Consider the following 121121-nt stretch of genomic DNA (forward strand, 5'->3'; position numbering starts at 1 on the left):
GTGCTGCCCATATTTCTCCTTCAGAGCCAAGGCACTCATTCCTCCAGCTGCTGGGAGTGTTGCCTGTTAATGGATGGCAACCAAGTCCCCCTCCAGGACCTGTCCTCAGCCAAAGAGAGGCACATCAGTCCCAGAGCGATGTCTGCTCGTTTGAAATAACAAAGGCCTGCCCCCTTCCTTGCCTCAATCCAGGAGCTTCCCGTGCGGTTGTGATCCAACTTTTCCCTCTACCCCATCCTACTTCCCTCACTCCCTCACTCAGGGGCTATTCCTGAGAGCACTCCTCAGTAAGACGCCTGCACGCAAATCTCGAGTCTCAGAGCCTGTTCCCTGGGAAACCTGAGAAAGAAACACACTGGGGCAAAAATCCACCTTCACGTGTGACTACATCTGTCTGGAGGAAAGGACTCCTTTTTTCTCATCGGCACGAAGATGCCCTTTTATGACTTAGCAGTAGCCTGGCCCAGCCTGAGAGCTGAACCAGGAGTGCAACCAAGTACCGGGAAGGCCTTGACACAGACATGGGGAGGGAATCGGGCCTTGCAGCCAAGTGATTTAGGAGACTCCAGAGGAGAGTATATCTGTGGTAAGAAGCCCACCAGCTCCTGGAGGCTGATTCCAGCTGATTAAGAGGCACCCAGGGCTAGTATTTCTGCAAGACAGCTGGGAAATAAGCTGAGGGAAACTGTTAATCCGGGATTTCCAACAATGTGGAAGGTGTCAGCCCAGCCCCAAACATCCTAACTCAGGCCCAGTGTGTGGGAACTCGCCCAGGTGGGTGCAGGAGGAAGGCGGGAGAAGCAGGAAGGAATTAGACTTGCACAAACTTTGTAATTGAAATCATTAATAGCAGTAAAACAAGTTGTCCATCCTACATGTAATTTGTAGTAATGTTTGGTTACTGAGATTAATTTCTAGTAATGAAATACTAATTAAACCATTTATTGAGTAATGTATTTGCTTGGTGGTGTTTTATGGGTGTTCGCTTATAAATATTTTAATTACTTTTGCTAAGTAATTAGCATTTACTAAATAATTTCCAAACTATTTATTAATTTCCAGCAATTCTCAGCCAACCAACAAGTTATTGTTTTACTTTATATCAGTAATTAAAGCCTGAGTTTTTTTTTTTTTTTTTTTTTAGACTTTGAGTGAAGAGAAAGGGTAATAAAGACAGTCCATTCTATCACAGGAGGTTGGGTGTATTAAAGCAAAAAAAAGGGACATAAAAACGACTCATAACCCAACATTACTCAAACACTGTTAATAAGATAAAGATATCTTTACAGACTTTCCTTATGGGCACGTGTCCTGTGTTTTTCAAAATTGAGATCATACCAACTACGTGATTTCTGGCCACCAAACTTTGCCAATTTTTGTATCATACTTTCTATTCTATTAAAATGCTAAACCACTCTAGAGAGGTAAAGTCTCTTTAACAGTTAAAGAGACTTTCTGAAAGTAATATTTACGTTTTCTGCCTCTATGCACCTACTATATGTCAGACACTATGCAAAGTAATTTACACATTATGGGTAGTAATAAACTACTCTGGCAGTAGTCTGTGTAAAACTGGGCTACCCACATGATACAGGCTTAGCATGAAGTCATTCATCTTCAATAAAATAATGGTCTGGGAGGGAAAAAAAAAATTACCAAAATAAATGAAATAGGGTCACAGTGAATGTAGTTCTGGGACCTGCTTTTCTTGCTTAAAATATAATAAACATCTTTCCATTTCAATAAATATGGAGGAGTAGCAGTGTCCTTTTTACTAGCTGCATAGTATTCTATATTCCCAGTCATTATTTAATGCCTAACTGCTGGACATTTTGGTTGTTTTCAGTTCACTATTGTGAACAAGCTTATAATGAATGTCAGTATACATAGATCATTGTGCACTTGCCACCTACTTCCTTAGAACATATTCCTAGAAGTGGAATTGCTGGGTCAAAGTGCAGGAACATTTTTAAGACTTTTGATTCATGCTGCCCACATGCTTTAAGAAAAACTGAACAAATTTATACTCCCATCAGTAGAAGTGAAAGACCTGTTTCCCTGCACTGTACACAATTATCATTATTTTAAGTCTCATGTCACTTGCTCTTGTTCTCTGTCTAAAGCAGAGGTAGCCCAGGAAAGCATCCTGAATCACAGAACTTCACAACCCACCACCCCACTGGCTCAGGAGAAACACAGTCGGTTGGCTCAGGAAGACCTACATGCTATGTGTTCACAGCTTACGTAGCACAAAAATGTTTAAAATTATTCCCTACCGCACCATTCCCCTCTCCCCCAGCCTCTTCCTTTCCAGCCAGGACGCCGCTTCCCTGAAGGCATCAGCAGAGGTGGCACAAAGGGCTTGGCTCCCTGCTGGCAGATGCCCGCCCCATGTGGTGTCAGAACAGGCACCTGTCTAGGCCTTCTCCCTTTATCTCTTGACAAAATATCGCCCCACCAGCATGTCACAGTGCCTAAAACTTCTACCATCAGTGGCGCACACTAAGGAGTTTTGTAAACCTTCAGAGGTTAGCCTGGTTGACAATTTATGATCTGTTAAGTTTTCCAGAGCCTCTCCCATCTCCTTTCCAATGTTCGTTTCTCACCTGCTGTCAAGTCACTTGGTGCCTCTGGCCATCCCAAGTGCCCATCCTTAGCCCCCATACCCCTTCTTGGACAGGACCACCTTGAATAATGTTTTAGTACCTGTGAGAAGGTAACTCCTCCAAACAAACCAAAAAGCCTTCTTAGAGGGAGGAGATATTACAACAACTCTTTGAATAAAGAGAGGGAGGCAAATTCAGGAGGGAAAGGTGAGAGTGAACTGAGAGATGGCTTGATGTGGAGATAGAAGGGGGGGTCATCGACGTTGCCCCCTCCGAAAAGAAAACCACAAAACAGAGCACACAGCTGGAGTTTGCTGTTTCTCCAAAGAATGAGAATTCCCACAAGCACGTCCCTATGGTACCACCGTGAGTTATTTTCCTTTTTTCTTTGCATCCATTTCCTCTCTCTTTCTAGAGCATGTCGTGTCTCAGGCACTTCTCCAGGCCCTCAAAAGTTGCTCAGAAGAGCGGAGGAGGAGGTGTGAGAGCCCCCAGCATTGGCTGAACATTGGAATCACCTGAGGCTCTTTAAAAAATACCGATTAGGGCTTCCCTGGTGGCGCAGTGGTTGAGAATCTGCCTGCTAATGCAGGGGACACGGGTTCGAGCCCTGGTCTGGGAAGATCCCACGTGCCGCGGAGCAACTAGGCCCGTGAGCCACAAGTACTGAGCCTGCGCATCTGGAGCCTGTGCTCCGCAATGAGAGGCCACGATAGTGAGAGGCCCGTGCACCACGATGAAGAGTGGCCCCCGCTTGCCACAACTAGAGAAAGCCCTCGCACAGAAACGAAGACCCAACACAGCCAAAAATAAATAAATAAAAATAAATTTAAAAAAAATAATACTGATTAATATCTGTATCCCACCTTAAAAATTCTGATGTAATTGGCCTGGTTTGACTTGGGCCTCAGAGTTTTAAAAATATCACAGGTTATTCCAATATGCCACCAAGGCTGAGAACTACAGATGCAGAGTTTGGACTTCATCTACTAGCCAGCAGAGCCTATTGAGGATTTGTAAATGACACAACACAGTGGAAAACAACACTAATTGGAAAGACGACCACATCAAGTAAAAATAATAAGAGCAAATAACAATACAGCATTTTCTGGATTCCAGGCACTTTTCTTAGATATATATTATATTATATACTTTTAAAGTATATATGATATAAGAAATGCTAAGAAGCCCAGACAGGATAAATACAAAGAAAACCATACCCACACTTCTGGCACATCAGAGTAAAACTGTCAAAAGACAAAGGCAAAGAAAAACCTTAAAAAACAGTCAGAGAAAAAAAGGAATACTACCTTCAAAGTAGTAATAATAACAATAACTGACTTCTCTATGGAAATAATGGAGGCCAGAACAAGAAGGTAAGTAGGAAATATATACATATATATATATATATATATATACACACACTACTTTATATATAATACTTGTTAAATCATCACAATAACCCTATAAGGTAGCTACTGTTATTATCACCATTTTAGTGACGAGAAAAGAGAGGCTCAAAAAAAGTTAATACCTTGTTCATGATCACAGGACAAGTAAACGATGGAACTGGGATTTGAATCCTGGAGTTCTGGCTCCAAAGTCCATGCTCTTTGTATTGCTTCTGGATATGGTGGATTAGCTTGTATCAGACCAACCTCTTCACCAAACACAACTAGGAAAGCAAGTTTGAACAAAAAGAAAAGTTACCAGGGCACTGAAGACTTGAGAGGCCAAGATCACTAAGATAAAAGAAGTACATTGTGTGAACCTGATACCTGGTCACATTTTTCCCCTGCAGGCATTTGCAGATTTGTAAACAAACATCTGAGGGGCCCAGAAGCTGAGTAGATATTCAGCAGTCTCCTGGGACTGAGGATTTTAAAAATGAATTCTGGGATGCCAAAACATAGGAAATTTAGCAAACACCTCCAGCTTTCAGTCGGGACACCTGACAAGTTATAGCCTAAAAGTAAGGGCTAACCTTACTTCTAGGATATGTAAAGAGATGAGCCATCATAAAAGCTGAAACCCAGATTTAAACCATCTCAATCTAGATTAAGATGATCTAACCCTGACAAGTAAAAGCAAACCCCCTCTGAAGGAAGATAACATTCAAGCTCAAATTTCCACCATAATTTTTTATCCACAATGTCCATCATTCAATCAAAAGTTACCAGACTTACCAGGAGACAAAACCAAGTGACCAAAAACCAGAGAAAAACCAAATAATAAAAACAAACTTACAGGTAATTCATATATGAGAATTAGCAGATACAATTTTAAATGAACTGTCATCAATACATTTAAGAAAACAAATTACAAGTAGAAAATTTTCAGTGGAGAACTAGAATCTATCCAAAAAATCAAATAGAAATTTTAAAACTGAAAAATATAATGAATGAAATTAAGAACTGGATAGAGAGGTTTAACCACAAAGTAAACACAGCTGAAGAGAGGACTAGAAAACTAGCTACTAATAGGACTGAAGCAAAGGGAGAAAACATAGAAAATACAGAAAGGAAATGAAAGATATGAACAAAGTGAAAAGGCACAAAATATGTGTAATTTTCCCATAAGGGGAGAAGAGAGAAAACAGAGCAAAAGCAATAATTGAAGAGATTGATTACTGACTAAGAATTTTTCAAAAGAAACAAAAAAACACAAGTTATGTGTTTAAGAAATGCTAAGAAGCCCAGGCAGAGTAAATACCAAGAAAACTACATCCACACCTTTGGCACATCAAAGTAAAACTGCTGAAAGACAAGGCAAAGAAAAACCCTAAAACACAGAAAGAAAAAGGAATATTATCTTCAAAGTAGTAACAATAGCAGCAACTGACTTCTCTACAGAAATAATGGAGGCCAGAACAACAAAGGATATCTTCAAAGTTTTGAAAGAAAATAATTGTCAACTTAGAATAATATATCTTGCAAAAAATGTTCTTTAAAAATGAATGAAAATAAGACATTTTCAGACAAAAATTAAAATATTTAACCAACAGACCAACATCAAAAAAAAAAAAAAAAAAAGACCTAAAGAAAGTCCTACAAAAAGGAAAACAATCCCAGATGAAATCGAAGATATTCAGGAAGGAATGAAGAGCAACAGGAAGGGTCAAAATATATATAAAACTATAATGATTACATTGTCTATATAGAAAACTCCAAATAATCTACAAAAAAAAAGCTCCTAGGGACTTCCCTGGTGGCGCAGTGGTTAAGAATCTGCCTGTCAATGCAGGGGACACGGGTTCGATCCCTGATCTGGGAAGATCCCACATGCCGTGGAGCAACTAAGCCCATGCGCCTCAACTACTGATCCTGCGCTCTAGAGACCAAGAGCCACAGCTACTGAGCCCATGTGCCACAACTGTTGAAGCCCGTGCACCTAGAGCCCATGCTCCACAACAAGAGAGGCTAATGCAATGAGAAGCCCGTGCACCGCAACGAAAAGTGGCCTCTGCTCACCACAACTAGAGAAAGCCCGCGCAGCAACGAGGACCCAATGCAGCCAAAAATAAATAAATAAATAAGAGTGAACTTTAAAAAAAAAAAGCTCCTAGAACTAATAAGTGAGTTTAACAAAGGTAGAGGATACAAGGTCGATATACAAAATTTTATTGTATTTCTATATATCAGCAATGAACATTGGATTCAAAATTTTAAAAACAATACCATTTACAATAGCACCCCAAAAATGAAAGACTTAGTTATAAATCTAACAAATATGTGCAGGATCTGTGTGTTGAAAACTACAAAATATTGATGAAAGAAATCAAAGACCTAAATAAATAAAAAGATAATCCATGTTTATGGATTGGAAGAATCAAATTGGTAAGATAACAATCCCCCCCATTGATCTATACATTCAATGCAATCCCAATCAAAATCTCAGTATACTTTTTTGAATCATTACTGACCAGCTGATTCTAAAATGTATGAGACAAGGGCAAAGGATCTAGAATGACAATTTTGAAAAGGAAGAAAAATGTTGAAGGAATTAAAGTACCTAAATTCAAGGCTTAAAAAAGAATGGTAATCAAGATAGTGTGGCATTAGCAAAAAAGACAGACATATAGATCAATGGAACAAAACAATCAAAATACACTCAACTGATTTTTTTTTAATTTATTTATTTTGGCTGCATTGGGTCTTCATTGCTGCATGTGGGCTTTCTCTAGTTGCGGTGAGTGGGGGATACTCTTCACTGGGGTGCGCAGGCTTCTCATTGTGGTGGCTTCTCTTGTTGCAGAGCATGGGCTCTAGGCGCACGGGCTTCAGTAGTTGCGGCTCGTGGGCTCCAGAGCGCAGGCTCAGTAGTTGTGGTGCACGGGCTTAGTTGCTCCGTGGCATGGGGGACCTTCACAGACCAAGGCTCGAACCCGTGTCCCCTGCATTGGCAGGCGGATTCTTAACCACTGCGCCACCAGGGAGGCCCTCAACTGATTTTTAACAAGGGTCAAAGGCAATGCAATGGAGAAAGGATAGTTATTTCGATAAGTGGTGCTGGACTAATTAGATGTCCATATGCAAAAAAAAAAAAAAAGAAAAAAAGAACCTCAACCCATGCCTCACACCTTATATAAAAATTAACTCAACCACTCCTAAGTATATATGCAAGATAACTGAAAGTAGGTGTTCACACACAAACTTGTACATGAATGTTCATAGCAGCATTATTCATAATAGCCAAAACAATCCAAATGTCCACTGAATTGATGAATGGATAAATAATATGTATGTATTTATACAATGGAACATTATTCAGCAATAAAAAGGAATGAAATACCAATACATGCTACAAAATGGATGAAACTTGAGAACAATATGCTAAGTGAAAGAATCTATAGAGGCAAAAAGTAGATTAGTGGTTGCCTAAGGCTGGGGGAGGGGCAAGGGGCAGTGATTGCTAATGAGTTCTGGGGTTTCTTTTTCAGATGATGAAATGCTCTGGAATTAGATAGTGGTGATGGCTGCATAACCTTGTGAATATACTAAAAACCAATGAATTGTACACTTTCACTGGGTGAATTTTATGGTATGTGAATTATATCTCAATAAAATAAAATGTTTTTTAAAATTAACTCAAAATGGATCATAAACCTAAATGTATAATGTGAAACTACAAAACTTCTAGTAGAAATACATGAGAAAATCTGCATGACCCTACATTAGGTAAAGAATTTCTAGACACTGAAAGCACAAGCCACAAAAGCATGATCCATGGAAGAAACATGATAATTTGAACTTTATTAAAATTAAAAATTCTTGCTTTGCAAAAGACACTGATAAGGGAATTCAAAAGCAAGCCACGGACTGGAAGAAAATATTTGCAAATCATATTTCTGACAAAGACTTGTATACAGACCATATAAATAACTCTAAAAGCTGAACAATAAAAAAAAACAAGCAACCCAATATCTAACTTGCCAAAAGTTCCAAACACACACTTCACCAGAGAAGATATATGGGTGGCAAATAAGCACATTAAAACGTGCTCAGCATAATTAGTCATTAGGGATAACCAAATTAAAACTACCATGAGATACTACTACATACCTACTAGAACAGCTAAAACTAAAAAGACTGACTGATGATACCAAGTAGTGATGAGGATGTGGAGTCACGGGAAGCCTCAAATGTTGCTGATGGAGATGCAAATTGTTTGAAAAACAATTTGGCAGTTTCTTTAAAAATTAAACAAAAAAATAAAATAAAATAAAAAATTAAAAAATTAAACATACACATAACCACATGACCCAGCAATCCTACTACTAGGTATTTATCCAAGAGAAATAAAAATGTATGCTTATGATAAATTAATGTTTATAGGAGCTTTATTCATAATTGCCCAAAACTGGAAGCCACTCAGATGTCTTTCAACTAGCAAATGGATAAACAAAGTATAGTACAATTATACAATAGAATACTACTCAGCAATAAAAAGAAACAATCTATTGATTCACACAATAACATGTGTGAATCCTATATGTATATTGCTAAGTAAAAGAAGTCAGACCCAGAAGGCTACATATATCTCTAGGGGTTGGAGTTGGGAACAGAGTTGACTATAAGGGGACAGCACAAAGGAATTTAGGGATGATAGACTGTCCTATATCAAGAGTTTTTGGTGGTGGCTCTGTGCCACTCTGAGAGTCACCAAACGACTCGGTGCATTTGACAAAACCCATAAAACAATACAAAACAAAAAATAAAGTTTACTATATTTAAACTTTTAAAAAAATCAACCAAGATATGGAGAGAACCCCAAATGAAATGCAAACTGTTAACTGTAACAAATGAAAAAAATGAATATTGTTTCTACAGAAAAATAATAATATCATAAAAGGTGTAAAATATACATAGAATTAAAACATATGAAAATAATAGCATAAAAATTGGAGGTGGGAAATGGAATTAAAGTATCCTAAAGTCCTTGAATGATATGAAAAGTGCTAAAAGTACTATTTTATATTAGACTTTAATAAGTCAAAGATATATGTTGAATGCTCTAAGGTAACTACTAAAATTAATAATAAAAGAATTTATAATTAACAAGATAATAGAGGGAAGAAATGGAATAATAAACATATTTGTTTAATCGAAAAGAAGTCAAGAAGTGAGAGAAAAAAAGGAATATAGAATATGTGGGATAAATACTGAATAAATAAAATGGTAGATGTAAACCCAAATATATTTGTAGTTATATTAAATGTAAGTGAACAAGATACTCCAATTAAAAGACAAAAATTGTAATATTATATTACATAAAAACAATTGCATATGTTGTTTACAAGAGACATCCTTTAAAAATAAAGATACAGAAAAATTTTTAAGTAAAAGAATGGGGGGGGGGGCTTCCCTGGTGGCGCAGTGGTTGAGAATCTGCCTGCCAATGCAGGGGACACGGGTTCGAGCCCTGGCCTGGGAAGATCCCACATGCCGCGGAGCGACTGGGCCCGTGAGCCACAGTTGCTGAGCCTGCGTGTCTGGAGCCTGTGCTCCGCAACAAGAGAGGCCGCGACAGTGAGAGGCCCGTGCACCGCGATGAAGAGTGGCCCCCACTTGCCGCAACTGGAGAAAGCCCTCGCACAGAAACGAGGACCCAACACAGCCATAAATAAATAAATAAATAAATAAATAAATAAAATTAAAAAAAAAAAAAAGAATAAGGGGGAGTTCTTTGCAAATACTAACGAAAAGAGAGATGGTGTCACTATACTAAAATCAGACAAAATAGACTTTAAAGCACAAAGCATCACAAGAAATTAAGAGAGAGACTTTATAGTGATTAAAAGCACAATCAACCAAGAGGATTGAATAATTCTAAATGTATATGCATGAAATAATATAGTCTCAAAATATATAAAACAGAAATTGACAGACCTAAAAGGAGAAATAGACACTTCCCAATCATAATGGATTATTTTAACATATCTCCCTTAGTATTTGATAGAATATACCAATAATGATAGTTTTTTTCCTATTTTATTTTATTTTTTTTTAAATTGAAGTATAGTTGATTTACAATGTTGCATTGTGTTAGTTTCTGGTGTACAGTTTTATATATATATATATATATATATATATATATATATATATATACACACACACATATTCTTTTTCATATTCTTTTCCATTATGATTTATTACAGGATATTGAATATAGTTCCCTGTGCTATACAGTAGGACACTGTTATCTATTTTATATATACTAGTTTGTATCTGCTAATCCCAAACTCCTAATTTATCCCCACTCCCACCCCCTTTCCCCTTTAGTAACCATAAGTTTGTTTTCTATGTCACTTCACATCTTTTAAGCAGGGTTGTATTTCAACCATTAGAGAATCTTAAAAGCTCAAACAAAACAAATCTCTTAAGTTCACCAGCTTTTCAAAAAAAGATGCCCACTGTTCAAAGACTCAAATCTCTCATGATACCAGCTTAGAATTATTTCCTTTTATCAGAAGTCAAGATGTAGTGAACACCTGTGTGCATGGAAATGCATACCAGAAGGAACCTTTAAGCCTCTAAGGTTATAATATGTGACTTCTTCCCCCAAATCCTCTTATTCCCTTCATCCCTCTTTTATGCCCTTCATCCTCCTCCTCTCCTCCTCCCTGTTTGGCCTCACATTCTACTTTCTGGTCCATCTCTAAATTCACTGTCTGCCATCAGATACTCAGCCTGCAATCCTCTCTACCGGCAGAAGCTTAGGGCAGCACTGAGGAAAGAGTCTTGCAAATCTCAACTCAAGGTCTCAAAAATGAGTGCTCAGATGGCTCTCTCTGGATTCCTCTGCCAAGATAAGTCCAAACAGGAGCTGCTTTGCTACACAACCATTAGAACTCCCATTCAAGTCTAAGTGACTCCACGATCCCTTCCTCCACACCTGCCCCCTCTCTCTGGCTAGCAATACAAGTAACATGTTAACAACTGAATTCCACACCTTCCCTCCCACTTGCCTATTTTGCTTTGTAGAAGTATCTTTCTTCCAGAGCCCTGAGCGAGAATCCCACTCTTTTTGATTTCTCACTCCTCTACTCAATAGCTCCCCACTCCTTTGACAACTATCTAGTCAATGCCAAAATCATTTTCCTTCAAAAATATATCCCATATCTCTTCCTTCATATTTTTTTCCTATCCTAATTTGGCACGCTCCCGTCAGATTCATCTTCTTTGGTATTCATACTCCACTGCTTAGAAATCCTCAATGACTTCCAAATGCCTGATTATTCTCTATTTCCCAGTGAATCACTTGATTATCAGATCCTCCAGAAACTAATTCAGTAGAAGGAGAACCATCCTGTTTACAAATCCACTATATGCAATTGACTCGAGCAGTGTGACCATTCAGGTTGGTAATAACACTTTTCTGAGGGTCATACAGCACCACGGAACAGGACGTGCCGAAGGTCAGAAGTCCTCCGGGCCCGGAGCTCCAGCTCAGGGCTCCCCGCACCCGGTTCGGGCAGCAAAAACACGTGAGCGGTCTCCAGCACTGGTGCCACCATGTTGCTGCCTGGTCAGCGGCCGAAACCTGGGCACGCACTTACGCCCTTGGAGCAGAACTGCTCGCCCGCCGCGTCTCCCGCTGGCCGATATAGATTTTTCAATGAAGAATATTTTATTCTTCGAAGTATCACAGTTGACACACATATAGACAATTAAGAGAGTCCAGGTTTTTTAAAATTAAACTCTTTGTTTTTATGTAATACAGAGTGATCCTGTATACCCTTTACCCAGTTTCTCTGAATAGTAACATCTTGCAAAACGGTACCATGATAACATAACCAGGATATTCACATAGATACAGTCAAGATACAGAACATTTTCATCCCTTATGTTTTCCTTTCATAGCCATACCCACTTCCCTCATGCTCCAACCCCCACCTTAGCCCCTGGTAATCACTAATCCGTTCTCCATTCTGTAATTTTCTCATTCCGAGAACAGGATATAGATGGAATCATTCAGTATGGAACCCTATGGGGTTGGCTTTCTTTCACTTAGCATAATTCTCTGGAGATTCATCCAGGTTGTTGTGTGTACCCATAGCTTGTTCCTTTTAATCATCGGGTAGTATTCCATGGTGTGGATATATCACAGTTTAACCCTTCACCCATTGAAGGACATCTGGGTTGTTTCCTCTTGTTGCCTGTTATACATAAAGTGCTATAAAACATTCATGTAAAGGTTTTTGTGTGAACATAAGTTTTCATTTCTTATTTACCAAACGGTTTTCCAATCTGCAAGCCATTTATTTCCTTTTCTGGCCTTATTGCACTGGCTAGAACTTCCAGCACTATACTGAACAAGAGTGGTTACAGCAAACATTTTTACCTTGTCAACTTAAGGGGGAAAGATTAGGTCTTTTATCATTAACTATAATGTTAGTTGTAGATTTTTTATAGATTCTTTTTATCAAGTTGAGGAAGTTCTCCTCTATTCCTATTTTTCTGAGAGTTTCTTTTCTTTTTTTTTAAGCATTTTGTGAGAATTTATTTATTTATTTATTTATTTATTTGGTTGCACCAGGTCTTAGTTGCGGCAGGCGGGCTCCTTAGTTGTGGCCCGCCAGCTCCTTAATTGTAGCATGTGGGCTCCTTGGTTGTGGCATGTGAACTCTTAGTTGCTGCATGCACGTGGAATCTAGTTCCCTGACCAGGGATCGAACCCAGGCCCCCTGCCTTAGGAGCGTGGAGTCTTATCAATTGCACCATGAGGGAAGTTCCCTTTCTGAGAGTTTCAAAACCATGAATGGGTGTTGAATTTTGTCAAAGCTTTTTATGCATCAATAGATATAATAATGTGATTTTTTTTTCTTTAGCTTGTTAATATGGTAGATTACATTAATAGAATTTTGAATATTGATCCAGCTTTGCATCCCTGCAATAAACTCCACTTAGTCATGGTGTATAATTCTTTTGATATATTGCTGAATTCTATTTGCTAATTTTTTAAAGGATTTTTAAATCTATATTCATGAGGGTTATTGGTCTATAGTTTTCTTTTTTTGTAGGAACATAGCTGATTTCGGGTAACAAGGTAATATTATCCTCATGAAATGAATTTGGAAGTGTGCCCTCCTCTTCAATTTTCTACAAAAGACTGTATAGAACTAGTGTTAATTCTTCTTTAAACATTTTGTGGAATTCTCCTGTAAAACCATCTGGGCCTGGAGATTTCTTATTTGGGAGTTTTTTAAATTATGAATTCAATGTCCTTAATATAGGATAGTATATATCTGTCTATTTCATATTGGGTGAATTGTGGTAGTTGGTGTTGAAATTGGTCCATTGCATCTAAGTCACTCCTGCTTAATTAATACTTGCATGATATGTCATTTTCCAGCCTTTTGCTTTCAATCTGGCTGTATCATTATATTTGAAGGTAATTTTTTTTTGTAGACAGTGTATAAGTTGGGCCATGTTTTTTAATCCTGCTGCCATCTCTGTCTTTTAATTATTGTATTTAGATAATCTATATTTAGTGTAATTTCTGATATGCTAAGGCTTAAGTCTATTTTTTTTCTGTTTTTTCTTTGTTTTGCTTTTCTCTTTTCTTTTCATCAAGTAGATTATTTAACTTTTTAAAAATTCCATTTTGATTTATGTATAGTGTTTTTGAGTGTATCTCTTTGTATAGCTTTTTTTAGTGGTTGCTGTAGGTATTACTTTATACATACATAACTTGTCACAGTCTGTTTATGTCATTTTACCAGTTCAAGTGAAGAATAGAGGCCTTATCTCCCTTTGTGTTCCTTTACTCTCTCCCATTTATAATATAATTATTCTAAACATTTCTTATATATACATTTAGAACCGCTAAGATATTATATAATTTGCTTGAATCATCAAACATTATATTAGAAAATTTAAGAAGAGCATGTCTATTATATTTACCCATATTTTTGCTTATTGTGCTATTTCTTCCTGATGTTCTAAAGTTCCTCACTTTATCATTTCCTTTCTGTTTAGAGAACTTCCTTTTGCCTTTCTTTTAGGATAGTTCTGCTGGCAACAAATTACTTTACTTTTCCTTAATCAGAGAATGTCTTCATTTCTTCTCCACTCCTGAAGGATATTTTTGCTGGGTATAGGACTCTGAATTGACAGTTTTTTACTTGCAGCACTTAAATGTATTATGACACTCCCCTCTGGCCCCTATGGTTTCTGACAAGAAACAAATGGTAATTCAAATTGTTTTCCCCTCTAGGTAAAGTGTCATTTTTATCTGCCTGCTTCCAAGAATTTTTCTTTACTTTTAGATTTTAGTAGTTTAATTATGATGCATCTTAGGATAGAAATCTTTGAGTTTATTCTGTAATGGGTTCACCCAGCTTCTTGAATTAGGTTTATGTCTTTTGACAAATTTGGAAAGGTTTCCACCACTACTTCTTTTCATACTTTTTCAGCCCCACCCTCTTTCTCCTCTCCTTCCTGGACTCTGACACCCAAATGTTAGATATTTTGTTATAGTCCTACATGTTTCTGAAGCTCTGTTCTTCCTTCCTCCCTCCCTTCCTCCCTCCCTCCCTCCCTTCCTTCCTTTCTTCCTTCCTTCCTTTCTTTCTCTTGCTCTCACTCTTATTCAGATTGGGTAATTTCTATAGTTTTAGTTTCTGGTTCACTGATTCTTTGCTCTGCCTTCCATTCCAGTGTTGACCCCATTCCCTGAGCTTTTAATTTTGGTTACTGTAATCTTTAGCTCTAATATCTCCATTTTTACCTTCCATTTCTTTATTGAGTCTTTCTATTTTTTTTGTTTGTTGCAAATACATTTGTAATTGCTTGTTGAAGCATTTTTATCATGGTTACTTTAAAACTCGTCAGATAATTTTAGCATCTCTGTCTCTTTTACACTGTGAGTACAATGAGAGTTTAAGCAGAATCCTTCACACATGGAGATTCCTTCTGGATATTTGTGATTTTTTTCCTCCAGTGTTTTCCAGCTGCTACATGCACACCCAATTTAACATTAAATTTTTTGCTACTTGTCTTTATCAAGTGTTTCTAAAACATTCAATTTAGTTAATATAAAAAAATTTTTATAGTCACATTTTATTAGTTTATATTTAAATAAATAAGGTAATTAAAATTCAAGTAAAACTGACCTAAACAGGCTTAGGAACACATACAACTAATTTGTAGTAAGCAGACAACACAACTGGTGGACATGTTGGAGAGTAGCATACAAGTGTTTATCGTATTGAGGGCATAAGTCCATATGTTTTACAGAGGAAATAAAGAAATATTTAAATGGATGTCAATTAGCAGAAACAAAAACAAAACCAAGCCAAACAAGCAAGCAAACAGAACATTTCACACTCTGGAATTCTACCAAAGGCATACAACAACTAAGAAAAATTTATTTATTAAAACTACCAAGCTTTGGGTAAGAACACCATGAGTCTATGGCTGCTCACACCCCATTCCCCTTCCCTCAGCTTTGTCAATGCCATGAAAACCAGTAACTTCACCACTGATGCTGGAGGGGGCGCACTTTATTTGGAGCACTGTCAGTTGAAGAGACAATCTCAGTGGCTAGCAAACGGAGGAGCATCCTCTCCATTAATCTGAGGTTTTAGGCTGGTTCTGACAAGCAAAGGACTGGTGGACTAGCCAGGAATTTATCAAGAAGTTGCAGGTGGTAAGACAGCCATCAGGGGCTTGATGAGCTTCCCACATACCCTGGGATGACCAGAGACTGTGTGCATGTATAGCAGAGACCAAAGAGGGCCAGAGATGCCCACACATCCTTGGCCAACAGAGACTGTGCACACATGCAAAGATGTGAGGCAATATTAAGGGTACCAACAAATCTGTAACTGTTATCTTAGAAAGAAAGTAGAAAGTGAAAGGGGTATAAAAATTATTTAAAGATATAATGACCAAAACCTTCCTAAATGTAATAAAAATATTAATCTGCATATCCAAGAAGCTCAATAAATCCTAAGTAGCATCAATACAAAGAGTTTCACAGCTGGATCCACACAGTCGAATTGTTGAAAGCCTAAGACAAAATTTTCAAGGCAGCAAGCAAAAAACAACTCATCCCATACAAGAGAACAACAACACAATTTTTTTTTTTTTTGCCATGCTGTGTGGCTTGTGGGGTCTTATTTCCCAGACCAGGGATCAAATGCAGGCCCTCAGCAGTGAGAGAGTGGAGTCTTAACCACTGTACTGCCAGGGAATTACAACCAACAATACAATTAACAGCTGATTTCTCATCAGAAACAATGAAGGTTAGAAAGCAATGGATTGACATATTCAAAATACTAGAAGAAAAGAAAAATGTTCAATCAAGAATTCCGGGGCTTCCCTGGTGGCGCAGTGGTTGAGAGTCTGCCTGCCAATGCAGGGGACACGGGCTCGAGCCCTGATCTGGGAAGATCCCACATGCCGCGGAGAAACTGGGCCCGTGAGCCACAACTGCTGAGCCTGCGCGTCTGGAGCCTGTGCTCCGCAACAAGAGAGGCCGCGATAGTGAGAGGCCCACGCACCGCGATGAAGAGTGGCCCCCACTCGCCGCAACTAGAGAAAGCCCTCGCACAGAAACGAAGACCCAACACAGCCAAAAATAAATTAATTAATTAATTAATTTTTTTAAAAAAATCCCATTACATAATTTAGGACTCGGCAAAGAGAAGGAATTTGTATAAAAAAAAAAAAAAAAAAAGAATTCCGTATCCAGGGACTTCTCTGGTGATACAGTGGTTAAGAATCCGCCTGCTAATGCAGGGCACATGGGTTCGAGCTCTAGTCCAGGAAGATCCCACATGCCACAGAGCAACTAAAGGAATGAAGAGTGCCAAAAAAGATAAATGTGTGAGTAAATATAAAAGACTCTGTATATATTTTTTCTCATTTCTTTTCCTAACTTCTTTAACAAAACACAAGATTGTAATAATAAATAATTATAACTCAGTATTGTTGAATTTATAACACACATAGATGTAATATATATAACAATAATAGCACAAAGGAGAGGAGAATGAAAGGAGATGTATTAGAACAAAGTTTCTATATTTTACCAGAATTAAGGTAGTAATATTCTGAAATGGATTGAAATAAGATAAAATGCATATTATAATATCTAGAGCAACCACTGAGGAAATAACTTAAGCAATACAGTAAGAAAACAAGAGAAAAATTAAAATATTTATTGTTTAACTAAATATATAATTATTTAACATAAAATAGGGCAGTAAAGGAGGAACAGTAAAAAAAAAAAAAAAGACATGAAACAGGTAGAAAACAGAAGAATGGCAGGTGTAAATCCAGCCATATCAATAATTAAATTAGAAGGGAATGAACTAAAAACCCCATTCAAAAGGCAGAGATTGTCAAACTGGATAAAAAAAAGCCAGACCAAACCAGGTGCAGTCAACAAGACCATAGATTCAAAGACATAAATATGTTGAAGTAAAAAGATAGAAAAACATATTTCAGGCAAATACTAATCATAAAAGAGCTGGAGTGGCTATATTAATATGAGACAAGATAGACTTTAAGACAAGAACTATCAATAGAGATAAAGTGGGGAAATTTTATTATGATAAAAGAGTTAATATATCAGGAAGTAACAATTATAAATGTATGTGCACCTAACAAGAGAGCCCCAAAATACATAAAGCAAAACCTAAAAGAAACGATAGGAGAAACAGACAATTCAACAATAATAAATGGAGATTTCAACATCCCACTCTCAATATTGATAGAACAACCAGATAGAAAGTCAGAAAGGACACATAAGAATTGAATAACACTATCAATCAATTTGACCTAGCTGACATTTTATACAACACTCCACCCAAAGACTGCAGAATAAACATTCTTTTCAAGGGCATATGAAATATTCTCCAGCATAAACCATATTCTGGGCCACAAAACAGTTCTTTATAACTTTTAAAAGACTGCAATCACATTAAGTATGTTCTGTGACCACAATAAGACTAAATTAAAGATCCATAACAGAAAGAATTATGGAAAAATGAAAAAAAAAAGTACATTAAACAACATCCTTAGAGCAAAAACCAATGGAAGAGAAAGTATAGAAAATCAATGGAGCCAAAACTTGGTTCTTTGAAAAAGTAAACGAAATTGGCAAACCCTTAGCCAGATTACCTAGAAGGTGAGAGAGAAAACAGAAATTACCCAAATTGAGAATAAAGAAGGTATATCATTACTGACACTATAAAAATTTAAAAGATTATAAGAGAAAAGATGAACAACTTTATGCCATCAAGTTAGACAACTAAGATAAAATGGACAAATTCTTAGAAGTACACAAATTTCCAAAAGTGACTCATAGAGAATTGAAAATCTGAAAAAAGTTATGATGAAAAATGAAAGTGAAAGAGGAATTAAAAATCTTCCTACAGGGAATTCCCTAGTGGTCCAGTAGTTAAAACTCCGGGTTTCCACTGCAGGGGGCACGGGTTCAATCCCTGGTCAGGGAACTGAGATCCTGCATTCCACACGGCGCGCCCTCAAAAAGAAAAAAAAAATCTTCCCACAAAGAAAAGTCTAGGACTTCCCTGGTGGTGCAGTGGTTAAGAATCCACCTGCCAATGCAGGGAACACAGGTTTGATCCCTGGTCTGGGAAGATCCCACATGCCACAGAGCAGCTAAGCCCATGTGCCACAACTACTGAGCCTGCACTCTGGATCCTGCGAGCCACAACTACTGAGCCTGCGCACCACAACTACTGAAGCCCACATGCCCTAGAGCCTGCGTGCTGCAACTACTGAGCCCACGCACTGTTAACTACTGAAGCCCATGCACTCTAGGGCCTGCGTGCCGCAACTACTGAGGTCGTGTGCTGCAACTACTGAAGCCCACGCACCTAGAGCCCATGATCACAGCAAGAGAAGCCACCGCAATGAGCAGCCCGTGCTCCACAACGAAGAGTAGCCCCCACTCGCCGCAACTAGAGAAAGCCCACGCACAGCAACAAAGACCCAACGCAGCCAAAAATAAAAAAATAGACAAACAAACAAACAAACAGACCAAAAAAAAAAGAATACGCCTTCCAGGGACTTCCCTGATAGTCCAGTGGTAAAGAATCTGCCTTACAATGCAGGGGATGTGGGTTCGATCCGTAGTCAGGGAACTAAGATCCCACATGCCATGGGGCAACTAAGCCCACGTGCGTGCCACAACTACTGAGCTCATGCGCCTCAACTAGAGAGCCTGTGTGCTGCAAACTACAGAGCCCACACGCTCTGGAACCCGCATGCCACAACTACAGAGCCCACATGCCCTGGAGCATGCACACCAGAACTAGAGAGAGAAAAACCCGCTTGCCACAACTAGAGAGAAGGCTGTGTGCCACAACGAAGAGCCCCCATGCCGCAAAGAAGATCCCATGTGCCGCAACTAAGACCCGACACAGCCAAAAATAAATAAATATATAAATAATAATAAATCTTTAAAAAAAAATCCGTGTTCCATTGCATGGGACGTGAGTTCGATCGCTGGTCGGGGAACTAAGATCCCACATGCCACGGGGCAACTAACATGTGCCACAAGTACTGAGCCTGCGCACTCTAGAGCCCACATGCCACAACTAGAGAGCCTGTGTGCTGCAATTACTGAGCCTGCACGCCACAACTAGAGAGCCCACGCACTGCAATGAAGAGCCTGCTCGCCGCAACAAAAGATCCCGCATGCTGCAACTAAGACCCAATGCAGCCAAATAAATAAATAAATAAGTTTTGAAAAATGGTCCACATCAAAAAAAGAACTTAAGAAAAATACACCACCATTACTAAGTGGTATTTATCATAGGAATGTAAGGTTGGTTTATACATATTTGAAGATTAATTAATATAGTAAAGCATTATTAAGAGAATAAAGGACAAAACTCATGATAATTTCAAGGAGAAATAGACAAATAGTAATAATTGGAAATTTCAATACCTCAGTCAGTAGATGTAGAAAAATCATTTGACAAAATCCAGTGCTAATTCATGATTTTTTTTTTTAAGTTATGCTGGGACAATTGGATATCCACATGCAAAGAAATGAACTTAGACTCTTACCTCATATCATACACAAAGATTAACTTCAAATGAATCACAGTCAAAAAGTTAAACACAGAGTTATCATATGACCTAGCAATCCTACTTACTCCTAGATATATGTCCAAGAAAACTGGAAACATATGTGCACACAAAAACTTGTACATGAATGTTCATAGCAGCATTATTCATAACTACCAAAGAGTGGAAACAACCCAAAAGTACATCAGTGAGAAATGGAAAAAAAAAAATGTTGTAAATCCTAATAGTGGAATACTGTTTGGCCATAAAAAGGAATGAAGTTCTCTGACATGCTAGAATATGGATGAATCTTTAAAAATATTATCCTGAGTGAAAGAAGCCAGACACAGAAAGCCTCATATTGTATGATTCCATTTATATTGAATGTCTATAGTAGGAAAATCCATAGAGACAAAACGTAGATTAGTGATTTCCAGGGACTAGGGGGAGGGAGGAATGGGGACTGACTGCTAATGGGTATGTTTTTTTTGGGGGGGAGGGGGGTGATGAAATATTCTGGAATTAGGTAGTGGTGATATTTATACAACTTTGTTAATATATTTAAAAACCACTGAATTTTACCTTTTCAAAGAATGGACTTTATGGCATGTGAGTTATGCCTCAAAACAGTTGTTATATATTTTTTAAATGGGTCGCAGACCTAAATCTAAAACCTGGTTGCCTAGGACTAGGGCTGGAACCCAGGATTGACTGAAAATGGCCCAAGATAATTTGGAGGGGATGATGGAAATGTTCTAAAACTGGATTGTGACCACAGTTGTGCAACTCTATTATAAGTTTACTAAAAATCATCAGATTGTTCACTAACAATGGGCAATTCTATGGTATGTAAATTTTACCTCAATAAAGCTGTTCAAAAAAACCCAAACCCACTGAAAACAGAAATCAAAATGTCATAGTTAATAGTGGGCAAAAGTTGGGATGGGCAACAGATGAATGGACAAAGAAGATGTGGCACATATATACAATGGAATATTACTCAGCCATAAAAAGAAACAAAATTGAGTTATTTGTAGTGAGGTGGATGGACCTAGAGTCTGTCATACAGAGTGAAGTAAGTCAGAGAAACAAATACCGTATGCTAACACATATATATGGAATCTAAAAAAAAAAAAAAAGGTCATGAAGAACCTAGGGGCAAGATGGGAATAAAGACGCAGACCTACTAGAGAATGGACTTGAGGATACGGGGAGGGGGAAGGGTAAGCTGGGACAAAGTGAGAGAGTGGCATGGACATATATACACTAACAAATGTAAAATAGATAGCTAGTGGGAAGCAGCTGCATAGCACAGGGAGATCAGCTTGGTGCTTTGTGTCCACCTAGAGGGGTGGGATAGGGAGGGTGGAAGGGAGGGAGACACAAGGGCGGGGATATGGGGATATATGTATACAAATAGCTGATTCACTTTGTTATACAGCAGAAGCTAACACAACCTGGTAAAGCAATTATACTCCAATAAAGATGTTAAAAAAAAAAAAAAAGTATCATGGAACAAGAAAAAAAAAAGTTGGGATGGGAATTTCACTTAAATATTAAACAAAAAGGGGAACTAGTGGTGGGGGGGGGGGCAGTACTGGAGTACAGAATGTTCTGTTTCTTGAGCTCATTGTGGGTTACAGTTTGTGAAAATTTATTGAGTTATATTCTAATGATACATGTACTTTTCTGTGTGTATATTATACCACAAAAAGTTTAAAAAGTGGCATTAGGAGCTCAGAGAGGCCATGAATGAGCCAGTTACGAGTTATAAAAGTTGAGAGGCTCAGCTATACAGTTGTTCTTGGGTCCCCAGAAGATTTTTGTGTCCTTATTGCCACCATCTTACAATAACCCCCACTACTAGAGCTAGCCTAGGTGAGTTTCTGTTTTTCACTATGGAAAAAACCTCACTAATATACCCACACATATAGCTACCAAAATGTCAGCTCTGAGAGGGCAGGGGATTTTGTACATCGCTGAATTCCCAGTGCCTAGAACAATACCTGGCATGTAGTAGGTTCTCAATACATATTTCTTGAATAATCAGACAAATGAATGAACAAAGGAACAGTTGTAGAGGAAAGGAGGTATAGAGGGAGAGATCTGTAAACACAGACATTTTTCAATACAGCCTGGACAATATTTTCACATGGATATGGACAGAATGCTATGGGGGGGCCAGAGGGTGAAATAATGCCTCCTGGGGAATGTCAGGGAAATGTGGCAGGGGAGGACACATGGAAGCTGGGTCTTGAAGTATGAGTAGGAGTTTGCCAGAGAAAGAATGCAAGGAAGTGGGATAGGTAGAGATAAACACAGACATAAGCACATTGTTCTGAAAGAGCCTGGCATTCTTGGGGACCCGGAGAAGGCTCATGTGGAGGTTCATATCCAGAAGTGCAGGGTTCAAGATGAGAGAAGAGGCCAGAGAGGTAAGTTAGGGGCAAATGGAAAAGGGTCATCTATACCCAGCCAAGACATTTGAACTGGCTCCTGTGGGAATCACAGCCAAGAGAGAATTTTTAAGCAGGGGTCAGATGTGCTTTTTAGGGAACTCATTTTGGATGGAGCAAGAAGAGTTTCTCTGAGTTCACAAGCCATCTATTCTGTTGGTATCTACATTTCTTTACGTCTATGTCTCTCTCTCTGTGCGTTCGTCTCTTCCTTCCATCTCTCTCCATGTGTTTTCATGTCTCGCGGTCTCTCCTCCCTGTCTATGTATTTCTTTCCATTTTTTTCTCAAGACACCACCCCTTGAAGACGTCCCGCAACTGCCTCCATCTTATCTGTCCCCAGACACCTTTCAGATTCCATCTCCGGGACTCATTTTCTCCAGGACACCATCCCCACCCAGGCTTGGGTCCTTCACAAACAAGAGGATTGCCTTTTGCACGGCTAGCTCTTCAGGGGCTTTCCAGTGTATGGACAAGGCATCTGGAAGAAGGGGAAGGGCCTGAGCCACCCTCTACTGGGCCCAGAGTGGGTGAGCCCCCAGGCCTGCATGGAACCAACAGGCTGGGAGCGCTACACTCCCCTCTCAGGCATCCTGTTACTGCTTATGACACGGATGGGGCCAACGGCTCCCAATGCCATCCCAGCCTCAGCCAGGAACGCCTACTGCCCAGTCGCTCAGACCTCTGATCTTCTGCTCTGCAGTATTTCCTAGCATCTGCCCACCTTCCCCAGGGACTGGACAAGGGGGTGAAGGAGGAACAGCCCCTCCCCCCAAGCTGAGGCTGGGACTCCTCTCCCGGACAATCCTCTCCCCTGGGACATCAGGGTCAAGCTGCTCTTGGAGACATGACCTCAGAGATGTGCAGCAAGGGCCCTGGCCGAATTTATCACCACGGGGCTATAATTAGGTTTGTTAACATACAGTGGAGTGTAGTCTTGTTGACTAGGAACTTAATCACGTTACTATTGAGTTCCTGTACGCATTGCTCGGGGTGACTGTTTTACTTGTAGAGTTATAGCCAAGTCCAACAGGAGGAAATTAGCTTTGGACACAAGTTTGGAGGGGGGTTCTTTTTCCTACTGACTCTGTCTCCCTCTCCCCGCTTCCATGTGAAAATATTTAGCAAACAGTGACAATGATGAAAAACAGTAGGAAACAAAATGTTCTACATTAGTATAAAACATGAAAAATGCAGCAAGGACCCTTAGCGGTACAACATGTGTTATGCTGGCTGGCAGTCCATTAGCTCTGATAGACATTTCACTTACCTAAGTCAAATATAACAGTCTAGTATTCATTAATATAAGAAGGGGCTGTGGAATCAGAGCTACCATCTGGCTGGGCCGACAGAATAATCTACAACTCATGATTAGGTCTAAGGAGTGGGGTTTCACTTTAATCTTTCTCATTGCTCGAAATTTCCATCTGCGCAGTTCGGCACATCATTTTTCTTCAAGACAAATGTGCTGTTTTTCATGTTCCAAAATTAGATCAGAAGAAAACGATTAATCATGTCACGGCCTGGGAAAGGAAACAAAGCTCCGATATTCTGCTCTCCCCTCACCCCTCCCCACCCGCCCCTCCCCAGGCCCCCGGACCGTTGAAAGTTTCTCTTTTTTCCCCCAACCTCTGGGTTTTCAGCACAACTTTTGGAGACGCCACCGCCAGCCGAGAGGAGGAGGGTGGGATTGGAGGGAGAGGGCGCCGGCTGGGCTTAACGGGAGAGTCGGTGCGGGGGGTGGGGGGCCTGGGTCCGCCCCCGCCCCCCGGGGAGTCACCCCGGGCCGGTCTGCACCGCCCGCCCCTGGGAGCCGCCGAGTCCGGGCGCTGGGCGCTGCCGCGGGCCCAGAGTGACAAAAAGGGCTGCGCGCCTCCCTCCCGCGTCCCCTCCCACGGCCGCCACAGCCCTGTCTGTCAGCCGGCTCGCAAGTCATAACAAATCCCTGGCGCGGAGCTGAAGCTGAGCATTTGCCGGAGCGTCATGGGGATGATGAATGACCCGCAGGCCTTTGAAGTGCTCTGCCAGTTCAGCTGGGTCCGCGGTGCTGACAGAGAAATATACACAACAGCGTAACCAATAATGAGAACATTAAACATTCCTGCGCCGTGACAGGCTGACAGAAAAACCCAGGCTCGCATCAATCATCGCGCAGATAGAACCTTGACAATTGGCCCCTCGCTGATACCTGCGGTCACCTTGCCCTCTCCCCGGCTCGCCCTCGCCCTCTCTCCTCTTCCTCCCTCGCGTTTTCCTCTTTCTTTCCCTCCTGACCCCCCCACGCCTCTTCTCCAGGCTCTGGCCGGCTTCTCTCCCCTCTCTCTCCCCGCTCTCTCTTCCCCACCTCCCCTCCCCCTCCCCTCCTCCTCCCTGTTCCCTGCCCTCCCGTGACTGCCTTCTGGGCCTCTCAGAGGTCAACTGAGGTTTGAGCCACTTCCATTTGGTTAGGTCGCCCCTGCCTGAAACCGTGAAGAGATGCTGCTTCTGGGTGAGAAGAGTGAAGTCTTCAAGTTTATATTTAACAATCTGTCACTTTTAACCAGATGCAAAAAATAATAATACAATCACTGTTTATAAAACCTCATTTGGAAATATTAAAAGTCTAAAGCAAGGTCCTTGGGGAAAGTGAGGACCACATGAACCCCCTTCTCCCTCCTCTGCAGGGGGAGGGTCTCTCTGGGTTCTTCCTGTGTGACCTCGGCCAGGGAACCTTCTCTTTGGGCCAGCCTCTGCCACTTTCTTTTCATCTGGGCTTATCTGACAGGATCTGATTTCTGATCTGTCTGAAAGGGAAAAAACAGCAGAGAAACACAAAGATCTCTTCCTTTTCCTCCAACAGGAAATGAAATCTGCCCAGATAAAGCATATTGGATGGACCTTCACCCAGCTGCCTGACGAGCTGCTGGAGACCTCTTAGCCACTCTCTGAACCCTCCAGGGCTCCCAACAGAACTTGATTTGGGCCACACTTTCCTGGGCTGAGCCTCTATTCCCGCCTTGTGAAGGTGGGGCATCCCCCCACTCCACACATACAGATTCCCCTGCCAGGCCCACTCCCCACTGGTCAGCAGGGGCCCATGGTGAGAGGCCAGGGTCCCACTCCCACCACGAGAACTTGGGCAAGTCCGGAAGGTTCCTGGACCTCTATTTCTTCATCCAAACATGGGAGTAGAAGTCTCTATTTCAGGGCTCTTAACGAGTCTCTTTACCTTCTCCAGATGCAAAATGTTATTTTCCTCTTTTTATTCTTGGAGGGTATTTTTGTGGGGTTTTTTTGTATTTTGTTTTCATTCTTGGCTTTGGGGGAGAGAAGACATTCCCTGACTTTCCAGAAAGTCATGAAAAACTCCCTACAACCTCCACACACAGGTCCAGAGATGGTGAGCAGCAGAGGGGACGGGTCACTTCATGGTCAGCCAGGGACCAAGGGTGTTAAGAGGAGTCTGGTGGGAACCTGGGGGTGGAGGTAGGAAGGCCTATACACTTCAAGTACATTTGCAAATTGGTTCAGGTGAGTCAGCTCAGGTGCGAAGAAGGCCAGCTCTGTTCCCACCACCTGTTCTACTTGCTCTGCTTACCCTGGCCTACAATGACCTTGCCCTCCTTGAAATCCTGTGACCCCTGGCTCAGATGAGCATCTTGCCTGCCCAACTAGACTGGAAGCTACTTGAGGCCTGGGATGGCGCCATGCTCTGCTCTTCTCTGGGTCACCTGGGAACAGGATGATGTCTTGTTCTGAAATGCCTGCCCCACCCATAGCCCACTTCCTTAAGGTACCACTCCTACTAGGTCTGCTCAAGGGGAAGACCTCACAGGAATGTCTGCACTATATAACCCTACCTTTTGCTACAGTTGAACATTCCAGTAGTGAATGCCTATCCCTGCAACCAATCAGATTCTCTTTTCCTTGAAAATTTGAACTCAGCCACAGGTGGTGCTGGGCTCCTGAAAGTCAGGTAGTGTTTGGGGCTGAGGAAGCCACGATGAGCCATGTACATGCTGGGAGAAGGGGTTGGGGGGGAAAGCTGACCTTCAAAGTGAAGTAAGAGAATGAGCAGGTGGGCAAAAAGAAGCAGATGAGAAATGCCAGGTAGACCCAGAAGACAGCATAGCTTCAATTCCTGACTTGCCTATTCCTGTCCCCTGAGTCCTGGTTGTACTGCTTCCTGTCCTTGGATGCCTATGAGATAGCTGACCGCTGGAAAAGACATGTGACCCAGGCCTGGCCAGTCATTCTATCCCATCATTCTGCCTATACAGATGGGCCCAGAGATAGGCATGGGACCCATGTCAGGCCAGTCAGAGTCCTTCCCTGGGATTTCATATCGTGATTCTGAAAGAGGGATGCTCTCCATTCCTTTTGTTTATTAATTTATTTATTTTTGGCTGCAACGGGTCTTCGTTGCTGTGTGTGGGCTTTTCTCTAGTTGTGGTGAGCAGGGGCTACTCTTCGTTGTAGTGTGCGAACTTCTCATTGTGGTGGCTTCTCTTGTTGCAGAGCACGGACTCTAGGCACGCAGGCTTCAGTAGTTGTGGCACGTGGGCTCGGTAGTTGTGGCTCGCGGGCTCTAGAGCACAGGCTCAGTAGTTGTGGCGCACGGGCTTAGTTGCTCTGCGGCACGTGGGATGTTCCCGGACCAGGGCTCGAACCCGTGTCCCCTGCATTGGCAGGCGGGTTCTCAACCACTGCACCACAGGGAAGCCCTCCATTCCTTTTGGATTGAGAGTAGTAAGGCTAGGACCCCAGAGTTGCCAGAACCAGGGCTGTCGCTGCCTGGAGGAAACCAGCTGACTGCAGGAGCGAATGAGGCCAACCAGGGCAGTGGGGCCCACTGAAGACAAGTCTGATGACTTCTTCGGGTCCCTGTATTTAGTCAAGCCGGAAGCCCACTCTACCCTTGACCTTCCCAGCAGGTGAGCCAACACATTCCCTTTCTTGCTTAAACTAGGTTTAGATTTGTTTTTGTCACCTGCAACCCAGAGAGAGCCCTCACACTGGGGATGTGTCAATTCAGGAGGATTCACCTAAAATCAATAAATGCTTCTACTCTTTTTTTACATATACGTCCATGAATAAGAGTCTGCCGAGGCCCAGAACAAGGAGGGCTGCAGTGAGCCTCTTCTGACCTTTTATGCCCCTCAGTCCTCCCTGTGACCTTAGACCTCGTGCCAGGCGGCCAGCCTATTCCCAGGCCAAGCTCAAGCCACTTGCACTTCTAAGCCTGTCAGGAACGGCACTGCCCTAACACTGTGGAATGGTGGCAGATCATCACCACCTGCAGTAGAGGCACGCTTCCATGCTAGCACAGCTTCCCCTTTCTTCTGGACAACACTTCACCTGACCACGAACAAGAGAGGGCAGGGGCCCCATGCCCGGCCCATCCTAGAACCCCATCTGCTCAGCACGGTGGTGCGTCCAGAGTTGCGCACAGGTCCCAGGCTTGGACAACAGAGTCCTTCCCAGGATTTTTTAACTAGACCAGGGATAGACAGCCTTTGTGCTCCAAGGGTATTGATGTGAGGCCACAGCTTTGGCACCTGTGCCCCTGCTGTGAGGAGAAGCTGGGTAGGAGAAGCTTCTCTGTGCCTTGGTAGAGAACCAAAGCACAGAGAAGATAAGCAACTTGTCCAAGGTCACAGAGGTGGGAAGAGGTGGCTTTCAGCCCGGGTCTGTCTAGCTCCAGAAATGGTGAAGAAAGAAAGAGGAAGCAGAAGGAACATCCGCCACGCCCTACAGTTCATAGAGCAACACATGTTTTGCACACATGCCCACGGCCCTAGCCCACTGTATACACGTTTGATGCAACTGCCTTATATTTGTGAGCAAAAACTTAAGTTTAACTTTGTAGCACTAGGCTCTTTGTGAAGGTATTTTTGTACCTAATCCTATGACTATGGTGGCACCTAAGAGGCCAACTGACGCAAATGAGGACAAAGAACTCAAGTCAGGATCCCTCAGGGGCAAAACCAGGTCTAGAACTCGGGTCTCTTGACTCCCTCTCCAGTGCTCTCCACACTTCCGTCTGATGCAGAGAACTTACCAAGAGGTTACCATGAGCTACAGCATCATGTTTTCCCCTTTCCCTTGGGTCCTCCCCAGTGGTGTGCTGGTAAATGTTTAATAACCATCTCTTCAGAAAACAAACAAACCAACAAAAAACCTGACTTGTAGCAACTGCCATTTTCCATAGTGTAAATACTCCTACTATGGTCAATTTCAGTGTTCCAACATGATGTCCCTGCATGCAGTTGGGAGGACTCCAGCACACCACTGAACCTCCCACAGTCAAGGATAGTTTCCAGAGCAGCTGGTGCTAACTGCAAGGACTTTCCAGTCAACCTAATAGTCTTCCTGCGATTTAGCCTGAAATCAATGTGCCTGCCATCCACGGAGGCTCAGAGTGAAAGGGTTGCTGATGGCAGAAGAGGAAAGTCTGTCTGTAAGGGCTTTTGATGCCAAACAGACCAGTACACCAAAGTCATTAGCTAGAAATGTAAACGGTTCAGAATGAATTAAGGAAAATACGTTGCCATGGTTTAGGGAATGGAATCTGGAATCTGGAGTCAGATGGTATGTTTTCAATCCTAACTAGCTGTGTGACTTTGGATACGTAACTTAGCCTATCTGTAAAATGGGGATGGCACCAGGGCCAACCACATACGGTTATGAGGATTCGATGAGAAATGTGAACACAAAGATCTCAACATGGTACCTGGCACATAATAAACTCTAAACAGATGTTAGCTGTTATTACCATTTAAGTCGGGTAGAAAACAAACCATGATCATACAGGGATTGATCGCTCGACCAGAAGCTCCATGAGAGCAAGGACCCGGTCTATCATGACCTCTGCTGTATCCCCATATGTAGAACAATACCTGATACATTTACTGAGGAAGCACTCAATTAATATTAACTGCATGTTGAGTACGGCATCTAACAGTCTTTAAATATTTGTATTTCTTTAGCTCTTGCTTTAATCGCACCCTCTGTTTTAAAACAACCATCAGTAACCTGGCTAATGTTTATGTTCAGCTTTTCTAAAAAGTCATTACACTTTTTAAGTCCGTCTGAGTGGAAATAAGGGCCTACCTTCCCCTTCGTTAATCACACACACGGAAATCTGCTGGTTGGGATTACAATCCAGACGGTAAATCCACTTGGTTGCAGGACAACTAAATAAAGGCAAAGGGGCTCCGACTTCCAGCATTAGCCTTTCACACGCCAGGCCCTGAAGTGACAGACATTGCTCATCCCAGCCCGGGGCCTGACCCTCACCCCCGCCATCCACCTGGCAGGCCCAGGGATGACAGGCGGAATGTTCTGGACCTGGGTGGGGGCTGGGTGGATTCTGTCTTCCACTTCCGCTCTGGTCTCTTCCTGTGCTCTCCTCCCCAGGGCCCGCCTCAGTCCCCTTCCCCGCCCTCCTGAGCAGACCCCAGCCACGCCCTCCACAGGCCTCCCCTCCCCACTCTCGGCTCTCTCCTCTCTCTCGAAGGCTGGTTTGTTATGGCGTGAAAAATGGCTCCGTGGAATAAAGATGTTTCCCCTCTGATGAGCACATTTGCAGAAGGTATGTCACAGATCCCAGGCTGGGGTTGGGCAGTCTCTCAAGAAAGTTGCTTGTGCCCCCTTCTTTCCCTCCCTCCCTCTCCCCCTTCTCCCCTCAGCACCCTCCCCCTCTTTGCTTACTTATTGGAAGAGTAATAAATATTGGGCCGACGGGCCCTTCTCACAGCTACAAAGCCTACCTGTAAGCGAGCTCAATAATTAGCAGTCTTGAAGATGATATATGACTTTCATTACCCTTTGGGACTGGAGACTAAATGAGGACAGAGCTAATTGCCGTGCAAAGCAGTTTGGCATGAATGAGAAAAATGCAGGCCCTGTCTCCTGCCAAAAAAAGGGCCCTATTGCTGCTCTGATCTCAAGGCTGGTTTCTGCCGCAGGAGTTCACTCGGTGTCCATAAATCATGGGCTGCTTACAGCTCGGCTGACCTTAGTCGTCAGCGGGCTGTGCGCTGAGTGACAGATCCCAGCCGACTGCACTGGAACTTCAACTCTCTCCTTTCTTCTCCTCCTCCTCGTCCTCTTCCGCCTCCTTTTTGCACTGACCAGAAAATTAAACCCAGACTCCTCAGCTTGGGGAGGCCTGGGCTGGGGGTGGCGGCTGCTGACTTGCTTTGGGTTCTGGATGCCCGGGCCCAGCTGCTCACTCCCTGCACACTGTCTCCCCCTCCTCAAAACGTGCCCTGGACCCCGAGGCCGGCAGAGGATGGCTCTCTCCATCCTCAGGAGGAGGCAGGCCCCTCCTGCAATGCTCCAGGCTGAGCTTCTGTCCTTGGTTTGCCATCGAGACAAATGTGGCCTCTCTGCTGGCCGCATGTCTCCCTCTCCCCCCACCACCCTTTCAGGAAGTGCTTCCCTTCCCTTAAAGGGGAAGGACTGACAGCAGCCACATGTGTGTCTGCAGCTGACAGATGTGCACAAGCCATGGAGGGCGGAGCTACCCAAGGCAGGGCCACTGTGATGGGGGGATGGGGCACCTCCTAGAAATATTCTCTTCTCCACCCCTCAGCCCCACTGCTTGGTCACTCCTCAAGGAGCCCTGCTGCTGAGGGTCCAGGTGGGAAATGCTGAGTGTGCAAAGCACCATGCCCGTCCCCTTCCACTCACTTCCCTGGGGCGGGGGGAGCGTGTCCCTCCGTTGTGGGCAGACACCAATTTCACAGTCAAGAGTTGAGCTCCCTGGCTTTTCTAGGGCAGTCACATAATTAATTCTTAGTGTGGCCAAATTATATTTGACACTTAATTTAAAACTCAAGGTTCCATAATGCAAAATCCTCTCCTGGCAAGAAGGGTGACATGCACAGTGAGTGTGTGTGTGACTTGACAGCCAGGGTTGGAGGGGTGGTTCTCTGTAACTCCCAGAGAGGGAAGGGGGCTGACTTTTATTGAACAGCTACTTTACATCCAGGGATTCCAGAATTACTTTCTTGATTCCTCATTATCCCATTTATTTCCTCATTCCCTTCACAACAACTCTATGAGCAAAGTACTACTTATTGCCTCTAAAGTGCAGACAAGGAAACCAAGATCCAGCAAGGTTAATTCACCCAAGGTCATCCTGTTAGGGAAGAGGCCAAGCTGGGGTTCATGATCTTGGGAGTCTCTCAATTCTTTGTGCCATTCAATTCCTCCTTTAAGGATAGGGACAGGGGTTCCCCAAACTGGAAGCCTCAGCTGCTTCATAGAGGTGGGAGTCAAGGCCAGACTTTGGCTGTGTGTCACAGAATGCCCGCTACAGCAGCTTAAACAAGTACAGGTTAATTGTCTCCTGTAACAAGAAGGCCAAGGCAGGTCGTCCAGGACTGGTGCAGCTCAACAAGGACTTCAAGAACCCAGACTCTTTGTATCTCCCCATTCCATCATCCCTGCATTCTAGCGTCTCGCCTTCTGGTTACAAAGTGGCTGCTGTACCACCAAGCATCATGTCTTCAGTCCAGGGAGGGAAAAGGGGTTAGAGAGAGGGAAAAAAGGAATTCTCCAGTCAAAACTTTGTCTTTTCGTTTGGGAAGAGGAGCCCTTCCCAGCAGACTTCCCCACGGGAAGGTGGAAACCAATGTGCTAGAGATCAAGGGCACCAAAATGGAAGCCTTATCATCTTATTCATACATCCCACACTCTTGCTTGATAAAATCTTTGACAGTCAAATTGATTTAGGCTATTATAAGGGGGTTGTTCCTTTCCCACCTCCACCTGCAGCTGGGGCAGGACAGGGTGTCCCCCCGACAATGTCCCAAGCCTGTGGCACCCATGAGAAAATTCTCATCACTGTCTCCTTATCCAATTAGGGGCAGATTCACTTGCTGGGAGCTGCATCTGTCAGTAAGCAGGCAGGAGACAGGCAGAACCTAAATCAGGGCCACTGGGGCTGGTGGGTTGCTACACAGTAACAGTAACCAGCTTACTGCCCATCCCACCGGATTCCACAGGCCATTTCTGTGCTCCCGGCTGCTGGTGTCACTTGCAAATTTCTGATATCTCCCAAACCTTTCTCAAGAGGCTTCTCCATGTGGATGGGAAGGATGGTGGGAGGTTTCTGAGTGCTATGGTCCCACCTCAGGCCCTCCGGGTGCCAACTGGGTCACATCTCCCTTTCCTCCAGACCCCAGTGGCTTCTCATAACCTTGAGAATAAAACTCAAACGCTTTACCTTGACCTATGAGTAGGGTGACCTGTTATCCCAACATTATTATTAGTAGCACCCCTTTCGGTCTCAAATGTGTCTTAGTCTGGATGATAAATTATGTGGTCACCTTATCAAGCAGTAGGCTCTGCATGTTCCCTCTCTTTGTCCCCAGGTTCCTCTCCTCCGCTCCCTCTGGTTCACACACCTCCCTCCAGCCAGGCAGAGGGTTCACTGAAGGGGCCAATGCCTCAGGACCCCACCGGGAACACGCTGTCCCTGCTCCCTCTCTAGCCTAGTTCTACTCAGCTCTCAGGTCTCATTTCAGTGTTCCTTTTTCAGAGGTGTCTTCCTTTATCTATCCCCCAGGAACCTTAATTCTATTATACCAATGCTGTTATTTTTCTTTATTGATAGAATCATCCATTTGAATGACATGTTTGTTTAATATCTGTTTCCCCACTAGATTGTAAGCAGAGACCCCTGCATCTCCAAAACCTAGCAGAGGCTGTTGACCCACGACTGTCAAATGAATGAATGAATGAATGAATACACGATGTTTCTCCCAAATGCATACCTCCACCAGGTTCACTGCGATCGTCTGCAGTGAGAAGTAATTCTGGCACAATTGGAGCTTCCCAGCAACATAACACGTCACTCTGAGCTGCCCGTCACAGGAGGAGCTTAAACAAAGGCCATCATAGAGTGAGAGATACTGCACTGTAAGACTTTCCCTGCACCTGGTTCTCATACCCCCTCAGGCAGGATATCAGCCAGATTGCCGCCAACTCCACAGCGCTATCTACAATGCCTCAGTGAACATGTCCATGCCCCTTATGGATGTGTGAGAAAATTTCCCTGGAATACAGATTTCTCAGGTCATTAGGGATCTATATACCTAATATACTTAATTGGATTAAATCCCCCCCCCTTTTCTTGGTCTGCACAAGTTCTAGAATTTTAGGGCCAATTATCTGTCCTGACAAGTGGGGCCTTAAACCAAATTTAATTTGGTTTTTAAAATACACCTTTCTTCTATTCCAAGTATCATGGAAACTTTGCCACCTGCTATGGACACAGCTTTATGTGCTATTGTCCACCCTTAGAAAAAAAGGCCTCAGAATGAGCTGGATGCTGTGGAGGTGGCCTGGGCAATGTCAGCCTTTGCTTACCTGCTGGCATAAGTGACAAGGGCAAAAGAGGAAAAGCAGAGAGTTCTGGGAAAGGCCAGATGGCCTGGAAGTGTGATGGCACTGGCTCCCCTGGAGGCCAATGGAAAAATCCACAGTGCAAAACACCAGGTCGTGCTCCTCCAAGGCCTGGCCTGGGCTGGGCTGATAGCAACAACCAGACCCATCCTAGGCCCAGAGAGACCAGCACTCAAGCCAGGAACCACAGAAGGGTCAGCCTGGGGCCTATGGGATTTCTGTGTAAGGGAAAGGAGAGACAGGGTCCCTAGATCAGCCCCAGCTGACTCAACACAGGAAAGCCATTCTGCTCCCCACCCCGTCTTCCCAACCTGACTACAAAAGGCAACGTCTGCTTGTCTCATCTGCAGGCTGTACCCAGGCCAGCACAGGCCTCATGGACTCTGGTGTGGGACATCCAGAAATTTGGCAGAGTGATTGTATGAGCAGCCTGGAGTTTCACCTGAGCAGACAAAAGGAGGGACCCTGTTCCAGGGGGCCAGCCACAGACAGCTTCCCAGACTCCAGCAGAATGCATTCAGACGTGCAGACAGATGTGCAGTCAGGGAGAGCAGATACACAGCTACGGGCACAGAGATGCTCACCCTTTCGTATAAACTGACCCTTCTTCTTCCAGCCAACCCCATAACCCACCTCAGTCTCCTCCAGAACTGCTAGCCTCCCGGTTTGACGGCACTATTGCTAAAAGCCAAAGGGCACTGAGCGCCCTCCACTTCCACCCAAGATAGAACAACAGGGACTGGATTTACCCTCCCACATGAAACAACTAAAACATTGTACAAAGTATATGAGACAATTTTCGAGCCACTGAACATACAGCAACCGAGATGGGAAATCAGCAAGGTGAGCCATGCACTTTCCCCAAACCACTGCCTTGAGAGAGTTTCCAGGATGCCTCAAAGGGAGGAGGAATCCCAGGCAGAGCTTAGTTAATGTGATGAGTTAAGGAGATGGAGCTAAGATGGTCTCTGAGGAAACCCGGGCACCTGGCATTTGCAGGATAGAGCCCTGGAGAGGAGAGGGTTGCACAGAGAGACAACCCAAGAGATGAGCACCTCCCCCTCAGGTACTCAGCAGAGTACTGAGCAGTGCGTGGTGTATAAGGATGCTACCTGAGGCCAGGGGAAGAACTATCAGAAGAGATTAGAAGGCCAAGAATATTTTTGGTTTCCAATAGGCATTGGGTAGAGTACTTAGAAGGGTCTTGTCTGAGCAGTGAGACAAGATTAGCCCTAGATTAACACTACTCTGGTTCTACCTATCAAATCTTAAAAGCAAGACTCAGAATGATCAAACTGTTTCCAAGTAACAATGGCATCTAGAACAAAGCTCAGGAAGACTTATAAGAACACAAAGCACGCAAGAAAGTAAACTTCAAAATGTCTGGCATCCATCAAAAGTTACCACACATGCAAAAAAGTAGGAAAGTGCAACCGATGAAGATAAGAATCAATCAGTAAAACCTGGAAATGATGCAGATATTAGAAGTAGCAGACAAGAACACTAAAACACTTATCATAACTGTATCCATATATTCAAAAGCTAGAGGAAAGAGCAAACATGTTGAGAAGAGACACAGAAGACATAAAAAAGACCCAAATCAACTCTAGAGAAATAAAATTGAACTAATCATCAATAAACTGTGGAAAAACTCAAGCAGCCTTATATGTGTGTGTGTGTGTGTATATATATATATATATATATATATATATATATATATATATATATATACACACACACACACATATATACATATATATGTATATGTACACATACATACATATAATATATATTATATGAATATGTATATGAATATTATATGAATATATCCCTAAAGGAAAGGAGAAGGGAAAGAAGAAATAATGGCCAAAATTTTTCATCAACTTACTAAAGCTTACTCAAGAAGAAACAGATATCCTGAATATTCCTATATCTATTATAGATATGTATTGAATTGGAATTTGTAGTTATAAACTTCCCAGGCCCAGAGACTTCACTGGTGAATTCTTTTTTTTTTTTAATAGATTTTTATTGGAGTATAATTGCTTCACAATACTGTGTTAGTTTCTGTTGTACAACAAAGCGAATCAGCCATATGCATACACATGTCCCCAGCTCCCCTCACTCTTGAGCCTCCCTCCCACCCTCCCTATCCCACGTCTCTAGGTCATCGCAAAGCACCGAGATGATCTCCCTGTGCTATGCTGCTGCTTCCCACTAGCTAGCTAACTATTTTACTTTCGGTTTCACTGGTGAATTCTATCAAACACTTAAGTAAGAAATAATACCAATTCTACACACTCTTCCAGACAACTGAAGAGGATAGAATACTTCTGAACTCATTCTATGAAGCTAGCATTACTCTGATACCAAAGACGTTATTAAAAAAGAAAACGGGGGCTTCCCTGGTGGCGCAGTGGTTGAGAATCTGCCTGCCAATGCAGGGGACACGGGTTCGAGCCTTGGTCTGGGAAGATCCCACATGCCGCAGAGCAACTGGGCCCGCGAGCCACAATTACTGAGCCTGCGCATCTGGAGCCTGTGCTCCGCAACAAGAGAGGCCACGATAGTGAGAGGCCCGTGCACCGTGATGAAGAGTGGCCCCCGCTTGCCACAACTAGAGAAAGCCCTCGCACAGAAACGAAGACCCAACACAGCCATAAATAAACAAAAATAAATAAATTTAAAAAAAAAAAGAAAACGATTGACCAATATCCCTTATAAAACTTGATAAAAAAATTCTTAACAAAATTTTAGCAAATTGGGTCCATCAATATGTAAAGAGTAACATGTCATGACCAGGAAGGGTTTATCCCAAGGATGCAAGGTTGATTTAACATCCAAAAATCAATTAATGTGATACACCACATTAATAGAAAGAAGGGGCTAAAAGCCAGTTGATTATCTCAACAGATGCAGAAAAAGAATTTGACAAAATCCAACACCCACTCATGATGAAAATTCTCAAGAAACCAGAAACAGAAGGAAACATCTTTGACTTGATAAAGGGCATTATGGAAAGTTCACAGCCAGCATCATAATTAACGGTGAGAGGCTGAATGCTTTTCCCTTAAGATCAGGAACAAGGTAAGGATGTTAGATTTTGTCACTCCAATTCAACATTGTACTAGAGATTCTAGACAATCCAATAAGGCAAGGAAAGATTTCTAAGAAGACATCTTAGGAAAGACTGGAAAAGAAGAAGCAAATTGTCTTTATTTGTATATGACGTGATAATCTATATAGAAGATCCCTTGGAATCTACAAAAACCTACTACAACTAATATGTAAGTTTACCAAGATTACAGGATACAAGATCAATTTCAAAAAAAAAAACAATTGTGTTTCCATATACTAGCAATAAACAATTGGAAATTAAAATTGAAAAATATCATTTACAATAGCAGCAAAAATATGAACTACCTGGGGATAAATCTAACAAAAGATGTGTAAGCGCTGTGTACTAGAAACTACAAACCACTACTGAAAGAAAAATAAACAAGAGCCAAATAAATATAGAGAAATACCATGTTCATAGGTCAGAGATGGTTAGGATGTCACTTCTCTGCAAATTGATGTACAGAATCAAAGCAATCCCAATCAAAATCCTAGCAGGCTTTTTTCTAGAAGTTGACAAGCGGATTCTAAAATCTATATGGAAATACAAAGACTTAGAGTAGCCCAGAAAACTTGGAAAAAGAACAAAGTTGGAGGTATAACACTACCTGATTTCAAGACCTATTATAAAGCTACAGTTATCAAGATAGTGTGATGGTGACATCAAGGTAGACAAATAGATCAATGGAACAGAAAAAGACCCACAATAAGCGAATAATTAATCTTCAACAAAGATGTAAAGGTAACTTAGTGGAGAAAAGATAGTCTTTTCAACAAATGATGCTGAAACAACTGAACACATATATGTAAAAAATGAAATTCAATCAATACCTCAAACCATGTGCAAAAAACTAGATCAATTAACACCCATCCTTCTGAAACTATTCCAAAAAATTGCAGAGGAAGGAACACTTCCAAACTCATTCCATGAGGTCATCATCACCCTGATACCAAAACCAGACAAAGATACCACAAAAAAAGAACATTACAGGCCAATATCACTGATGAACATAGACGCAAAAATCCTCAACAAAATACGAGCAAACCAAATCCAACAATACGTTAAAAGGATCATACAACATGATCAAGGAGGATTTATCCCAGGGATGCAAGGATTTTTCTATATCTGCAAATCAATCAGTGTGATATATCACATTAACAAATGGAAGAATAAAAACCATATGATCATCTCAATAGGTGCAGAAAAAGCTTTTGATAAAATTCAACATCCATTTATGACAAAAAAAAAACTCTCCAGGCTCTTCCTAGAATAATGCATATGCACACATTTTGCATATACAGACCTCAGATTAAGAGCTTATGTTGGGTGGAATGAATTGGGAAATTGGGATTGACATATATACACTATTGATACTATGTATAAAATAGACAACTAATGAGAACCTACTGTATAGCACAGGGAACTCTACTCAATGCTTTGTGGTGACCTAAATGGGAAGGAAATCCAAAAAAGAGGGGATATATGTATATGTATAGCTGATTCACTTTGCTGTACACTAGAAACTAACACCACATTGTAAATCAACTATATTTCAATTAAAAAAAAAAAACAAACTTATGTTGGAGGCATTAAAGGAGTCCATGAAAATAAAAAAAAAAACCTCTCCAGAAAGTGGGCATAGAGGGAACCTACCTCAACATAATAAAGACCATATATGACAAACCCACAGCTAACATCATACTCAACAGTGAATAGCTGAAAGCATTTCCTCTAAGTTCAGGAACAAGACAAGGATGTCCACTCTCACCACTATTATTCAACATAGTTTTGGATGTCCTAGCCATAGCAATCAGAGAAGAAAAACAAATAAAAGGAATACAATTGGAAAAGAAGAAGTAAAACGGTCATTGTTTGCAGATGACATGATATTATACACAGAAAATCCTAAAGATGTTGCCAGAAAACTACTAGAGTTCATCAGTGAATCTGGGAAAGTTGCAGGATACAAAATTAATATACAGAAATCTGTTGCATTTCTATACACTAACAATGGAAGGTTAGAAAGAGAAATTAAGGAAACAATCCCACTTATCATCAAATCAAAAAGAATAAAATACCTAGGAATAAACCTACCTAAGGAGGCAAAAGACCTGTACTCCGAAAACTATAAGACACTGATGAAAGAAATCAAAAGTGACACAAACAAGTGGAAAGAGATACCATGTTCTTGGATTGGAAGAATCAATATCATCAAAATGACTATACTACCCAAAGCAATCTACGGATTTAATCCAATTCCTATCAAATTACCAATTGTATTCTTCACAGAACTAGAACAAAAAATTTTTTAATTTGTATGGAAACATGAAAGACCCCAAATAGCCAAAGCAATCTTGAGAAAGCAGACCAGAGCTGGAGGAATCAGGCTCCCTGACTGCAGACTATACTACAAAGCTACAGTCATCAAAACAGTATGGTGCTGGCACAAAAACAGAAATATAGATCAATGGAACAGGATAGAAAGCCCAGAAATAAAGCCACGCGCATATGGTCAATTAATCTACAACAAAGGAGAAAAGAATATAAAATGGACAAAAGGCAGTCTCTTCAATAAGTGCTGCTGGGAAAACTGGACAGCTACATGTAAAAGAATGAAATTAGAACATTCTCTAACACCATAACAAAAATAAACTCAAAATGGATTAAAGACCTAAATGTAAGACTGGATACTATAAAACTCCTAGAGGAAAACATAGGCAGAAACTCTTTGACATAAATAGCAGCATTATCTTTTTGGATCCATCTCCTAGAGTAATGGAAATGAAAACAAAAATAAACAAATGGGACCTAGCTTAACTTAAAAGCTTTTGTACAGAAAAGGAAACCATAAACAAAATGAAAAGACAACCCACAGAATGGGAGAAAATATTTGCAAACAATGCAACTGACAAGGGATTAATCTCCAAAATATACAAACAGCTTATACAGTTCAATTTAAAAAAAAAACCCAATCAAAAAATGGGCAGAAGATCTAAAGAGACATTTCTCCAAAGAAGACATACAGATGGCCAAAAGGCACATGAAAAGATGCCCAACATCACTAATTATCAGAGAAATGCAAATCAAAACTGCAGTGAGGTACCACTTCACACCAGTCAGAATGGCCATCATCAGAAAGTCTACAAATAACAAATGCTGGATAGGGTGTGGAGGAAAAGGAACTCTCCCACACTGTTGGTGGGAATGTAAATTGGTACAACCACTATGGAGAACAGTATGGAGGTTCTTTTAAAAAACTAAAAATAGAACTACCATATGATCCTGCAATCCCACTCCTAGGCGTATATCTGGAGAAAACCATATTTTGAAAAGATACATGCACCCTATTGTTCACTGCAGCACTATTTACAATAACCAAGACATGGATGCAACCTAAATGTCCATTGACAGAGGAATGGATAAAGAAGATGTGGTACATATATACAATGGAATATTACACAGCCATAAAAAAGAATGAAATAATGCCATTTGCGGTAACATGGATGGACCTATAGATTACCATACTAAGTGAAGTAAGCCAGACAAAGACAAATATCATACAATATCGCTTATATGTGGAATTTAAAAAAAGGATACAAGTGAACTTATTTACAAAACAGAAATAGACTCACAGACATAGAAAACAAACTTGCAGTTACTAATAAGGAAGAGGGGAGAGGGATAAGTTAGGAGTTTGGGATTAAAATATACACACTACCATATATAAAATAGATAACCAACAAGGACCTACTGTATAACACAGGGAACTATACTCAATATCTTGTAATGACCTATAATGGAAGAGAATGTAAAAAAAGAATATATATACTTATGTATATGTATGTAAAATAATTAGATCAAAATAGATCATTACTTACATGTAAAATCTAAAACTATAAAAATTCTAGTGGGGAGGGCGTCCACGCTGGGCTCGCTGCCCGCTGGCCTGCGGGGTGGAAGCTGTCAGGGAAGGACGTGGAGAGCCACGGTCACCCACGCTCGGGTTCAGCAGTCGCTGCCTCCCACCTCCGGGAGTCGGGACCCAGAGGGAGACAGTCTGACCCTGCCCACCCGTGGATGGCTGCCAAAAAGAAAAAAAAAAAAGACATTAACACATCCCCTCACCCAGGCTGGCAGTTCCAGGGGATATTTGCAAAACGTATGGCCTTTTTACTTTACTTCCTCGCCTCTAACCCCTTTCTGTGCTGTAAAAGAAACTGGCATCCTAACCCCGATAAGGTGGTTTATCGTTGACACTAGTCTGCCCTCTTCTCGGTCTGCCAGTAGTGACTTCTTTTCTCTCTTATTCTCTACCTTGCTAAGGAGAGATGAGAAACTAGGGCTTCCTGTACAGTGTGAATTCCAGAGAATCCTGGAGTTTTCCATAAATACACTCCTCCAAGGCCATCAAGTGATACGTTTTGCTTTCCAGTTTGGTGTGATCATGATGAAATGCCTACTGTTTTGTTTTATTACATCACCTACTCCATTGCTTCCCTAAAATGTGACAATTAAAAGGTGGAGCCCCAAAGGAAAAAAAAAAATTCTAGAAATTTTTGTCACTTTGGGTAGGCAAAAATTTCTTAGATATGACATTGAAAGCATATACATAAAGGAAAAAATAATAAATAGGACTTCAACAAAGTAAAATTTTTCTACTCTTCAAAAGATACTGTTACGAGAATAAAAAGACAAGTCATAGATTGGGAGAAATGTTTACAAATCACATATGATAGAGGTCTTATATCCAGAATATACAAAGAGCTCTCAAAACTCAATGATAAGAAAACAAACAGCCCAATAAAAAAATAATCAGCAAAAGATTTGAACACTTTCCCAAAGAAGTGAAAAATAATGAGAAATGAGAAATAATGGTCAATAGGGAAATGCAAATTAAAACCACAATGAGACACCATTACACACCTATTAAAATAGTTCAAATAGAAAAGATTTATCATACCAAGTGTTGGTGAGGATATGAAGGAACAGGAACTCTCATACATTGCTACTAGGAATGTAAATTGGTATGACCACTTTGGAAAACAGTTTGACAGTCTCTTTAGAAAGTTAAATATATACCTAGCATATCCAGCCCACTCCCAGATATCTGCCCAAGAGAAATGAAAGCATAGGTCCATATAAAGACTTGTAGACAAACATTTATAGCAGCTTTATTTGTAATAGTCAAACCTGGAAAATAGTCAAATATCTATCAACAAATGAATGGACAAACAAGTGCTGTGTTAAAAGAACAAAGTACCAAAGAGATATATACCCATGTTCATAGCAGCATTACTCACAATAGCAAAAAGGTAGAAGCAACCCAAGTGTCCATTGATGGATGAATGGATAAACAAAATGTGGTATATACATGCAATGGAATATTATTCAGCCTTTAAAAAGGAAGGAAATTCTGATGTGTGCTACAACATGAATAAACACTGAGAACATTACGCTAAGTAAAATAAACCAGTCACACACACACACACACACAAAATACTGTACGATTCCATTGATATGAGGTACCAAGATTTGTCAGATTCACAGAGACAGAGTGTAGAATGGTAGTTGCAGGGGCTGGAGAGACAGGTGAATGGAGAGGTACTGTTTAATGGGGACTGAGTTGCAGTTTTGCAAGATAAAGAGTTCTGTCGATGGATGGTGGTGATGGTTGCACATCAGTGTGAATGTACTTAACACTATTGAACTGTACACTTAAAAATGACTAAGATGGTAAATTTTATGTTATATGTATTTTCACAATTAAAATTTAACTTTTTTTTAAGTGCCATGAAAAGGAAGAGATTCCTTATACCTTGAAAGAATCCTAGAAAGCTTCCTGGAGGAAGTGTCATTTGAGTTAGACCCAGGAAGGAGAGTAGGATTTACCTAGAAAACAGGAATTGTCCATCCCAGGCAAAGGACAGCTCAAACAAAGGAAGGGGCGCTGGAGTGGGCTGAAGGGTGTGGGGTCAGAGAGCCAGCAGCCAGGAACCTGGGGTTGGAGGGATGAGGTTGAAAAGTAAGACGGGACCCACCCCACGAGGGCCTCCCAGCTTCTGTTAGAGAAGAGAGACTTTTGTAAACATCAGCTCTGAACAAGCCAGACCCACAGCACCATGGCTCCATCAAGACGGCCATTCGGAAGGAAAAGACTTGGGGTCGGCTCTGGATAGTCGTCGAAAAATAAACATGTCCCTGGACATTCAGGAAACGCTCTGCGAGGCTGTGTCCAGGCAGGGCTGTTTGCTTATTTGTGACTTTCCTGCTTTCCATCACCCTGTCAGCGGCCACCCTGCCCCCATCCTGACCCTGACACCCGGCTGGCCGGGCCTCCGTCATTGGCTTCAGAAGAAAACTGGTCCCTAGGAGGGGAAGGAAGGCAGGAGGGGCAGCAGGAGTGCACGTGTAGGGTCAGCAGTAAGTGTGTGTGTCAGAGTGCATTTGCACACAAACTGGTAGCATTGTGAGTGGCACAATGTGTGTGTGTGTGTACATGCATATGTGTCACACCAGAGTAGATGGGGGCCTGGGTGAAGCAGTGTGGACTCTAGGCCCAGATGGGCTGGGTTCAAATCCAACTCAGGCAAGTGACTTAGTCTCTTTGTGCCTCAGTTTCTACATCTGTTAAATTGGAAAAATAATATTACCTATCTTACAAGGTTGTAGTAATGACTGAAACCAATTCATGAATGAAAAGCACTTGATCAAATGGTGCCAGTACACAGTAAGTGCCTAGTAAGTGCTAGCAAGTATTATTCAAAAATAGACCTGTGTGTGTGTGTGTGTGTGTGTGTGTGTGTGTGTGTGTGTGCACCAGTGCATGTCGATATGCGTTCTGAGTATGGAAATGTGTGCAGCTTTGCAGTGAATGGGCATGAGTGCTCTTGAGGGTGCACATGCTAGGATTTGGGGAAAAGCAGCCATAACCAGTCAGGGGCTGGTCCCCTGGGTACTGCTTCCCAGCCTGGCACCCAGGTCTGAAGAGCCTGGAACCAGCCTCCCCATGGAGGCAAGCAAGGCCTTTGGGCAGCTCCCTTCTCCACAGCCCCCTGCCCTGGGGAGCAGCTCCCACGCTGGGCTGCCTTCTTCCTGCCTTGAGCTGCTCAAGCCTCCTTTGTCTTTCCACTTCCTCAGGCTGCAGGGGTGAGGGTATTTTTTTTCTATCAAAGGCCACTGACCCTAAAAAGGAATCAAGCAAGGGTCAGCTACAAAATCAACTTAATCTGGGGGCTGTTTTTCCTTAAAAATACCGAAGGATCTCAACTCTTCTGCTTTTTAAATCAAGAACAATAAGTAGCGCCAATTCTAAAAAAAAAAGTCTTCAACTTTATATTATATGAAATTGCTTTATAAAGGGTAAATCACTTTACAGATGTGAGGAATTCTTCTCTTTTAGAGGTACAGCACAACCCACCAGCGCAGTGGAGGAACCAGTAAGAGGGGGAAGAGAGACAGAGAAGAAAACCCCTGATCCTGGCTGGAGCTGAGAAGTTCATCCGGGATGAGAACTTCAGATCCAGCCTTCAGTGTGAATCTAACCAGTGTTGGGCTGACCACGGCTATCTGTTCTTGAACTGCTCTAACTCTCAAACCTTTAGAGGTTAAATTCTAGATGGAAACAGTGGGCTTTGGAATCAGGCTGGCCTGGATTCAAATCCCAGCTCTGCTGTCACCAATAGGGCCACCACGTTAAACACCATGTGTCTGCAATTGTGTAACCCAGGGACCTACTTACCAGGTTTGTGAGTTGGGTTGTAGTGGGATAAAGGCTGGCCCCCAAAAAGATATGTCTATGTCCTTTCTGAGCACCTGAGAGTATTCGCTTATATGGCAAAAGATGCAACTAAGTTAAGGACCTTAAAAAGAGGAGCTTATCCTGTATTATCCAGGTGGGCCCTAAATCCAATGCCAAGTGTCCTTATGAGAGAGAGGCAGAGGGAGATTCGAGTCAGACACGAAGAGGTGATGTGAAGATGGAGGCTGAGATTTGCAGATGGAATAGTGATAGTTCTTTCCTCCTAGAATTTTTTTTGAGGATTAAATAATGAAATGACCATACAGCTAGCTATGGAATTTGGGGATCCTGTTGCAAGATTTGGGGTGGCAATATTAACCCCTCAGTTGTGCCCCAGGAGACACGGAGTGAGCAAGATACAGGATCAGCAACACAGTGAGAATATTGAGATTGATGTCTGCCTTGGGGGCCTCAAAACCTAATTCTCTGCTGTCCCCACCTCCTGGCAACAGTCTAAAGCTACCCAGTTTCCTTGTCTCTAATTGTCCACCAATATCTATTCTCCCTCTTCTTCCTTTTAGTAGCAGCAACTGCTCTCCAGCTAGAGACTTCATTTCCCAGACTCCCTTGCAGCAAAGCCTGACCCTGTAAGTTCTGGCCAATGGGAAGGGACAGGAACTGATGTGTGTCCTCAGAAGGAAGCTCCTTGCCCCTCCTCCTTCTTCCCATCCTGAAATCTACAAGGTAGATTGGTAGAGTCTCTTTCACAGCCAGGCAGATGAGGACAACTTCTAGACATATGCTGTCTGACCCTGGAGCCATTAGCCACATGAGCCTAAATTAATTTAAATTTATTAATTAAGATAAAATAAAATTTAAAGCTCAGTTCCTCAGTCACTCTAACCACGTTCAAGTGTTCAACAGACACATGTGGCCAGTAGCTACTGTACTGGACAGCACAGGTAAAGAACATCTCCATCATCACCAAAAATTCCATTGGACAGCACTGTCATGGAGGATGCAGAGCAACAAGACAGAAGGAACCTGGGTCCTTGGACAACTCTGAGGAGCAGAGTCACCCTGCAGCCTCCGCTGCTCCAACTGCCTATCATCTTACATTTTTACAAGAGAGAAATAAATGCTCTATCTTTATCTGTCAGTACAGCCAAACCAACACCCTAATACATACTTCTTAAAAAATCAATCCGGGCTTCCCTGGTGGCGCAGTGGTTGAGAATCTGCCTGCTAATGCAGGGGACACGGGTTCGAGCCCTGGTCTGGGAAGATCCCACATGCCGCGGAGCAACTGGGCCCGTGAGCCACAACTACTGAGCCTGTGCGTCTGGAGCCTGTGCTCCGCAACAAGAGAGGCCGCGATAGTGAGAGGCCCGTGCACCGCGATGAAGAGTGGCCCCCGCTTGCCGCAACTAGAGGAAGCCCTCGCACAGAAACGAAGACCCAACACAGCCAAATAAATAAATAAAATAAAATAAAATAATCAATCCATTTTCCATTTAAGTTAGCAGAGGTAGTTTCTGTTGCTTGCAACCAACAATGTTGACTGTTGCCAAAATGAGTAAAATAAGAAATGTAAAAGAGGGGCTGTTGATGTGGTCTGGGGGAGCACTGAGGACTTTCTTGAGAAAGTGCTGTTTACGCTGAGACCTCGGCCACTTGCTCTGTCCACAGCAATGGGACCAGATTGAGCTCTTTGAGTCATGCAGTGCCCAAGCCAAAATGGTACACAGGATGTAAGAGAGGATGCTCCTCTCCACAAACGTACCTAGGTTTATTCACCCACAGGAAATGGTTGATCCCAATTCTGAGGCAGGGAATGGACAAGATGAGCCATATCATATCAGCCAGCAAGGACTCTTCAAAGACCACTAGGGTGGCGTCAAAAGGACTCGGGAGCCAACTGAAGTGTTCCCATTGGACAAAGATGGGACAAGTAAGACATCAATAATAAAACTAACTGCAATGGATTGAAATCCACCAAATATGTTTAAATCTATGAGTTCATAATGATACTAAAAGCAAGCAAACAAACAAACAAACTCAGGAGGAGGATAGGAAACTAACTCACTCTTTTAAAGACTGGTAGAAAAAAGGATAAATCCAGCTTTATCCTGCCTTTCCTATATGAATTGTACCACTGAGAAACCAAATAGTAGGTAAGGAGAAGTTTCTCTTTGCTAACAAATGCAGAAGGAATAATGATAGTTTTTGCAGCCCCTTATGAATTTATGGATCTAGACATTGAGTATCACAAAAAGAAAGACAACCAGACACTATGTGTCTCCTGATGGAATAACATACCACCGACATAGCCTTGCCAAAAACAGAAAAAAACAAACAAACAAACAAAAAAACTGAACCTGATCAAACCTCGAGACCCAACTTTCAGTTTACAGGAAATTCAGAGTCCAGAGGAGATTGCTAAACATACAATTGGAAAATTCAGCCTGTGAGAAACTTTTCTGAACAACAATCCAGTTTCTTCAACAAACCAACTTCAAGAAAAAAGAAAAAAAAAAAAAAGAGGAGGAACTTATGGATTATAAAAAGACTCAGATGGGACTTCCCTGGTGGCACAGTGGTTAAGAATCTGCCTGCGAATGCAGGGGCCACAGGTTCGAGCCCTGGTCCGGGAAAATCCCACATGCCGTGGAGCAACTAAGCCCATGTGCCACAACTATTGATCCTGCGCTCTAGAGCCCGTGAGCCACAATTACTGAGCCCACATGCCACAACTACTGAAGCCCACGTGCCTAGAGCCCATGCTTCTCAACAAGAGAAGCCACCACAATGAGAAACCCACTCACCACAACAAAGAGTAGCCCCCGCTTGCTGCAACTAGAGAGAGCCCGTGCACAGCAACCAAGACCCAACGCAGCCATAAATAAATAAATAAATTTTTTTTTTTTTTTAAAAAGACTCAGAGATATATGAACTAATCACAATGTGTGGCCTTATTTAGATCCTGACTCAGACAAACTAAAATTTTTAAAAATAAGACATTAATGGAGCATTTGGAAATCTGGATAATGACTGGATATTTGATGATCTTAAGGAATTACTATTAATTCTTTTAGGTATAATAATGCTATTTTCAGATGAAATATGATGTGTGGGATTTGCTTCAATATAAGCTGGAAAGGGCAGAAGTGAACGGGGATGTGAATGAAAAAAACAATGGCCATGAGTTGATAATTGTTGAAGTCGGATGATGGGTACACAGGAGTTCATTATACTATTCTCTTTTGGGATATTTAAAATGTTCCCTTTGACATTTTCTTAATGAATCCTTTGGTATCTTCGTCTGTTTGAAATTTTCTAAAAGTATATTAAAAAAAATAATTTGCTACACACAAAATCCCAGGACACAAACCAGTACAACTGGACTGAGGCAGATTTTAGTCTCTGCTGCCTTCTCTGCCCCACGCAGAGCCACCTCCCCTGCCACCAGCCGACCCACCGGTCCCAAGCCTGTCCCACGATGATTTTTATCTCAGGGACCTCAACAGCCTTCCCTGCCACTGGGTCTTTTTGGTGTTGTTTTAATAATTACTTTATTGAGATACAACTCACACATCCCACGATTCATCCGCTGTAAGTGTTCAATTCAATGGTTTTTGGTCAAGTCACAAAAATGTACAACCATCACCAAGTTAGTTTCAGAACATTCACAGCATTTCGCATACACGCTCCCAAAGTTCTGAATACCTTCAAGTCTTGGTCCTTTCTCTCCCAGAAGGGTTTTGCAACTTTCATGCCAGTTTTCCTGCCATGTTGCCAGTTCCCTGTATCATTTATCCCCCGACACACACACACAGTAAGTGCCACCTCACTGGCCGCCCCACCACAGCATGGTGGCCTTCCAAGCCCAGGCTCAGCATGAGAAGAGACCTGGAGGCATGAAGCTGTGAGCACTTGGGGTCAACAGGAGACCTGAAGTCATTCAGAGGTGAAAGAGGAAGCAGGGGATGGAGAAATCCAGGCGGGGCTGAGGAGACTGCACCCGAGTGGACCCCTAGCACTGCACGGGATGCAGGTGCCCCTGCCCAGAAGGAGGGGCGCCTCCCCCTCTGCCCTCCTCCCAGGCGGGAAAGCCATCACCACCCCCTTTCCTGGCCTCCTGCCCCACTCCTGAGGCCTGCAAATCACACGAGCCACTAAGCCCGTCCAGTCACACCTTTCAAAGCAGTAGTTTCCTTTATTCAAAGACGAGACGTTTCCACTGGGAGCAGACAGGCCAGGAGCCCTTTCTCCTTCCTGTCCTCCCTTCCCAGGGAATCAATCTTCTTAAACCTTATTCTCCCAGACCATCTGGATGAAAACTGCTCAGGAAATTCAGTCGGGTACTAAGCCCAGTGCTCTCATCCATCTTGCCCTGTCACAGCCCAGCGCTTCGGCCTTAAAGAATCCTTACAGCTTGGGCTGCCATGGGCCTCCTGGCCAAAGGAGCAAGCCCTGCCTGCACTCAGAGCCACACCTTCCAGACATCTCAGGAACTGTAAACCACCTTGCAGTTTTCTCCAGCTCTCACCCTCTCTCTGGACCCTTGGTCCCACTCTGTAGTGCCACCCAATTGTAATGTCCAGAGAAGTAATGTGGTACAGCAGGAAAAATTCCCAGAGGCGCAAGGCTGGAAGCTTTCTCTGCTGTGTGACTTTGGCCAAGTGACCTGACCTCTCTGAGTCTCAGTATCCCCATCAGTAAAACTATGGTTAATAACGCCCACCTTGGGGAACTGTGGTAGGGTTCAAATGAGATAATGGACTTTAAAATCACTTTCCTCCTCATTTATTCTGCTCTGGCTTTCTTGCTTTTTCCCAGACTCTCCAACCATCCTCCCACCTCAGGGCCTTTGCCCTTGCTATTCTCTATACCTGGAAAGTCTCTCCCTGAATATCCATATGCATAGCTCACTTCCTTCCGGTCTCAGCTCAAAATGTTACCACAGGGCTTCCCTGGTGGCACAGTGGTTAAGAATCTGCCTGCCAAGGCAGGGGACATGGGTTCGAGCCCTGGTCCAGGAGGATCCCACAGGCCACGGAACAATTAATCCCGTGAGCCACACCTACTGAGCCTGCGCCCTAGAGCCCGCGAGCCACAACTACGAGCCCACATACTGCAACTACTGAAGCCTGCACCCTAGAGCCCATGGTCCGCAACAAGAGAAGCCACTGCAATGAGAAGCCCGCACACTGCAAGGAAGAGTAGCTCCCACTCACCGCAACTAGAGAAAGCCCCTGTGCAGCAGCGGAGACCCAACGCAGCCAAAAATAAAATAAATAAATAAAATTTTAAAAATAAATAAACAAATAAAATTATATATTAAAAAAATGTCACCATGTCAGAGAGGCCTTCCTAGACCAGCCTATCTAAAACAGACACCAGGGAAGTGGGTAGGGCGAGGGCGGCCCACCCGACCCCCGGCTCATGGTCCTGCTCTCCCCACAGTTCGCCATGGATGACGATATTGCTGCACTCCTGGTCGACAACGGCTCTGGCATGTGTGAGGCCAGCTTCGCGGGCAACGATGCTCCCCGGACTGTCTTCCCCTCCATCGTGGGGGCACCCCGGCACCAGGGCGTGATGGTGGGCACGGGCCAGAAGGACTCCTATGTGGGTGATGAGGCCCAGAGCAAGAGGCATCCTGACCCTCAAGTACACCATCGAGCAGGGCATCGTCACCAGCTGGGAGGACGCGGAGAAGATATGGCACCACACCTTCTACAACGAGCTGCGTGTGGCCCCCGAGGAGCACCCCGTGCTGCTGACTGAGGCCCCCCTGAACCCCAAGGGCAACTGTGAGAAGATGACCCAGATCATGTTCAAGACCTTCAACACCCCAGCCATGTATGTGGCCATCCAGGCTGTGCTATCCCTGTACACCTCTGGCCGCACCACTGGCATCGTGATGGACTCCAGTGACAGGGTCACCCACACGGTGCCCATCTACTAGGGGTACGCCCTCCCCCATGCCATCCTGCGTCTGGACCTGGCTGGTGGGGACCTGACGGACTACCTCATGAAGATCCTCACGGAGCGTGGCTACAGCTCCACCACCACGGCCGAGCGGGAAATCGTTCGTGACATCAAGGAGAAGTTCTGCTACATCGCCCTGGACTTCAAGCAGGAGATGGCCACCGCGGCCTCCAGCTCCTCCCTGGAGAAGAGCTACGAGCTGCCCGATGGTCAGGTCATCACCATTGGCAACGGGCGGTTCCACTGCCCTGAGGGGTCTCTTCCAGCCTTCCTTCCTGGGCATGGAATCCTGCAACATCCACGAAACTACCTTCAATTCCATCGTGAAGTGTGACGTCGACATCCGCAAGGACCTCTATGCCAACACGGTGCTGTCTGGCGGGACCATCATGCACCCAGGCATCACCGACAGGATGCAGAAGGAGATCACCGCCCTGGCTCCCAGCACAATGAAGATCAAGATCATCGCTCGCCCTGAGCGCAAGTACTCCGCGTGGATTGGCAGCTCCATCCTGGCCTCACCGTCCACCTTCCAGCAGATGCGCATCAGCAAGCAGGAGTACAATGCGTCTGGCCCCTCCGTCGTCCACCGCAAATGCTTCTAGGTGGACGGTTAGTTGCATTACACCCTTTTCTTGACAAAACCTAACTCGTGCAGAAAACGAGATGAGACTGGCATGGCTTTATCTGGTTGGGTTTTTTTTTGTCTTTTTTGATTCGTGTGTGTGTGTGTGTGTGTGTGTGTGCTTGACTCAGGATTTAAAAACTGGAACGGTGAAGGTGACAGCAGTTGGTTGGATGGAGCATCCCCAAAGTTCTACAAGGTAGCCGAGGTCTTTGATTGTACATTGTTCTTTTTTTTTTTTAATAGTCATTCCAAATATCGTGAGATGCATTGTTACAGGAAGTCCCTTGCCTTCCCAAAAGCTGCCCCGCTTCTCCCTGAGGAGAAGGGCCAGTCCTCGCCCGAGTCCACACAGGGGAGGGTGATAGCACTGCTTTTGCGGAAATTATGTACTCCAAAATTTTTTTTTTAATCTTCGCTTTAATACGTGTTCTTTTTGTTTGTTTTATTTTGAATGGTCAGCCATCGTGGCCCCCCTTTTTGTCCCCCAACTTGAGATGTATGAAGGCTCTTGGTCCCCCTGGGAGCGGGTTGAGGTGCGGAGGTAGCCAGGGCTTACCTGTACACTGACTTGAGACCAGTTCAATAAAGTGTACACATTAAAGAAAAAAAAAAAGACACCACCACTTACTACCACTCATCGCCCACCACCTCCTTTCCTATCTTTTACCCTGCTTTAATTTTCTTCGAAGCCCTTACGTCTACCTAACACATTAGAGAGTAATATGTTTACCGAATGCCTATCTTCCCTACTGGAATGTAAGTTCAGTGAGGGCAGGGACTGTATCTGTTTTATTCTTTGCTGTATCCCCAGTGCTGGGACAGTGCCAGGCACACAGAAATCACTCAATAAATATTGAAACAATGGAGGGATAAATGGCTGACTGCATGAACAAGTCACTTTGCACAGTGCCTGGCCCCTCACAGGTGCTCGGGAAATAGGAGTTATTACTGTTAGTAATTTGGAGGTGCTGAGAGAGGCATGAAAGGGCCTGGACTTTGGGAACAGGTGGGGCTAAAGAGAAGAGAGCTCAGGTGGGACTCAAAGCTACCCGCAGCCTGTCCAGAGGCCACACACCACATACCGTGGCATCCGGCCAAGGCAGGGATTTGCCCTTAGAGAACTCCCTAGCCTGAGGGACCCTCGAGCCCCACTCATTGCAGCGCCCTCCGGGAGCTGCGTCAGGGGGAGGGAGGTAAGGGATTGGGATGCGCCTGGTCCTGAGGATGGACAGACTCTCCCACCCACACCTAGACAAGGTGCCCAGCTACCCCAGCGATGGGGTGTAGAAGAGGCTCTCTGTTCCCACAGGGAGCCCGAGCAGCAGAAGGGACTGACCACCAGGACTAAGTTTGTAGTGGACACCTAGGCCAGGCAGGGAATAGGCCAGGCCCAGGCAGAGGAAGCAGAGAACAGAGTCATGAGTCCGTAGCCCTGAACTGTGCCCCCAGGGGTCTGGAGTTTCTCAGTTCAGAATAGGCTGGGTGTCAGAGTTATGGAAGGAAGAGCAAATCCATGCAGAAAGCCCAGCTCCATCCCTTTAACCATGTGACCGCAGACAAATCACTTAACCTCTCTAAGCCTCCGTGTCCCCATCTGTCAGGTGGAAATAATAATATCCACCTCAAGATGCTTATTAATAATAATAAGAGTTACCATTTACCAGCACTTTGCTATGTGCTGGGATGTTACATTATCTCCTTTGAGCCTCAAAACATCCCTTCCATTAGGCATTTCTATTCTCACTTTACAGAGGAGGAAAGAAGTTCAGAGAGGGTAGTAAGCAGCCCAAAGCCACACAGCTGGGAAGAATCAGAGCGAAACTGGACCCAAATCTGCTGGTTGTAAAGCCCTATTTTAACCACCATCTAGAGGATGCACGTAAGCCCCCAGCAGGTAGCCAGGCACACAGATTCCCAATTGGTGAATTTTCTTCTCCTTCCTTGAGCTTCAGGTCTGGAGGCAGATGAGCCCAGCTATGGGGGCTGAAGGGACAGGAAGCCAGGTGGCCCTTGGGCTGGGCTGAAGCAGCAGCAACAGCCCTCACCTCACTCCCAGCCCAGCACAAGCAGCCCGGGCTGGCTTCCTGCTCCCCATAGTTTGCAAGAAACCCCTTCCCAACACCTCCTCCCCAGCCCGGGCAGGCTGGGGTCATCCCTGCAGAGGAAGTTCAGCCAGGTCAGGCCTACCCCTTTCCCACAGCCCCTCCATGGCTTTTCCACTCACCTCTGGGCTGAGAATCCCCCAAGGCCCCCCACCCAGGGCCTGTGGGGTTACGCTGCCATTGGCGTTGCTCCCTTGATAAGGGACAGCCTAATTCATGTCTGACCCACGCCAATAAATCAGGGAGGGGTGCGGGGGTGGGGACATTCATAAATCTATATCAAACAGCCCCCAAATTATGACAGATGACATGGCAGTCATAAAATTGCACAAGCAAAACTCACCAAGTCATTAATTTCATGGCCGTAGAAAATAAACAGACACATTTTTTCGCGGCCCTAATAAATTTTTAAAAACTCAAAGAATGGTCCATCTGCTTCGAATAATTTTTAATTTCCTATTCTGTCTCATTCCCATTAGCTATTCCACTGAGATATTTGCTAAATTCTTTCATTTACCTCCTCCCATCTGTATTCAATTACCCTATTCCCAAATAGAGTGAGTTTTTGTTTCTCCTAAGCATGGGACAAAATACCCCTGCCTGTACCTTAAAGCAAATGTTATGTGTGTTTTATTATCTGTTAGACCGTACGAGTCATTCTAACTCGATTGCCTGTGCGGAAAGTCTTGGAGAGCAATCTGATTTTGATGTTTTCTGGCTTGGGTGGAAAACACCTGCCCGATTCTCAAAGCTAATCTATTAACGTGGTAAATGCTGTAGCAGATGTTCCTGAGTGAGCGAGGGGCCGCAGTGGGCTGTGACCAGACCCAGAGTATCGGGCACACAGTGGAGATCAGAGGCCAGCAACACCACTGGGGGCCGAGCTGTCACATTTTCTGGCCGGCCCCCAGGCTCTGGCTGCCTGGTGACTCCCCACCGCCTCCCAGGGCTCTCAGCAGCCACTCGAGATGGAAGGACATTTCAAGGTCATCTGGTCCACCCCCAGGAGACCCGTGTTTTTTATAGAAGGAAGACTGAGGCCCAGAGAGGAGGTGTGATTGCCCAAAGTCACACAGCATACTGAAAAAGGAGAACATCCTTAGCGTCTCTAGTGGGTGCAAGGAGCTGAGACAGGAAGAGGAGGGGAATTCTGTGAGCAACTTTCCCACCAGTGCCTTCCACCTGGGGAAACATCACTTAGGTCATTTCTGTCTATCAGTCTTCTCAAGCCATCTTTCCTCATCCTGCAGGAGCAGTGACAGATGCAGAGACTAGGAAGTGAGCTGAGGGGCTAAAGCCTTGCTCGGGGGTGGGTTGGTTTCAACACACTGATGCAGTGGAACCCGCAAAGCCCCAGGAACGTGGAAGTCCAGGCCAAGCTGCAGATCTGGGAAGGAGCTGGGGTCTCCAAAGCCTCACACAGCATAATCCAGGTAGCTGCACTGTGGGGGCCCACATCCCTGCAGCCCTCGTTATTTCCACGCATGCTGGAGGCTTCTCACTATGGGCAGTTTCTCTGCTGCCTGAGAGCTTTCTCTGGCCTAGGACTCGGGAGACCCTCAGGACAGGCCAGAAGTGCAAGGATTTGACACCTTCAGAAGCAGCCTTAACAACGATGACTGGGAGTTGGTGTATATATCCCCCCTACCTTCTCCCCTCTTGGATGGGACAATTCTGAGACACATCTATACCAGTGATTCTCAACCAGGTACAATTTTGCACCCCCAGGGGACATTCAGCAATATCTGGAGACATTTTGGTTGGATGGTTGCTACTGGCATCTGGTAGAGGCCAGGATGCTGCTTAAACATCCAACAACACCCAGGACAGCACCCCACAACCAATAATTATTCAGCCCAAAATGTCAATAGTGCTGAGGTTGAGAAACCCTGTTCTCTACCCTCTCACAGAGGTCCTCAGCGGGATGGAGCCCCAGATGCCCATAGCAACGACCTGCTCATTTAGGCACACACTCCTGACTTCTCTCCCCTCCTTGGACACCTTCCTCACTCCCCTTCCAGAACTTCCTGAGACCACCTCCCACAAAACTACTTTCACGCGAATTCTTGCCTCAAGGTCTGCTTCTTGGGGGACCCAACCTAAGATCATCCATTACTACAGTCATGAGGACAACCTTGGAAAGGTCTTGAAGAGTTGGGTTCCTGTATCAGTCATTTACACTCCTACTGCACGCATTCAGTCCCAGGGATACCCACACTGAACGTAGCTTCTTGAGGACACATACATGGGGGCACACCAGACCAGCCTGGTCAGGAACATCCTTTGGTCCTACTCTCGTGGACCAGCTGATTGGAGATATGCTCACTTTGCAAAGAGATGTGAGACTTGAATACAGATTCAATGCAATCCCTGTCAGAATCCCAGCTACTTCTTTGTAAAACTGGCAGGCTGATTCTAAAATTTACATGGAATTACAAGGGACCAGGAATAGCCAAAACAATCTTGAAAAAGAAGAATAAAGTAGGACGACTTACACTTCCTGATTTCAAAATTTGCTACAAAGCAACAGTAATCAAGCTAGTGTGGTACTGGCACTAGGATAGATATATAGATCAGTGAACTAAAATTGAAAGTACAGATATACCCATATATCTATGGTCAACTGACTTTTGACAAGGGTGTAAAGACAAGGGTATAAAGACCATTCAATGGAGAAAAGATAGTCTTTTCAACAAATGATGCCAGGACAACTGGATATCCACATGCAAAAGAATGAAGTTGAACCCTACCTCACACCATACACAAAAATTAACTCAAAATGGATCAAAGACCTAAATGTAAGAGCTAAAACTATAAAACTCTTACAAGAAAACATAGGGTTAAATCTTTGTGATCTTGGATTTGGCAAAGTATTCTTAGATATGACCCTAAAAGCATGAGAAAAAAGAGGAAAAAAATTGATAAATTGACCTTAAAATTGAAAACTTTTGTGCTTCTATGGACACCATCAATAAAGTGAAAAGACAGCCCACAGAATGGGAAAAAAATATTTTCAAGTCATATATCTGATAAGGGACTTACATTATTAGGTATCCATGAATTTAGAACTACTATTTTCTCCTGGTAAATTTAAATTTCATACATTGACCCTCTATATCTCTAATGATGCCTTTTTGCCTTAAATTCTATTTTGTCTGATAGTAATATAACCATGCTAATTTTCTTTTGGTTAGTATTTTTCTGATTTTTTTTCACTGTTTTACTTACAATTTTTTATCTCTTTTAGACGTGTCTCATGTAAGCAACATTTGGCTATTCTTTTTTCAATCCAATCTGAGAGTATATAATTTTAACTGGAGAGTTCAGTCTATATATATTTATAGAGCTTACAAATATATTTGACTTTATTTCTATGATCTTGTTTTTGTTTTGTTTTTATTTTAATATGTCCTGCTTCCTAAGGATTTATTTTCATCTTCTTTGTTGCATTGTTTTGAATTGAGGTTTTTTACTCATCCCATTTCTCCCCCTTCTACTGTGTAGAGGATAGGCATTCTATTATTTTTTTTTTATTGGTGACTTAGCATTTTGAAATTATTACCTAACTTAACTTAGTCTAAAGTTAATCAATATCTTACCCTTCTCCTGAACAATGCAAAGTGCTTTGAAAGCTTTAATTCCATTTATTATACTTACGGTCCAGGCTTTTAGTTCCATCTCCTGTTTAACCTCACAGAACAGACATTGTTTTGGACAATCAGTGTGTTTGTTTAGATTTACCCATATTTTTATTATTTCTCAATTCATCATCACTTCTGGTATCTGAGACTTTTTTCCTCAGATCATTTTTCTTCTCAAGCTCATCCTTCAGAAACTCCTTGAATGGGGGTCTGTTGTTTATAAATTCTCTCAGTTATAGTAAACGGACATACCTTTTATTGAGCTTCATTTTATTGTGCTTCATTACTGTGTTTTTTTTTTACAAATTGAAGGTTTGTGTCAACTCTGCGTCAAGCAAGTCTATCTGTGCCATTTTTCCAACAGCATTTGCTCACTTCATCACTCTGTGTCACATTTTGGTAATTCTCACAATATTTAAAACTTTTTCACTATTATTATATTTGCTATGGTTATCTGTGATCAGTGCTGTCTACAACTTACTTACTACTACAACTTAGTAGTAAGTTGTAGAGTACTACAACTTAGTACTACTAAGTAGTACTACAACCTACTACTACAACTCATTGAAGGCTCAGAAGATGGTTAGCATTTTTTAGCAATAAATATTTTTTAATTAAGCTATGTACACTTTTTTGACATAATGCTATTGCACACTTAACAGAACATAGTATAGTGTAAACATAACTTTTTTTTTTTTTTTTGGCCACGACACGCAGTTTGTGGGATCTTAGTTCCCCAACCAGGGATTGAACCTAGGCCCTCAGCAGTGAAAGTGCCGAGTCCTAACCACTGGACCGCCAGGGAATTCCCAAAACATAACTTTTATATGCACTGGGAAACAAAAAACTTTCTGTGACTTGCTTTATTGCAATATTCGCTTTATCGTAGTGGCCTGGAACCGAACCTGCAACATCTCCAAGGTATGCCTGTAAGTGAAAACGTCCTTATTTCTACCCTTATTCTTATTTTTTGCATTTTTATTGAGATATGATTCACATACTACAAAATTCACCCTTTGAAAGTGTACAATTCAGTGGTTTTAGTGTACTTATAAGAAACCCCATTCCACACATGTCACTCCAGCCTCTGGCAACCACGAATCTACCTTCTGTCTCTATCGATTTGCCTATTCTGGACGTTTTATATAAATGAAATCATACAATTTGTGAACTTTTGTGTCTGACTTCTTTTGATTAGCATAATGTTTTCAAGGTTCATCCATGTTGTTGCATGGATCAGAACTTCATTCCTTTTTATGGCAAGTAACACTCTACTGTATGGATATACCACATTTTGTTTATCCATTCATAAGTTGGTGGATATTTAGGTTGTTTCCACTTTTTCATTATTATAAATAATGCTGCAATAAACATTTGTGTACAAGTTTTTGTATGAATATATGTTTTCAATTTTCTTTAGTACATACTTAGGATCTACATTTATCCTTAAAAGATAAATTATCTTTTAAGAAATTATTTCAGTCTTATTAGGGACTGGGGTATACAGTCCCTAGTTGGTGTGAATTTTAAAAGCCCTTTAAAGTCATCGTTATTCTGTTTTTCATTGTGACTATTCATACTATTATAACTAATCACCATTAGTCTAATTTCTTCTAATTAGAGAAGTTGTGAACAACAAAGTTTTTTCCTGTTGGGTATTTTTAAGATCTTCTACTTGTCTTTTTTTTTTTTTTTTCTACTTGTCTTTGATATTCTTTAATTTGATTATGACATATCTATGTATGGACTTCTTTTTATTTACCCTTTTTGGGATTCACTGGAATTCCTGAATCTGAAGATTCATATTTTTTAATAATCATAGAAAATTCTCAGCTGCTATCTCTTTGAATAATACCTCTCTCCCATTATTCCTATAATCACTTTCCAAAAATCTGATTAGACATATATTAGAGCTTTTCATTCCACTCTCCATGTCTCTTAACCTCTTCTTCATAGTTTCATTTTTCTTTCTGTACTGCATTATGTATAATTTTTCAAATCTATCTTCCTGTTTACTAATTCCCTCTCCAGCAGTGTCTATTCTATTTAACTGTTCCATTGAGTTTTAAATTTCGTATGTGATATATTTAAATTCCTAGAACCTCTGTCTGGTTCTTTTTCAAATCTTCCTGGTCATGTTTATCATCCCTTGCTTCTTCCTTGTCTTTCTTGTGCCACAGAAGCTCAAGGTGTGGAAGTTGTAGGCTGCCCAACAAGGTAGAAGTCCTCAGGGTGTCCAGCAGTCTTTACTTCCCTGGACTGATGTTTCCAGTTTGTTCCTGGCCTCTCATAATTCCCTTATTTGCTTATAGGCTCTTCCATTAACAGAAAAGAATTTCAAATTTCAAAAATATTTTTTTCTAGCATCCTTAGATGTTCTGTAGCTGATATATTTGTATACCTTTCATCATCATATAGATTTTAAGTCCCTTTGCTCCTTTTCCAACATCCATGCTTTCAGAGACTAACTATTAAGCACCTACTATGTGCCAAGAACTGTGCTGGGGATTCAGGAGAGAACAAGACATAGCCTGTCCTTGCTCTTAGGGTTGCTTCCAGTCTATGGAGAAACCAGACACTTAACCAGGCAACTGTAGCCCACGGTTAACCAGTGCTCTGACGGGGTAGGTGTTAGTAAACAAGGCCATGCTGAGATATATGGAGGCCAGGAACACTCTAATAATCACATTGATTCTCTTTAAGTAAATATTCAACATTTATTTAAGGGGGAGGAATACAAAGCGAAACTCAAGATCTTTTCCCACATTAGAAGGCTTTAGGGAAGCTGTCTGTTATTATTCAAGCACATGTTGTTGCTGGAACATCCATCTTTTGTAGGGAGGATCCAGACCCGACCCCAAGCTACTTAGAAAATCAATTATCCCAACCACATACAGTAGCCTCCTAGAAGGATGCTCTGGTAAATTACATTTCCACTGATGTTTCAGTTGCTTCCCTCGCCATCCTTTAATTCTCATGTTCTGAGTAACTACTGTTACATAACTAATCACTTCAAAATAGTGGCTTAAAATGATAACTATATGTCACAGGTTGAATTATGTCCCCCCAAAAGATATGTTAAAGTCTTAACCCTCAGTACTTCAGAATGTCATCTTATTTGAGAAATAGGGTCATTGCAGATGTAATTAGTCAAGATGAGATAATACAGAGTACAGGTGCCCCTAATCAAATGTGACGGTGTCCTTTATAAGAAGAGGGAGATTTGGACACAGAGACACAGCAAGAACACAATGCGAAGATGGAGGCAGAGCCAGAGTGATGCACCTACAGGCCAAGGAAAGCCAAGCACTGCCTACAACCACCAGAAGCTAGGAGAAAGGCAGGGAACAGATTCTCCCTCAGAGCCCTCACAAGGAACAAGCCAATACCTCGATTTTGGACCCTAGCCTCCAGAACTCTGAGAGAATAAATTTTTGTTGTTTTGCCCAGTTTGTGGCCATTTGTTACCTAGGCAGCCCTAGGAAACTCATATATGATCTTGTCTTCCACTCATGAATCCGGAGGTCGCCTGGACTGCAGGCAGCTCTCACTCTGGGTCTGTCATGCATTGCAGGCATTTGGTGGCTGCGACTAGGGTCATCTCAAAGGCTTCCTTATGCACATGTCTGATATCTGGGGCAGGGGAGACTCAAACAGCTGGGGATGGATGAGTTGGGGCCCCTCAGGCATCTCTCTCACTCTTTGTGATCCCTGCACCAGGCGGCCTCCGCAGAGATGGACTTCTTACAGGGCAGCTGACAGCTCCCAGAGCAAGTTCCCAAGAGAACCTGGGAGATGCTACCTGGCCTTTTCTAACCAGGCTCAGAAGTCAGAGAACATCGCTTCCATCACATTCTGTTCAAGGAGGCTTGCCCCAGTTCAGGGCGAGGGGACACAGACCCCCACCTCCTGATGAGAGGAGGGTCTAAGGATTCAGTCACATTTTTAAGCCACTGCACCGGCTCAGTCAGGGGCACATCGGGCCTGGGGGAGACAGCACTGCCTGCCTCCCTGACAGGCATGAGGAGTTAGCCAGGTGAGCAGGGCGTGAGCCAGGGAGAGGAGCTACCCCCTCCTGCCCCAGCCCTGAGCTCCCAGCTGATGCTGAAGTACTGCTCCCTTCATCCTTGCTCACAGCCTCCAGGCCTGGCGGAGCCCAGGGCTCACTCACTCATTCAGCTGAGGATCCACGCCAGGCCCTGGAGGTCAGACTCTGCCAGAGAGCACCCAAGCCAAAGGCGATCCCTGGGCTCCTCGCTGCCCACCACTCACAGGTGCTTTGTTTTCCTGACAGAGATCCTTCTTTTTTTTTTTTTTTTTTTTTTTAATGAATACTTTGGTTTTTGAGTTTTATCTTATTTTTTTTACAGCAGGTTCTTACTAGTTATCTTATACATATTAGTGTATACATGTCAATCCCAATCTCCCAATTCATGCCCCCTCCACCCCACCACTCAGAGATCCTTCTTTTCGTCCTTAGTCTGGGGCCATTTCTGTCCCTGCCTTCCTCATTAATCTGGGGCAGACGGGAGGCCCCTCAGAGAGGGCTCCCCACACACACATCCACCCCCGAGGTTTGGGAGCTCAGTCTCGGGGTCTGGAGCAGTGACTCTCCCCCCAGCTAACCCCAGCTGTGGCTCCCCAGTTCCCTTCCTTCTGACGGCTCCTTAAAAATCTTCCCCCACCCCACCCTCTTGGTCAGGAGGCAAATGCGTTTCTGGTATTGTTGTTAGTCCAGGAGGCCACTTTCCCGTCAAGCAAAATACACAGCCTTCTGATAACCTGAAAGCACCTAGTCTGGGACACACATACACATACACACAAACGCTGCTCCCCTTTCTCCAAGAGGCCACTGCTCTCCAGAAGAGGTGAGACAAAAGTTCACCTGAGGTCACATCATCTTCCCTCCACCTTCAGAGCAGCAACCAAACCATCAGACCAGTCTGGGTGGGGCAGAAGCACCCGCTGGCGGAGCGCCTGCTCCAGGTCCGTGCTGAGCCATCCGTCCCTGCCGACCTCCCTGTGAGGCCGGTGCCCCAGTCTACTCCATTACACAGTGAAGAAGCTGCGGCTGCGGCACGGGGGCGGGGGCAGGGTGATGGACTAGCTTGTGTCTGACTTGAGGTTCACCGTCACGTTTGTCTCAACGTTTATCTCTAAGACCTGTCCTTCTTCTCTTCTCCCTTCCTCTCGCCCTCCTCCTCCTCGACTTCTGCCTCTCTCTCCCTCTCCTTCCATCCCTCTGTCTGTCTATTTCTGTCTGCGTTCTTTCCCTCTTTCACTGTAACCCCCACACAGGAGTCTAGGGCTGCTTAGAGGCCAGAATCACTCCAAAACGGGCTCAGCCTTCCACTCGTCCTTGGTACCAGAATGTGGCCACACTCATCTGGAAAACTCCATGAAGGAATGGACGGTGGCTACCTGCCACCTCCTTCTCCCCACCTCACAAGGGACCTTTGTCGAGTCTCTAAGCTGAGACCTAGGGTGGGATGGATAGGGAGAGAATGACCAAAGACAAGAATGGAGAAGGAAGGAGATTATTCCCAATGGTTAGATTACAATAGGACACACACAACAGAGACAGGAATTAAATTTTCATCAATAATCAAAATTCCTCCCAACCTAAAAGCTCCAGCCCAAAAGGATGCTGCCCTTTGTCAGCTGTGTGACCTTAGCTATGTCACTTAACCTCTCTGAGCCAATAATAATAATCCCTACTTTAAAAGACGGTTATTATGGACTTCCCTGGTGGCGCAGTGGTTAAGAATCTGCCTGCCAATGCTGGGGACACGGGTTGAAGCCCTGGTCTGGGAAGATCCCACATGCCGCGGAGCAACTAAGCCTGTGTGCCCCAGCTACTGAGCCTGTGTGCCCCAACTACTGAAGCCTGCATGCCTAGAGCCCGTGCTCTGCAGCAAGAGAAGCCACCGCAATGAGAAGTAGCCCCCACGCACCGCAACTAGAGAAAGCCCATGCGCAGCAATGAAGACACAACGCAGCCAAAAATAATAAATAAATAAATAAATTTTTAAAAAGACTATTATTATGATTCAGTGAGATAAAGACTGTTGATTTGTTTGGAACGCTTTGGGCTGCAAATAACAGAAAATTCAACCAGGACTTGCTTGAGCAGTAAAGACAATTATTTCACATACTGAGATTCTACAGGTAGTTTTCAGTTTTTGTGCAATGATTCAGAAATGCCATTGAAAATCAGTTTCTTTCTATATTTCTGCTTCACTCTCCTTAGCTTATTTACATCTCATGCTGTTTCCTCATGACTGAAAGATAGCTGCTGCAGCTCCAGACATCACATACCACATTCAAAGAAATACGAAGAAGGGAAGGGAAATATTAATAATAAGCACCCTTCAGGTGATAGATTCAGGTGATCCAAGGATCCCACCTTAAGAGAGTCTGCCCTGCAGCATGATCACCTAACGTGAAACTCATTCTCATCTCAGATGCTTTTGCATTTTGAAAAAGCCTTCAGAGAAAAGTTCCCAATGGTAGGACTCAAGGGTAGTCCCCAATAGTGGCCTTTTTACACCACATCAGCCGGTCATTGGCTGCAGTCTGCCCAAGTCAGGGAAGGCAGGGTGGGCCGGCCTTCCAGGGGACGCCTCTCATTTGGCTGAGGGCTCGTCTCCAGCAAAGGGGCAGCTGGGAGTCATTAGCAGCAATCCTCCAGCAGCTGGGGGATGGGGAAAACCAGGGAGTTAGAAGGTAAACAAGCAGGTATCCTCCCCAGAGCCCGGAGGCATCCCGGCATTCTCAGCCACAGAACACAGTGTGCAGGAGTAGAGGCCCGTCCTTGCCACAACCTCAGTTTCCCGGCTCGTAAAATGGGTATGCAGGACCAAGGGGTCCTTTCCAGCTCTGCATGTCCAAGCTTCTGAGATTCCACTTCCACCTCGACCCAAAGTTCCAACCAGGCAGTCCCCTTCAGGTGATGGATTCAGGTGACCCAAGGATCCCACCTTTAGAGAGTCTGCCCTGCAGCATGATCACCTAACGTGAAACTCATTCTCATCTCAGATGCTTTTGCATTTTGAAAAAGCCTTCAGAGAAAAGTCCCCGATGGTAGGACTCCATGCACATGGGGCGCTAGTTAAGAAAGGAGAAGGCTTCCTGGCACCTCAGGTCATATCACAGACCTTCAGAGCTGGAAGGGACCTGAGAGAGGCTCTCCCAACCCCAGCCATACAAAAGGGGAAACTGAGGCTCAGGGTGGAGAAGTGATTTCCTCACCATCACACAGCAGAGCCAGCGGCAAGGATTCCCGGCCCTGAGCCTTTCTTAGTGCTCTGGGAGGAGTCCTCGGAAAGGAGGGCTCAGACCAGGAAACGCAGCTGTCTCAGGAGCGTTCCCCAGAAGCAGAGCCTGAGTCAGGGATTCCCATTCAGATGATTTATGGGGTGGGGGAAGGCCCCGAGGAGAAAGGGAGTGAGGGAAGCAGGATAGGGAAGGGGTAAAAGCTAAGCCAGAACGCAGTCTCAGCTGGGATCAAGCCGCAGTCCCACCAAGGATATTGGACCCCTAATAGCATCACAGAGTTTGTCCTACCTTGAGGCTTGGGGTGGCCTTTTGCACCACATCAGCCGGTCATCAGCCATCATCTTCCCAGGTCGGGAAAGGAAGGCAGGGTGGGCTGGCCTTCCGGGGGACGCCTCTCGTTTGGCTGAGGGCTCGCCTCCAGCGAAGGGGCAGCTGGGAGTCATTAGCAGCAACCCTTCAGCAGCTGGGGGGACGGGGAAAACAGCGGGTTAGAAGGAAAACAAGCAGGCCTCCTCCCCAGAGTTCCGAGGCATCCCGGCGTTCCCAGCCACAGAACACAGTGTGCAGGAGCAGAGGCCCGTCCCTGCCACAACCTCAGTTTCCCGGTTCGTAAAATGGGTATGCAGGACCAAGGGGTCCTTTCCAGCTCTGCATGTCCAAGCGTCTGTGATTCCACTTCCACCTCGCCCCAAAGTTCCAACCAGGCAGTCCCCCTACCCCCAGGCTCCCCACTAGCCGAAGCAGTTTAAGAATCAGTGAGACCAGAGTAGGGTCTCCATTCAGTCAAGCCTGAACCCCACGAGGCAAGTAAAGGCAACAGTTTCTTGGCACGTGTACGTCTCCAGCCTGCAGAGCAGGCCTAGGGAGTCAGTATTTCTTGAAATGTAAGTAACGAGACCACACTGGGTTGTCAGTAAATTCATTATCCCATTACGCAGAACTGAATTATTCAGCGCTCTTGAGGCCGCCTCAGGAACGTGCCCGAGCACAGTCGATGCAGCATTAGAGGGATGGATGGAGTCAGGCCCAGGGCATGGTTGGTGCCGGGGTGATGGATCTGGGCCCGGACAGGCTGCCAGGGCTTGCAGGCACAAGGTTGCCTGGCTGGCAGGACCTGGGCACTGGGTGTTCCTGGGGCCTGGAGAGGGGGTTATGCACATATCCACAGCCCTCCTCACCCCTTAGGAAATCGGCAGAGTATATCTTTGGAGCCCACCTGCTCCAAAGGGCCCAGAGGCAGAAGATCCAGGCTCCACCTCTTCCTGGCTGTGTGACCGCCAGAAGGTCATTCACCTCTCTGAGCTTCAGTTTCTTTATCTGTAAAAAACACAGTGATGATGCTGAATGTTCCCAGTATCCATTCTCCCTTTTAAATTTAATGATAGAACTGATTTTTTCATTGAACATATAACCCTCTAGAATAAAGACTATTTCCAGGCCAAAGTGTGGTCATGTGACTAAGTGCTGCTCAAAGGGATGCAAGTAGAGTATCTTATGAAACTTTCAAGAAGTGTCCTTAAAGGAAGGAGGTTAGTTCTATTTTGTCCCTTTCTTCTTCCTAAAAACTGGGTTGAAGGTGTGATGGCTGGAACTCAAGCAGTCATCCTGTTCAATGAGAAGACACCACATGATGAGGATGGCAGCACAGCAGAGGAGAAGCCTGAGTCTCAGTTGACCCTGGAGCCTCCGTACAACCTCCAAGTTACATCTGTATAAAGTAGAAACCAACTTCTTTTTTGGATTTTTCTGTCTCTCACAGCCAAACTCAACCTTACCTTGTTGGGCAAGTCCAAGGGTGAAATGAGTTATTACAGGAAAAGTGGCCACCTCAGTAGGTATTTCCTCTAGGATATGTCAGTGGTTAAGAACTATAAGCCCTGAAACCAGAGAACCTGGGTTCAAATTCCAACTCTACCACTTATAAGCTGTGCAAATTTAGGAATGTTGCTTAACCTCTCTGTGCTGCAGCTTCTTCACCTGTAAAATGGGGATAAAAATGGTACCTTCCCCCTTACAAGGTTTATGTGAGGATTAAGTGAATTAATATGAAGTTTAATTGACACACAGTAATTGCTATACTGACACACAGTAATTGAAGTGACTGACACACAGTAATTGCTATATAAATATCAGCCATTAGCATTTCATTTTTATAGATCTAGGGGGATTCCCTGTGTAACTCAGGGACCTGGGTCCCTGTAACATCTCCCAAAGCTCATCTCAGTCTAGATTTTCCCCTCAAAGTGGCTGTGCTCTCAGGGTAGCAACACCAGAGGTGTTCTGAGTTTCAACCATGACATGAACAGTTTTGCTTGGGGTGGGCGGCAGAGTCTGGGATCCTTGTTTGGAGCCCACAAGAGGGATTGCTCTTTGGAATCCAGGTGAAGTTCTTACTCAGGAAGCGAGAAAGAGAAACAAAAGCCTGAGATGGGCTGTGTACCCTGGGCAGGTGTCTCTCCTCTCTGGGCCTCTGGGGAGTGGATTAAACCAGAGGTTACAGCTCATGCGCCAGCAGCTCAAAGACCAATGTGGAATATGAGGGAACCTCTTTGGGTTTGAGGCAGCAGGGAGTGGTGGGGACTGGGGCAAGGGCACATGACCTGTGGGGGATAGGGGGAGGCACCACACAGCACCAGCCAACCTGTCCTGCAGCAAAATTGGCCCAGTGTTGTCAAATCTGCTGCTCTTTCAAAAGAAATGGAAATCAAATCTGAATTCTTTGTGAAATTTTCTGATTGTTTAGTGTTGGCTCCATTCGAATAAACAAAATACTGATCGAGGCAAACAAAATATGTCTCCAGGCCAGCTCAGGGGCCACCAGAAGTAAACAAGCACTGAGAGGTCTCCCATGCAATGCAATCAGAATCCTTGAGTTCCAGGCTCCATGTCCTGGTGTCTCGGAGGAAAATGGGCATATGCTGAGCGTGGGGATGAAAGAAAGGGGCTCATTCTCCCCAGGGAGGTAGGCGCCCTGGGCTGAACCCAGGGAAGGTGAGCCTGACCCCTTGCTCCCTCCCCCCTGGGTTCAGGATGGCAGTGAGGTGGACAGAGGCAGGAGGTTGCCCTGCGACCTCAGGTGACACTCTGACTCCCAGAGCTCCAAGTTCCTCCTCTGAGAAACAGACTGGGGAATCTTCAGCTCAGGCACAAGGCAGGGAGCCTGGCCCTCCTGCCCCTGCTGAGGCCCTGCCCTGTGGGGATCTCTGCACCCACGGCTTTGGGGACACCCAGGGGCCCTTGGGATCTGTGTGTAGATTGAACTGATGATCCTGACTCTTCTCTCCCTGACCCATAATAGGGCTACACAGCCACACCCTTTGCCACGTGAGCTCACAGGGCCACCCCACAGAGAGGGCAGAGTACACACACTTGCCCCCTATGCGGAGCTTGGCCGAGTGATTTGTTGGGGCCGCTGGAACATGAGCAGACCTGACTGAGGCAGAGGCTTTCAAAGCACCTGTGTGGTTGGCCTCTTGCCCCCATGCTGTCCCCTGGGAAAGAGCACCCCCAGGTAGCTGCTGGTCTCAGAATGATCTGGACCCACAACTCCAAGCAGAAATAGCCCAGCTGGTCCACTGACCCAGCAGCGAGAAAAGTAGGTGGTTATTTTGGAAGTTGCTGAGACTTGGGGCTGCCACACAGCAATGTTGCAGCAGAAACCTGACCGCTATGCTGGGAGGTCGTGGGCTTCCCCAACCTGGACCCAGCTTGCTGCACAGAAGCTCCCACCCTGTCTGGTCATCCACTGTCCCAGAAGCCCCTGCACCCCTGGCTCTGATGCAAATAGAGAGACTCTCCTTGGAGTGGGGAGACCCTAGGCTTTGTGCCATACAGAACTGGAGCCAATCCCCACATCCTGCCTATGAGACCCCAGATGTCTCCTATCTGTAGAGGGTGGGTGATCATGCCTGCCTCACCAGGGACTGGGGAGGCTTGATGAGACACCACGAGTCTGCAGCAGGGCAAGAGTGGGGTGCACGGTACTGGCATTTCCACTTGTCAGGTGGGGGATAGGGCATCCCCTGGCAGAAAACTGACCCCTGAGGAAAACGAGGCCTCACCTTTGGAGAGCGTGATTTTGAGTTCAGTGTGGAATCTGTCACTCAACCTGAAAAAAAGCAAAAGGGGTTATCTCAGCACCAACTCTCAATCACCCCTGGGCACAGGCCACTCTGCTAGAGTGCCTGTATCAGTTAGGAATGCTTTGAACTTCAAATAAAGAATAAATAGCTAATCATTGCTTAAACACAAAGGGCTCCATTTTCTCAATAACAAGGAGGCTAGAGGCAAACAGTTGCTGGGAGTGGTTTAAATGTCTAGATAATGTCTTCAAGGACCATCACCATCCTCACTGTTTGTTTGTTTTTAATCCTTAACCTTGTTGCCTCATGGTCACAATATGGCTGCTACAGTTCCAAGCATTTCATCTTTACACAACCCTCTTCAGGGTAAGAAAAAGCTAAGCAAGAAGAGGGGATTTCTTATTATCAGGAAATAAAAAGTCCTGAGAAGCACCCCTTTTTCCCTGGCAAGATATCCCTGGGTATCTTGAAAAAGGGACTGGGCTGGGGGGGCTGGGGGGAGGGGGGTTGTGACAGCCTGAGAGTGACCACAGTCCACCCCCCGGAGCTGGGCACGTTGTCGCCTGAACAACATCGGGCTCCTGTTGGCAAAGCAGAAGGAGGGGGTTGGCTCTGCAGTGGATGGTAACACTGTGCGCTGGAGGCGGGAGAATCGGTCCCACAGAGGAGCAGGTACCAGGCAGGACTCCTGACTGCAAATCTAGAAGCTGCTTTGTGGCAAACAGCAGACTTCACTTTGCTGCAAATAACAGAATCCACTTTGTTGCAAATAGCAAACTCTACTCTGTGGCAAACAGCTGACTCTGGAAGGGCCAGAGCTTGGATGAGACACAGCACCACTCTCCTTCCAACCATGGACGCACGTGCCACATTGGCATGCGAGTCCTGTGCACTGCATCTGATTGCGGGCATCAGGTCTGGTACCTGCAGGGGAGGCTGGGACGTGTGTGTTTGTCTTCTTTTGGGGAAGGAAGGATTCACAATGCAGGCCAGTGTCTCAAGGAGGAGAGAGAAGAGCTGCAGGGGGACTTTCTTTGCTATTTCTCAAAAGGACCCCCATGAAGTCTTGACCATTTGACGGTTCCTGAGGGTCAGCTGAGGTGTCCGGCAAAAGCGATGACGTCCAGGAGTGGCTGTGATAGTGGCACCCTGGCCATCCCATCAAGAAGAAACGAGCAGGGCTTCCCTGGTGGCGCAGTGGTTAAGAAACTGCCAGCCAATTCAGGGAACACGGGTTCGATCCCTGGTCCGGGAAGATCCCACATGCCACGGAGCAACTAAGCCCGTGCGCCACAACTACTGAGCCTGTGCTCTAGAGCCCGTGAGCCACAACTACTGAGCCCACATGCCACAACTACTGAAGCCCGCGCGCCTAGAGCCTGTGCTCAACAAGAGAAGCCACCACAATGAGAAGCCCGCACACCACAACAAAGAGTAGCCGCCGCTCGCCACGATTAGAGAAAGCCCGTGCGCAGCAACGAAGACCCAACACAGCCAAAAATAACAACAAATAAATAAATTTATTTAAAAAAAAAAAAGAAGAAGAAGAAGAAAGGAGCAGGTGACACCATGGAAACACACACCTAAGTCATCCACTGGGGACTCCCAGAGACACCCAAATGCCAGGACCTGAATTGAACCAGAGAAATCAGGTCACAGGTAAATCTCTGGTGCATGGTGGAAGCCTCTCAAGAGAACCCGATGAATTTCCAGGGGATACAGGAGCTCTGGACTTGGGCCAGTGGTGAGATGACAAACTCTTATGTGAAGCTGAGACAGGGACAGGTTCACACCTGGCGCTGCCACTTATATGTCATCTGACATCTGGGAACCTCAGTTTGCACATCTGGAAAACGGGGGCAATGCTAGCTTCTTGAGAGGGTGGCTGTGAGGAACATGCCCCCCGCCCATTCTGTCTATGCAGTAGCAGGGAATCCTCTGTATTTAAATACCTAATGTGACTTCCCTGGTGGTCCAGTGGTTAAGACTCCTCGCTCCCAATGCAGGGGGCCCAGGCTCAATCCCTGGTCGGGGAACTAAGATCCCGCATGCCACGTGGCGCGGACAAAAATAAAAACAAACCAAAAACCTCACACCGTGGTTCTCAAAGAGGGGGGACGGGGCAGGGTTATCTTCATCCTGACAACCACACTGAGAGGCTGGAGTCTGTGGCAGAATTTGACCACTCTCTCATGATCTCTACCACCAATGTTACTCTCTCGGTCATCAACTCAGATGGCAAGGGGAACTTTGCAGATGGAACTAAGGTCACTAACCAGCTCACCTTGAAATGGGGGGATTATCCTGGATTAGCCGGGTGGGTCCCCTGGAATCACGTGAGCCCTGAAAAGCAGAAAAGGAAGGCAGAGTGATCTGAAGCACCAGAAGTATTCGAGGTGCCTTCCGGCTGGTGAGACCCTGAGCAGAGGATCAGCCAGGCCTGGCCCGACTCCTGACCTACAGAACCACGAGATAAAAAATGGCATTGTTTTAAGCCACTCAGCATGTGGTGGTTTGTTACACAGCACAGAACACTAAGACAGAAGGATCATCCCCATTTTTCTAGCTGAGAAACTCTGAGCTCACACAGCCACAAAGTGAGTGGTGGACCAATGTTTGAACCCAAGTCCCTCGGACTCCGGAGCCCATGCTGTCACTTCCCATCCGGCCTGTCCAGATGAGGAAACTGAGGCATGAGAGGCCAGGGCACTGCCAGCGCCAGCTCCGCAGCATCTCAGCACAGAGGAGGCGGGAGCAGGCCGTGGCCCCCGTCCTCCCCCGCTCATCTGAGGGGCCCCAGAAGCTCCTGATTCATGGTCTGTCTGCATCAGCCCACTCGGCCCACCACGGCCCCTGGAGCCCCTAGAGTCACAGCATTGCCCGCCAAAGTCTTAGGTGAAAAGCTCGGCAGACCTCACCTAGATGTGGTCAGACTCCAGGCTGCAAGTTTGTCTGTGGGGAGAGGAGGCCGAAAGAAGGCAAGCCCTGGGGACTTCCCTGGTGGTCCTGTGGTCAGGACTCTGCACTTCCACTGCAGGGGGCACAGGTTCCATCCCTGGTCGGGGAACTAAGATCCCACAAGCCATGTGGTGCAGCCAAAAAAAGGCAAGCCCTGGACAGAGGCTCACAGGCACCTCTGGGAGAACCACAGCTGCCGGGGAAGAGCCCACAAGTGCAGGAAGGGGACTGAAGGGCCCAAAGGTAGGAGGAGGATTCCTGGCGCAGGGCCTGGGGACTGGGGGTGATCAGCCAGCCAGTGAGGCCTCTCTGGCCCTGACAGACTCCACTCCTATGTCCTAACTTCTCTGACCTATGCTCCAAATCAGAAGAAACAGTTGTCCTATGGGCCAGGTCAGACACAAAGATCAAAGATGTATTCAGTTTGGCTGACATGGAGCGTAAAAAAAAAAAAAAAAAGTCTAACCCAAATGTTTTAAATTGTGAGATTTCACATTAAAAGCCAGATTTCCAACCTCTTTTGAAAAATCAGAAGCTCCAGCCACAATATGCTCTTCTTCCCACATAGTCACATGAGTGGGAGCTGAGGGGCTGCCACACCTGATGGGGCATCAGTTCTGGAGCGCCACAGTCCCCACTGCTCCCTACCGCCCTCCCCTCCCCTGCCTGCCTGACCCCTGAAGATATCTGAATTCCAATCCTTTAGGCCCAACTTGACTCCATGACCTTACTCTTCTGCCCCTACCCCGCCCAGTCCTAGGGGTTCCTGGGGGAAGGCGCCCAGCCTGTGTGAAGTTAGCAGGGCTGGGAGAAGTAGGGGTTGGGGGCATTAGGTTAGTAACTCAGGGGCCTCTACCCGATCCATTTTTGTGAACAGCTGTTTCCAGTGACCCAGTCTGGCTAAGAATTTGGCAGGGGTTAAACCCCCTGACTTCCTGGTGTCGACCCAACAGCATGTATGGGCACGCGTCCTCTCTGTCCTCATGACCAGCAGGTGCCTTGGTGCCTAATGGGGCAGCTGCACTTGGCCAAAAGGGCAACTGAGAGAGGCAGAAATGATCCTCCCCCACCCCTGGGGACAGCTGCCCACATCCACGTGGTCCTCTGGGGACGCCCAGCTTCCACCGCCACCACTGGGGCCACCTCCAAGGAAAAGAACCCAAACCTACTTTGTCTTCAGCCCCCTGGTCTTCTAGGAAAAGGCCCTGTAACAGATTTGGAGGCGACACTTTGCTCCCTTCATTGTGAACTGAGACACCGGCGCTGTAATGGAAGAGACAAGAAATGAGTAGCGAACGGGGGAGGGAGGTGGAAAAATTAAATTTTGCGTGATCAGCAAGGTTTCAAACAATCGCTCGCCAACTGAAGTGGGTGCCACATCTATAAGTCATTCTGTTTTATAGACCATTAGGATCTCCAGAGAGAACCTGCATGGAGACCACTGCTTTTTGTTGAAATTAAAATGTCAGAGAAAAAGAAATAGAACAAAACAGGGAATCTGCAATTAATTACCAGGCCATAAAAATTCAATAATCAGGAGGCAGAGCAGCCGCAGGCCCAGAGGTATCAGAGCCAGCGTAACAAGAATGGAATACATTAATCTTTTCAAATTAGTTTTTTAATCTGAGGGGGATATATGGTGACATGCCTCCCCTCCCCGCCCGCCTCCCACCTCCACAGGCTCCGGCCTGAAGCCAGGCACGGGGAGGGAGGTTCTGGTGTGAGCTGGGGGCCTGCCCAAACCCAGACCCCCAGAAAGGAAAGAGAGCGCCGGTTTGCAGCCCTGGCTGAGCCCAGCGCCCCGGTGCCGCCTGGCCTGGTGGAAGGATCTCAGCAGAGAAACCATGAAAGCACTTCTGGTTTCCTCCTGGTCAAAAGAGCTCATTGTGTGTCCACGCTCCTGCGTGGCCTCCCACGGGCCCAGGGCTCCCACAGCTCTGGTCAGTCCCGTGCTCTGAGCTCCGGGCTTCTTTAGTTCGCCCCGTGTCTTCAGCCTCAGCCAAGGCGCTCCCTCAACCAACCTCCCCCAACAAGCCTGTCCCTGAGCCTTGCGGGGGCTGAGCCTCGCCTAGAAAGCCCCCAGTGGGGCTCCAGTCTGCCCAGTGTGGTTGTTGAAGGCTGGTGTCAGGGGGACAGCCGCGGAGCAACGGCCGATGGAATTTGACTCCTTTTAAATGGAACAGCTATAGCCCAATAAGTCCCAGGCCCTGTGTGAATCGTTCACCTGGATTTTCTCATTTCATCTCCCGAGAGGTCAGGACTATTAAGAAACCCATTTTACAGAAGAGGAAATTGTGAAGCCGGGACACACAAGTTCCCTGTGTTCTGTGGTCTCTGAGCCCAGCTTCACTAACACAAGCCAGGACAGCTTCTTTCGCCTCGCCCCATTCGGCACACAGTCGGTGTTTCCATCACTGTTCACTGGATAGCGTCCCTGCGGAACAGCCTTACAAGGGGACTTCACCTGCCCTCTGATCTTTCCTCCCCAAGATATCTTCAACTTATGATAACAGCGGCTGCCATTTCTTGAGCAGCTACTGTGTGCCAGGCTATGGGATCTGGTGCCATTAATAGTAAGACAGTGGTCCCAGTTTTACACAAAGGAAACTGAGGCTCAGAGACTGATGGGCCCAAGATCTCACACCCAAGTCTACCTCGCACCCAAGAGCATGATTTTAACTAAGGGTCTTGTCTCAGCACCCCATCAACCAGACCTGACCCAGGGCTCCCAAACCCCAACTCCCCCCAAACATACATTCCTTCAACTTGACATCCTTGGTGACCTCCCCAAAGAGGCCCCCCCCCGATCCTCTCGGTCCCTCCCAGGGTTCCTTTAATTTCTATCATTTGTACCTGTTCGTATCCTGTTATACCGACGTTCTACTCGCCCACCCACATACGCCCCTGGGGGTTCTCAGCAAAAATGGTAGCGATGAGGAAGCAGCAGAGCCGCCGGCACAGTTCCGAAAGCGGCCACTAGATGACGACTGACCCACGCGGGCGGGGCTTGCAGTAAGGCCATGAGGCCGCCAGATGGTGGTCGAGGCCGCGGTTCCGAGGGCACTGCCCCGGCAAGTTGGAGGCGCGAGGGCCCGCGGGTCCCAGGGCGGTCCCAGTAGCCCTAGCGCAAGTGACCTGGACGCCGCTGCCTCCTGCCCGCACCATGACCCAGCCCGTGCCACGGCTCTCTGTGCCCGCCGCGCTGGCCCTGGGCTCGGTCGCGCTGGGCGCTGCCTTCGCCAGCGGCCTCTTCCTGGGTGAGTAGGGCCGGGCCTTCGGCACCCTCGGCAGAGGCCCCGCGGGCGGACGGACGCAGGAACAGAGCCCGTGAACCCGCGAGGCTGGCTGCGGCTGAGGCTCACCCCTGGCGCCCTGGAGCCCCAGGCCCTGACCCAGCACCACCCCTCCCCGGCAGGGAGACGGTTCCCTCCATGGCGATCCCGGCGAGAGAAGCGCCTGCTGCCCCCTGAGGACAGCCCCCTGTGGCAGTATCTACTGAGCCGCTCCATGCGGGAGCACCCGGCGCTGCGGAGCCTGCGGCTGGTCAGCAGGGCCGGAAGCGGGAACGGGCGCCCACCTCGGGCCGGGAGGGACCCACGTGGCTGTGTGACCTTGGGCTGGTCGGTGGCCCCGTCTGGGCTTCCTGGCCGCGCAGGCCGGCCATGGTTGGGCGTTCCATGAGGGTCCGCCCCTGGGCCACGCCCACAGCCACGCCTCTGGGGGCTCTAAACCTGGGGCTCAGCTGGGTGACTGGCAGGGCTAGTGCGACCCTCTCCTCCCCCCAAGCAGCTGACCCTGGAGCAGCCGCAGGGGGATTCCATGATGACCTGTGAGCAGGCCCAGCTCTTGGCCAACCTGGCTCGCCTCATCAAGGCTAAGAAGGCGCTGGACCTGGGTAGGGCGCGCGGCTGGGGTCACTGGGGGCCGGAGTCACCGGACCGTCGCCCTACTCTGGCCTGAGCCTGTCCGTGTCCACGTCCCCAGGCACTTTCACAGGCTACTCAGCCCTAGCGTTGGCTCTGGCGCTGCCCCCGGCCGGGCGCGTGGTGACCTGCGAGGTGGACGCAGGGCCCCCGGAGCTGGGACGTCCCCTGTGGAGGCAGGTGAGTGTCCCACACACCTGAGGCCCTCGTCGGGCCCCTGGAGCCCGGCCACTCCCAGCCCCGGGAGAAGGGACATGCTGACTCTGACCCCGCTCCTTTCGCACGCAGGCCGAGGAGGAGCACAAGATCGAACTTCGGTTGAAACCCGCCCTGGAGACCCTGGGTGAGCAACGGAGCGGAAAGGGCCTTGGCGCCATTTCCCAAATGGGACCACCCGGCGCGAGGTAGTGACCCGGTCCGCCGGGCGGGCTTGGGCAATGACAGCCCCCCCGCCACCCGGTACGCGGCCACATGCAGAGTGGCAGGCAGGGGCCCTCGAGTACCTGAATGGTCACAGCGCCTGGGCCGGCCTGGGCGGGGGCTTCCGGCCGCTGGGGCCTGCGGACTCAGCTGCATCTGCCCCTCCCTACCCCGCAAGACGAGCTCCTGGCCGCGGGCGAGGCCGGCACCTTCGACGTGGCCGTGGTGGATGCGGACAAGGAGAACTGCACCGCCTACTACGAGCGGTGCCTGCAGCTGCTGCGACCCGGAGGCGTCCTCGCTGTACTCAGTGTAAGGGACAGCCCCGGGGGAGAAGAAAGACCCTCTTGAGCTGGGTCCGTCTTTTCCTTGGGCTCCTCCTCGCCCCACTGCCCCAGAGCCCCGCCTAGTACAATCACGTAAGCTCCTCCCCCCAGGTATTCGAACTGAGTCCCCAGGTTTTCCACTTTCCCCTGCTCAGGTCCTGGGTCTCCAGCTCTCACCCCGCCTCCTGCTCAGGCACCCCCCAGGCCCCGCCCCCACGATGCCCCGCCCCTCCGCAGGTCCTGTGGCGTGGAGAGGTGTTGCAGGCTAAACCGCAGGACAAGGCGGCCCAGTGTGTGCGAAACCTGAATGAGCGCATTCTGCGGGACGCTAGGGTCCACATCAGCCTCCTGCCCCTGGGCGACGGCCTCACCTTAGCCTTCAAGATCTAGGGCTGGCCCCTAGCGAGTGGCCTCAAGGGAGGGGCCCTGGGACCCCCAGCCATCAACACCGAGTTTTAAATCTGACAATAAAGTGAGGCCTGGGACACGACCATCTTCTGAGCCTCCATATGTGCTGAAGTGGGGTAGGGAGGGAAGGCCCCGCACTGGCTACATCTTCAACAAAAGGGAGCCTTGAGGCCACAGATGTTCATCCCCTCCCTGGCACACTCCTGAGGACCCTCTGGCACCAGGGCTGTGGCCTGACCACAGGAGCTTCCAGCTGACTGGAAGCAGGATATCAGAAGTTTTAATTGACCTGCCCACATGCAGTTGGTCAGAAACCCCAGCTCCTTGTGGAGATTTGCCTCCACAGGATCTGAGGGCTGGAAGCCTGGTAGAGCCCCTGTGGTCTCCCTCCGACACCTCTTCCTAAGAGGGGCAAATGAATGAAGTTCCTGTTCAGTGCAGCTGGAACTAGTGGAGACCAATCTGGGATCCGATGGCAGGAAAAGGGCCTTGCTCCGTGTAAGTGTTGTAGGTTATGCCAATTCTGCTGGCCGTTTGCCCATGTTGTCACGAACTGTCAGCTTGGCCTCACCTCTGCAGTGGAGGCCCTGGTCAACATCACCTGAGACCAGGCCACTTGACTTAGATCTGAGGACCTCAAGGTTGACTGGAGTATATATCCTGTCCTCCCCCTGAAGTCCTTGAAGAACATGAGAGACTGAGTGGGATCATTGGCCAGAGGTGTGAAGCAGACAGGCCAATAGGTAGGAGGCAATTTTTAACAAGTTCCCCAGAGGAAGATGAAGAGAAAGTTAAGCTTTCCGACACAAACATCTATGAGCCTATGAGCCAAAGTGGAGAGGGAGCCAGGTGCTTCACTCTTCTGGTTTAAACCTCCACAATCCATAGGAAGATCTTATCTCCACACCACAAATGAAGATCAGGCTCAGATATGAAGTGTCCTTTCCATCAACACTGCCTCAGGCCTCAGGCAGAAATGGCATCAGCCTAGAATTAGGTTTTGCCACCATCTGTTAGGCCTGGGTGGTGGAACTGAACCTGGAGGCTGCTGATTAATAAATTAATCATCTATTAATTTCTAACATATCAAGGCCACAGGAGCCCCATGAGCCCACAGTTGGCAACTTTCACAACCCTACAGCATTTGGGATATATACTTGCATTTCAGACAACCCTCAGGAACCTGGCTGTAAACTATCCTCCTCTCTCCCACTTATAAAAGTATATAAGAAGCACATGGGTGAATAGGTCCATTTTACTCTTAAGTATCTATCCTGAAAACACAAGAGACGCTTTCATACCTAGCTTGCAGACACCCTTTCCTGTTTTTTTTCTTACCTAGCAATAGGTCCTGCCTGATTCAAACAAACTGGTTCAAATTCCAACTTACTGCCATTAAGTTATGTGTCTTATTCAATGGGCCATTCCAGCCAGTCCCTTAGGACAAACAGTGAGATCACAAGGGGCCTCTGTGCCCCCCATTCCACCTGTATGGAAAGCTTGTTTGGGCTGCTAATCTCTCATCAGATTCTTCTTGACCTGGAAATTTTCAGCATGTATCACTTTTTTGGGTAATGAGTAAGTATTACATTTTCTTATCTGTTCTCTCTGACTTCAAACTATACCACAGATCTAGTATTATGAATTTGTTCAACAAAACCCTTCTCTAACCTTTGATGGTATCTAATTCTTCTCCCATCAAAATTCCTCTTTCCTACTTTTCCAACCAGAATCATCTATTAATTTCTATCATTCAGCTCAAGTCCAGATTAAGGCCAATGGCCACATAGCCTGAAGGCACTCTGGTCACAAACTTAGGCCCAAGCTTTTCAGTGTCTGCCTGAAAAGAAATGAGTAACGACCTCTCACTGGGGCCCATACACTTCCATTTTACAGACCCTCTGGGTACTGACACTGTCTGTCTATGCCTTGCTCCCTTTCCCTACACCTCGTCCCATCCCACCTAACTAGGGCCTGGATCATTTCCAAAGCAATAACCCAAAGGGGTGTGGTGGGTGTATACAACCTTCAGCACCATCCCTTCATTCCTCTTTTTTCATCACTTGCTAACTCTTCCTGGAGTTCACGATGATCCAATGTAATTTTTCAAATTTACAAACTGAAGATATAAAGGCATGTATCTTCTTACTTTATTGTAGTCTAAAAATCTCATGGAGTTACTCTCGGGTCAGAGGACTTTGTGGCACAGATTTATGAAAAGAGCAAAATAAATGCTCACTGGAAAAATAAAGTACTAGCTAGATACAAGGAAGATTTGACCCTAGCTGCCAAGTTTTTAACTCTGCAAATACTTAGAGTCATAAATTATGTATACTTGTTTTATTCATAATTTGTAATGTTTTGGGATACCAAAAGTAATTCTAATGATGTTTGAAATTAACAAAAAATTTTAACCTCATCTTAAAACATCCACTGATCCATCTCATTCAATGGCAATATTCAATGTTAAAAGAAACATAAAAACAAACATGCACACAACTGCACAGTTTTCATAAAGGTCTATTTCATTATTGGTGGGTAGCGCATTTAACAGTTAAATACATTTAAATAATGTATAGGTGACTGCACGACTGCAGCACTGGTAACTAGATAGATAACCAATTCAACTAGAAACCAGCTAACAAGTAACTGCCTAAATATTTAAAATACAGCTCTTGTTTAGATCATCCTTTGTTTTGATCACCTTCTTGGGGGGGGGGGGGGGGAAGCCTGCTGGTCACACTGGAAATATATTAAGGCCAAATCTTCTGATATCCATTCCCAGAGGTTTCTTTCAGCTGGATTAAGCCTCCAGCTCCAGGGCAAGCCCAAGTTTGTGGCCTCCAGCATTAATGCTCTTCCCATCTACCAGAGCAGACAGTGTAAGCTTCACACCTGTAAACAAAAGCAGACAACCATCATGTGCCTGAAACACCTCATGGGAGTCTGCAGTCACGCCACAACCTGTCACTTTTCCTCAGCTTGTCAGATGACCTACTAGTGCCAGCCACCAGAGGGCGCTTGGGAGTATCTGAGACACCAGACAATTCATGTGCACATCCACAGTAAGGAAGGCATCTAGTCCCCGAGCATAAGAACGTTCATAATAAAGCTCAAACAGCTCTGGAAAATACAATCATGTTCAATACACTACCCAGACTAAAAGACAACCATAATTGGATCCTGGAAAGGAAAAGCTACAATTAAGAGACATTTCTGGGACAAGTGCAGAAATCCAAATATATACTATATATTAGGTATTATTTCAAACTGTTAATTTCCTTAGCTGTGAAAACAGTATTATAGTTATGATGTCTTTAAAATGATGCAGTTAAAAATGTCTTACTCTCATGATATGTATGCTAGGGCTGATGTGTCTGTGTGTTTGGAAAACATATATTTAAATAATTCATAAGGATATGTGGGGAAAAAAGAAAAGAAGGATTATGTATACAGACATGGAGAGATAAAACAAACAAGATGAATATTAGTAATTGGTCAATGTGGGGAAGGTATGAGTGTTCGTAGTACCATTCTTTTCTTTAGGTTTCAAAACAGTCAAAAAGTCTGGGGAAAAAGTTCCAAGTGCTTTAGAACCTTGCTCTTCAGCTGGTGGTTCAAGAACCAGCAACACTGGCATCACCTAAGAGCTTGTTAGAAAGTCAGAACCCCTCGCCCCAGACCTATGTATTTTTATAAGATTCCCAAGGTGATTCATGCACACACTGCTATTTGGGAAGTACTGCTCTAGAAACCACAGCAAGGCTCAAAATACTATGTAAAGTAAATGAGACTATAGAGACCAAACAACCAAAGCTATGAGTGAACTATGACTGGAGAAATAAAAATTACTACAAGACATTTCAGGTACAAGTGAGGAAAGTAAATAGAGAATGGATATTAAATAATAATATGGAATCACTGTTAACTTTCTCAGGTGTGATAACAGTATTGTGGTTATGCAGGAGAATGTTCTTATTCTGAGGAGATGCATGCTGAAGCATTTAGGGAAATGTCATGATAGCTGCAACTTCCAAACGGCTCAGCATTAAAAAAAAAAAAAAAAAAAGGAAAGGAATAAAAAACTGTGGCAAAAGGTAAACATGTGTTCATTGTACTCTCTGTCAATTCTTCTGTATGCTTGAAAGGTCTGCAAAAGAAGAAGCTGAATCTTGAGAAAGAAAAACGGAGTTGGAGCAATCAGGCTCCCCGACTTCAAACTATACCACAAAGCTACAGTAATCAAGACAGTATGGTACTGGCACAAAACAGAAACATAAATCAACGGTACAGGATAGAATGCCCAGAGATAAACCCACGCACATATGGGCACCTAATTTACGACAAAGGAGGCAAGAACTTACAGTGGAGAAAAGACAGCCTCTTCAATAAGTGGTGCTGGGAAAACTAGACAGCTACATGTAAAAGAATGAAATTAGAACACTACCTAACACCATACACAAAAATAAACTCCAAATGGATTAAAGACTTGAATGTAAGACCAGATACTATAAAACTTTTAGAGGAAAAACACTCTTTGACATAAATCACAGCAAGATCTTTTTTGACCCACCTCTTAGAGCAACAGAAATAAAAACAAAAATAAACAAATGGGACTTAATTAAACTTAAAAGCTTTTGCACAGCAAAGGAAACCATAAACAAGACAAAAAGACAACCCTCAGAATGGGAGAAAATATCTGCAAATGAAACAACAAAGGATTAACCTCCAAAATATACAAACAGCTCATGGAGCTTAATATCAAAAAAACAAACAATCCAGTTAAAAAATGAGGAGACCTAAATAGACATTTCACCAAGGAAGACATACAGATGGTCAAGAGGCACATGAAAAGATGCTCAACATCACTAATTATTAGAGAAATGCAAATCAAAACTACAATGAGGTATATCACCTCACGCCGGTCAGAATGGCCATTATCAAAAAAGCTAGAAACAATCAATGCTGGAAAGGGTGTGGTGAAAAGGGAGCCCTCCTACACTGTTGGTGGGAATGTAAATTGATACAGCCACTATGGAGAACAGTATGGAGGCTTCTTTAAAAACTAAAAATAGAACTACCATATGACCCAGCAATCCCATTACTGGGCATATACCCTGAGAAAACCAGACACATGCAACCCAATGTTCATTGCAGCACCATTTACAATAGCCAGGACATGGAACCAACCTAGATGTCCACCGACAGATGAACGGATGAAGAAGATGTGGCACATATATACAATGGAATATTACTCAGTCATAAAAAGAAACGAAACTGAGTTATTTGTAGTGAGGTGGATGGACCTAGAGTCTGTCATACACAGTGAAGTCAGAAAGAGAAAAACAAATACCGTACGCTAACACATATATATGGAATCTTAAAAAAAAAAAAATGGTACTGATAAACCTGGCTGCAGGGCAGGAATAAAGAGGTAGACAAAGAGAATGGACTTGATGACATGGGGTGGGAGGGCGAAGCTGGGGCAAAGTGAGAGTAGCTTCAACATATATACACTACCGAATGTAAAATAGCTGGCTGGTGCGAAGCAGCAGCATAGCAAAGGGAGATCAGCTCGGTCCTTTGTGATGACCTAGAGGGGTGGGATAGGGAGGATGGGAGGGAGGCTCAAGAGGGAGGGGATATGGGGATATATGTATGCATATGGCTGATTCGCTTTGTTGTGCAACAGAAACTAACACGGTATTATGAAGAAATTATACTCCAATAAAGATCTATTTAAAAAAAAATATCTAACAGTCTGTTTTCCAAAGTGGCTGTAATATTTTATGTGCATGCCAGCACTGTATGAGGGCTCTAACTTCTCCCTATCTTCATCTACACTTGTTATTTTCTAATGTTATATCCATTCTAGTGGGTAGAAGTGGTATTTCATTGTGGTTTTAATTTACATTTACTTAATGACTAATGACACTGAGCACCTTTTCCTGTGCTAATTAGCTATTTGTATGTCTTCATATAAATGTCTTTGCAAGTCTTTTGCCATTTTTTGATTGGGTTGTTTGTCATATTTATTATTGAGTTGTAAGAATTCTTTATGTGTTACGGGCACAAGACCTTTGTATGATTTGCAAACATTTTTCTCAGTCTATGGTATGTCTTTTCTTTCTCTTAATACTGCCTTTTGAAGCATAAACTCAAGTTTCTATTAAAAAAAAAAGAAGCTGAGAAATGAAACTAATTTTGAAACCACTATCAGAACAATCCTTAATACTTACCAGGCCTCAGAGTCTGAGTGTAGCCCACTCCAATTAAACTAGAGTTGTTGACTTTTGCCTAAGATAAAACGCAAAAACAAATGTAAGACAAATTTTTGAATGGAGAGACAAAGCCCCTGGGTGTTTCCCTATCATACAATTATGACGCGTTCACTTTTCCACGAGTTAATAAAATTTAATACTGTATTAAGCTAAGCAAAAACTAGGTGCCACTTAATCCTCATCCACTAAATTCAAATTGTCAGCAGGACACAAAACTCTTTCAATCTTTTGGGATGTGTCCACAGACCCCAAATTGTCCATATAGCACAAAAGCCTAAGCACTCTCATAAAAACTGTCCTTGTTGAGTCTAATCTAGCACATAAAACCATACCAGAATGTGGGTAATGGAAGTTCACCAGGCTCACTAACTACATGACATTGACACACACACCACCCTCAAAGTATGGCATGTGTACAGTTTAAATTTGTGACTACGACACACACTACTTTCAGGGGTATTCCTAAAGAATCTAAACCATGCATGTTCTAAATCTCCAAATGACAAGCACTTCCTCTGAAGAAAGAGACGACTACAACTCCTTTAACTCATTTTCTCACACCTCTCATTAATGCCCTTGAGTCTTGGCTGTATATAACTAGACTGTGCTTAAGAAGACGTTCCAAAGGGGCATCATTTACCAATCCAGACCCTTCCCTCCTTGTACAATTCTACTATTTTAGGATTTTAGTCACAGACTTTAAAGGGCCGGAAGGAATCCTGGAGAGCAAGACATGGTCAGGAAAAGCTTCTAGCTCCATTCTCTCCCACCACTGACATCACTTAAACCATACCACAGGCCTATGGCTGTAAATGGGGGCATCTCACCCTGCTCTCCATGGCCTAGGTTGCCTAGTCAGGCAACTTTGCTCTTCAGCATTTTGAGCGCTATGGTAATAAAAAGATAATAAACAGCCTCTGGGATCAAAACAGACTTGGAAATGATTTGATGTCTACACTCTTTTGTAATGTATATCAAAACAGCCCAACTGAGAGAGAAATGATCCAACTATACAGGCAAAAGTCACATAAACAACACCTGTATTCACTTGGCACTACAGCCAAGTCTTCATGAGCCACCAATGACCGTGCGAGTTATTTGTCTAAGGAAGAAATGCCCCACTAGTAACCATCTTGTGCCAAACAAATTAAGAGCCCCAAACAATAAAACAGCTCCTACTATTTTAGGAGTCAACCATGAAACTAATGGAGCATTACGCAATGCTTTTATGCTTGATTAGGGTAACAGCAGCACTACTTAGATGGACCATGCTAAATATTCAATAGTTTTCCAAACTAATCCCCAGAAGTCACTCACTGGCACACAGGTCCCAAGCTGCCTTCCCATTTTAGACTGTGAGAGAGCTGCATCTTCTGCTGGCATTAAACCTGTGATGGTGCCACAGACATACATTTGAAGAGAATAGCAATGTAGCTACCACAGAATAGTGTGCTGTGTGAATCCTAAGGATTTTACTGCTACAGTGTAGTTAGAAATAGAGAAGGGAAAAATAAATGAATCACTGCCTTGCCAACAGGAAAAGCATTCCGGGTGCTTCTCATTCTCTCTGATTACAACTCGGCTAAGCTAAAACAAGAATGGGGCTAAAACTTAACTGCCTAAATCATCAAACCATATCGTCCTCAGGAATGAAGATGACTTTATGTAACAGAAATAACTCTCATGGAAGGTTTAACTCTCTTTCATTCTAGTACATACAGTGCTTGACCTGTAAGCAACTAACACGCAAGAAGAGCTACTGATCTGCCTGAAACTGGAGCCAGCGCTCTATACCCTCAGACACTGTACTCCCTCCTACCACAATCCACTATGACTGAAGGAAGAAATAGCAGAAAGAGTGTAAGGACAGGACTAGGGTGGCCATGCAACCCAACCAACCCACAATAGAGGGGAGGGAGTTCCTGGGATGCAGGACTTTCAGTGCTCAAGTTGGGATAGTCCCGGGCAAAGCAGGATGAGCTACCTCGTCACCCTAGACAGAAGGGAAATCAAAAGACATGCAAGTCCAGTCCTGGCCCTACCTCTCTTTCCTTCCTTCCCTAGCTGTGGTCTAAGTCCTTCCTCTCTCCAAACTTTGGTTTCTTCACTTGCAAAACAGCATGTGTACCACTGGCTGCTCAGATCAAATCTGAAGATATTTTGTAAACCATTAAAGACAAACACAAAGTAACAGAGTAGTATTACCTTCCAACCAGGATGAGAACTGCCCAGGGCCCAAAACACTGGCTTCCCTGGGTTTGGACAGGCTTGGCCCTCATAGTTATTATCTACACTACTTCAGCAGCTTTTGAAGTTAATTTAAACAAACTCCTGTGGCCTGGATAGCAAACATCTCCGTCTCAACAAAAAAAAACAGCATTCCGAGTTCTAGTCCCAATCTGTGTGTAAATTGGGAATTGTGTGAACCACAGTTCAAATTTTCAGCACAATCCAATATACCCAAAGATTAAGTCCCACAACCAAAATCCCATTCTAAGCCCACAGCAGTACTCACAGAAATGGAAGCAGTGGGATCCAACTGATATTTAGCTGCAATGCCAAAGCGAGTACAGTTGGTTCCTGATGTCCAAGCAAGGTTTACTGAAGTGTCAAGATCTTCACATACTTTCTGATAAATTGATCCTCCAAATTCTGTCCCATCATTGCTATAAGATATTTTAAATTAGTCAACCTAGACTAGACAATGTAATAAAGTCTAAGGCACAAGGCTAATATTGTAGCATTACATTTAAATAAAAGCCATTGCTTACATGGGTCTCTAGTATTCCACTGAAAACTTTAGTTTTAAAAGGTCTTTTCGGGGCTTCCCTGGTGGCGCAGTGGTTAAGAATCCGCCTGCCAATGCAGGGGACATGGGTTCGAGCCCTGGTCCAGGAAGATCCCACATGCCGTGGAGCAACTAAGCCCGTACGCCACAACTACTGAGCCTGCACTCTAGAGCCCGCACGCCTAGAGCCCGTGCTCCACAACAAGAGAAGCCACCGCGATGAGAAGCCCGCGCACTGAAATGAAGAGCAGCCCCCGCTCACCGCAACTAGAGAAAGCCCGCGTGCAGCAGCGAAGACCCAACACAGCCAAAAACAAATAAATAAAATAAATAATTTTTTTAAAAAAGGTCATCAATGGTCTTTTCCCAACTTATGTCCAAAAACACGGATTGGTCAAATCAATCATGGTATATCTATCCAGCAGAATTATCATGCAGCCACTAACAATCACTAAGAATACATAATGCTATAGGAAAATGATCAAAATGTATTAAGGTGGGCAAGAAGGTTACAAAACAGACTTTTTGGTATGTATTTTATATACACACATATAAAAAGATGAAACAGCAAAGCATTAACAATTAACAAAAATTATACATCTAGATGGTGGGATTATGAAAAATTTTTGTTTTCTTCTTTGTACTTCTGTTATATACCAATGCATCATTTTTATAAGGGAAAAAATTCTTTTTAAGTCCTTTCTACATATACATTTAATTTGGGTTAGGTAAAAACTCTATACATTTTAGGTAATCCTATCAAATGAGCACCTCACACATCACAGACAATCAAGTCAAATGAATGCACATAGAGTTTGGCAATGTCTTAGCCTTTTTTTTTTTGGCCGCACCATGCAGCTTGTGGGATCTCAGTTCCCTGACCGGGGACTGAACCCGGACCACAGCAGTGAAAGCTCCAAATCCTAACCACTAGACCACCAAGGAACTCCCGTCTTAGCCTCTTCTAAAAATCCAAAGCACATCAAGCCTCATGCGAAATGAACATTTACTCTCTCAGCACCAAAACTCAGACTAATGGTTTTTACTGTACACTTCTGAAGGGCATTCTAGAAATGCCCAAGGATGATCTTTTTATGTTAAGAGAACTCCTTTAGGTTGTACTTAGATTCACAGGAGATGACAGGAGACATCAATACCACTTTGAGGTCCTACATCATAATATCCCACAAAAGAAATACTCACACATTAGTGTGTAGTTGGAAGTCCCCAGTCCTGTAGCCCACTGCAAAGTTATTCCTTGTCAGCTTTGATTTGGCACTGTCAAAGGTCATCTGGTACCCAGCAAGCCAGCCCTCATAACCAAAGACTGCTGAACCGTGGATTGCAGGTCCAGCAAAATCAAAGTCAACATCACAACCAAGGTTTATACATTCCCTCTTGTAAGAAGACTTGATTTTACCACTTTTCTTTCTGGAAAAAGAACAAACTGTCTTAAAACTGATGTCAGTGGGAAAGATTTACAGACATAACTTCTGCACAGAGGGCACAAAACAGATTTAAATGAACCTCACTGTAACTGGGGAGTACAGGCACACTTCGTTGTTTTACTGCAGTTCACTTTACTGTGTTTCCCTCCCCCCCACACCTGTTTGTAGTAATTGAGGGTTTGCAGCAATCCTGCATCAAGCAAATCTGTTTGGGTGTTTTTTCCAACAGCATTTGTTCACTTTGTGTTGCTGTGTCACATTTTGGTAATTCTCACAATATTTCAAACATTATTATTAGCATTACAGTTGTTACAGTGATCTGTGGTCACTGATCTTCTGATGTTACTACTACGACTTGGTGAAGGCTCAGATCATGGTTGGCATTTTTTACAAATAAAGTATTTTTTAATTAAGGTATGTACATTGTTTTTTTCCCCAACACAATGCTACTGCACACTTAACAGACAACAGTATAGTGTAAACATAACTTTTATATGCACTGGGAAACCAAAAAATCCGTATGACTCGCTTTTTTACAATATTCACTTTATTGCAGTGGTTTGGAACCAAACCTGCAATATCTCCAAGGTATGCCTGTATAACAGGTAGCAAGATATCATAAGAGGTAAAAAAAAAATATGGCTCAATGAACTGAAAGACAGGCACATGGGGCAACTGGACCACCACCACCATAGGAAGACTGCTTTGCAGAACTGGTTATCAGTCACAAAAGCCTACAAAAAACATGTTAGGTACCCAAGTTAGTGTCACAGTAAGAGGCAAATATTTGAAGGCAAGCCAACAACCATACTGCTCATGCTCCAAAGGCAGAAACAGAAATTCACCACCACAAGGCAGCTGAATGTGCACCTTTCTTAAATATACCAAAGAAGAATGCTTTTAAATTTAAAGCAGATAAAAATGTCCATGCTTACCCCGTGTTTGGTGAAAAGGTGGTATCAAATGTCAGTTTCAAACCTTGACAAATCTATTTCGAGAGAAAAAGAATTTGTTTTCAGCTCTATTTCTTTTTTGAAATACAAAAATAAAATAATTAATACTAAAGCACATTTTCAAATGTTACCTGGTCTTCAATAGCGATTTCTGTTCCCAGAGTATTATCAGTGTTCCACTTTTCTGTGAAAGTCAGACCATACTCACACCATTTATATTTGGTCTCCAAGGTCCCGGTAACTTTACCAGTGTCTGTATTAGATGAACCAGATGTTGAGAATTCCTAACAAGACAAGACAAACTTCAGGAACTTTCTCGTAAGCCTAGAAGAATCCACTTCCTAATTTACACACACACACACAAAAACCCACTGAAACACAATAATTTCACTAATCCTCTTTTTTCTAGCTTCCCAAACACTCCTACCCTCTGCTACTGAGTATATACAAGAGCGACAAATTAGCCTGTAAGTTACTGACTACACCTTACTACTGCTGACATTTCCAACCAATGGATCAAAAGTTACTTGTTTCTGATTCTCAAGTGAACAACAAACTATACAACTTTTAAGGAAACTTCTGCTAAGGTGATTTTATTTGGGATTCAAAAAAATCAGTGGGGGAGGTAGGTGGGGGTGGATGGATGTTTTAGTACTGCTTCCAATCTGCCTGATATTGAATGAAACACTAAATAGGTCAGTATGGCTAATCACAGACCCCCTTCATTAAAATCTGAGTTTATACACAATTTACTATGAAATGGTTCCTGAAAATCCTTAAAAGGAAAGCATCCCACTGTAAGAATCTATGCCACAAACAAGTTTTTTTTTTTTTAATTCTTTGGTAACCTCAATATTGTTTCTGACATAAAGAGTCTTCATCAGGTTTAATGCCTTTCCAGCCATCTTTCACATTCTCATTAAAAAAAAAAAAAAAAAAAAAACGGGGAGGGCAATTATAGATTTACTCTATAACTGGTTTATATCATGCATAATATAAACCATACTCTGTAAAACTGATGATATTAGTAGAAAAAATAACCTATGCAGTGATCAATTTGAAGTGCACTATATAATCTTATGTTTGTAGCAAATATAAATAATTTGCCAATCCCTAATTGCACACCAACTGAAAAGAAAGGCATAATATGGAGAGGGCTTAACTGAAATTCAAGATCTGCTACAGATAATCCAGAAATCTAACCTTCCAGAGCTTAGTATACAGGCAAGAAAATGAAATCTTCCAAGATAAAATGTTAAAAATGCCGTTTGAGGGTTCTGATCTGACTGCTAATGATGGTTATACTCTTAAGGCCATTGGAAAGCCAAATTTAAAGATGGCTAATCTGATCTAATAAAGAAAAGCCTTCGACCTGAAACTGTGATACCTGCAGAATGAGGAAATATCAAAAAGTCTATCAATAGGAGAAAAGACCAATCATCCTTCACTTAGAAAACAGAGCATTTGTGTAACTATTGCTCTGCCGTGAAACAGACTCAATTCTTTAGGTCTTATATACAATCTCCTGAAATTAGATGCTTTCAGTAACAGAAATTTCAAGTCAAAGCTTGGCACTCAATGCCCATACTAAAAAGCACCAGATTGTGTTAGGGAAGAACACTGGATATGAAATTAGGAGTCCTGACATCCAGTTCTGGCTGGCATTTACCAAATGAGTAACACTGAGGAAGACACTTTTCTGGGTCTCAGTTACCTCAACTGTAATAACAAAACCTACCTCTGGAGGATAAATTGGACTGAGACTTTGAAAGCTCTGCACATTTTCACATGCTCTACACAACAAGAATGCATTATTAAAACAATAAAATATATATGGAGCCACGCTCTAACAGATTTGAAATGCAAATGTGTACGAGTAGCTATTTTTAGTCCTGAGTGACAATGATTAATGATTCTTGAGGCCCCACCCACTGCCACCCATCAGCCCACAGACTGAGCCAGCTTATATACATGCTAATAAGTACATGCCAAGGAGTCCTCAAGACACAAAACCAAGAAGATCACACTGTGATCTGGGACCAGAATTGGGTCAGATGACACCACTGGTAGAGCTTATACCCTCCCTTTCACTCCTCACCAAGACATTTAGGCTTCTACCTTCTGCAGTGGCCCAGACATCTTTGCAATTCAGGTGAGAAATGGGACTATTTGGGGCCAGGTACATATTACAAGATCAGTACCATGTTTTTGAATTACATACATTAAATGTAAATTAAAACATACTATATCTAATCAAGCTCTTACATATCCTTCATGTTCTTAAGCTTAATTTCATAAAGTTCCTATCCACAATAAGCCTTTCCTTTCCAACAAAGATTTTGATTTATCAAACAGTCTAGTACTAGATATACTGCTCTGACTGTTCCCCACTTTAAAGTTTATTTTGGCTCTCCAGCCAGCCAACAAGCTTTTTAAACACAAGAATTGAGTGTTCTACTTTTTTTAGAAGGCCTTTTGTGTTTCAGCAAATACACAGCAAGTGGTTTATAAAGGGCAACAGGTTAAGAGAGGGAACACAAAACAAACACTAAGTCACTGCTCTGTAACCTGTTACCTTGAGCAAGTAAGTCACTCAACCACACTAAATACTCAGGCTTCCTTTCAGACCAAAGAAACCAAAAACCAGATGTGACCAATATAAAACCCCAGAAATCCCAGTCTAGGCATTGAGAAACTACAAAATGATTAATTTAAATAAATACCAGTTATATGCACTAAGGGCGTTAACAACTATAGGAAGAATTTATCAAAATAACCAATAATATTCAATATGCACACACTATACCCATCCCCAAAACAATCCCAAAACAAAAAATTTTCGAAGAAAAAAATTACACAAAATTAAATTTTACTTTACTCTCTTTGAGGGAGTGTTAGGCAGGATCAAGACATCCAAATATCAAAATAGTAACCTCTTTAAAAATACTCAAATTTAGGACTCTCTAAATTCACAAAATACACGTGGAAACCCTCCCCAAGGCGGGCTGCTAGAATATGACCATTACATAAATGATTAGTACACTCAAATTAAGAGTTACTGAATATTTTTATGCCCAGAACTCTTAATGTTTTTCACAGGCATTAAAAGAAGGGGTTACAAAAAAGTATAACAGGTTCCCTGCCTTTAAGCTTGCAACCTTACTGAGTAAACAGAATCCCACATGACCAGAGTCTTTCCTGAGTTCCTTGTGCATACAAAGTAATATGGCAAAAGACCACATGAAAATCAGAAATCATATCCAAAGCCAAAATAAATCAAGATAAAATTCCCTTAAAACGAAATTATCTTTTGCTCCTTCTTTAAGATAAAATGGGTAGACATCTTTCAGTTATGACTATTTTATGGGTTGAAAAATTGTATAAAGGCTCGTCAGAACTTATCAAATACCTAACACTCACCACGCCACTGCATGACTTTGTTTTCACATCCAGTTTCACCAACCCAAAACCTTCAAGTAGAGAGCAAAAGAAGATCAAAATGATCTTTTTGTATAAAAGATGCATACCAATAGCTGACTCTACATTTAAAAAAACAAAAACCAGAAAGATTTCACATATTCAAAGGGGGATAAAAATGTGTGTTGATATACAATATTTAAATGAAAACAATTTAAATTATTCTATGTAAATAACATGTAAAGGACAGAACACCTCTATGAAGCTTTGCCTAGTATGTTGGTATGTATTTGGCACCCACCCTCAAAGATAGCTTTCAAATCATCTTATCAAAGCATTTATTAAAAAATGCTTTTCAAACCTAAACATCAGATCAGAAAATCAATTCAACTTGACTATCAGAACAGTCAATAGTTTATTATAATACAGGCATTTAGAACATTTATCCCAAAGGCATACCTCGCTTTGGAATTAATAATCTGAACAACTGGGGAAATAATCTAAAGGATAGGGAGGGTGGGGTGTGGAACAAAATCTTTAAGAAAACCCATATTTATTTGCAAAAACCCATAACCCTTTATGAGTCACCACCATAAATGCAAAAAACAGTAAAACATCGTAATTCTAGTCAACCAAGGCCTAAACTATATCCGAACGAAATGAAAGCACAATTGTTTTTTTTCTTAAAGGTAAATTCCCTGAACTAAAGTATGAAAAAATGGAGGACACTGGGATGGAGGAAGGAAATGTGGGATGGAGGGGAATGTGGATTGTTACAGTACTCTTTTAACAGAAATATTATCTTAAATGTAGCTAATAGAAGAATTACTGCAGCAAGGTATTTACAATCTGAAGAAATTACTAATTCACTAAGCAATCCAAACACACATTTTCGCTTCAGATCTAAAATTTTTAAAACATTTCTTACCAAATCCTTTGTTGAATATATCTCTGGCAGCTTTGCCAAGGTCAGCATATGATGGAGGAATACACATTGCTGCTGGGAAGAAACATTCCAGTGTTAATGTCCCTGTTCTCCCCCAGTCTGTCCAAGAACTAGCTTATGACCCACTGCTACCTTTAAATCCAAGCAGTCCAACTTGGTTTTGATACCACTAGAAGCTACAATAACACTGTAGTCTAGTACGATCCATGAAGGAGGTATCGGCACCAAAGGTTTGTTCCTAAAATAGATAATCACAGTTAAGTGCTTATACAAACTTGGGAAATTCCCTCCAAAATGTAAAAAGATTTTCTATTCCTAAATTTACACAGTGCCTGTAGCCTCACTTCCTAGGATGGGACTAGTACAAAGAATCAAACACATACACACGTATATATCTGTACATACAGATATACCTGCCAAAATTCACTGGAATATGCTGATTTAACCAAATGAGATTAAATTAAAAACTAAGACAAGTCCCTCTCCCCCCTATTCATCCTTTAGTATCCTCAAGGAGATCAAAACCAATATTCTGAAGTAGAAAGAGAAAGATAATTCATATTTCTGAAACTTAAATATTGGAACTTAAAAAAAAATACACCCATTTATGTTTCACTCAAGCGCCTACATCAACTAAATATCAAATGCACTTTAAACATATTAATATGACACTCAAGTCCTCGGCCCACGCTGTGAGGCATAAGGGCAAGCAATCTGAGGTCGTTACACCAGCTCATTCATCCTACATAGCACGTCCACGCCCTTAGGAGCACATGTAATGAATGACCTTGCGCCCTCACACGGGGGGTTACTACTTCCTCTAAAAAAGTGACTGACCCAATCCTGCAAAAGCTGAACCCGATAATTAATAACTTTCTGCTTCTGAGTTCGTCAAAGCTGAACGTGAATGCGGCCATAGACCAGCTCCCCAGGCCTAGTCAGTCCCCCTATCCGAAATCCAACCACCCAGCCCCTCCGCCGCAAAGCCAGGGAAGTCAGACGGTGGAGTGGCTACCGAAAGGGGCGAACTTCCAAGCTCTTGGAGAGAGAGGGGGAAAGAAGCTGCGATTTTCTCGTCGGGAGGCTTCGGCTACCCAGACACCGCCGCCCCATCCCGCAGAGATCTCCGCTCTACTTACGCCGTGGGCAGGTCTGTCCGTAGGTCGCCATAGCGAGGCCGCGGGGAGAGGTGATCTGAGGGAGGAACAAGAAGTGCGGTCAGCGGGGCTCAGAGGCGAATCAAGGGATCAGAAGGGGGTCTCAGACAGAGGGGAGAGGGGCCGCGGGGCAGCGCGGCCATCTTAGGGAGTCGGGGCCGACCCCGAGTCCGGCTCAGGCGTCCTGCTTGGCCGCCGGAGCCTAGGCCCCAAGGTCCGAGTGAGGCGGGCGCGGCGGTACCTGATGGTCTCCTGGGGGGAGGGGCAGGCACCGCTGCCGCTCCGCTAGCAGCTGAGGCCGCTCGGCTAGCTCTGCGTCCCGCTGCAGCTGCCGCGGCTGGAGGGCGAAGTGAAGGAGACACCGTTCCGCCCGCCGCAACCCTGTCCTCCCCCTGCCAGGACCCTGCCGCTGCCCCTGGGGCTGCCCGCCGCGCCTGTCCCCGCAGCGCCGTCCGCTGCTCACTCCAACCTGCTCCGAAACGGCCACGTGTTCCGAGAGCACCTCTGCCCACGGGGTGAGCTGCCTCGATCCCTCGGCAGGGGCAGGAAAAGCAGAAGCTGCCGGACCTCAAGTCAGGCAGCTACGAGGGCAGCCCCTGAGGCGAGGGGGCGGGAAACGGCGGAGGCAGCGTGGAGGGGAACGCGCGGGCTAGGGATGTGGCGGAGGCCCCGCGCGCGCTCGTCACGGGCGGGGCGGGGCTTCAGGCGCGTGCCTGCGCGGGGCTTGGCGCGACTGGGAGTGGCCGCGCACCCCGGGTCACGTACTTCTCTCCAACTCCCTTTGGAGAGTTTCGCACACCCTGTGGCTCGCACACCCTGCAGAGCCAGTCCCCAGTCTAGGAGGGAGTCAGCTGAGCGTTACCCCTTCTACACTGAGCAAGTGCAGCGTGCGCTTCTGAAAGACTGTCTCTCTCTCCTGGCCCAAGGAGAAACGAGTGGGGCACAGAGACGCACCTCCCGCCCCTTGTGCACGCCCTTACTTCGTCCGCCTCCCACCACCGTGTAATCGCCTTGCAGGGCGGAACTGGACCTGAGAGTCTCTCTTGGGTTGCCGCTCCCTGAACAGACGAGCACGTCTCGGGGTGCCCCGCCTTGCCCCGCACGCCCCCCTTCCTCGGCTCACGCCCTAGGGTTCCTTTTCTGCCGCCTCCGTCTCGCTTAGAGGTGGGACTGCTTTACACAGTCAGGGAACTGGAGCTGTCTTAGTGAGTCAAGCCTGCTAGAAAATTTAGGAATCATGCCGACCAAGCATTAGAATGCTGCACTCAAGTTCCCTGGGTATGCAGGAAGAGTGAGGGAGCCAAGGGAATAAGAAAAAGTGAGGCGTCTACTGAGATGGAAATAGAGTCAATTTAGGCTCCGGAATCGATCGCCAATTATCAGCAATTTATCCCCTCTGTACCCCAGTTTCTTTATTTATAAGTTTAAATGAGATGAAGTGGTCTTTAATAACCATTTGGCCGTAGACTATGAGCAAAGCCTTTTGACCCCTGACTCTGGCTCTGAAAGCCACCTCTGGTCAAATGCTGACAAGGTTCCATCTCCTCCTAAACCAGGAAAAAAGGATAGCTAGACAGGCTTCCACAATGCAAAGCCGGATTAAAGCTGCAGCCTGGTGGATTTCCCTCCCCTGAGCAAACCCAGCCAGCAATCTTGCCTAGTCATGGTTGGGATTAGTCATTGCAAAGGGTTAGAGGAAGGGAAGAGCCTTTGCTCTTAAAAGTTCAAGCACCAGAAGCACTGATAAATTCCTTCATTCAAGCTCAGACAGATTGGTCTGAAGTCAGTCTGGTTCCACAGGGAACTGGTCTGCTCTGGCCATGTTTGATGCTACTGTGAGACTACTGGCAGAGAATGCCATCCCATCACAACTGCAGCATAATATACCACCTCCCAGAAAAACCTAGACTCTGCTCAGCCACCTTCATTACCTGCAGTAGGGCTTATCACCCTGTGAACTAGCTAGCATTTTTAACCCCCAGAGAATTTCACTGTGCCACAGAACACAGACCTGAGCCTTCACCCTCTACAACTCCAAGGAATGTACACAATATCTAAAACCAGCAGCAGAATCATGGCAATTTATTTCAAAGTTGGATTCAGTAAATATATCTGAGTGCTTACATCCAAAGCTCTTTGGACCAAAGCATCATTAGTAGCAGCCACCGCTTATAAAGCAACTACCTTGTGTCACCCACAAGGGAAGAAAAGTCCATTCAGACACAGCTCCTGCTCTCAAGGCACTTACAGTCAAGCATGTGGAGAGGTGTCAAGAATTGGGAAGAGTCCAAGATTTTCCCTATGTGCAAGCTAGCAAGTTAGCCTGCCATAGTTTCATAGGTTCATAGATGCTGGCAGAAGACATGAAACTTGAAGTTCAGACAAAGGACTTTATTATGTATGGCTCAGCAGGCAGCATAAGCTTCATGTTCACATCAGTTCCCCTTGCCCTCTGTGTTCCACAGGGGTGATGCAGAGCACCCTAGGTAGAAACTGCACACCATGCATTTGTGTCACAGCTGAGGAATCCTAAACTTAGAAAACCTCCTGCCTTATCAGAGCTGCTAACCTGCCCAGTCTTTGCCCCAGAGACATACATTATTATACTTCTCTGGAAATAAAATCTGCCCTCTGCCTCCTGTCCCAGAGGGAGTTACTACCCCTGTCTCCCAAGGCTGTTTGCTATGCAAACATTCTTAAGAAGATAGTTTGAGATAAAAGCTGTCACAAGACATGTAGAAATACCATGGAGAATTGCCCTACAAAGTAGGATGGAGAATTCAGGAGTTGCAAGGACGATGCAAAACATAAGCACAGAGAACTGTGGGCACAGATAGACTGAGGAGATGCTTGCACTAAAGTTTGAAAGTAGGACTTATCAAAATTGGAAAGCCAACAGGTCAAGGATGGAGAAGCAAAATTCTAGAAAGAGGCATATGCAAAGCCATTCAGGGGCTTGAAGTGGCAAGAATCATTTGGAAACCACAAGTAATTAAGTAAAGCTGGAAAAACCTGTAGAAAAATTTGCAAGATGAGTCTAAAGATATTGGCTGGAGTCAAAGGACTAAGGTCCTGAAAGCAGCAAGTAAGGAGGAGTCTGGGGTGGCTGGGAGCAACATTTTTGACTTGAGCAGCTGGGAGGACAACGGTCTCACTCATTGTTGGAAGGGCTATGGGAAGAGGGACAGGTGTGAAGATAAAGAGGATGATTCAATTTCAAATAAGTATGAGGAGCCAGGGACCACCAACTCTAAATAGAGTTGTCCTATAAGCAGAAGCCTAGGACACAGGTCTGGAGAGGAGACATTGACATGAAAATTTTAGTTTTAATTATGACTAATCATGGGTGTGATTAAAGTCCATAAGCAATGTGATAGGAATAAAGATAGAAGTCTTAGGAGAAGTGGTTGTTTCAGGGACAAGTAGCAGAGGAGCTAATGAAGAAAACTGACAAAGACTGGCTAGGAGGCCAGAAGAAAACTCAAGTGGAAGTACTTTCCTGGAAGCCAATGTGGGAAAGCAGTGGGTGGAAGAGGGAGTGCTGAACAGTGTCACATCCTGTGGAGTGGTCAAGTGAGGTCAAGACCGAATAAGTATAATATTAGTTGCTATTACTGTGTCACCAATCACCCCAAAACTTAATAGCTTAAAACAACAAGCATTTTATTATCTGCAACTTCCCGTGGGTCAAAAATTACGCTTAGCTGGGTAGTTCTCCACTCAGGGCCTCCCATGAGATTGTAGTCAATATATTAGTTGGGCTACAGTCATCTGAAGGGTTGATTGTGCTAAAGGATCTGCTTCCAAGGTGGCTCCCTCACGTGGCTCTCGGCAAGAGGCCTCCGTTCCTCACCATGTGGCTTTTTCCATAGGGCAGCTGCTTGAGCGTCCTCATGACATGGCCCCTGGCTTCTCCCACAGCAGGTGATCTGAGACAGAGATGGAAGCCACAATGTCTTATATGATCCAGCCTCAGAAATCACACTGTCATTCCTGCCTTATTCTATTTGTTAGAAGCGAGTTACTAAGACCAGTCCACCCTCAAGGGAAGAGAAATTAGGCTCCTCCTTTTGAAAGGAGTATCAAAGAATTTGCGGATATATTTTAAACTACCATAGTCAACACTCTGGTCACATTATTTACATTTCTTCTACACGGAAAATACACTAACTCCCTCCTAAAGCCTCCCCCAAACCTTCACATTTATAGCATCAGCAAGAGGCTAGTCAGGTGTAGTTCCTTTAAGTACGGCAGCTCCAGTACAGTTCCTCTTAATCTGAAGATCTATGAACTAAAGATAATCTGCCTACCCCTACACATACACATATCCAACACACACGGAGAAGGTTAGGCACAAGATAACTGCTGAAGACACCCCTGGTCAAAAAGGGGAAGCAGGATGTACATGGAGTTCACAGCAGTTCTGAAATCCAGCCAGGTCGGTTTTCAAGATTCCTTCATTAGGACTCAGTCCTAATCCTGACTGTGCCAGATGAGGTCACATGGGAAGAGCCAGCCCTAGATACACACTCCTTCTCTTCCTGCCCCAGGCTCCGCCCCACAGTGTGAAGGGTACACCGTAGCCTGCACATGCAAGCTCCATCCTCCCTCACATAGCTCACTCCTTGACCACCCCATGGGCTTAGCGGTGTGTCACTGGCAGTTCAATTCATGCTCCAGAGAAAGGACTCTGAGGACAAAGTCCATGCAGGCCCCAGAAGCAGGCTCAGGACTCTTTCAACAGGGAAAACTGAGATCTTCTGTATCCACAGTTTGGTCCAGATATGGAGAGGGTGAGCATGGGCTTTGGTGGGCATGTTCCCTTGGCCCTGCAGACTCCTAACCCTAGAGGAATAGGCACCATCTGAGAAGGGTTAGACTGGGGACCTCTAAAGTATGAGACTTGGGGTGGGGGCTCCTCTTGCCTGGGTCTTCGGGGCTTGGCACTGGGAATCTTTATACAATTGGAACATTTATTGAGGTGAGACAAGAGAAAGAGAGAACCCTAAGCTGTCGTTACAGTTAGAATGTGGGATGTTGGGGTGTAAGGTTTAGCAGTGGAGCATTCTGGGTGGGGAGTAGCCATGGAAGGGTGGAAGTGAAGTTCACTGGAGTTGAAGGTGGTCCAGGACAAGAGGTGAGGCTTGGTTGTTGGAGCTACCTGCCCCCCACACATCCAATACACAGTGGTGGAATAGACACAGTTTGCTGGCAGGGATACTGAAGTCACCAGAATGTTGCTAGCATAAGAGATAGGAAAACTGAGTCAGGTGCCAAAGTCCTCAGGGAACACAGGAAGCTGGCCATAAAGGATGACCTCAGTAGAGGATGGTATAACTGATGGCATGAACCTCAAAGGAGGTGATTTTATAGCAGGGTGGAGGAATTAAGAAAGTGGCCATCCTTCCTGTCCCCAGGTCCAGCCCTAGGATGTGGGAGGGTGTGGGAAAATGAGCAGTCTTCCCTGAGATCCAATATATCAATGGAAAAAGGTAGTTTTTTGCCAAGGTGAGCAGAGTGAAAGAGCGCTAAGTGGTGAAACTAAGGAGTTAGGGTAGTTTGTTTACAATGGAACAAGGTTCTAGAGGGCTCCATGGGATGGGGTGGCAGGAAGAGCAGCAGTGGGAGGACAAACCAGGAAGAAGGAAGCACAGACAGGATTGAGATGAAAACTAAGGAGAGCACAGATAAATAGAGGGACTTAAAATATTTGGGGGAGTTAAGACCCACAGTTGGGGATAAGGGCCATTTTAGGATTAACTGGGCTCAAAAGTCAAGCCAGTACCTGTGAAAAAATCCCTGAAATTGCACCTAAAGGACAGTGTGCCTGGTTTTGTGCATACAACATTGGGCTGTCATTCTTAGGCACACTTAAGCATGAAAACCACTGATCTAGACTGTCTATCAAGTCCCAGCAGTCCCTAGGGGAAAAGAGGAGCATTCTAAAGCTCTCCAGACACATGCAGTGTGGACTCCGTTTCTGATTTAGTATTTAATGTAAGATGTGACTATTAAAGCAGATAGTGGAGTTACAGCTTAACAGTCAGGACACAAATTAAGTGCAAGTTTCATGCAGTTCCTCTCAATTGATATACCAGTGTAATGGTTCTGGGTTTGTATAGAGACTGATATGTAATAAAAGGACTTTGCTATTTATCATCCAGTCCAACCTGTGGTCTTGATCAGAGTTCTAATCTAACTAATCTAATTAGTTTCATCTAATTAAAACACTGATGAAACATTGTTTAGTTCCTTGAAAAAGTTCACACCTTCCTATATGGGAAAGCCTAGCCCAAAGTGACAGGAAAAATGCAGAGACTCTCCTGCTCAAGAAACTTCAGTGGCTCCCATTTATCTGTAGGATAAGGTCCGTGATATAAGGAAGATGGACCATTATCCTACTCTGCCTTCCATCATAGTCATGTTTCCCTCCTACCACCTGTACTAATTCAGGTCATACATTCCCAAATCACAGTGTTTTTAGTATCATGGCCTTTGCTGTTCATCCCACCTGGAATGCTTCCCTGTCCCCACCATTTTTGAGTTAAACCCTCTGAATCCTTTTAAAGCCCAACTCAAATGTACTCCCACCACAGTTTTTTCTGACCTACCAGTTACACGTCATTTTACTCCCTCTGAAATTCTATGCTATGTTTTACCTTATGGCATAAGGTATTAACATATATTTCCAATATTTTACTATGAAAATGTTCAAATATGCAGGGAAGTTGGAAGAATTGTATAGTGAACTCTCATATATCCATTACCTAGAGTCTACATTTACCATTTTGCTATATTTGCTTTATCCCATATCTTTCCATCTATCCATTCATCAGTCCATTTCAAAGTCAATTGCAGATATCAGTATACTTCACTCCTAAATACTTCAGCATACATATAATTAACTAGAATTCAATATTTATGGTTTTTTTTAATTAAAATTTACCTACATTGCTCCCATCAAGCCTCTTAGATAGCCTCAACCACCAGAGGGCAGACAACAGAAGCAAGAAAAACTATAATCCTGCAGCCTGTGGACCAAAAACCACAGTTACAGAAAGATAGAGAAGATGAAAAGGCAGAGGGCTATGTACCAGATGAAGGAACAAGAAAAAACCCCAGAAAAACAACTAAATGAAGTGGAGATAGGCAACCTTCCAGAAAAAGAATTCAGAATAATGATAGTGAAGATGATCCAGGACCTTGGAATAAGAATGGAGGCAAAGATTGAGAAGATGCAAGAAATGATTAACAAAGACCTAGAAGAATTAAAGAACAAACAAACAGAGATGACCAATACAATAACTGAAATGAAAACTACACTAGAAGGAATCAATAGCAGAATAACTGAGGCAGAAGAACGGATAAGTGACCTGGAAGACAGAATGATGGAATTCACTGCTGCGGAACAGACTAAAGAAAAAAGAATGAAAAGAAATGAAGACAGCCTAAGAGACCTCTGGGACAACATTAAACGCAACAACATTCGCATTATAGGGGTCCCAGAAGGAGAAGAGAGAGAGAAAGGACCAGAGAAAATATTTGAAGAGATTATAGTCGAAAACTTCCCTAACATGGGAAAGGAAATAGCCACCCAAGTCCAGGAAGCGCAGAGAGTCCCATACAGGATAAACCCAAGGAGAAACACGCCGAGACACATAGTAATCAAAGTGGCAAAAATTAAAGACAAAGAAAAATTATTGAAAGCAGCAAGGGAAAAACGACAAATAACATACAAGGGAACTCCCATAAGGTTAACAGCTGATTTCTCAGCAGAAACTCTGCAAGCCAGAAGGGAGTGGCATGATATACTTAAAGTGATGAAAGGGAAGAACCTACAACCAAGATTACTCTACCCAGCAAGGATCTCATTTAGATTTGATGGAGAAATCAAAAGCTTTACAGACAAGCAAAAGCTAAGAGAATTCAGCACCACCAAACCAGCTCTACAACAAATGCTAAAGGAACTTCTCTAAGTGGGAAACACAAGAGAAGAAAAGGACCTACAAAAACAAACCCAAAACAATTAAGAAAATGGTCATAGGAACATACATATCGATAATTACCTTAAACGTGAATGGATTAAATGCCCCAACCAAAAGACATAGACTGGCTGAATGGATACAAAAACAAGACCCATATATATGCTGTCTACAAGAGACCCACTTTAGACCTAGGGACACATACAGACTGAAAGTGATGGGATGGAAAAAGATATTCCATGCAAATGGAAATCAAAAGAAAGCTGGAGTAGCTATACTCATATCAGATAAAATAGACTTTAAATTAAAAAATGTTACAAGAGACAAGGAAGGACACTACATAATGATCCAGGGATCAATCCAAGAAGAAGATATAACAATTATAAATATATATGCACCCAACATAGGAGCACCTCAATACATAAGGCAACTGCTAACAGCTATAAAAGAGGAAATCGACAGTAACACAATAATAGTGGGGGACTTTAACACCTCACTTACACCAATGGACAGATCATCCAAAATGAAAATAAATAAGGAAACAGAAGCTTTAAATGACACAATAGACCAGATAGATTTAATTGATATATATCGGACATTCCATCCAAAAACAGCAGATTACACGTTCTTCTCAAGTGCGCACGGAACATTCTCCAAGATAGATCACATCTTGGGTCACAAATCAAGCCTCAGTAAATTTAAGAAAATTGAAATCATATCAAGCATCTTTTCTGACCACAACGCTATGAGATTAGAAATGAATTACAGGGAAAAAAACGTAAAAAGGACAAACACATGGAGGCTAAACAATACGTTACTAAATAACCAAGAGATCACTGAAGAAATCAAAGAGGAAATCAAAAAATACCTAGAGACAAATGACAATGAAAACACGACGACCCAAAACCTATGGGATGCAGCAAAAGCAGTTCTAAGAGGGAAGTTTATAGCTATACAAGCCTACCTAAAGAAACAAGAAAAAGCTCAAGTAAACAATCTAACCTTACACTTAAAGAAACTAGAGAAAGAAGAACAAACAAAACCCAAAGTTAGCAGAAGGAAAGAAATCATAAAGATCAGAGCAGAAATAAATGAAATAGAAACAAAGAAAACAATAGCAAAGATCAATAAAACTAAAAGTTGGTTCTTTGAGAAGATAAACAAAATTGATAAGCCATTAGCCAGACTCATCAAGAAAAAGAGGGAGAGGACTCAAATCAATAAAATCAGAAATGAAAAAGGAGAAGTTACAACAGACACTGCAGAAATACAAAGCATCCTAAGAGACTACTACAAGCAACTTTATGCCAATAAAATGGACAACCTGGAAGAAATGGACAAATTCTTAGAAAGGTATAACCTTCCAAGACTGAACCAGGAAGAAATAGAAAATATGAACAGACCAATCACAAGTAATGAAATTGAAACTGTGATTAAAAATCTTCCAACAAACAAAAGTCCAGGACCAGATGGCTTCACAGGTGAATTCTATCAAACATTTAGAGAAGAGCTAACACCCATCCTTCTCAAACTCTTCCAAAAAATTGCAGAGGAAGGAACACTCCCAAACTCATTCTATGAGGCCACCATCACCCTGATACCAAAACCAGACAAAGACACTACAAAAAAAGAAAATTACAGACCAATATCACTGATGAATATAGATGCAAAAATCCTCAACAAAATACTAGCAAACAGAATCCAACAACACATTAAAAGGATCATACACCACGATCAAGTGGGATTTATCCCAGGGATGCAAGGATTCTTCAATATACGCAAATCAATCAATGTGATACACCATATTAACAAATTGAAGAATAAAAACCATATGATCATCTCAATAGATGCAGAAAAAGCTTTTGACAAAATTCAACACCCATTTCTGATAAAAACTCTCCAGAAAGTGGGCATAGAGGGAACCTACCTCAACATAATAAAGGCCATATATGACAAACCCACAGCAAACATCATTCTCAATGGTGAAAAACTGAAAGCATTTCCTCTAAGATCAGGAACGAGACAAGGATGTCCACTCTCACCACTATTATTCAACATAGTTTTGGAAGTCCTAGCCACGGCAATCAGAGAAGAAAAAGAAATAAAAGGAATACAAATTGGAAAAGAAGAAGTAAAACTGTCACTGTTTGCGGATGACATGATACTATACATAGAGAATCCTAAAACTGCCACCAGAAAACTGCTAGAGCTAATTAATGAATATGGTAAAGTTGCAGGATACAAAATTAATGCACAGAAATCTCTTGCATTCCTATACACTAATGATGAAAAATCTGAAAGAGAAATTATGGAAACACTCCCATTTACCATTGCAACAAAAAGAATAAAATACCTAGGAATAAACCTACCTAGGGAGACAAAAGACCTGTATGCAGAAAACTATAAGACACTGATGAAAGAAATTAAAGATGATACCAACAGATGGAGAGATATACCATGTTCTTGGATTGGAAGAATCAATATTGTGAAAATGAGTATACTACCCAAAGCAATCTACAGATTCAATGCAATCCCTATCAAATTACCAATGGCATTTTTTACGGAGCTAGAACAAATCATCTTAAAATTTGTATGGAGACACAAAAGACCCCGAATAGGCAAAGCAGTCTTGAGGCAAAAAAATGGAGCTGGAGGAATCAGACTCCCTGACTTCAGACTATACTACAAAGCTACAGTAATCAAGACAATATGGTACTGGCACAAAAACAGAAACATAGATCAATGGAACAAGATAGGAAGCCCAGAGATTAACCCACGCACCTATGGTCAACTAATCTATGACAAAGGAGGCAAAGATATACAATGGAGAAAAGACAGTCTCTTCAATAAGTGGTGCTGGGAAAACTGGACAGCTACATGTAAAAGAATGAAATTAGAATACTCCCTAACACCATACACAAAAATAAACTCAAAATGGATTAGAGACCTAAATATAAGACTGGACACTATAAAACTCTTAGAGGAAAACATAGGAAGAACACTCTTTGACATAAATCACAGCAAGATCTTTTTGGATCCACCTCCTAGAGTAATGGAAATAAAAACAAAAATAAGCAAGTGGGACCTAATGAAACTTCAAAGCTTTTGCACAGCAAAGGAAACCATAAACAAGACGAAAAGACAACCCTCAGAATGGGAGAAAATATTCGCAAATGAATCAACGGACAAAGGATTAATCTCCAAAATATATAAACAGCTCATTCAGCTCAATATCAAAGAAACAAACACCCCAATCCAAAAATGGGCAGAAGACCTAAATAGACATTTCTCCAAAGAAGACATACAGATGGCCACGAAGCACATGAAAAGATGCTCAACATCACTAATTATTAGAGAAATGCAAATCAAAACTACAATGAGGTATCACCTCACTCCTGTTAGAATGGGCATCATCAGAAAATCTACAAACAACAAATGCTGGAGAGGGTGTGGTGAAAAGGGAACCCTCTTGCACTGTTGGTGGGAATGTAAAATGATACAGCCACTATGGAGAACAATATGGAGGTTCCTTAAAAAACTAAAAATAGAATTACCATATGACCCAGCAATCCCACTACTGGGCATATACCCAGAGAAAACCGTAATTCAAAAAGACACATGCACCCGAATGTTCATTGCAGCACTATTTACAATAGCCAGGTCATGGAAGCAACCTAAATGCCCATCAACAGACGAATGGATAAAGAAGTTGTGGTACACATATACAATGGAATATTACTCAGCCATAAAAAGGAACGAAATTGAGTCATTTGTTGAGACGTGGATGGATCTAGAGACTGTCATACAGAGTGAAGTAAGTCAGAAAGAGAAAAACAAATATCGTATATTAATGCATGTATGCGGAACCTAGAAAAATGGTACAGATGAGCCAGTTTGCAGGGCAGAAGTTGAGACACAGATGTGGAGAATGGACATATGGACACCAAGGGGGGAAAACTGCAGTGGGGTGGGGATGGTGGTGTGCTGAATTGGGCGATTGGGATTGACATGTATACACTGATGTGTATAAAACTGATGCCTAATAAGAACCTGCAGTATAAAAAAACAAACAAAACAACTAATACTAAACTTTCATTGGGTTATTTGTATGGAAACATGTTAATATAAATGTTTCAGACATTACATAAAATTTCTAAAAATCTTATATTTGTATTTGTATGGAAATATGTATGGAAATATGTTAATATAAATGTTTCAGACATTACATGAAAAAAAAAAAAAAATTTACCTACATTTCATGTTTTTAAAAAACACTCTGCCTTCTGCCTTCCCTATCAAACTCTTTAATGGTGGGAACCATTTCTTACTTAACTTTATCCCACCCACCTCCCCACCCACCCATCCAGTAACTAATAATGATGACACTAGTAAGGATAAACACAATCAAAATAATAACAGCTAACATATATCAAGCACTTCCTTTGTGCCGGTACTGTTCTCAACACTTCATATGCTTTATTTAATTCTTTTAACAACCCTATGAACACAGGTACTATAAGGATGCCTGTTATAGATTAGAAACACAGAGGTTAGGTAACTAGCCCAGTATGCATAGATAGCTTTAAGTGGTGGAGACAAAATTTAAGCCCAGCTGTGAGTCAGGGCACATGCTCTTAACCATTCACATTGCCTCCGCATCATCAAAGCCTTACCCCATGCAGGTAACTAACCATATTTATGGAATGTTCAAAGAGTCCACTGCTTTGGACCAGCCTTGTCATGGCCCATTAACAGAGACAGTTGCCTTGAAAATTTTTCCCTGGTAGGTTTGTGATGAGGGCGTGAGTCTCCACAATGAAGGTAAAAGGGGGAGAGGGAAGCTAGCTTGTCCATAGACTTGTCACTGGGTCACCAATGAGAATGTCTCATGACTCACATCCCACGGCTTCCTGCATCTACTGTGTGGCTGCCCTGTGTCTCTAGGGCTGGTGCAGGAGGCAGTGGAAGGAGTGTGAAGGAGAGTTCTGAGGCCTGGGAAAGTCACAAGGGCAACTTGACTGGCAGCTGCCTAGACACTCAGTACAGAGGGCAATTGATGAGGAAGCCAGCAGGACAATGGGCCATTATTTCTGGCTGTAGGAGGTTGGTCAGTTTGATACTGGGTGACCCACCCCTCCCAACAATTTGAGTTCTCCTAGTCCTTTGATTGGAGGTAAAGCAATTGGATTTCAAATGATTCACATGCTATTTCTGGAGACTGGGGGCAATCCCAGGACTGGTTATGGCTGTAAGTAATCAGGGATTAACTTTAAGGGTCACCCTCTTGCTCCAATCACCACTACACACCACTGCCAGATAATACAACTCTGATTGTATGAATCCCCTCTTCAGAACCCCTCTATAAAGCAACCCAGGTTAAATACAGGTTAAAACCCTTCACCATATGGCTGATACCTAACTTTCTAAGCAAGCACAGAGTTTTGCTGAACAATAATCACACAGGGCATTAATAGAATTTACATACATAGAAAGAGCTCTGTAATCAAATAGGTGTGGGAACTGTTATATTAAACCAAGGTTAACCCATTTCTTTAAGTGGAACTTCACAGAGCCTTGAATTATTGTGCATGATGAGTCTCTGAAAGGAGAATGCAACAAATTCCCAGTTTTTTCAACAAGGATCTTGAGAGCCTAGTGTTCCATAGAAAGTGTGCTGTCTCAAATGTCATTCTCAACATAGCTACCCCTGAAATTTAACCAGTTTTTCTAAGGCTATCATGGCAGCCATGAAAAGGCACTGTTCACATCTGCTGCTGTGAGGAGCATGGCAGATTCACTGCTCTGGCTGCTGACCCTCTGGATCCAGTGAAGCCACACGAGCTGCTGCTGATGACCAAGCATGATGGGGGTATTCATGCAGGTCCATCCCTGCAAAACATGGGGCTCGTCTAACAGGATGCCCCTTTGACCTGGCTGAAACTTTCTTAGAGCTACACTGCCATTTGAAACTCTTCTACCCAATCTTCTTCCTGTATCCAAATCTGAAGCTGTTGCTGCTTTTTCTTCTTTATCTGTCTCCGGCATATCCCTCAGTAAATCTCTTGCACATTTAATTCCATCTTGGCATCTGCTGCTGACAGGATGTAAACTAGCATACCTATCTCAAATGTGTTTCTAAAGCCCTTCCAGATTCAGTTCCTCCTTGGAACCTCACATCACTTTTATGGAATCTGTTTCTATGGTCTGCACTGAGAGGCCTCCTGATACAGTAGGGGAGCTCATGGACTCTGGAAGACAGTATACCAGGTTCGAATCCCAACTCTGTCACTTGCTAGCAGTACAACCTTTAGGAATTTCCTCAGCAAGCTGTAAAACGGGGGATTACACCACTATTTTGCAAGGCTTACAAGGATTAAATGAAAAATTACACTTAAAGCACTGCACATATAGCAGGTACTCAACAGACAGAATGATACTTATGGTTTACAGTCATTTGTGTTTTTTTCCACTTTCCTTATCAGATTTATAAAGTCTTGAGGATAGACAGTGTAATCTTCATCTTTAACTCCCCTTAAGGGCCTTATTCATTGTGGACCAACAAATAGCTGTTAAATTGAGTGGAAAAAAATGGTTCCTTGCAGAAGGAAAGGGGCATCTCAGAGAACAGGGGCAGAAGAGCCAATTAGGAGAATCAACCAATGGTACAGGAAATGTAAATATTCAAAATACATGTATAAAATAGGAAATGTTTATATAATATATATATATTTATTACATATAATATTGAAATATATAAAAGAACCATGATTTCAGAAATAACTGCCAAGAAAAGGGCCAGGAATTCCAAAGGTGTGCTCCTAGGCCCCTTTGCAGAGGTTGGCACTCCTGTAAACACAACCAGGAAGAGCTATTTTAGCAGTAAAAGCCTCATACCCAAGCTTAGTGTAACTAGGAAAAAATGGAAGAAAAATGAAGGAAGGAAATTGCAAAGATTGATAATAAACAATGGGTCAATGTAGGGACACAATTAGAACATACAGAGCCAGGGCTTTCCTGCCTAGTTCAGAGTATAGCCTTCTCTTTCAGTACATGGTGTCAGGCCATGTTTTTTTGGGTTTTTTTTCTGTTTTCTGTTTTCATCTTTATTGCAGTATAATTGCTTTACAATGCTGTGTTAATTTCCACTGTACAACAAAGTAAATCAGCCATATGTATACATATATCCCCATATCCCCTTCCTCTTGAGCCTCCCTCCCACCCTCCCTATTCCATCCCTCTAGGCCATCACAAAGGATCAAGCTGATCTCCCTGTGCTAAATAACAAGATTTATTTGTTTGTTTTGTTTGGCCACACTGTGTGGCATGTGGGACCTTAGTCCCCCGACCAGGGATCGAACCTGTGCCCCCTGCTGTGGAAGCTCGGAGTCTTAACCACTGGACCACCAGGGAATTCCCCAGGCCATGTTGGTTTTAGGGTTTTCCCATGGACTCTGACTTGGTGGGGGAAACCACAGCACATCAGGGGTGGCCTCCAAAGTAACCTGTCATTGGTCTGTGCAGGAGGAAGCTACTAGAATCCCTAGAGCTTCTGCCTGTATGCCCAGCTGTGGCTCAGGATCTGGGGAGGCTCAGGAAAGGGTGTAACCTGTCCCACGAGCCCAATGTTGCTCTCTGATGGGAGGGGAAGCCTTCACACTCACCTCAGCTCTTCCCAAAACCTCATTAGTCCCTTGAAACGCCAGCTCTAGGATATTTGAGCCAAGAGTAGAAAAGTTGTAGGTAGAAGAAACGCCTAAGGCCCTGCTGGGGGTACAGCCCAGCACTAGCGATCTCTTTGTTCCCCCAGTAGGCAAGTGTGTTCGTGCGTAGCAAGGTTTCTTCCCTTGTCTTCTAACAGGATGACCCTCCATGATGAGTCTGTGGTTTTCTTCATTTAAGGTCCTGATGCCCCATGAAAGTTCTATGGGTATGATATGTATATAGAAGTGGGCATTTTGGGGGTTGGAGGTAGGAAGTCACTGGGAGGGGTGCCTTTTAAGAGTCAGGGCTGCTGCTACAGCTCCCATTTAGTAGAAAGCTACCAAGCTCATGAGGTTCAAATCTAGAAGCCAAAGTGTACCAGGGACAACTCCTTCACTGCCCTCAAAACAGCATCCATTTTCTCTGGGCTTCCAGCAATTTTATGAGACAAGCTACAAGGACACACCATTTGAATGAATCACTCAGCTCTCTGCAGTGCCAAGGACTTCATGTATAGTTAATTCAGATTAACTAGGTCCAGCTGACAAGAGTTGGTTTGAATCATAAAGCATATTAAAAGAAATTCAGTTTTATACCTTCAGGAATCTAGTGGAACTATGCTAATAAATTGCTTCTCAGTATAGGCCTTAAGGGAAATCTGTTTTAATGAACAGATGAGAATATTTTTCTAATTCAGTCCATCAATTGTGTATACGGAAAGGATTACTTGTCAGGTGTTTAAGGCTACTTGAAATGCTTGCTCTTGTTTATATGGCAGGATTTTAGTTGAACAAACCCTGTGTTTATAAATGGTATAAAATAAACTATCCAACTTGTTATTCCTTCAAAATTAGTGAAGTCCCAATTAACAGAGCAATGAAATCAAGTTACTGTATTCAGGGACTTCCCTGGTGGTGCAGTGGTTAAGAATCCACCTGCCAATGCAGGGGACACGGGTTCGAGCCCTGGTCCGGGAAGATCCCACATGCCGTGGAGCAGCTAAGCCCGCGCGCCACAACTACTGAGCCTGCGCTCTAGAGCCCGCGAGCCACAACTACTGAAGTCCACGTGCCACAACTACTGAAGCCCGCGCACCTAGAGCCCGTGCTCCACAAGAGAAGCCACCGCAATGAGAAGCCGGCGAACCGCAGCGAAGAGTAGCCCCCGCTCGCTGCAACTAGAGAAAGCCCGCGCAGCAACAAAGACACAACGCAGCCATAAATAATTAATTAACAAAAATAAAAGTTACTGTATTCATCACTCAGAAGGAACCACTCAGCTTTTGCATGGGCTATTCTTCCAGCTGGGGCAGGTAGCAGGGGGGAATCCCTATTCTTTCAGATTTTGTAACACACATTTCTTCTTCTCTCCTTTTCTTCTACAAACATTTATTAAGCAACTAGCGTGTGTGAGACACTGTGCCGGAGGCTAATTAAAAATCAACAATCTCAGGCTTCCTTGGTGGCACAGTGGTTTAAGAATCTGTCTGCCAATGCAGGGGACACTGGTTCGATCCCTGGTCCAGGAAGATCTCACATGCCACGGCGCAACTAAGTCCGTGCACCACAACTACTGAGCCTGCGCTCTAGAGCCCGTCCTCCGCAACAAAAGAAGCCACCGCAATGAGAAGCCCGCATACCGCAATGAAGAGTAGCCCCCACTTGCCACAACTAGAGAAAGCCTGCATGTAGCAACGAAGACCCAATGCAGCCAAAAATAAATAAATTAATAAAAAAACCAATCTCACAGTCTAGAAAGGGAGACAAACATCAACAAGTATTGTAAAGTGCTGTCTGCGCAAGAATTGCTGTATGAACAGAGGACAGTGGGGTTATGAAGGGATCAGATCACCCTGAGAGCATCAGGAAGGCCTCAGAATTCAACGGATTCTTAAAAGTGGAGGATGTGTTTGTGTGGCAGACAAGGAGGGGGAGGGCAGCACATAAGGAAAGAATGCTCAGGCACGATGCAGCATGGCATGTTCAGCAAACTGCAAATAATATGACAAGAATGGGAATTACAACAGATGGGATATTAGGGGAGGAGGTAGCAGGAAGAGGGGTTTTCTAGCAAGGCCAGGCTGGAGAGGTCAGCTGAGGCCAGATCACAAGCTACCAGACAGTGCCTGCTCAGGTTCTACCTCCTTCATGAAATTACAAATGTGAAATGATAGACATATAGAGTCCAGATCAAGGGAAGCATGGGCTGGCCGTCCTCAGTATTAGGCCCATATCACAACTGGAATACCGTATTTAGGATGATGATGGTGACAAACTAGAGGGCATCAATGAAGTGGAAGGGTAAATCTGGACCCTACTGCTTCACCTTGGTCGCAGGCAGAAATCTTTCTCTAGTTGCGGCGAGCAGGGGCTACTCTTCGTTGCGGTGCATGGGCTTCTCATTGTCGTGGCTTCTCTTGTTGCAAAGCACGGGCTCTAGGCATGTGAGCTTTAGTAGCTGTGGCACGGGGGCTCAGTAGTTGTGGCTCATGGGCTCTAGAGCGCAGGCTCAGTAGTTGTGGTGCATGGGCTTAGTTGCTCCACAGCATATGGGATCTTCCTGGACCAGGGCTCGAACCCGTGTCCCCTGCATTGGCAGGTGGATTCTTAACCACTGCACCACCAGGGAAGTCCCTAAATTTGTGATTTCCTAATTGAAAAGATTTGAAAACATATTTGTTGGTCCTTTTAATTCCAGGCAAAGCCAAGCGACAATGCACCAGTGACTCACCAGTGAGACTGCATTTAAAATACAGCTGCCTCAGAGCCAAGACCAGCCTTGTGAAAACACACTTCAGGACAGCATGGAACTGGGTATTGACCAAGAAGTCTGGAAAACACACTCTGCACTCTTAAAGACGTAGAGCCAGGTCTTTCAAGACACAGAAGACCAATGTGAAGGGGCTTTAGAGATACAGTATTAGGTATGTGGGTTATCTGTCGCTGAAGAACAAACCAAACCATACCAAAACTTAGTGGCTTAAAACAGTTTATGTCTATGACCCTGTGCATTGACTGGACAGTTCTCCTGGTCTCCCTCAGGCTTACTCATGCAGCTGCATCAGCTGGTGGGTGAGCTGGGGACTGGGCTCAGCTGGGAGAGCTTGGTCAGCTGAGCCGCTCTCTCCTTACAAGATCTTTCATCCCAGTCTCCTTCATGGCACAGCAGCTTCAGCCAGCATCCCAAGAGGGTGAAAGTGGTAGCCTCCTCAGTCACATAACAGCAATTCCACCACATTTTATTAAAGCAAGCCACAAAGACAGCACCTACAAGGGCTGGGGAAATAGACTTTGTGTCTTGATGGATGGAACAGTGAAGTCACAGTGCAAAAGAGTATGGAGTCTACCGCAGAGGACTTGGTGCCAGGGCAAAAACACCTGTATGATGTGGGGTGAGTGCAAAAGGGCTGAAAAGCAAAGCAAGGCTTCCCCAGGCTCCTGACCATGCAGAGACAGAAAACTGGAAAAACTGAGTGGCAGAGTGGCCAGACTTTTGCAGGTTGACCCAAAGCCTTCAGAGAGTGCAATTTAGAGTACAATCTGGCAAAAAGCCTTGACAGAGGCCAGCAAGAGAGCAGGGCTTACTGCTCACCCACACACCCTAACTCTCCAACAGAACTCACTTTTAGGGAGGTTTGGCTCAGGAATGGTAATTTGCCAAGTAATAGTACAACCTTTTACTCCAATAATACCTTTTTTTAAAAAAAATATCTGGGACTTATTAACTCACTGCCTTCTTTCCAGTGCCTTGTGAAGTGAGAACAGGGACTCTTGTTCCTCTTTTAGAGAAAAGGAAACTAAGGCCTGGAGGGACTACCCTCCAGTCCTCCAGAAGTTTGGCACAAGAGCCAGGAATCTCACAACTCCCTGTCAGGTCTCTGTCCCATGCCAGGGCATTAGCCTTGTCCCTGCCACCTACTGAGACCTCCCTCTTCAACTCCCTTCTACAGAGGTGGTTCAGTCACTCCCTGGGGGTGTGATAGCATCAGCACCTAAGGCTCTGTGTAAATAAAGGGGACCTAGGTCCTCCACGCCATTCTGTGGGCAGAGGAACTGTCAGGCAAGAGCAGCTTTTCAGGGTTTTGGGAAGGTGATGTTCAAAACAGCCCTCCTCAACCTGCAGACTAAGCATAACTAAGGTAAGAGTCAAAGGTGGGTATCATTTTTCAGTTTCAAAGTATTTTTACAATATGAACTCACTGGATCCTTATAATCATGATGATGATGATGATGATGACATCTTACACTTAGGATATTCCAGGTACCATTTTACATCCTTTGCATGTATTAACTCATAAATCCTCATAATAACCCTATGAGGGTAAGTACTATCACCAACTCAAAACTGAGAGACACTAAAAATAGAACTACCATACGACCCAGCAATCCCACTACTGGGCATATACCCTGAGAAAACCATAATTCAAAAAGAGTCATGTACCACAATGTTCACTGCAGCTCTATTACAATAGCCAGGACATGGAAGCAACCTAAGTGTCCATCAACAGATGAATGGATAAAGATGTGGCACATATATACAATGGAATATTACTCAGCCATAAAAAGAAATGAAATTGAGTTATTTGTAGTGAAGCGGATGGACCTAGAGTCTGTCATACAGAGTGAAGTAAGTCAGAAAGAGAAAAAGAGAAAAACAAATACCGTATGCTATATTCCATATATATGGAATCTAAAAATATATATATTATATGGTTCTGAAGAACCTAGGGGCAGGACAGGAATAAAGATGTAGAGAATGGACTTGAGGACATGGGGAGGGGGAAGGGTAAGCTGGGACAAAGTGAGAGAGTGGCATGGACATATATACACTACCAAATGTAAAATAGTTAGTGGGAAGCAGCCACATAGCACAGGAAGATCAGCTTGGTGCTTTGTGACCACCTAGAGGGGTGGGAAAGGGAGGGTGGGAGGGAGATGCAAGATGGAGGAGATATGGGGATACATGTATATGTATAGCTGATTCACTTTGTTATAAAGCAGAAACTAACACACCATTGTAAAGCAATTATACTCCAATAAAGATGTTTAAAAAAAAAAAAAAAAAACACTGAGAGACAAAGAGGCTTAGTAACTTCCCAAGGTTAACATGACTAGTAAGTAGAGGAGCCAAGATTTGACTCCAGGCGCTTGGCTTCAGAGCCCATGTCCTTAAACCACTATACTATTCTACCTTCCAAATACTGAATATTATCATCCCATTACATCAAATGAGGAAACTGAGTCAGAGTGGTTTGATGACTTCCCTAAACTCACCCACAGTCCCACTACATCAAAACTAGGAGACAAAACCAAGGTCTTTCCCCTATAAGCCAAGACCTATTACAGTGTGACAGCTGAGGTTATCAGCCATTTCTATTTTAAATAATTTTCCTAACAGGAAGAATTATAAAGGGTGAGAGGTGGAGCCCAGAGTGGGAGGCCAAAGGCAGTACCAATTTTGAATCTATTCCAAAACATGCTACCCTACAGCTAGGGAAATGAAAATGTAATGCATTTTATACATGATGATATTTTCCTTGAGAAGACAATGGCCACCTTTAAGAACAGAAGCAGAGGAAGGATGAAGCTGTGAAAATGGGAACTCTCAGTAAACTGACCCCAGAAGCTAGTCCCCAGGAAAATTGGTTTGGCAAAGGGAGGGCCCAGGGAGGTTATGCTCCTAGTGCCAATGTATGAAGGCACCAGGCAGTGTGCAGGCAGAAAGGACACAAACACATTACTTTGCCCCCAGATGCCATTCATCCCCACTCAACTACTGCCCAGGAAAAGGCAAACTTCCTCTTCCCTGCTGCCTAGATTAGAAGCCCAATCTGTTGCTTTCCCTTTGGAGCCATCCATGAGAATGCAGCTACCAATTCCCAGGACCTATCAAATGGGCTACCTTCACCTCTGCCAAGCCCTGGTCCGCCCCAAGGTTTAACCCGAGTCCCTTGGGATGCTGCAACTCAGGAACTCCTGGCTTAGAGTGGCAGGGCTGTGCTAAAGGCTAGACTCTCTAGCTCTGGCCAATGAGAAAAAACTATTTCATCAAGGCTAGGTCTCTCTTATTTCAAAGCCAATGCCCTTATCATCATTTCAGATGTTTTCCCCCTAAGTGTCCTCAGTGGTCACTTAGGATTCAGAATACTGTCAATTGCTTTGTGAACTGGTACGTTATCTGCTCCTGAATATCATGACAGCATGGGGTCAGCAGATCTATTTCTGGCCACCAGAGAAACAAGAGTTCAAGATAGAAAGGGGGAAGGATAAAACTGTCCCTGTTCACAGACAATGAGATTGCCTATGACTATGCAAAAAATCCTAACGAATCTACAAAAGAACTTCTAGCACTAATACATGAGTTTGGCAAGGTCACAAAAGATCAATATCCCCAAATCAAATGTATTTATATACACTGGTAACATACAATTGGAAAGCAAAATTAAAAGAAGAAATGGGGGAATAAAAAAGCTAAGCATGATGCTTACAAGCTCCAGTGAACTTTCACATCCACTTAAGAGGAAGAAACGAGGGTGCTATGTGAACAACTGCATTCTCACTACACCCGATTGTGAAATGCCCTTAGGGAAGGGTGCCCAGCCTTGTAGAAAGGGTCTTCAGGTGATTCTGATTGCCTCCAGATAGAGAACCAATTTGGAAGAATTTGCATTGCCTGGAAACCTGTTAGAAATGGAAATTCCTCCCATCAATGGAATCAGACTCAGGAGGTAGGATCTAAAGAATTTTAACAAGCCAGGTGATTCTGATACCCACACTATACTTGGTTCAAAACAGCAACTTCCGTAGTTCATTCTGTGCCTAAGTGACAAAGGCACACAGGCTGCTGGAAGTTTGTAGCACCCTCTGCTGGTGCCCATCTGCAAAGGCCGACCTCTAAACTAAAAACAAGACACTCATAACTCTACTTTGACAGCCTGTGAATTTTTTATTCAAGTGAAGAAAAGAAAACTCCAGTTTCCTATTACATCCACTGCTGCTTCAATCCACTGTAGCTCATGGTGCATTCTCCTATGGCTCTGCTGCAGCTTTCATTTCCTTGTGCAACCTTCATTCTTCTAGGCTCCTAATAAAGGACCCAAATGAGCTTGTTGAAACTGTTTCCAAGGCCAGGCAAGTCGCCCCACACAGAAGGAGGTGGGTGAATGAGGCCTTCTCTGCCTTAGCCCAAGGGCAGTGTAACTTTGGCTACCATGGCGATGTGGTACATGAGTCACTCCCCTACACAAAACCAAAATTTCTCAATGGCTTCCTATAACACTAGAAGCAAAATCTAGTCTTTACCAGGACCTTTGAAGCCTGCAGGATTAGAGCCCTGGCTACTTCTCTAAATTCATTTCCAATCACCCTTTCCCTTCTCACTCTTAAGCCAAATTGGCCTCATAATTGTTTGCAGAACATGCCAAGCCTGCTCCAGAGGCCCGCGCAGTTGCTATTCCTTCCACCCCTAGATATCCACATGGGTCCTTCCTTATTTCATTCAGGCCTCTGCACAAAAGTCACCTCTACAGGCCTTTTAGCGCTGTCAGGCAGCAAATGCTCCTGTCTCTTTCATCCTGTTTTCTAGTGTGTGGGTGTGGGTGTGTGTGTTACAAAGACAGCACTTTTGCTACCTAAAGAGTCAATTCCCACCAGCCAAAGATCACCAGGAACACACATTAGTCAAAGTTAGTTTTTAAAATTAAACTCCCTGTAGCAAGAGAGACTGAACACCATGGAGAAGAGTGGGGAATCTCAGAGGGTTTTAGGAGGGACTTGTACACGATTTGGGCTGTGTTAGGTGATGTTACAGAGTGTTCAAGAAAACAAGTGGGGTGCTATTCCAGATTGAGTGTTTTCAGAAAGCTGGGGCAATTCAGTATCTTAGTTACTAGTATTTTTTTTTCTGGCTGTGCCACGCAGCATACAGAATCTTAGTTCCCTCCACCAGGGATTGAACCCACGCCCCCTACAGTGGGAGTGCGGACTCTTAACCAATGGACCACCAGGGAAGTCCCTCTTAGCCACCAGTATTAATCGGGGGGGTGTATTGTTATTTTTGTGTTGCATGGTGTTCATTCAGGCTTAATTATGACTGAAGATGGCCTTTCCCGATCATGCAGAGTCCTCATCTGCTGTTGATATTCGGTAACATTATGTTCAGTAAGGGAACACCACTGTAACTATGCTAGTTGACAGCTTTCAGGGATGCTTTTTTTTTCTCATATATTTGTTTATTGTCTAGAAAGTAAGCTTCCTGAGGGCAGGGACTTTGTCACCAGTGCTTAAATAGTGCTTGTCATATAGTAGGTGTTCAATAAATGTTTGATAATTATTTTTTCAAAACATCTTCCATATCTCAGGCCCTACATATCTACAATACAGCCCTATATCTGGGACAGGTAAATTCGAGTCCTTAGAATGTCTCATAAGTGATGTCAGAGCCAACCGTAGCTGCTGGTAGGCAGACAGGTATTAACAGTTACATTTTATAGAACTTTAAAACAAGGAGAGCAACTAGGTCCTCTGGACTCTCCCTTAGACTAGATGGCATTTAGCTTTCATCAGTGTTCAGGGAAGATAATTATCATGAAAAAACACTACTCTCCAATGACAAAAGATGGCCAAGTTTAAAGACTATGCTACAAATAAAATGGGAGAAACACTCCTCAATCTATTAATCATCTTCCTTTTCCCATTCAACATCTTATAGCCATATGGGTTTTTAACAAAATATCCGACATAGTCCGTGATTCAGTTAGTCTTCCAGAAAGATTCGCATGCTAATAAAGCTGTCACCATTCCACCATTCCCTTACTGCAATTTAAAAATAATTCTGCAGCTTACTTATGCAGAAAGGGAATTAAGATACCATTTTTAAACCTATCAAGTTGGCAAAAATACAAAAGTTAAGTAATACCTTATTTTGGCAATGATGTGGATCAACAGGCAAACTCATACACTGCTAGTGGAAAAATAAATTGGTACAACTTCTACTGAAGTCAATCTGACAATATCTAATGAAATTTAAAATGCACAAAGCCTCTGACCCAACAACTTTCCTTTTAGCAATTTATTCTACAGATAAACTTGCACACAGGCAAAGTAACATATGTTATTTATTGCAGTACTGTTTGAATAGTAAACAATCTAAATGTCCATCTCTCTGGGAACGCGTAATAAATTAGGACATCTGTGCAGTGGAGACAACACTAAGAGAAAAGCTCCCCTTGACACTGGGGAGATGGTCTGGTACCATCATCTAGAACTCGATGTTGCTAGAAGCTGGCCTGGCACTCACAGCTAGGCCTTATTGTTTTCCTGTTGAACATAAAAAATTTCCCAAAACACCCCAACATCAGACAAGGAGATCTGTGGCCATGACAGATCAGGACAAAAACAAGACTATGTAGTAATGATGTCTCAACACAGATAAAAACATGAACATTACTGTAACTACAAACATGACCAAACATCCCTCTATCCTGGCTGATATGAGTGACTGCTGTAACAGCAGCACTTATGAATTGTAACATTAGCCTCAATTCATTCCTCCTGCCTTATTAAGATTTATTAAAATATGCAACCATAGAATTGCTCCAGCAACCTGAAAGCATCCAATCCACAGCAAATATGAGCTTCCTTAACACTTTCCCCTAAAACCAACTAATCCAAACCCCAATCCACTAAGTCCTTTCCAACACACTGCAACTGAGATGCCCTATAATTCCCCATGGTGTGTGTTCTCCCTCACTGCAATGAGCAATAAACTCAACTCATTCAACTAAGGTGTGTCCCTACAGGGGAAGGGATTGGCACATGTTAAGCAAAATAATCAAGGTGCAAAACCATGTTTATATGTGCACATATGCGTATATGCTACAATTTGTGTAAAATAATGTAAAAATAAACCTTAAAAAAATATATTTGTATATGCATAGAATAGCTCTGGAAAAACACACTCATTAAAAATGGTTGTCTCTTGGAAGGAGAGCTAAAGGCTGGGGCACAGGGGTGGGAGAAGACTCTTCAGTATGTACAGTTTGTTACCCTGTTCATGATTCATTTACTTGAAATTAGTAACTTTTAAAAAAGAGAGTAAGAATCACAGGCACCACTGTGGAATCAATAGTGAAGAAAGTTCAGAATCTTGCCGGGACAGTTAGGCGTATCACATTTCTACATGTCTGCATGTGAGATTTCAACCATGTTGAAGTCCTCAAATTGCATCCTTACTGCCAAAATGCTCTCCAGCTAAGCCTCCAAAATCAGTCTTTGTGGAAAAATAGGATCAAATTTCATGTACTTTGACGTCTTATTAAAGGCAGCTGATTAGTCTGTATCAAAAAACCATTAGGTAGGCTCCCTGGTTTCAGACTATACTACAAAGCTACAGTAATCAAAACAGTATGGTACTGGTGCAAAAACAGAAACATAGATCAATGGAACAGGACAGAAAGCCCAGAAATAAACTCATGCACTTATGGTCAATTAATCTATGACAAAGGAGGCAAGACTATACAATGGAGAAAAGACAGTCTCTTCAATAAGTGGTGCTGGGAAAACTGGACAGCTACACATAAAAGAATGAAATTAGAACATTCTCTAACAACATACACAAAAATAAACTCAAAATGGATCAAAGACCTAAATGCAAGGCCAGACACCATAAAACCCTCTTAGATGAAAACACAGGCAGAACACTCTTTGACATAAATGACAGCAATATCTTTTTGGATCCATCTCCTAGAGTAATGAAAATAAAAACAAAAATAAACAAATGGGACCTAATAAAACTTAAAAGCTTTTGCACAGCAAAGGAAACCATAAACAAAACGAAAAGACAACCCACAGAATGGGAGAAAATATTTGCAAATGATGTGACCAACAAGGGTTTAATCTCCAAAATATATATACAAACAGCTCAAGCAGCTCTATGTCACAATAACAAACAACCCAATCAAAAAATGGGCAGAAGATCTAAATAGACATTTCTCCAAAGAAAACATACAGGTGGCCAAAAAACACATGAAGAGATGCTCAACGTCACTAATTATCAGAGAAATGCAAATCAAAACTACAACGAGGTACCACCTCACACCGGTCAGAATGGCCATCATCAAAAAATCTACAAACAATAAATGCTGGAGAGGGTGTGGAGAAAAGGGAACCCTCTTGCACTGTTGGTGGGAATGTAAATTGATACAGCCACTATGGAGAACAGTATAGAGGTTCCTTAAAAAACTAAAAATAGAACTACCATATGACCCAGCAATCCCACTCTTGGGAATATACCCAGAGAAAACCATACTTAGAAAAGATACATGCACCCCAATGTTCACTGCAGAACTATTTACAGCAGCCAAGACATCGACACAACCTAAATGTCCATTGACGGAGGAATGGATAAAGAAGATGTGGTACATATATACAATGGAATATTAGCCATAAAAAAGAATGAAATAATGCCATTTGCAGCAACATGGATGGACCTACAGATTGTCATACTAAGTAAGTCAGACAGAGAAAGATAAATACCATATGATATCACTCATATGTGGAATCCAATTTAAAAAATGATACAAATTAACTTATTTAGAAAAGAGAAACAGACTCACAGATTTCGGAAACAAACTTATGGTTACCAAAGGGGAAACATCAGGGGGAGGGATGAACTGGGAGCTTGGGATTAACATACACACACTACTATATGTGGAATAGATAACCAACCAATATTCTGTAATAACCTATATGGGTAAAGAACCTGAAAAAGAATGAATATATGTATACGTATAACTGACTCACTTTGCTGTACACCTGAAACT

At 43.9% G+C, this 121121-nt stretch overlaps 3 protein-coding genes, 1 long non-coding RNA gene and 1 pseudogene across 7 annotated transcripts in view; 2 read left to right on the plus strand and 3 right to left on the minus strand.

Moving 5' to 3' along the window:
• The window catches only part of LRMDA (leucine rich melanocyte differentiation associated), a 1782822-nt gene extending 1741681 nt beyond the window's left edge, over nt 1-41141 (minus strand). Inside the window, exons 1-2 of the transcript XR_009497877.1 lie at nt 41008-41141; nt 4141-4281 (exon numbers count right to left, since the gene is read on the minus strand). The gene's annotated coding sequence lies outside the window, so the exon portion shown is untranslated. The remainder of the gene's footprint in view (nt 1-4140; nt 4282-41007) is intronic.
• Nucleotides 41142-50339: 9198 nt separating this feature from the next.
• On the plus strand, nt 50340-51466 carry LOC132350915 (actin, cytoplasmic 1-like; annotated as a pseudogene).
• Nucleotides 51467-64817: 13351 nt separating this feature from the next.
• Nucleotides 64818-72810, minus strand: LOC132350222 (uncharacterized). Its single transcript, XR_009497879.1, has 5 exons — nt 72720-72810; nt 70877-70935; nt 68572-68618; nt 65727-65827; nt 64818-64973 (listed from the first exon to the last, which is right to left on the minus strand). It is a non-coding gene; the product is annotated as an uncharacterized LOC132350222 (long non-coding RNA).
• Nucleotides 72811-74578: 1768 nt separating this feature from the next.
• On the plus strand, nt 74579-76709 carry COMTD1 (catechol-O-methyltransferase domain containing 1). 2 transcript variants are annotated; one of them, XM_059899182.1, is made up of 7 exons: nt 74579-74807; nt 74966-75093; nt 75337-75445; nt 75535-75653; nt 75762-75816; nt 76072-76205; nt 76457-76709. In XM_059899182.1, the coding sequence occupies exons 1-7, from the start codon at nt 74714-74716 to the stop codon at nt 76607-76609; spliced, it is 792 nt and encodes a 263-aa protein (XP_059755165.1). In that variant the 5' UTR covers nt 74579-74713; the 3' UTR covers nt 76610-76709. The 2 variants fall into 2 exon arrangements, with proteins under 2 accessions (XP_059755165.1, XP_059755166.1); XM_059899183.1 differs by having other exon boundaries at nt 75340-75445.
• A 2422-nt stretch (nt 76710-79131) lies between these two features.
• VDAC2 (voltage dependent anion channel 2) lies at nt 79132-94028 on the minus strand. 3 transcript variants are annotated; one of them, XM_059899225.1, is made up of 10 exons: nt 93859-94025; nt 93600-93654; nt 92443-92511; nt 91518-91567; nt 88229-88381; nt 88080-88132; nt 86900-87127; nt 85424-85574; nt 82867-82924; nt 79132-79522 (listed from the first exon to the last, which is right to left on the minus strand). In XM_059899225.1, exons 2-10 carry the CDS (start codon nt 93628-93630, stop codon nt 79431-79433), a joined length of 885 nt encoding a protein of 294 aa, XP_059755208.1. In that variant the 5' UTR covers nt 93631-93654; nt 93859-94025; the 3' UTR covers nt 79132-79430. The 3 variants fall into 3 exon arrangements, with proteins under 3 accessions (XP_059755208.1, XP_059755207.1, XP_059755209.1); XM_059899224.1 differs by having other exon boundaries at nt 92443-92514; XM_059899226.1 differs by lacking the exon at nt 86900-87127 and having other exon boundaries at nt 92443-92514; nt 93859-94028.
• Between the last annotated feature and the right edge of the window lie 27093 nt (nt 94029-121121).

This window comes from Balaenoptera ricei, chromosome 16, assembly GCF_028023285.1.
Source record: "Balaenoptera ricei isolate mBalRic1 chromosome 16, mBalRic1.hap2, whole genome shotgun sequence".
NCBI lineage: Eukaryota > Metazoa > Chordata > Mammalia > Artiodactyla > Balaenopteridae > Balaenoptera > Balaenoptera ricei.

Bases quoted from the DNA above. Each gene is read 5' to 3' on its own strand.
- COMTD1 (XM_059899182.1), top strand. From the start codon at position 74,714: ATGACCCAGCCCGTGCCACGGCTCTCTGTGCCCGCCGCGCTGGCCCTG. The intron at 75,094-75,336 runs GTCAGCAGGGCC...CCTCCCCCCAAG, and splicing joins CGCTGCGGAGCCTGCGGCTG to CAGCTGACCCTGGAGCAGCC. The intron at 76,206-76,456 runs GTAAGGGACAGC...GCCCCTCCGCAG, and splicing joins GCGTCCTCGCTGTACTCAGT to GTCCTGTGGCGTGGAGAGGT.
- VDAC2 (XM_059899224.1), bottom strand. From the start codon at position 93,630: ATGGCGACCTACGGACAGACCTGCCCACGGC. The intron at 85,575-86,899 runs GTGAGTATTTCT...AATATCTTATAG, and splicing joins TTCCAACTACACACTAATGT to CAATGATGGGACAGAATTTG. The intron at 82,925-85,423 runs GTGAGTACTGCT...GTTTTATCTTAG, and splicing joins ATCCCACTGCTTCCATTTCT to GCAAAAGTCAACAACTCTAG.